Raw genomic sequence first — 119,158 nt, forward strand, 5'->3', positions numbered from 1 at the left:
GTGACCAGCGTGTTGATGCATCAATTAACACCATAAAATATCTAAACGATCCACATGGAGGTGTAATAGGTCCACATATATCTCCTTGAATTCTTTTTAACATGTTTCGCATGTCATATCTTTTGATAATAGGATCTTCAGGTCCTTTAGGGGATGTCCATTTGCACTTTGACATTGCTTGCATCTTTTCAATTGTGATCTTCTGGCCATTCTTAATAAATGTGATATGAAGATACTCGCAATTTTTCTTATTCATAGTTTCAATATGATAACTATTCTTTCGAATATCTTTAAAGCTTAGTAGATTTCTTCTGGATCTACTTGAATATAATGCATCATCTATTATTAATTTTGTTCCTTCAGGTAACAAAATACAAGCTCTTCTGGAGCCTTCTATTAAATTACTTGTGCTAGATATAGTGTAAATATTAGACTCACCAAGATGCAATTGGGAAAAATATTTCTTACTTTTCAATATAGTATTAGTTGTTTCACTGTCTACCGGACATGGATCTTAATTACTTATCATTGTGTCAGCTATTTTCCTTTAAAATGCAAAATAAATTACTTTTATTTATTAAACTTATTTGCATATAAAATTTTAAAAGTAAACTAAACTTTTATTAAACAAAAACATAAACTTCTATACTACATTTTCTCCCTAAGTAATAATATATATTTCTTCATTGACATTATGGAAGAAATCAAATACATCAAGATGTGTATCCATATGGCATTTATTTTGGGGTCATTTTCAATAAAATTAGTTTCTATAATTTTTTTCCCCTTTTTCTTGATTGAGGCTTGATAAAGCTCTACAAAATGTTTGGGCGTACGACAAGTACGCGACTAATGATTTATCATTCCACATCTGTAACAAACATCTTCAGGATGTTTTTCTTTCTCATTTTTCATTAATACGTATTTACAACGTCATGTTGTTACCACCGTAACTTCGAGTTATGATAAACAAAAAAAAGAGATAAATTCAAATTTTATGAGATTTGTCATATGTACTACAAAATAGATACAAATTAACTTCAGGTTATTAATGTCATAACTTCAGGTTATCAATGCCATAACTTCAAGTTATCAATGCCACAACTTCAGGTTATGAAAAGGGAGATAAATGAATATAAAATAAAAGAATATGTAAATTGCATGAATAAATAAATAGATAAATTTAAATGTATTAATAACTTCAGGTTAATATTATATAACTCCAGGTTATAATAAAATATTTTATTTAATAACTTCTGGTTATTAAATTGCTTGGCTGCTTAATATTATAATTTAATTTGAAATAACTTTGGGTTATATTTTCATCCAATGACCTTTAATAACTTCTGGTTATTATATTGATTTTATATGAAAATTTCTAATAAAACTTCAGGTTATTATTCATCTAGTGGCCTATAATAACTGCTGGTTATTATATTAATTTTATACTAAAATTTATAATAGAACTTCAAGTTCCAAACAGAAACAGTTCCCGGCCAAAACATATAGTTCCTGGCAGAAACAGAAAATGCAGAAAATAGTGTGTTCGGCCAAGGCCAAAACTGATGCCGAAACAGCTGCGCAGAAAAATATTTATAACAATAACTTTAAGTTATTTTTTTATTTAATACGAACTTCGGGTTCTTGAGAAACTTTTAGTTGTGATAATAACTTCAGGTTATTACTCTTATTATTATATTTAGGTAATACGAACTTCAGGTTCTTGATAAACATTTAGTTTTGACAATAAGTTCAGGTTATTATTCTATCATTCACTTCAATGAATGATTCTTATAAACTAAAAACAAATATAATCAAAAATTTAAATAAAATTTAAATTAATGAAAGATATAATAATTAATCACACAAATTACTTACATGATTACTTTGCAACTTCTTCCAAGCAAGTCGTGCTGATAACGTATTGTAAAATTAAAATAAAGTTGTAACAAAAGTAAAGTAAATAACAAAAGAGATAAAGAAAGCAATAACAGGATTTTATTCTCTTCTATTGTGTATAATATATATGAACATTCTTCATTTACAAAATCTCTATTTAATTATAGACTAGAAAGAAATATTACAATAATAAAGAAGAAAATAAATGTCCATAATAGTAGAGGTAGTGGACAATGAAATGAGAATTAATATTGAAAGTTATAGAATGAACATTCACATAACATAGATTAGATTTTTACTCTTTGGTAAATGGTAAATGGTAAATGATAATTGACACCTTGGCCTTGGTATCCACAGTCAACACCACTAAAATCAACAGGACCTTTACATTGTCCAAAGCACGAAGCTCAACCATGCAGATCGAGATGTAAATACACGCTAACTTCACTCAATCTCGTTGTATTTTTTTATTTGACTCACACAATAAGTATATGAATGACTTTTCTTTTGTAATTATTAGTTTTCCTAACGATTCCTCATAAGTATTTTCAAGTAATAATAATTTATAATTGTATATATGTTGGAGCTAGCCATTGGCTAATAATATATAATTGTGTTCAGAATAGGACTATAGCCAGAAATATTATAAATCAGAAAATACCTTTTTTTTAACACTTAGTTATCAATGACAATTAGAAAGTTACTAAAATTAATACTTTAATTTAGTACCTTATGAGATGAGATGTGCATTTTGATTCAGTACAGTACAGTACAGTACAGTACAGTACTTTGTTGAGAATACATTTCTAAATGCCTACAAGTCCGTCAATATGCCAATAGTAAACTTAACTATTTTACTGTTTATACCTTGGAAACAGGAACTATATATATATAACTTTCAAATGAATTGGCCTTGATATTGATGTGTGCGTGCAGAATGAGAAGTAATAGTTGACCAAGTACTTAATTAGATTAAATTACAGTAATCAAATAATAGTCAAAGATTTGACAGTGACAGACAGTTGTGGCTTTCCTTCAATCTTCCTCATAGTCATAGTGCTTCAATACAAATTAATTTTAGATTTTGTTCTACTTTCCTAGATTCTAAATTCACATCCCAAGATTCTTGGGTTATTTTAATTAATCCGTTTAAAAAGGATTTATAATGGTATAAAATTTCTACAAGCTAGGTTTTCAGAAACGAAGACGATATACAAGCTTCTATATAAATAAATATAAATAAATACAAAAACAGGTTCCCAAAAAGAAAAAAATAATAATAAACTATTTTTAGAGGCTTACTAAGTGATCCCAGTTCGGTTCGGCCCGTATCTCTTTTGGGCCCATAATTTCAGGAGATGGCCTAGCACTAGAACTAGCACTAGCACTAGCAGGAATTGCGCAAATTGGCGAAATTTAGAAATTTACGGTAAAGAATATTTTACCACAAGTCCGTACGTGAAGTTACAGTTTACATGTGATTGTGAATGTGATGGCTTTTAGAATTCCTCGCGACAGATTCCCTTCAGGCTCTGTCTCTGTGCTGTGCATGGTAATATATTCAGTATTCAGATGTAAATTAATTTATTTATATAATATAGGTAATAGCCTAATAGGTATAGCACATCGAAAGTAGCCTCTTTTTCTTTTTATTTATATTATGTGCCAAAAACTGACAGATAAAAATATCAAATGTTGCAAGAGATAATAGTGTTACTTCTTAATTGAATACAATTTGGTAAGATATTAAGATCTAACTGATATGATTTTTTATTTTTTTTGTTTCAAAAAAGAATTGTGAAAAGAGTAATTTGATTTCTCAATTGATTGCAAATTAACATTGCAAAACTTAAATTACGATCTACCATTCAAAGAGGAGAATCATAGTCAAAAACAGCTTCCAAGGTTCAATTTCACTTCTTTGGCACAAAAAGAGATTACAAAGGAAAAATGAGGCCACCTTGACAAAATAGAGAGACCCTTTAGAACAACAAATCACCAAATTCTGTCAGTAGCTCCAAATTGTAAATACATCCGGATCAAAATCAAAATAAAAATCTTCAAATCCCAACAGCATCTACTCACATTTATCTTACAATTAGCTGTACAGTTTAATGCGTTTAATTTGTTATTCCTCTATTCGATTCGACTCTCCTCCGGAATGCTCTGAAGTGCCGGTTGCCACTCCGACAACTGGCCTCCTTTAGCTGCTGCTGCTGCTGCCGCCACTGCAGCAACTCTCCTCGTGTGTCTTTTTCTTAAAACATGCAACATTTGCTCGAACGATTGCTGGTCTCCGGTATTCGGCTTGTTCATCGCTGTCTTTCTCAGGCAATCTGTACTGCCTGTACTACTCTGCCTCAGGCCAAGTGACGCAACCATGTGCTTCAACTCTTTCTTGCTCAAAACTATTTTCACACGAACTGCGCCATCGACCTCTTCTCGTGACACAACATGCGCGCCATGAAGCCGGTCGATCGCCTCAGCCTTGGTAGCCAATTGTCTTCTCTTTGGTAGTTTTGTCTCCATCATTTATTTATTTTCTTTCCTTCTTTTGAAAGTATGTCTAAATTGATTGTAGGAGAGGCAATTAATGTGGGGGCTTTCTTGGTGGAAAGATAATAAAAGTTGGTATATATATATAGGAGGTGCAAAATGCCTAGATCTTGATATAGGTAGAGGAGGACTAGAGGAGTTGTGGGAGAAAAGTTATTTAGTTGTTTTTGTGTTCTGGCCTCGATCACATGGCCTAAAAGAGAATCTTTTGCAAGTAACATGCTCTCAACTTAATAGAGTTCAAATTCTGTCTCAGCCGTTCATTTTTTCAGTACTGATCGATAATGTGTCCCCATAATTATCTGATAATTAATTATACAATCAGGTTCAGGTGTGATGAATCAATTACTTATATATATACTCCTACATCAATGGTAACAAATATATATTTAGATAGGTGGCAGGTGTTTGCATTTCCGGATAATGAGTTTGTTTCTCATTAAACTACTCAAAGTAGATGTACATTTGTTGATCCTTCAAGTTTTATTAATTCCGTTAATATATCTGCATCGACTGTGGAGGCAAATTTTAAGAAATATATATATATATATATATATATATAGAGTACGGCTAACGCGCTTCCTCTAGCATATGGGCCGAAATGCTTCCAGTGAAAAGTTAAAATTTCAAAATCCAAAAAGTCGATCTGAACCGTTCATCTTCTTCTCCATATTAATATCTGCTTGAAGACCAAATTTTACATTTTTCTGAATTTTTTTACTATTTATTAAGCCATTTTGAAAATCGCTGATCCAACGGTAGCTTCTGATTTTTACTGTTTGGTAAGCCACCGTTGGATCAGCAATTTTCAAAGTGGCTTAATAAATAGTAAAAAATTTCAGAAAAATGTAAAATTTGGTCTCCAAGTAGATATTAATATGGAGAAGAAGATGAACGGTTCAGATCAACTTTTTGGATTTTGAAATTTCAAATTTCCACTGGAAGCATTTCGGCCCATATGCTAGAGGAAGCGCGTTAGCCGTACTCTATATATATATATATATATATATATATATATTCTTTAAATATATTTATATATTTTTCTTTAAAATTCATAATATTATATTTAACCTTCTAATTAAATCATCTTTGTTCAATAATTTTTAAAATATATCAAATCAGTGTTCTAAATAGCTAGCTATAGCGGCGTTATAGCTTTTTTGAACCATAAACGCTAAGCTATGAGATAAAAGAGATAAAAGAGATAAAAGAGATAAAAGTGCGCTAACTCAGCTACGACCGCTATAGCTATAATAGCTGACCGCTATTACCGCTATGCACGATGCGCTATTGCTACCACTATGCTACACGGGCTTTTATTTTTTACAATTTATATAGGCTTCTGTACTTCTATTCTTATTTCTAATGCTACATGGTCTTTTACGATAAGTATGTTAAACCAAACTATGTGCTTCTGTTTTTATTTGTGATTTATTCTCTCATATTTTTTTTATAATAGTGGACTACACCAATTTCATAAATCGAAACCATACAATGTTAGACAAGTACTAGTACTAGTGGTACCAGTCTTGCCTTATATCAAGCCCCTACAAAAGTACCTATTTAAACCAACCTACAACATAACAAGAGTAAAACTATGGTGTGATGTGCTCACCAAGAGGGTTTGGTGAGCATAACTCCAAAAGTATATTGGATCAACTTTAAACTCCAAATCCAAACCGTTGAAATCCATGTATTTCATGAGTGATGTATGTACATATAAAATTTTGAAAGTTTTGAGTTTATTTGCTACACGGTCAAGCACGGTCAAGCAGTCAAAGAAATGATAAAAATTGAATATATAAAACAACTTATAAATTAAGTTATAAAAAGTTTCTTTCTTTGACCGCTTGACTTTGTAAAAATAAACTCGAAACTTTAAAAAAAATTCATGTACATGCATCACTCATGAAGTACAAGGATTTCAACGGTTTGGATTCGACGTTTGAAGTTGATATGATATACTTTTGGAGTTGTGCTCGCCAAACACTATTGGTGAGCACATCACACCCTAGCTTTGCTCACATAACAAAGCATATAACCAAAAGCCTAAAGACAAAAACAACATCCAACCATATCCAACACTAATAAAAGAAAGTGCCTCTAAACTAAAATAAAATTACTGCACTCAAGTATTTTATTCTCTCATTTTATATCGAGAAATATTCAAATATTAATTCTTCCTTTTGATTACTCTTCGTGTAGTATTCATTTGTAAAATTATTATCGTTCTTTTCAATTGAAAGCTAATTTTGATTATTATTATAATATATAAAATGTTTAAATATGTATACTGACTTCATTTACCTTATAAAATTAATTGCTCTTCGTCTATTATAATATGTAATACTATGAAGTATGAACTATTAAATAATGTTACTTTTTAGATCTTTTTTTTCCTTCTTATTTGCGTAATTGATAAAAAGTATAAATTTAGATTAGTTGTCATTTAATTGTTATCTCAATTCTCCAATATTGATTATATTGATAATTAGGAGAAATATAGAATATAAAATTTGAAAAGAAAAAAAATGTTATATATGATAGCTTTCGCTATAGCTACACTATTCGCAATAGTTTTTTTTTTTTTTTTTTTTGTCTCCCTGCTATGCCATTATAATCGCTATTTAGATCAGAAATTCAGATTAGTCAAGTTTAGACAAAAATGATAACTTTTATTAATAAATTAATTAGACAATAAATTATATATTATTTTTTTACTCTATGTTGTCATCAAGAAAAATGATGTTCAACTTCATATAATTAGACACTAATTATAATAACTTTTGTGTATGAAATAAATATAAAACGTGAATTTTAGCTTAAGATTTGAAGGAAAATATTTATTTCCCCGATATATATGCTGACAAGTTAAACAGTGATAATCTGTTAACTAATTACGGTCAATTGAAGTAATGGAGCAAATGTCTTAATTATGAGTTGTTTATTGAACCTCAAATAACGATGAAATCCCAAGTGTCATTTTACAATCAACAGAATTGGTTGGTACTTGTAACTGTGGAGATTGCAATTTGCACCAGCTGTATTGAAATTTTCTTTTCTTTTCTAAAATGAAATGAAATCCATGATTGGGCTATAGAATTAGTTAGTAACGTAGACGGTGAACCAACACCTCTATTATTACAAGTCAAGCTGGTACGCGGTACGCGGAACCATGCATGACTTCCAATTCCGCTATATATATCAACTAGTAACCAAAACAAACTTCATGTTTTTAATAAAAAAAAAAAAAGGGGATACTTACTGTGAATATATATAATTGCTTAACAGCGTGTATGTATATTCCATATTCATAATAATTTATTCATTCAGCCTAGTACTACTCTCAATCATTTGATTCGGCTCCTGATGAAATATATAAGAATTTTATAAATCACTTCTTATGAATTTCTCCAACTTCCGTTTTATGTGATTCGGCTCCTGATGAAATATATAAGAATTTTATAAATCACTTCTTATGAATTTCTCCAACTTCCGTTTTATGTATATGAGATGGGCTACGGTACATTGCAATGTATAGGCCATTTTGTACATTAAATTATAAATTGTTGGATGTAAAGTGCCAAAAGCTGATCCAAATTGTTGAGTATGATCTTCATATTAATATGTGTTTGAAGATTAAATTTTACATTTTTTTTTAAAATTTTTACTATTTTTTTAGATTTATTGAAAATCGTTGTTTTTCAAGCAAATTTGGACAATAAAAAATAGTTATTTTCAATATATCTAAAAAAAAGTAAAATATTTTCAAACAACCGATTCAAACTATTCAATTTTATATCCATATTAAAATGTGTTTGGAGACCAAATTTTACATTTTTTTTAAATTGTTTGTTATTTTTTAGCATTTTTGAAAATCATTTTTATTTTATGGTCCATAAACTTATGAAAAATAGTGATTTTCAAAAATTATAAACAAATAGTAAAAATTTTTCAAAAAATATAACATTTAGAACACTTTAGATAGACTGTTTGAACTTGAAAACTAACAATTTACAGTACAATGTACAAACAACTTATATATTGCAATGCACCATAATAAATGGTTTGAATATAGCAATATTGTTAAATACTTAATAAATAGTAAAAAAAAATTAAAAAAATGTAAATTTTAATCTGCAAGCATATTTTAATATATCCATTATGTTGAATGATTTGGATCGATTATTTAAACTTTAAAAACTTTGAAAATCAAAAATATAATTCGGTATCACCAAACAAACAAGATATAATTGAATTCCTCCCAAATATTAAATATTGGCGAAACGGGTATCTTGCAGCGGTCCGAAACAACAGTTGAAGTGTCCCTATTTTCTCTTTATATTATATATGGGACAGGATTCAGTTCCAAATTTCCAATATAGCCAGACTGCCAGACCACTCTTCAAAATGAATAACTCTCTTGAAGGAAAGTTTTAAGTGGGCCCCACATGGCTGATAGCGAGGGGATTTTCTGTAGCTTGTCAATTGCAAGGTTCCATGCATGATATTGACTGCCTTTTGTCTGTGCATGATCTCTGAATAATCCAATTTTCTTTTAAAAAAATATTAAAAAATTAATTTGTAGGAAAAAAGATTTATTAATTTCTATTGATAAGTACGTGTAATAGATTTAATGGAACTTATTTTCTCAATTTATCACGCCAACAATCATACAGTGTGAAAAATTAATGACCTGATCTCAGTTCTATTGGCCCCTCACAAATGGGGTCCGGGTGGTAAAGAGAAAAGGAAAGAGAGGAGAGAGTCCACGAATTTCACAGCCTTTATATTATGACCAAATCAATAGTTCAATTTCAGTTCTCTATGTGGGAAGTTGCAAATTTGAGACTTAGATAGAAAAATACTTTGTTAATATTAAATAGTACTATGGTGACTTGATCTCCAACTTTTACTCAGAAAAAATAATTCGGTATTGATTACTTTTGAATTTGTTGTGGCAAAAACATGCTGGAAAGCTGCGAAAATTTATTGGCCCCTTTTCAGTAGAACAAAATTACTGATACAATTTCATCTATTTATCAAAGAAAAAACAATCAATCTTATATCTCACAAACTGATTTTTAAATTTCTAACTATTTAAAAGAACTGTGAATAATCTGATCCAAACTATATATATAGGTACACTTTATCCAATACAAAGTTGAACAAGAAATTAGTGTAATTGTAACGGCTAAAACAGACTTTACTCTACTCATCTCAATATTCAGATTAAATACAAAAGATTTTCTTTGAAAATTCAAGTTGTAATACGGATAATGAATTTTGATTAAAAGACTTGTTTATATTAATTATATACTGGCATAAAAAATAATTATTAGAGATGCGGAGTGCTTTTGACATAGGATTGCAACATAATATGTTCCACAGAATCAGAAATATAATTTTTTTTGGTTTTAAAAGTAAATTGGTCAACCTTAAAACTGTATTAGTTGCTTTGTTGATGTGACACGCCAAAACAAATAATCTACTCATATTTATTTATTATTGTTTTGTTCCATCGATCTATCGAGTAATTGGAATATCTTTTCATTAATGTGACGTCCAAGCATAAATTTCATAAATTATAATATGTAGCTTATATTTTATATATCGAGTAATTCGAATATTTTATTACCAATGAGGACAGTTTTGCTATCACAGATATTTTATTTCGGATATCACAACTATTTCTTATTTCAGGAAGTATTTCAAAACTAAGCATTTACAAAAATTAAATCCATTTTCTTAACCTTAACTTTGCAAAATTGATGTTTGCACATACATTTTTGGGAGAATTTCATATATACCACTCAAAAACTGTGAAATTATGTATTTATCATCCAAGTTTCTATAATTACATATTTACCATCGAAAAATCTAATAACTCACATATTTACTCAATTAATAAAAAAATGAGATTAATTAAGTTTAATATTATATAAAATATAATTAATAAGTTATTCTCTTCTCTTTCTCTACTCGTTCCTCTTCTGTGCACATATTTTCCTCTCGTCTTTTTTGACGTAACTTTCTCCTCCATGCTAAAACTCTCTCCTCATCTCATCTCTCCCATTGAAACTCGAATTGGAAGATAGCAGACTAAGAGATATTAGTATTCCACCTCCAGCTTGATCATCTAAAAACAAGGTAACCACTCTATTTTTTCTAACAAAACAACTCGTAATGAAGTCAATGCCAATATTGCAACCCGTTATCAATGTAGTTTGAGAATATGCGTTTTCAAAATTAAAAATATGGACAAATCTTAATACGATCCTTTGGCCCAGAAAACATCTCAGACTGCACAAATCATATATTATTAAAAAGTTGGAGAGGATAGTTTTCAAAATTAAAAATTTAGGAGGTGATTGTGACAATTGTTGGGGACTTGTTACTTGTTTTTTCTTCCTGTGAGAATCCATTCACTGTAAAAAGCTACATTTTTTTTACTTAAACCGTGTGAATATCTCTCTCTCTCTCTCTCTTTCTTTGTAGAGAAAGAGGAAGAATGCTTGGAAATGGCGACTACCTCACATAGTCACATGGGAGAGGAGCGAATTTCTCGGTGAAGGAAGCAGCAACAAGCCAACAACAACAACAACCCCTGAATTATGGGGAGTTCAGTTCCCGTCATGATCGATCTCATTTTATTTACCTTCTTCTCAAAACAAACAACTGTTTTGTTTTGGTTATCCTTTTTTCTTCTTAGGTTTGTCACATGTCATGCTATGCTATATATGGTCTTTGCTGCTAAATCCAATTCACTTCTGATACTTTGTTGCACCTACCATTGCCAACTCGTGTGGCTAACATTTTGAGGAACCTAGCTAGCTACTTTATAGCAAGGATTTCCATTTCAGCATTTTTTTTTTTTAGATACTCTTGAGGGTATTTTAAGATTTTGAATAGAAATTGACACTAGGAATATATTACTTTATTTTGAGATTTTCAACTACATTTTTCTTACCAAAGATCATTAGGATATAAACAATATAAATCCTAATTTAATCAGTTTGATTTGTTTAGGAATTAAATATATATAGTTAAAATCTAAATAGAAATTATGGTTTCTTGTTTAAGTAGCAATGAGTTGTAAATTAAGTTGACATATATATATTAGTCAGACAATATATGAACATATGAAGATTGATTTTGGAAATGATGGATTGATGCAACAGTAGTACAGTACGTCACTGATCTGTTGAGAAAATGAGAGAGAAGCTAGCGAAACAAAGTCCCATGAGGCCATGAGGCCATGAGGCTGTATGTATAATATAAATGTATAATGCATGAAAGAAAAATATGATATGATAGGCGCGCTAATGACGGGAGCATGAGGCGATGATGACGTTGGACGGTTGGAGAGTACCAAAGGCTTTTCTAAAGGGGCCAGCCACAAGCCAGCCAGTTGTGCCAGCATCAGCATGTGTTGTGTTGTTAGATATTATGAATTTATGATATGATATGAGCCTATGAGGTGGTTTCGTTTTGGATGCATCTTATCCTTTCCACTTTCCAGTCCTCACTCAGTCCTGACTTGGCCAAGTCACATGCACCGCCTGGTGTCTTGTCTACACGGTATCGCGTCGCCTGCTGTCTTCTCTACAGTATGCTACTATTATCATATATTAATAGTAACTTATTCAAATATGCATCAAATCAAAGGAGTCGTATTAATTCATTCACCATTATTAATTATATAAAGTAGGGGTGAAAACTGTATCGTTAATATCTGATAGGGGTACAACAAGTAGTGATTTATTCTATCAATTAATCTAAAAAATAATTATTTATCAAATTAGTTTTATCTATTTTCTTAAGAATCAGATTTATTTTTGCTATTTCGCTTAATTTTAGAGAATTGCAGAATATTAGCATTATGTGGGATAAAAAGAGAAGAAAACACGTCAATTTGGACACACAAAGTCAGAGATCAGTCTAGGACGTGCGGATGCCCTCATCCGTATGCGACCCAAAAAGCGACCGCATACAATTCATTCCAGCCGTGCGACCAAGAGGTAATAAATCAAACAAACAACAAAACCAACCTAAAAAGACCATTTACCTAAACTTGATTTTACAATTATATCTCTTAATATATCATCCCTGTGGACCGACACCCCAATCTATACCATACGATAGATTTATGTGATTGTAAATCAATTGTAAAGTAGACAATTAGGGTTATAAATATTATTAGCTCTGATTTTGACCCATCAATATTTGATCCGTATTTGATAATTAGATATAGATATTCGAATATCCACTGATATGGTTTTATGTTTTAGATATATTATTGACTATTATAATTAGATATATTTTATGATTTTTAATAAATTTATTATTTTTGTATTATTTTAACAAACATATGTATCTGTATCGTATTTAAAAAATTAAAAAGAGATGAATATGATTTTACCACTATCTCCACTCCGTATCCTGCTCCTTTTTAACCTCTACAATAAAGACATCTTAATGAAAATATTGATAGTATTACACTGTTGGGTATGGGAAAAACAATTGTACCTAATATATATATATATATATATTTTTTTTGTGTTGTCATTATAGTGTCAAATTATGTAAATAATTCATTTTTTACAAATTATATTAGTAATAAATAGTTTAAAATTGCTTCTATTTTTGTAAAAAATAGTGGCCTCAATACATCCAACTACCTTCACTTCCAATCAAAGGCCAAATACAATACTTATTTAATAATATTATGTAAAAAAAATTATTTAATATATTAATCTTGTAAGAGGGTTCAACTATCTTCATTTTTTTTTGTCTTCATCATTTCTTCATTTTTTAAATTTTCTAATAACAAAATTTTCAAAATTTATATGTCAAAATAAAAATGTTAGACGTGATCTATATAATTTTCACTACATACACATAAGAAATTATCACTTTTCAATTTAGGTTTCATATGAATCAATAAGTTGAAAAATCAATGTTCATAATTTATCTACATCGATATATTTTTACAAGCTCTTGATATTATCAAAATAAAATCAAAATGTCGTAATATTTTATGTGTGTAGATAAATTATATAATGGGTTTAGTTTGATATTTAAGTTTTTAAATTTTAAATTATTATAGTTCTAAAAATAGAGGTATTGTAAAAGCACAAAAATGAAGGTATTTGCATCTCCTCGCATTATAAATATAAATATTTACAAACTGATGTTGGAACCAATTAATGCATGAGGAGAGTTCAAATGTCTTTATTTTTTTGTTCCTTCATCATGCCATCATTTTTTTTTCTAATAACAATATTTTATAACTTATATGTCAAAATAATATCATTAGATGTCATCTATATTATTTTTTCTCTATGTACATAAAAAAATTATCACTAAGCAAATTTGTTTATGTGTGAATCAATAAGTTTAAAAATCAATGTCCAAAATTTATCCATATCAATGTATTTTTGCAAGCTCTTGATATCGATGAAAACAAAGTCGAAATGTCATGAATTTTATATGTGCATAGAGAAAATAATATTGATCAAATCTAATAGTTTTATTTTAATATTTAAATATTAAATTTTAAATTATTAACATTTAAAAAATAAAAACATAATAGAGATAAAAAAAAGAAGAAGTAAAGACATTGGAACACTTCTCTCTAATATATATATATTAATATTGAACTATGGACCAAAATTAAACCCATCGATGTCGAACTCAATTTGATAATATTGAGACAAAATATTTTTGGAACAAGACAAAATGAAACCCCACTTTGTATTTCCATTTATCTTAATTTGTAGGGGCCTGGATGGAGCTGCTTAACAGTTCTGGGCCTAGCAGATGCCACTTGTCCCAACCGTCAACATCGCCAAGTAGATCTCAAACTTTTCTAAACTTACTATACCATTTTGTGACTTTTAACTTTTAATCTGTTGATGGAATGATGGGCCTCCAATAATAAAATAATCCAAACAACTATATATATATATATATATATATATATATATATATATATATATATATATATATATATATATATATATATACAGAGAGAGAGAGAGGGAGGAGGGTTCAAATGCCTCCATCATACCTTCATTTTTTAAAACTTAAATAACTTAAAATTCAAAACTTAAACGTCAAAATAAAACCGTTAGATGTGATCTATGTTATTTTCTCTCTGTGTCCATAAAAATTGAGCGGTCCCCCCATATTTAATGGTCCCCAGTTGTGCGGGGACGATTCAAAATAAAAGGAAATTTTGTGCGGGGACAATTAATGGATTGATCTATTCTTTCATAAATAGAGATCATTGCATAGGGTTTAATACCTGACAAATTCAAGGTAAATACTTTAATGCTTCAAGTTAAATACCCGCAGTTTTTTAAACGCTCATTAATGATTGAGCCACTAGTGGAGAACATACAATTAGTGTCGCCTTAAAAAACCAACACTAATATTTTAGTATCGGTTCATTACACTAAACCGACACTAAAAACATTAGTATCAGCTTTTTATAATTACCTGACACTAATAAGTATGAATTAGTTTCGGATATTTTGATTTAACCGACACAAATACTTAGTGTCGGCTAGTTATATTGAACCGACACTAATAATCAACAATTAGTATCGGCTCTTTATAAAGAGCCGATACTAATAGTTAGTGTTGGCTAATTATAAAGAGCCGATACTAATTGTTGATTATTAGTGTCGGCTCAATATAAATAGCCGACACTAAGTATTTGTGTCGGTTACATCTAAATATCCGAAACTAATTCTTCTCCTTTATAATTGATATCCGATTCTAGCTAGATTTTTTGGTTCACTCTAACCAGCCACGCTGAGAGAGCTCTACGCGAAAACACTGTATTTTCTGTATTTTCTGCATTTTCTGGACGTAAGTGCTATTCTGTTCTTTACTCTACTCTATTCAAATTGACCACATTTGCAATTGAAAGTGAATTTATATATTCTTGGTTTGATTTCATATTTATAGACATCTGCTGGGGCTTACTCTTCTTCTACTTGGCTCTCTTGCATTTGAGCTACTATATCTCTCAAGTTGCTCATTTTCTCGGCCATATCTCGGGGTAAGAATTTTCCCTCTAAATTTAGCTATTTTTACAAAGAAATTATAATAATTGCAATAGTAATGTTGTAAGTCATACTCCGGTACCAAAGGGAACTTGAGTGAAACATCAATTTGGTCTTTCGTTTAGATTTGAGTTCTTAACTCTTGGTTTGGTACATCTCTTTTTTATCAAATTGGAGCTCATTTCTTCATATGAAACCTTGATTATTTTATCAAATTGGAGCTGCTCTTTGAATATGAATGAAACCTTGATTGTGTTGGGGTTCACGCGGTGCTAACCGGAAACCGTTTAGGCTTAAGTTGCGGAATGACCGTAGAACAAAAATTTCTACGGCCAACTTAAGCTCAGGATTAAACGGGGTATGTCAGGAAACTTTCCAAGGCGGTCCACCTTCAGTATTCCTTTGGCATCAAAACCCAATTTAATCCTTTTACAGATCTACTCCATGATTGATTTCTAAAACTTTAATCTACTTACAAATTAAATAGATTAATATAACATATTTATACCTTGTTTCCAAATCACAGTTGGAATGCAGACCGAGCGAGTAGAGCCTCACCAGGGAAGGAATCGACTCGGAGCATCAGACGTCTGATGCCTCTATCAGTTATCCACCAGGACTAACCAGAGAGCGGTTTGTTTCTTCTGCCAGAAATACCGTAAACCGCGGAATTCTGCAAAAACACTATTCACGGGGAAAAAGACGAAAACCCGTAAACACGAATTTTCGGTTGCTCAGTTTCATCAATATGCAAAACTGACATACTGCTAAATTCGGTAAAACACTATTCATCGATCCCGTAAATATACTCCACAACAACCCGCAAGATTATACGTCAAGTACGTATAACTTTCTTTTCTCAACCGAAACACTATTTGGGAGAGAAACCGAGAAAGAGAGAAAATACCGATCCGTTTCGACACGAAACCGGTACGAATGAATTAGTTATTTAATCCTTTCATGCACCCCTCTATTTATAGCCTCTAAAATGGTGTGAAAAGACCAAAATACCCCTATGACAAGGCATGCCACCTAGGGGGTGAGGTGTCATGTGGATAAGATCGATGACGTGTCATCTGGATAGGATCGATGACATGTCATGCGGATAAGCACGAATCTGAAAAGACCCGAATGCCCTCGGCCCGAATACAAATAATATTCGTATAATTATTCTGAACAATTATATATTTTTTTCTTCGGTTGTTTGTTTCGGTATCGATGACGTGTCATCTGGATAGGATCGATGACATGTCATGCGGATAAGGACGAATCTGAAAAGACCCGAATGCCCTCGGCCCGAACACAAATAATATTCGTATAATTATTCTGAACAATTATATATATTTTTCTTGCGGTTGTTGTTTTGATAATTTATACAATGTGTCCTGCACATTCATAAATTAACCGGTTAACTTTTATACAACGTGTCACACACGTTTATAAATTAACCAATGTTTTTGCTTGTTATTTTTACACAACATTTATAATTTAATTATAACACGTATAATTAATTATAACCATCTTACTATTGATCATAACCAATTTATAATCAATAACAATAAGATTCTCCGATTAACTCCTATATGGTGTGACCCAATAGGATCTGTGTTATGTTGGTAAATAGAGTTAAAACTGTTTTAACTTCTATAATCATGGGTGGCATCTGGCAACACATCATGACCATCCAATTACACAGATGATGCTGTACTGTACAATATCACGATCCAGTAAACAATTTACTTGTGTCTGTTCTTCTGTCTCATAGCTATCAGATCAGTTTCAAGGTAGATGTGTGTCATCCTTGCTAACTGAATCTTTTCTTGATCTTGAGCAGATTATCAAATATAATTACTCTTGTAATTATACTGCTAGCAGATAATCTTACTCTATCAAGGGGCCCAGTGATGCTATAGCTCGTATAGAGATACGAGGGACAAATAGTATTCTTGGTAAACTATCACTTCCTCAGCTAAGCTATACATATGGAAAAGCTACCGTTATGACTGCTTTTTACGGACAGCGGTGGATAACAATCACACATACATATTTCTCAATGGGAACGATAAATACCTCATACTGTAGAACGTGACACTGAATGAAAACATAAATGACACGAACACAATTCTATTTAATGTTTCATTCGGGGTCTGTCAAATACCATGTTTCTAGAACATGTATCTATGTGATTAAAATGACATCTCGTGTCAGGTGGTTTGTAAAACTTAACCATCTTTTAATCCACATACTAACCTTATCGCGGTAATTAGTGTTCCTGCTAATTACCTTGGTCAGTGACCTTTTAAGAGTATATATTATCTATATTATGGAGTTTCACAATTTCAGTCATGAACTCGAAATGATCCATAAATTCAATAATACTCAAGGCAACAAAATGATATTAATCATCCAATTCATGAACAAAGCTTTGTGATAAATTATCGTATTATTGACTTCTAGATTATTACACTAACAGATTGATCATGTTGTAATTAATGATCGTACACCTTGGTTCTTAACTCTTTGAATATGTATCTCTTTTTTATCAATTTGTCAAATTATACACTCAACCAATTTTATTGCATAGTTCATATGCTGATAGCTCATGATTTGAATTTTTAATCTTGATTTTTGAATGTGATCTTGTATTTTTATTACATAATTAATCATTTACTTAACTATGTTGACTTTTGGGTCAAATTTCACATTTTTACAGATTTTATTTCTATTTTAGATTCATGAATTTGTTATGCAAGGGCATCAGCTGGTCATTTTCAGTCTTTTAATTGTGAATTTTATTCTCAGCAATTGGCTACATGTATTTTGGGTTTCTTTTCATGAAAATGTCCATATTAGTCCATATTACATGTGTGATTTATTTCGTATTTTTCTGATCATCCTACTTTGTGTTGGTAAGGGGGTTTTCAGTACCAAATGTTGTGTACCATGAACAAAAAAGAGGAAAAAGAGAGGAAAAAATCACAGATTTTCATAAAATAGAACTTAAAAAATTCATTAAAAATAGTAGAAAAATCTTTTTTAATCCTTTTTAATACATTTGATCGTTACAGGACCAAACAATTTCGAGGGATTTGGTGCGACGATCTCTTTATGTCACTCGATCTGGCATCCAAAAAAATTGTAAGTATAATATGAAACTAATGTTTAATTTTGTGCATGGATGTGTATTATGATAAATGTATGTAGTTAATTAAATGTATGTATAGTTGGTAGGTATCGAGCTAAAGTATTGTCTTATGAGCCATAACCGAATTATTAATGCCTCTAGGTCATGATACCCGTTCAAAATTAATCCAATAAAGATTAATTTTGAATAGTCCCCGTTTTGGGACTGCTCTTTGAATATTTTGTCTCAATTAGGATGTGAACACGTGTTAGTCGCGTTTTAATATTTAAGAAAATTTCGGCAGCATTTCCTCGAATTAGTTCCCCTTGATTTTTCATTTTCTAATTGCAGGAACCACACAAAGAGTTAGAAGTTCCTACAAGTGAGAAGTTAGTTCATAGTGATGGGTTTCAAGAAAGAAATCAATACAAGGGGGTTCAGGGTATAAATTTTGATCGGCTGGGTCCTACCTTCAAGAGTCTACGTGATCGGTTTGTTGAGCAAGTAGGCAACGCATTCTACATCGATCCGCCAATGGACCTTTTCCATAGCGAGGACCTCATTTCTGTTCATGCAAACGATTTGAAGGCTTTGATTACACCAGCGACAATGCTCACTGGACCAATTATTCAGATCTTCATGATGTGAGTTAATAGTTGTAATAGTGCAAAAATTTACTACTTGTAATTCAATTTTACTAATAATGACATTTCTGCCCTTGTAGGTATGCGCATAAATACTACAAGGATGAATATCCGAATGAGCTCGTTGGTTTCATTGACCCTGCAAAAACATGTGGCCATTTTGTGGGTGGTGATGATCGCGATAGACAATTTGTCGAGGAATACCTAACAACAGCATTGAAAGAAAACAGAGACAAAAAAATTATATTCTTACCATATCATGAGGGGTTAGTTCTCTCTCTCTTTATTTATATAATTTCCTCAATTTCTTTCATTTCATAGAAATTAAAAATTATAGCATGTTTTACATAAATATGCACTATACATTGGATATTGATTGTGTTGATGCCAAGAGCGAGCACGTTTTACGTGTTTGATTCCATGGGTAGCCCGAAAAAAGTTTACAAGATCTTCAAAGCGCTTGAGGGGTAGGTTTTTCATATACCGCTAAGTTGAATTGTAAATCATGCTCTTTTTTTTCTTTTTTCGGATTCCATAAGGTTTGGACTTGCAAATTGAATTTATGTGCTCTCACAATTGAATTCTTTTCTAACAGCCCATTCCTAACGGATTCATGTACCGGAGGACCTGGAAAAACTAGGTGGAAGCGTTCAAATGTTCAGGTAATAGTAATTAATTCAGATTTGTTCAATGGAAAAGAGATGATGTGAATAATTCATATCTTTTGACGTCATATATGTTTGTATCATTCGACATTTTGGATAGTGTCCTAATTTGAAATTTTTTAATGCAGTGCCCACAACAAGTTGGAGATTGGGAATGTGGATATTATGTCATGTTATTCGTGTATGACATAATAACTTGATTCCTTCATATTTTTCCGAACCTCACGGTATGTATATTTTTTTTTGGCAAAGGTATATGCATAATTAATTTATCTTACGCCAAAAATATGAAATTTTGATCTTTTATCATTTGTCGCTACAAAATGCAGGACTTTCCCAAAAAGTATAACGGAGTAAACATCGAATACATACAAACAATGTGGGGTAAATATTTTTCGAGGGAAGTATTAGACGTGAAAAGTAAAACAATTTAGGACGTGTTGTTTAAACATGCTTAACTTAGATGTTTAATTTAGGATGTGTTGTTTTGTATTATTTGGTGAACTTTGTAATTTAGGATGTCTTATTTGATCTCTTTATATAGGCCAGCAAAAATATATGGTAGCTGGCCAAATAACTGAATTTATATTTTTTATTATTTTTTAAAAATTAGTGTCGGTTTTTTATTATTTAGCCGACACTAATTAGTATTAGTATCGGGTAATAATTAAAAGGCCGACAGTAAAGACTATTAGTGTCGGCTAATAATTAAAAGGCCGACAGTAATAACTATTAGTGTCGGCTAATAATCACTAACAATTTTTAAGTGTCGGCCTATAGATTTAGTGTCGGCCCATTAATTAATAGCCGACACTAATACACATTACTGTCGGCCTTTTAATCATTTAGTGTCGGCTTTTTATTAAAAAGCCGATACTAATACACATTACTGTCGGCTTTTTAATAACCAGCCGACACTAATTCGTATACATTTAATGTCGGTCTTTTAGAAGTATTAGTATCAGCCCCATTACTGTCGGCTAAAGTCCGATAGTAATACCCATAAAGAACTGACACTAATTTCAAGTTCTCCACTAGTGAGCGGTCCCCCCATGTTATTTTTGGCAGTATCTGCGGGGATAAACCTGCGGGGATTGTTATCACTGTCATTTATAAATTAGCTACAAAATGAAGAAAATGGTAGGAAGTGAATTTTTCCATCATATCCAGAAAATTATAATCGATTCAAATTAATTACCGCATTGATGCGATCTCAACTCTCAACATCCAGCAGAAAATAAATAATACATAATAATTAGTTAGCAAGCTACTACAAATACTTAGTTTGCTAACAATTAATTAATTAATATATATATATATATATATATATAGCTCCTATACATCTTGGATTAACTAAAACAGAAAAAGAAAAATCAAATCAAAACCATTGATTAATCTCCTCTTTAAGCATTAATTTACTGAGTCACCTGCATGTCACTTCTCCTCCGGGATACTCTGCAAATCAGGTCTCCACCGAACCCGGCGCCTGGTTCGCTCGGTCTCGACCTTCTTTTTAATGGCATGTAACAGGTGTTCTATGGAACTAGTGTGAAGTGTATTGCTTCTCAATTTAGTAACATTTGAAGCTGCCATTAGTTGCTTCAGCTGCTGTTTACTGACCACAATCTTTACTCGAACGGCTCCACCAACGACGACGTCACGAATCCTGTGTTGTTTACAAGATTCATTTATGGAAGCGATGGTTTTTGCATTGACCTCCAGCCTTGGACACCTTGTGAGCTTTCTTCCATCTCTCCTTAGAGGTAGAGGTGAACTAGGAGCTGGGTTTTCTTCTTTCAAGCAGTACTCCATTTCCATTAATTGTTGTTTTAATTAGTTGATTGGAATGGGGGGGGTTTGGGGAGAAGCTAGCTAGGTTTCTATGACTATATAGTATATATGCAGAGTAAGCCAGCTCATGCAGATCTGTACCAAGGAGCGAGCGAACGATTAATTTATTTTCTCTTGCATGTCAAGTCGCTAGCTACAACAGAATCATTGTATTAAAAAAATAGAAGTAGAAGGAGTTAATTTTGGTGGATGCATGTTTATTGTTTATTAAGATCTAGGAAATGCAGTATACGTAGCTAGCTAGATGCAACTGTATTTAGTCTTACAGATCACCAGAAGAGACATGCACTGCACTGTTCAAATCATCTGTGGCAGAATAAGATTACCATATGGTGTGTTCAATCACTGACAATATATATATAGCACAGGGATTAATCATTAATTAATTAATGATGCATTTAGATTTGGCAGTTCAGAACGATAGATCTTCTTTAAACAGTAGTTATCCTCGATCTGTAGCTAGCGCATATTATGCAACAATTAATACATGCAGCGAGCCGAGTAAGCATTGATCAGAAATCAATAATTCTCATAGTTCACAACATTCTCATCTTTACAAGATATCGATGCTTTATAAATTATCATTTGCTTCAAAAACTAATTATCTACTTATAAACATAGTGACAAATGAATTATTCGGGTTTGATTCGACGAGATCAAAAATTCGTGATTCGGGAATAATTCGGGTATAATTCGGAAATAATTCGGAATTATCCGGATCAAAAATCTCAATCCGGCAAGGGAGCAAAAAAAAAACCAAAAAAAAAAATTGTTCTTGGAAAAATTCGGGAAAAGTTCATAAAATTTGCGAATTATTTGGGTTTAATTCTGTCAAAGTTCAGTCAACCGAATAATTTGGCGTTCGGTTCGGCATCACCCAAAAAAATAATTATTCGAGTATAATTCGGGTATCTTGTCACTATACTTATAAAAATTTTCTCTTTTCCATGAAATTTATTTAAGAGATGGACTTGCACAGCGGCGGACCCATGATTTTTCTCAGGGGAGGCAAAAAAATATCGAATTGGATTTAAATAGCTTATCGGATTTAAACCCATTAACTAATTGGGTACTCAATAAAAAAAATAATGTTTTGACTTATAATTTCTGATCCTATAAGTTATAATTAATATTACCAATCATAATTCAAAAAAATTATTTTGATTTTAATACTAAATTTAACCCGAATTACAAATCAAACATCCAAAGGGAGGCAAAAAACTTTCCAGGGAGGGGCAAAGTCAATTGGTACCAATAGATCACCACTAAAACTCAAAATCCAGGGAAGAGGGGCGGTTGTCCCTTGTGCTACAGTAGATCCATGCCTGGACTTGCAACTCCACATTTTAATAAATTGTGCTTTCAGAGGAAATTTTTTATTTATTTTTTGATGTGTATGACTATGAAAAATATATTTGTAATATTTTGTGTTGATTGCATAGGAAACCATATATATATATATATATAGAGAGAGAGAGAGAGAGAGAGAGAGAGATGAGGGATCTACTTACAACATTTAAAAGTTACAATATCTTACCACAACTTAGTTTTGCGATTTTTAAAGTCCAAACAGTCGATCCAAACCGCTCAACATGTAATATGTACTAACATGTGTTTGAATATCAAATTTTACATTTGTTTGAATTTTTTTACTATTTATTGAGTATTTTGTAAAACTGTTGTTTTTCAGTGGTCCATAATTATCTAAAAGTAGCAATTTTATAAAATACTTAATAAATAGTAAAAAAAAATCATAAAAATGTAAAATTTGATCTTCAAGCACATTTTAATAAAGATTACATGCATGTTGAACGGTTCGGATTGACTATATTTGAACTTTAAAAATCACAAAACTAAGTTGTGGTAAGATATTGTAAGTGGATCCTGCTCATATATATATATATATTGTTGCTGTGTCTTTAGCTGAAAGGATATAAAGTAATATGATAATTTAAATATTGCAGCCTTTTAGTACTGATGACACATTGCTAGGGTGTTAAAGAGAATAAATAGCGTGTTAAAGAGAATTAAAGACTGGTCAAACAAATGAACGGTCATACGATCGATGCCCCTATATTATTAATTATTACATTGTTTTTTTAGGAAATCAATAATTAATGGTCACCTAAATTAAATTGTTAAATTCTAACAAAGTTGTAAATTAATGTTATACCGTATATCCTGTGTATCAGTATGAGTATATATATATATATATATAATTAATTAATGGTCACCCAATTAATTAAGTTCCTGCATTGGATCGATAGTACTGACTGACATGCATGGCCCATGCATATTCTCTACAAAATTAAGCACACTGCAAGGCTGAAGGTGCAGGAAAAACAATTTGTGGAGGCAAATTAAGTGTTACTTTCTACTTAATTTCCATAAACAAGGTTATGACACCTCTGAAGGACTTGATAAAGTTTCTTTCCGCTCGTTAAATTAAATAATAAAATAAATGAAAGAATTAATTATTTGCTATATATATATATATATATATATATATAGGCTGTGGCTAATTTGCTGCCGGCAGCATTTCTGCCGGCGGTGCTGCCACTGTTTTTTCTATTTTTTTGATGTTCAAATGACAAATCTAAACCGTTAGATGTTTAATCTATATTATAATCTACTTGGAGACCAAATTTTACATTTTTTGGAATTTTTTTATTATATATTAAGCTGGTTTGAAAACCGCTGATTTCAATGCTGCAGAAATTTACTGAAATCAGCGGTTTTCAAACCAGCTTAATATATAGTAAAAAAATTCCAAAAAATGTAAAATTTGGTCTCCAAGTAGATTATAATATAGATTAAACATTTAACGGTTTGGATTTGTTGTTTGGACATCACACGGCTAAATATAGCCCCGGCAGCACCTCTGCCGAAACGCTGCCAGCAGCAATTTAGACAGACCCTATATATATATATATATATAGTCCTGTCGGTGTATGTTCGGGTTGATCGATCGAATGTAATATAATTAAAATGATTGAAACTAATTTATATATATCATGGACCAATGGAATTAATTAAGTTGAGAAGAAATCAAGTGTCATTTTCTTCCCAACTCCAACTCCAACTCCATGGTCATTGGTCGTCATTGATCGCCTCTTTCTCTGCCTCTGAAATTCTGAGTTTCTATCCAACACCTTTTGCTTTGCTGTCCTTTCCTTAGACTATTCAAGGGACTTTCAAATCTAAACTGAAATAATTAATATTTTTTACAGTTTATCTAATTTATGTATAAATCGATTTGATATCCTAAAAAATATATTATTCAAATTTTTTTTAAACAAAAAAGTAAAATTATATATGTGTTATTTATTTTTTAAGTAGCATGCATGTAATCAATTTTGAGCTGACATCAATCAAGTTCAAAATTGACTCAAATTTGATACACGTACATCATATCTCAATAATTTTAAATATTATAATTCAGTGAATAAATTAATTTTAATATACCAAATGCATATATATACTATATATGCTAGAATAGAATTACCGAAAAATAAAAATATAAACAAGGTTATTACTTATTACAGCCAATTAAATAACATAAAATGACTCCGAATAGCATAGGCTAGGCTAAAATATATAAGTGAGCATCTAATCTCAGCGTACAGCTAATTAATTGTACTGTAGCAAAATGGGAACTTTTGCTTTGATTTCCAACTGGAATGTCATATATATGCTTTAATAAAAGAGAAGATAAAAGCAAAATGATGCGTGGTGCTACGCGTACGCTTACGCCATATTATCCTGAAAGCTGCCATTAATTTTTTGGTTTATGATTAATTCATAAAAACCACCGACTGTCACATGCCAGACAAGACGTACTCAGGAGTCAGGAGTCAGGAGTCAGTACTGCTATTGCTATGGGACCTAGCTACTTAATTATATTATTGTCTTTGCTTAATTGACAAAAGTATTTAGTAAAAGATTATTTTTGAACAGCATATTTAGTATTTGGGCCTTGATTATGGCAAAAAGTACGTACACAGCCCATGTCTGAATTTATCTCCATTTTTATAAGCCCTATTTATAAGTCAAATGAGGTTCTCTGCAAGCAAGCGAGAAATTAAATAGCTATTATTCATCCAATTCCAAAGCATTCTTAATTAATGCGGCAGGAAATCAGCGGACTATTTTTGCATTGATAATATTTACTACCATAACTTGAATTGTCTTCAAACAGATATGTTTTGGAAAACTATTATTTTTTTTTTTTATTTTACAAAGTCCTAATGATAAAATAATAACATATCATTCTCTTGATCTGCTTAATTGAGATCAATGACTTGGCAAATTATTAAGTCCATGGATTTGGAATATATATAATATATGGACGACAGGACGAGGTTATGCAATATAATGAGTGTGGAGGGTCCTAATGCCCAACCTTGGTATGTTTGGATGGGAGTTAGTATAGCTAGAATAGTGAAATTTGAGAATAGAGAAAAAATAGTGATTTTCGTATTAGTGTGAAATTGGTGCTATTCGGATTAGTAAAAATGTTCTTTGGATTGTATATTTGAAATAGTGAATAGCTGTGATTGATAAAGAATAGTGTTAACAATATGCTAATTAAGAAGAAAGATATGCAAGTGGGGTCTTAAACGAATCACGACGTGGAGATAACAAAAGTGATGTCAATTCTATTATTTCGGAACTGTGTTGGTGGAAATACGAGAATAAATCATTTTCCCTCTCTCTTCACATTTTCCGAATAGTAGCTATCCTAACATTTACAAGGAATAGAGAATATCAGCTATTCTAGCTATTCCGAATCGCAAAAATGTTGTTTGGATGTACATTGTTATCACGAATAGCTATAGCACAATTCAGATCCAGTGTACAATGAGATCTCCGTCGTTGGTTTTAATCTAGCATGAATCTTAAAGTAGACTCCTTATATTTTTTAAAAACACCGAATTTATTTCGATGCAACTATGAAGAGTAGAACTACGGTGTTTCTAAGTTCATTAAATTTCTTTGTAAACTCACCTCTAAAATTAATATGAATGACTTCAATTACCAAATCCGAATAATTGAAATCCATCTATCTTACGAGTGATCGTCTACATGCAAAGAAAATTATGTTTTGAATTAATTTAGTATCAAAATTAGAAGGTTTATCAAAATAGTCTACATGTCAAAATTAGAAGATCTATAAATTAATTGTAATGCATTTATTTTTTTGAAAAAAAAAATTACGACTTGACTCTATACAAAACTAGTTTTAAAATTTAAAATTTTCACATGTAGACATATCACTCGTAAGATAAATGGATTTCAACAGTTTGAATTCGTCATTTAAAATCAATTCAATAAATTTTAAAGTTGAGTTGAAATTGGTGAAATTATTAGTAACACCCTAGTTCTACTCCGACCGTGTGAGTATTGTGCACAATGAAGTACCTTAATATTACAGTATACTTCTGCTTCGAAAACAACATCACAATAACCGGAATTTAAGCATTCTTACTTTCAAATTTTAATAAATTAATACTCATAATTTGATTATATTTTTCAAATAAAACTAAAATCAATATTACATTTAATAATATGAAGATTACATTTTTCAAATAAAAACTAAAATTGAGAGGCTTGGCAATCATTTAAAAAAATAAAATAAAAAAACTCTATTATTTCAAACTTCACTAATCACGCACACCAAATCAACTAAGAGCATGCTGCATGTGATAACAAAATTTGACTCGTAAATTGAGATTATCAGCTTAAATAAAACTATTAAGACTAAAGGGCATTTAGATAGATTTATTATTTGCTAAAAACATGTGTTGAGTGGATTACAAGATATACAATTTCCTTAGTACGTACTATACAAGCGATTGGCTTTTCTCATTTGATAATGACACGATACATTAATTGTTAATTATATAGTTGTATTTCATAGATAATTTTCCACACACAAAAAAATATAGTCCAATATTAGGTTAATAATTAATCCAAAGCAGTGGTAAAAATATATATAAATGCCGGACCTTCAAATTGTTGCTTTAATTAGATAAAAATATGGAGAATTAATGTATATATAGTAAATAAATATTATAAATTTCTTCATAAAAATTAAATAAGAAGTTGGATTTGCAGGCAAGACCATACGAATCAATACTTGGATTTGTCTCATATCATTAATGTGGCGAAAGAATCGGGTGATGAAAATCATAAAACAATTAATTAATGGTAAAAGTGATGCGCGCATACAGGTTAATTACAAATTAACTTGCTCCGGTCCACTGAATCAAGGAAAATATATATAATAATATATATATATATAGCATGCATATCTGCCAGTAAAATATGCGACGGTTACTAATATTCTTCTTCTTTTCTTTTCTTTTGTTTTTTTCGAGGATTGACTGTTACTATACTAAATTTGATGGGTGCATGGGGTTTTTATTCAAAATTAAAGGCTTTTAACAAAGTTTTATTCAAAGTCGGCTTTTAATCGTTTGATTCGTATCGAATTTTAAAGTGAGAAAAAAGAATTAGAGATGAAGGAGGTAATTAGAGGGTTAAGGCATCTGTTTGTTTGCTGTTTCCTCTTCGCTTCGTCGAACCGAATGGTCCTTCCGGCCATGACTGATATAACCCTAGAGGCCATCTGCCCCGGCAACGACCATTGCTCCCTCGCCATCTATCTCTCTGGATTCCAACAAGCTGTACGTGCATGCATGCATGCTTTCCTTTAATTTTCTTAATTTTTTCTTTATTTAAAAAAATATATCCTCGATCGCAGATAGTAGGATTGGGAGCACTTGTTGTTACTCCTCTTGTGGGCAACTTATCAGATAAATTTGGTCGGAAGGCGTTGCTCTCTATTCCCTTAACTCTTGTTATTCCACCCGCAGGTATATATATATCTCGATCTCGATCCTCTTAATTTCTTTTTTACCCCATTCATGCATGCCAATTAATTCACAGTGCATGCCATAATTAGTTGGAGCTCAGGGGATCACACATGCATGCAATATGCATATGTCAACCTCCACCTCAATTTTTTTTAATATATCTTTATTGTGGAATTTCTGCGCCATCTTAGTCTTATAATTTATGATGAAAAATCTAAGAGGATGAAAATCACAAATCAGGTTTAAAAAACTAATCGAGTTTAAAACTCGTTAAGTAATTGGATTTTTTATTAAAAAAAATAATACTTTAACTTATATTTTTCAAAGTTCTGACTTATAATTTATGATGTTCTAATTTATAATTGTAATTATCAATCATAATTCAAGAAACTTATTTTAATTTTAATCTTAAATTTAACTCATATTATAAATAAAAAATTCATAGGAGGACAAAAAAAAAATTTAAGGATAGCAAAGTTATTTAAGACCAATAAATCTTTATTAAAACTCAAAATCTAAGAGGATCAACTGCCCTCTAGTTCCAGGTGGGTTCGTCCCTGCACGGAACGTCAATTGATTGTATGCAACAAAAGATCTATAGCAGGCACTTTTGTTTGGTGCAAAGTTATTATTGTTCTTATAATCTTATTGTCATTTTTTTTTATAAGCCGAGAGCCTGAGAACCGACATTTTTATTTTTACCCAATTAACAAAATATTTTAATAATAATAATCATGGTTTAGGAATATTTTTAAAAATATTCAAACTATGAAAAAAATTCACAGTTCCAAGCTTTTTTTTAAAAAAGAACTTTTTATTTTATTTTTTTTTTTTTGAATTGAAATATTATAAATGTTGAATATATTTCTTTGAAAATAGATGAAAATACAATATAATTTGATTTATTAGAACGACTGTAACAAATAATCCGGATCAATATTTTTCCAGTCGAATTTTTCGCAGCTGTAAGAAAAATTAATATATTTCATTATGTGTTATTGTAAAAAAGTAAAAATGCTTGGATTCTGAGTTATTGATCCCGATTAAAAAGTCACTTCTAGGTAATACATAAAATATTGTCATCCTTCTAGTAAATGTACTTAAAGTCAAAAGTCACTTCTATTTCCATCCGATTCAAAAGTCACTTCTATTTTGAGAATTCTTTTTGAATAATAATCATTAAATAACTTAAAGTTTTTGTTTGTTTTTTCAAAAATAGATACAATTTTTTAGAAATTAAATGTACTAGAAGGATAACAATATTTTCTGTATTTGGATGAAAAAAGTTATAGGGTAGTGATTGAAATAAATGAAAAGTTGAATGGCTATAGAGAAACAAAACGTGACTAATTTGTGACAAAAGACAAAGTTTAGTGACTCCGAGTGAAATGTACCCTATTTTCTAGCTTATCTTTTCATATTATATTTAAAATATATGTATAAGTAGAATAGAGAAATGTTCTGGTACCCCGAACCATCATATCCGAGCGCGTCCCTCAAGTAGTTTAACAGAAAAATCTTCCAATATTGTCTAACTTTCGTTTCCAGCGCTAATATCCAAACATTTAAAGCTATGTTTATAACATTTTAAAATGTTACTCGCAAGCATATAAACATCCGTCTGAAAGCATTTCTAGATAGTTTTAACTCTCAACTATTTTTGTCTTCAAGCCAAAAAAGAAAAGATTATTTTCACCCACTCTTTTTTTTCTGTTCATTATAATTTATTTTCCCAACGATCCGTGATGAAACGAATATAAAAATATAAACGTTTTCTATTTGATTTTATCTTTCAAATAAGATTCATGAAGAAATATTTTTGAGTATTTTTAAAGTAAAACTCATTAGCACTTTAAATTTTCAAGTTTTTAAATCTCAGTCTACAACTATTAAAATTTTCAAGACTTTGTACATAAGTTTATATGCTTTGTAAATGCAGTGTTATTGTTGAGGTTTATATGCTTTGAAATATTATTGTTGAGGTTTAAATTCTTTGTACATGAGGTTTATATATTTTATTCTAGAGATTTAAAGTGTTATTAATGAGGTTTATATACTTGTAAACAGAGGTTTAAATTAGTTTGAAGCAAAAAAAAAAAACCGAAAGTCACAGAGATTTAAAGTGGTAAAAAAAATTACGACACAAATATAACTCGAAAGTTATTCTTCATGGATCTCATTTGAAAAAGAAAATCGGGTAAAAAACATTTATATTTTTAGATTCGCAAAATTCATTTGAAAGTTATTCTTCATGGATCTCATTTTTGTTTGGAGTACAATTATCAGGCTCCTAAAACTAATTTAAATATAAAAAAATTAATTTCAAACGACAAATTTAATCCCGAAATTTTTATTAATAGGAAAAATATTAATTAAATATCTAGATTAGAGGAAGCTTTTGAATTTTTTTCAGAAATAGAGAAAACGGGATGGGAAATCACGGCCACTGGTCGTTATGCTTTATCCCGGCCATAGTGAGCTGCTTAATTATCTAACTAAACCGTTAATTAATAACTGAACCGGACAGACAAAAAACCGAAAAAATCCTGTCCGTTATGGGGTAAAACGGCCTATGTCCGTGATGCGCCATAACGGCCAGAGAAAACAATTAAAAACAAGGCCGTGATGGGTATCTTCGTAGTTGTAGTCCCTTGTCCGTGATGGCCCATCACGGCCCCCCCCCCCCTTTTTTTTTCTCCGTCCGGTACTACGCATCACGGACAGGGTTTGGTTTTTATTTTTTTCGCTGTTTATTTCCTGGTCGTAGTGTCCCATCACGGACACTGTCCGTTTCAAGCCATAACGGACTGATTTTTTTTTTGTTTTTTTCCCGGTTCACCAGTTAGAGCTTAGTGGAGGATAATTAAGCACTAACTATGGTCGGGATAAAGCATAACGGCCAATGGCCGTGATTTCTCATCCCGTTTTTCTTATTTCTGAAAAAAATTCAAAAGCTTTCTCTAATCTCAATATTTAATTAATATTTTTCCTATTAATAAAAATTTCGGAAATTTAATCAGTTAGTATTGATTCATTTGGTGAGCTAAACATTTATGTCATAATTTATTTTGGGGAATTCGTTTAGCATCGGATTGGGAGGTTGAATAATAAATTGTTTTAGTATGGTAATTTTACTTTTATTAATTATCAGTTTATTGATCTTATAGAAAACAATTTTGAAAAGTAAAATAAATTACAACATGAATGTCTCCAAGCATATTTTAATATGGAAATCATATTGAGCGGTTTGGATCGACGTTTTGAACTTTAAAATTGCAAAATATGAGTGTGAAGTAAAATAGTCGCATTACGTCGCAACTCACCATAGCCCATCTCTCTCTCTCTCTCTCTCTCTCTCTATATATATAGAGAGAGAGAGAGAGATTGACTTGGATGAGCCATGGCTCACCAAGCGTTTGTACTCCACGCCGTATTTTCATTTTCAAAGTCCAAACGACCGATCCGAACCGTTAGATGTGATCTCTATATTGAAATGTGCTTGGAGACTAAATTTTACATTTTTTGGAATTTTTTTAATATTTATTAAGCAATTTTGAAAATTGCTGTTTTGCTTTGATAGTAAAAAAAAGTAAAATTTTCTAGACCATTGAATCAGCGATTTTCAAAGTTTCTTAATAAATAGTAAAAAAATTCCAAAAAATGTAAAATTTGGTCTTCAAGCACATTTCAATATGGAGAACAAGATGAACGGTTCGGATCAGTTGTTTGAATTTTCAAAATGGCTAAAATGAACCATAGCTCACCAACGCGCAATAAGCCATGGCTCACCCTAGCTAGCCCAACTCTCTCTCTCTCTCTCTATATATATATACACACACACACAGAGGAGGGTTCCAATGTCTCATTTTTTGTATACCTCATCATACCTCATATTTTATATCTTCATTTTCTTCATATTCAAAGTCTAAATTGTCGATCCGAACCGTTCAACATGATATCCATACTAAAATATGGTTAAGGATGAAATTTTATAATTTTTGAAATTTTTTTACTATTTTTTAAGATATGTAGAAAATTACTGTTTTTTTAACGGTTAAAAAATAGTGATTTTGTATGTATCTTAAAAAATTGCAAAAAAAATTGCAAAAAATATAAAATTTCATCTCCATGCATATTTTAGTATAAATATTTTGTTGAACGGTTCGGATCGACAATTTGAACTTTGAAAATAAAAATATAAAATATGAGGTATGATGTGGAATGAAAAAAATGAGGCATTGGAACCCTCCTCATATATATATTGGTGAGCTTTGGTCGTGTTAAATTTAATTTATGTAAATCATATCTAAGGAAGCATGCACGTACATTGTTGAGTATGAATTTAATTTTTTGAATTAATTTGTTATGAGTTATGTCGACAGTTATACTGGCATATAGTCGATCAACGGTGTACTTCTATGCAGCTTATGTGATCCAAATATTTGCTGGGATGTTTTGTGAGGGTAGCGTGGATTCTCTATCTCTTGCCTACATGGTAATTAAATTCTTCTTAAATTTCTCTCTTTTCCTTCCGGCCCGGCTGATGACTAGTGACCCGACTTGTTGTTGACAGGCTGACAAGGTCGACAAGCGGCGGCGTGCGGCGGTTTTTGGTGCATTCACTGGCGTTTGCACCGCCGGAGTTGTCTCTGGAATATTAGCCGCTCGCTTCCTCCCCACCTCTTCCATTTTTCAGGTCTCTTCTTCTCTCTTCTAATTGCATGTCTACATCACATAAATTTACGCCTGCTCTCTCTCTCTGTCACCACCTCATGTGTACTGTAATCTTACAGGTTTCAGCGGTGTTAAAGGTGATTACAGCCATCTATCTAAGAGCGTTTTTACCAGAATCAGGAAATAGAATTGCCATCTCCGATGAGGAGATCAACACTCCCCTCTATTCTCCTTCTACTGACACTGAGCCATCTCCCAATCTGTCAGCCTTTCGCAAGATCCCTTCCTTTTCTGACATGACCAACCTCCTCACTAGCAGGTAAAAGTTGCTAATTGAAATGACTGAGGCTACAGTACTATGCATAGCGTAGCGCATATTAGTTTGTACTATGAACTAATTATTTTCATTTTCAAAGTCTTAATAATCGATCTGAACCATTCAACATTAACTCCATATGAAAATGTATTTGTAAATTATATGACTTCTTGTTCTGATTTCTGAGTTGTCTGTTCTCTGTGTTTCTTGCTGACAGTTCTACCATGTCTAAAGCAGCAATAATTACCTTCTTTAGTAGCATCGGTGAATCTGGTCTTTCGACTGCTTTACTGGTATTATTACTGGAACTTATGTGTATGTTTAACTACTTGAGTTACTATCTAATTAAACAGTTGATGTTATCCATAAATTTTTTCTTTTTTTCTTTTCAGTATTATCTAAAGGTGCAGTTTCACTTCAGCAAGAACCAATTTGCCGATTTGTTGCTAACTAGTAATGCCGCAGCTACCCTATCCCAGGTATACATCTATTACTAAAATAAACACTGATTCTTTAATTTATAATTTTTTTCAGAAAAGAGGCAAAGGCCCATTGTATTACCAGATAATCAGTATTTACAAAAATTAAGTCTAAGTAGTTCCCTCTGGTCCCAGAATAAAATCCCAAAACAGTGCAGATGGTCTTAGCAACTCAACACTTGATTCACTAATAGAACTATCAGCTACTACCATACCAGAGACTGGTACAGGATTCACGAGTTAACAGTTCTAGACTCATCCCACACATTTTGCATCATGGACCCTACCTGCTTTGATTTATAAAATTGTATTGTCTGAAGTGAGTCTTATCATAATCAATGCAGCTTGCGCTGATGCCATTTTTGGCTCCAAGACTAGGTGAGGAGAAACTACTTATTATTGGGCTCTTAGGATGCTGTGGATATGTAAGCTACCTTTTGCTTTAATTTGCAGTTCTTTTATTACCTCTGGTAATGCATCGACTTCACAGTTATTGATTGAGCTTCTTCAACTATTGATACATGTCGCAGGTTTTCTTCTTCAGTATTGCTTGGTCCTATTGGGTGAGTTTTATGCATTATTTATCAGCTATCATTTGTTATTATATATATATTTTTTAATTTTTATTGTATGCAAGGGTTTCAGTTGTTCATTATCAAATCATCAATTTGGTTTATCTTACAAATCATATATTTATGTATTTAATTGTGTATTTAATTCTGTAACGGTATTTCGGGTTCAGTCCTTCAGTCCCACACAGGGTGGGTTCCCACAAGAATGAACCAATTTTGAACAATTTGAATTTATTATGCGGGTTGGGTGATTTGAAAAAAAAAAAATTATAACCAAGAAAAAGTATGCTGCTGAACCTTGATTTTATTAAATTCAAGACAAAATACTCTACTATACTCTAAAGACACTTCTATATCATTTTTTTACTCAATGTTGCATTTTTATTTATTTGACTTAATAGGTGCCTTATTTCGCAGCATCACTTGTTGTCCTCACCGTATTTATCTATCCATCTGTAAGTAAAATACCAACCCCCCCCCCCTATGCACAATATACCAAAATTTAACAAGTTCGTCTTGTTTCTTAATTTATAGATCAGGAGCATTGTTTCCAGAAAGGCTGGATCCACTGAACAGGTACTATAGTTTGAAATTAACAATTTTAATATCAGCAGTAGTTTAGATTTATCGAACAACATTTTTGAAAATTAGGGATTAGCTCAAGGTTGCATTACTGGAATAAGCTTGTTTGCCAGTATGATAGCCCCAATTGCATTCACTCCTCTGACAGGTATGTCTTAAAAAAATATAAATACACTAAATAACAGATATCTCATAATTGTTCCCATGATCTAAAATATGACTAGAAATTATAATATTTCCCTTTTTAGCTTGGTTTTTGTCTGATGAAGCTCCTTTTGAGTTCAAAGGGTTCAGTATTCTGTGTGCTGGATTTGCAATGGTAAGAACTTGTACACTAGTACTGTAAGTATATACAACATGACAATCGTTTATATTCTCTGAAATTATAATTTGATCATTTTGCACCTGTTTCTAAAATGCAGCTAGCAGCTTTTGCAGTGAGTATTTCAATGAGTACTTTGCATTCTTGAGCAAGTTAGATAAACATGTATGTATAAAGAAAGGGAAAAGATAGCTAAAGGTGTAAACAGTTGGCACAATTTGTGTGTAAAAAGTAAAACTGATAGAAATACCAACTATCCTTGATGGATCATAATATATCTCAACAATTGAAAAGGTTCATTTCATTTCTTTGAGTAGTGACTCTTGTAAAGGAAGAAAAAAAAAGGGGAACTATTATAATTAGAGAAAAAGAAGAAGAAGAAGGGTATATACTATATGTCTATATACCAGTTTTTTTTTTTTTCTAAATGCCATCAATATTTGGAGGTGCAATTAAGTTTGTAAATGCCAGTGTCCTAGCTGTGTTGTCGATTAATTTGAACAAAGCTGAAGAAACCTTCTTTTGCTCAGCATTTTAGGGAAAGGAGGATTGTGCGTGTTGGATTGGGGGGTTATGATTTCATTTTAGGTAATGAAAATAGCTTGAAGAATTATTGACTTTTGGGCCCCCAGAAACAAGTCAATGGTTTAATTTACATTAGCCTAAAAATAAAATGCTAATCTGAAATCAAAATACAGAGCCAATGAAGTAACGGTACAATGGTAGTAGCATTAGCATATATATATATATAGAATATAGTCGATCCATCATATTTCATCAGGAGCTGGGTTGGAACTTTCCAATCATTCAGCAGATGTTTAATGGCAATAAAGGTAATTAACAACTATATGGGCTCTTGTTCCAACAGTAAGCCCACAACCACAAGCCTTGGCTTGATGGCCACAACGCCCACAACGCCGTGGTCCCGCTCCCGCCAAGGACCTGAAATTTTGTGAGGCTGTTGGCGCCGCATTGTAGCAAGAAAGGAACCCAATTCTTCCTTCCTTGATACTCTCCCAAATCCCAAATCCCAAATCCCAAATCCCAATAATGGAAGAAAAGAAAACCTCCTACTTTACTCCTCCAACTCCAACTCCAACAACACCCTCCTCTCCCTTCTCCACCTTCTCCACCTTCTCCACCTTCTCCACCTTCTCCACCAATGTCCTTTCGCCATGGCCACACGGTCCTCCTACACGGCGATCTCGACCTCCACATCATCGCCGCCATTAACCTCCCCAACCGCGACCTCTTCTCCGAGCGCCTCCGTGGTTGCTTCTCCTTGTGCGTCACTCCTCCCACTACTCGTTCTCCTTCTCACTCTGACGATGAACAACAGCATCATCCACAAAATCACCACCACCACCACCACCATCACAGGGTAATTTGTTACTATCTTTTCTTTTTAATCAAAATTTCAGGTCAAACAGCTTTCTGGTACAGTAATTAGATGATAACGTAATATCAGTTCCATAGCATGAGCACCTAATTTGTATTTTGTGGTGGTTGTTCTTGTTAAAACCAGGGAATAACCAGTGACCCATATGTGAAAGTTCGCGTCGCCGAAACCACAGTTGCACGCACCAGTGTCATCCACAACTGCGATGAACCCAATTGGGACCAGCACTTCAGGATCCCCCTCGCGCACTGTGCCTCCATGCTGGAGTTTGTAATCAAGGACGACGACATGTTTGGTGCTCAGATCATCGGTACCGCCACCGTCCCTGTCTCATCTATCACCTCTGGTGAACCTTTTGATAACTGGCTTGATGTGGCGGACCCCTATGGCCAGCCGGGCGATCCCAAACCACGAATCCATATCGCTTTTAAATTCACTCCAGTTGATGATAACCCAGTGTATAAAGATGGGATCACTGGTGACCGCTTGAGTCGTGGGGTGGAGGATGCGTATTTCCCGATGAGGAAAGGTGGACAAGTGACACTGTACCAAGATGCCCATGTGAGAGATGGGGAGTTGCCGGAGATACGGTTGGATGGCAACAGAGTATTTGCACATGAGAAATGTTGGGAGGATATTTGTCATGCTATATTGGAGGCACGGCATTTGATATATATCGTAGGATGGTCAATTTACACAGAGGTTAGGCTTGTCAGGGAGTCGACTAGGCCCCTGCCTGAGGCTGTGAAAACACTAGGAGAATTGTTGAGGTACAAGTCAGAGGAAGGGGTGAGGGTCTGTTTGCTTGTTTGGGATGACAAGACTTCAAATGAAACGCTAATTATAAATATGGTGCGAAAAACATAAAAACATAAAAATGAATGTTTCAACTTGAATTTACAGCACTTGATGTAGAGAATGGAAGTGCAAGAGTAATACATAAAGTGTCTAGTTGTCAACTAATGAATGTTGTTTTAGTGTATCGATGATTGATTGATTGATTGATTTTTATTTTTTTATGTAGGGAGGATTGATGCAAACTCATGATGAGGAGACGAGACGGTATTTTAAGCATTCAACAGTTATTTGTGTGCTTTCACCGCGGTATCCAAGTAGTAAGCTTAGCATAATGAAACAACAGGTAGGCTTTTCAAAATTATCTTTTCTTTTCTTTTTTCCTTGGTGATAAATTTATTTGAATATCATGAATCTATCTATTTCAGCTTAGTTCGTCTTTATTACAATTCCCATTACTTGTACCCTGTTTGTACCCCCACAACACTATACATGCTGCATGGAAATTTCTTTCTTTTGAAATTTCATATCACATACTCCTTTGCAACACTAGCATTTATAAGAAGGAAACCAAGCTTAAAATTGTCTGTGTTGTTCTGTATATTTCAAAGTATATGATTGTGATAATGCCTTTTTTTTCATGTAACGTTTTGTTAATCAAGGTTGTGGGGTCAATTTACACGCATCATCAGAAATGTTTGATACTGGATACAGCGGCGCCTCAAGGTAATAGAAAGATCACAGCTTTTATTGGAGGACTTGATCTTTGCGATGGCCGATATGATACACCACAACACAGGCTATTTCATGACCTTGACACTGTCTTTGCAGGCGATATTCATAATCCCACTTTTAATGTATGAAATCTAATCAATTGCCAATTTTGTCCATGTTATGGATATTGACTATAGTAGTTCAGTAGCAAAGGACTTTAGCTGAATGTTAGTTTATGATCGTATTTTAAGACATACACCATCTATACTACTAACATTTAAAAATACCAAATTTCATTAATGTACATGTTATGGGTATGACATGTTTTGGTATTGGAGTGCCATGGTCCTGACTAAGTTTCCATTAGGTTACCTGGTTTTATAATTGAATCAAGGAAAATTTGCTTGTTTGAAATCTATTTTTAGGGCGAATTTCGCGTGTACTATTCAAAAACCTCAAAATTACGTATTTCTCCTCCTAAAGTTCATAATATCATATTTATCCTTCTAAATTTCAAAAACTCTCACATTTACCCAATTTATTGTCTTTTCTATTAAAACTTATATTACATTTGTGTAGTTTCCATTTTATCCTCTATGGCTCTATGCAATGAAAAATATGTAGCATGTGTCAAAGAAAGGTTCAATCTTCTAATTGGCTCATTTGTGAGGACAAATGGTTCATTTTCTTACTTGTAATGCATACACAAGCGTATGCTAAATGCCACTTTGTGCGTGTCACAAATATGGAAATAAATCATTTGCCCTCATAAACCAGCCAATTAAAAGATCAGACCTTTCTCTTATACATGCTACATATTTTTTATTTTTTAATATAGGGTAAATGGGAACTTCACCAATATATAGCAAGTTTTAAATAGAAAAGACAGTAAATTAGGTAAATGTGAGTTCTTGAAATTTTAGAAGGTTAATATGATATTATAAATTTTAGAAGGGGAAATACGTGATTTTGAGGAATTTGAAGGGTATACATGAAATTTGTCTTTTTTTAACACATGCCATTAAAAAAGGATCATTGCAAGTCTGTGCTTTTATCCGGTGTATACCTTTTCATGAAAGAATTGCTTTATATCGCTGTACTTGTGGTGTGGTGTAATTTGACGACTAAAACAAAAAAAAATACTAGTGCACTGAATAAGTTTTGAATTCTATCATTTCCTTTTGTTTTTTTTAGGCTCAAAACAAAGGTCCCAGACAGCCATGGCATGACCTACACTGCAAAATAGAAGGGCCTGCGGCATATGATGTACTTATAAATTTTGAGCAACGCTGGAGAAAAGCAACAAAGCTAAAGCTACGGAGATTACTGAATTGGTTTAGCAAAACGTCACTCTGGCGTGATGACGCGCTAATTAAAATTGACCGCATCTCATGGATACTTAGTCCCAATGCCTCTTCAACTGACCCATACGGCGATCCTGACTTGCGGGTCTCAAGAGAGGAAGATCCTGAGAACTGGCATGTTCAGGTTAGATTATAGTTCTTGAAAGGAAAAATTATGTACTGCCAAAAATAAGCATTAACAGATGTCTTAATGCGCCTTACTGATCTAGTATTTGCTTTTTTTATCCGTTGTAGCTAAACCTATTTTGATCTACTGTGCCATTTTTCATCTTCTTCTTTTATGATGAAGCATACTATTTTTGCAGAGAAAGAATTTGTAACATAAATAAATTATCATTTATGTTGAAGTTAATTTCTGTTATATGAACCTGTCAGATTTTCCGTTCTATTGACTCTGGATCATTGAAAGGAGTTCCTGAATTTTCTCATCGAGCTGAGACTAAGGTGATATATTGTTGTTTATAATAAATCTGAAATCAAGTAAATTACTATGTCATGTTTCTGGATTTTTATATTTGTCTTGTGTTTTGTTTAATGTTGTTAGTCTTACAAGCTTGTTCGTGGAAAAAACCTAATAATTGATCAAAGCATCCACACAGCATATGTGAAAGCTATCAGGTCTGCAAAGCACTTCATATACATTGAGAATCAGTATTTTATTGGCTCCTCCTATGGCTGGCCGTCTAAACGTACAGGTACACATGACACCCCGACATCTTAATGTAAAGTTGATGAGTGAGGCTATGGTACTATACATAGCGCCTGGATATCTTTGTTTTCAAAGTCGTAATAGTCAATTTGAACCGTTCAACATGATCTACATATGTAAATGTACTTGGAGACTAAATTTTATATTTTTTAGAATTTTGTTACTATTTATTAGATATGTAGAAAATCACTACTTTTGAATGGTCTAGAATCTTTAGATCAAGTGATTTTCTACCTATCTTAAAAAAATAGTAAAAAAATTCTAAAAAATGTAAAATTTCATGTTGAATGGTTCAGATCGATTGTTTGAACTTTGAAAATGGAGATATGGATTCATAGTACAAACCAATCGGCGCTATGCATAGTACTATAGCCTCACTCAAAGTTGATTACAAATTTTGACTGCAGCTGGAAATTGTTGATCTAACCAACAGGTCGACCTAGCCCATTTATAGCTGACCTGGTGAATTAAATTAGTCTGCTCCAGGTTGCTACTGTATCGGCTCTGACCTGACCTGTTTAGTCAATATCTTAACAATCAAAGGCCAATGTTTCCAATTATCCTTTTTTTTAACAACAAAAATATAAACAGAATGAATAACAGCATTTATACAAAACTAACCAGTCCAATAATTTGATCATGCCAGTCCAAATTAGTCAACTAGACCCAATAGATTGATCATCAGATTTACTGAAATACTGCTTGGCCTACTATGGTAGTTGGTTGGATCAAACATAATTCATTATTTTAATTAAAAAATGCAAACCCTTGTAATTTCAGGAGCTGACAATCTGATACCTATGGAGCTTGCCTTGAAGATTGTAGAGAAAATCAGAAAAAGAGAGCGTTTTTCTGTTTACATAGTCATACCAATGTGGCCCGAGGGGAACCCCACTTCCACTGCTATGCAAGAGATTCTCTTCTGGCAGGTAATCAAATTGTGGGCAGGGGCGGAACTAGAAAATGTAGATAGGGGGCGCTGAAACTTAAAATGTAAAAATCTTTAATTTCTGATAGGTAGGATCATTTAAACTCAAGTATCCACAACCAGTGTTGTAAAAAATGGCCGTTTAGTTCGACTAATCAGCTGATTAGTAGTTGGCCATGACCAAACCGTTATGAATCGTCCATTTCCGTTTATACGGCCAATTAGTTGGTCATTTTTATTATTTTTTTTTCTTGCATTTATCTGTTACATGTATTATACTTTGCTTGCCTTGTCTTATCTGAGTTTTTCTAAATGACAATTTCATAAAATTTATTATTAACAATGAAATTAAGTTAAAATAAGTTTATTTTGATTAGTTTGACGAGTTAAATTAATCATTTTTAATAATTACCAGTATATGCACATACTTCTAATGAAAATGCAAAATTATCCATTAAATTCCGATTAATTGGCCGCATACCAATTAATCACTTAACGGTACTCCATCTGTCCGACAAGCGCATACCTTATTTACAACAATGCCCACTACCACAATGTGGAATTTTAACCACTAGGCTACAAGCACACATTTGATATTTCGTGAGGCTGAATCATATAAAAACTTAAAGAAAAATGATTAAATTTTAATATAAATAATTAAGAAAATTAAAACTATGGGGGTGACTAAGCACCCTTTAGGTTGCATTAAGATCCACCCTGATCGTGGGGCTTATGTTATCCAACAACTTTTGCATGCACCTTAATATTTTGGATCAATTTGTATTGCAGGGGCAAACAATAATGATGATGTATGCTATCATAGGTCGAGAGCTTAGTTCGCCCGGGCATGAAAATGAACACCCGCAACATTATCTGAACTTTTACTGCCTCGGAAACCGTGAAGCAAATGATTCACAATATGGAGATCATATTTCAGAAAATAACCCTGCAGTAAGTAGTTGTATGACATATCTTTGTATGAGATAATATTTAAAAAATTTAGATTTATCTTAAAACTATTGGAGCTTTAAACAGGCTACTTCGGCAAGAAAGCATAAGCGGTTCATGATATACGTGCATGCCAAAGGCATGATTGTCGATGATGAATATGTGATCATTGGTTCAGCGAACATAAACCAGAGATCTCTAGATGGTTCAAGAGACACTGAAATAGCCATGGGTGCGTATCAACCGCACCACACTTGGGCTAGCAATAATGGCCACCCTCATGGCCAGGTAATAAATCCAAATACACACCTACACATATTTAATTTAAAAAAAGGGGGTTGTAAGAATTGTTGAGTAGCTTAATTCGGGAACCACCCTCCAAAAGCTCTAAATTTTTGTTAGTTATACTGGCTGAAACAATGCATAACAATTATGTTGGATGATAAAAGGGTATATGATTGGCATGGTTATATATAGAAAAGGGTGCACTGGACCGGAAAACTGTGCTGCAGTAGTATCTAACAATGATGGTTTGTGCATAGGTCTACGGGTACAGGAAATCACTATGGGCTGAGCACCTAGGTTCGTCGGACTCGCCAGTGCTGGAGGAGCCGCAAAGTCTTGATTGCGTGAAGTATGTGAATAAAATTGCAGATGACAACTGGGCTAGATACACAACTGATCAAAACATGTCCTTGATAGGCCACCTATTAAAGTACCCCATCAACGTGGAGGAAAATGGAGTTGTTGGTGCCCTGCCAGGTCACGAAAAATTTCCTGACGTGGGTGGCAAGGTCTTAGGAGATAATGGCGCTCTTCCCGACGAGTTAACCATGTAATAGATCGTATCAGCTCTATGGAGTAGAGCCTCTTCCTTGCTGGTGTCTCTGACTTGTTTCTATATCAATGGCAAAGGTAAAGGAGGGGAAGTAGTTATCTAATGTTTGTTAAAAATATTAATCTAAATTATTTTGATGTTGTTATGCCCCTTAATTTTCCTAGGATTAAGTTGTAAGGATAGCAACCAGGTGTGTAAAAAAAAGGTGATTATGATATGTAATTATGTACATGTGTTCAACATAATGTTCATTAGAGGATTGATATGATACATGAGGCTATAGAGCCGTTGCACTAGTATCTTTAAAAATGGAAATAAAATATCTGCAATGAATTCTGTCTTGGGGCTGTTAGGTGTACCTACCCAACATATGCATCTCCCACTTATTATTTTTATATTTTACCAAGGATTTCCAATATCAACTATCAGCGTCAAATGACTTGATGTTGTAAACAACTCTATCAATAAAGCTTTGCTAGTCACTACCAAATTTTCCAAAAAAAAAACTATCAGCGTCAAATAAAATGAACTATTTAGTTTTTTTTTTTTTTTTTCCTTGTTGTTGTTGTCTTTTTGTTACTAACTTGGTCAATCGTACTTCAAGAAAAAACATGCCCAAAGGTTAACCAAGTTCATCGAATTGCTAAAATGAGTACATATTGCATGTACACATTTCTGAAGCAAAGACTTGTTTAATACGGAACGGAACCAAGATTCGCTCAAGTCTGCTTGGCAACTTGGGGTAAAATAATTTAACAGAGTAGTTTTCGCTTCATACAGCGCAAGAAGCATATGCAGTGGTGTTTTAATTCAATAGTCCGTGTGCTGGATGAAGCCAAAGCTACTCTGTTAAATATAAACACATGCCATACGCTACGCCCATACCCATACGAGATGGGAGCCGCCGGCCTATTCCCAATTTCCAATAGGTGCTGAAATATTTGTTGCTCTTCTACGCGTAACAAGTTACTATCATCAATAAATAATATTCTCTCGGATAAAAATGATAAGTTGAAAATTTTCCATGGACACGCTTTCTGAGTTATGTCGAAACCATGAAATCTAAAAGGAAAAGGATCACTAGAACTTCTTCCGTGGGCGAAATCCAAATCCAACTCAAATCGAGAGGATTTCCAATTTTAAACTTTAAACTGCACAGCTGTTGTAGCTCATCCAAAGGGGAAAGGTAATCGCAAGCAATGGGGTTTTAAAGAGGATCTTGATCGTCCACGTGGCCATTATCCCAAGGGTTTAGATATATATATAACCTTTCATACAACTCACACTAATTACTCTTTTACCACTTTCCCAAATTCCCCTCATAAGTCATAACCATCTTGTTTCCTTTCTGTTTCTGAAGAGCTAGCAATGGAGATGAACAAGAAGCTGAAGAGAGTTGCTATTGTAGGAGCCGGCATAAGCGGCTTGGTTGCATGCAAGCATGTACTACAAAAGGGCTTTCAACCAATGGTCTTTGAAGCCGATTCCAGCATCGGGGGTGTGTGGGCCCACACACTCGATTCCACTAGGCTTCAGTCACCACAGCTGACATATCAGTTCTCTGACTTCCCTTGGCCGGCTGATGTAACCGACGCACATCCTGATCACAATCAAGTCATGGACTATATGTGGTCATATGTGCGCCATTTTGATCTGATTAGATATATCGAATTTAATAGTTGGGTATTAGGAATTGAATATGTGGGTGTGTCAGAGAAGGAAATAATGGCATGGGAGCGTTGGTCGGGTAACGGCGAGGCCTTCGGAGATGGTGCTGATGTAATGCGAGAATGGCATGTTACTGTTCAGCATTCCGGATCACATCCTTCTACTAAGGTATGCTCATCTTTTCTATAAGGTTACTTAATTATATATAAGCTTCTTCTCATTCATTTAGTCAACCAAATCGGAATGGAGAACCTAAGGTCCATTTTTTTTCCTTTCATTTTTGATAAATTTTTAGTTCAATAAGTCAAGTCCTCAAACTATTTTTAAAAATAATAAAAAATAATCATCCATTGTTTATGAGAAAGATGGCCAGGAGGCGGAATTGGCAACTAGATTCTATTTATTTAACAAAAAAAGGGTATACAAAACTTCATTTCTTTTACGCATTATAAATATTTATATTCATTATTCAATGAAATCATGTCGAAAATATTAGATTTGGAATCTATATTCTACTTACAATTTATTGTGCTCGTGGTGTTAACAAACCTGAAAAGAAATGTTTTTCTAATTTATCTTAATTAGCATAAATATAATACCTTTTCTTTTGGAAGCAGCATACTTGGAAATGTGGTTTAGAAAATCATAGTAGTACGATAAGAACAAATTAACTTGTTTGATGTTTATAACGAAATAATTCATCTGTTATTACACATATATACCGAAATATTAAAAGACAATATAGGAATAATATTTTGATTTGTCTAATTCAAAGAATCTTTAAATTAGAGTTACTGAGATAAAAAGTTTGATTTTTCTATGTTTAGTATTTCTTAATTACAAACAGTAAATAATAGGTTTATACCTTAATTTGCTTTTTAAAATATGGACCAGCAATAGAATTTTGCAATAAATAACTTGAATATCGGTTACCAACAGTGGTAGTTGTGAACCGAGCAAGAGAGGATGCGGTACTGTGGAGTAGGTATTGTGGTAATAGAGTTGGAAGCATGAGGAATCAGGCCTTGGGAAGGGGTTCAAAAGCAGGTCATGTTGATGTAATAGCATAAATAATCTTGTAATACATTAGGGACGGATGTTGTAAACACATTTATTAATACAATCTTGGTAGCATCTACCAAGTTCTAAAAAAAAAAAAAAGAATATCGACCAGCAAAATTCTCTAAAATACCAGAGACACGGACGCACTAGTAGAAGATACAATCATTCAAGTATCGGCTTTTGTAAAGAACAAACACTGATAATGCATGTATGGTCACAATTAAACATGTAATAATGTGGACAATATCCTCAGTGCCAGTCTCACATCCGACAAAATCGGCACTGATTAGGTATTATTATGTACTAGTGACCGCATGCATGCAGAATTTATATTAACCAGTACCAAGGAGTAAGGGTCAATTTATATTTCAAATTTACTTGCTCAGGCCAACAATCAACTGATGTCTCAGGCCAACAATTAACTAGCTACTTGTACAAGTACAGCTTGAGATTTAATGGTGCCAGTTTACTAGCAAGCTTGACTAGTATCAATATTCAATAGCAGTGGGACCATATATTTAGTGCTTCCTGCAATGACTGATTAATGCATTTCATTTCTAATCAGTATACACTATACAGTAGTGTATTGAACGAAGCTCACCAGTACGTGCACCAGAATTCATATCACCTAAAGGGACCCCGTGCATTCCATCCCAGTACTATGATCGATCTATGACTTAATTTTAATTCAGAAGCAATGATCGATCTTTATTATAACGGTTTTGTTTTGAAAACACCATATAACTTGATCCAAGAGAAGAGGTCGCAATAAATGGCACACTGCTACCTTTTCCCTTATGAAATTAGTAGCAGCCAACACATACTATGTGGATCCACATAAAGCATTAGGAATTTAAGATTTACATTTATGGAGAACCAAATATTCTGACCTACCTACTTAAATTGGTCAGGCTACATCTTTTTCATTTGTTTTTTCCCTGAAAAGGGTGCTAAATGAGTGTGTTAGTTAGCTAAATCAAGTGAATTTTCTCCTTTCTTTAAAAAAACTCGAATGATATCTGCAATGCAGCAATCAGACCTTTTATTTATTTATTTATTTATTTAAGAAGAATAACCACTGACAGTGCCTGTGTGGTCTTTAAGAACAAAGATAATAATTGATGGCAATATATGGAAGCAGAGATGTTATTAGCTAGAGAATAAATCAAAACAACTAACTCGACTGTAATTTGACAGACGTATCATGTCGATTTTGTAATCCTTTGTATCGGCCGATTTAGTGGCATCCCAAACATCCCTTTGTTTCCAAAAGACAATGGTCCAGATGTGTTCCAAGGAAAGGTGATCCATGCCATGGATTACACTCAGATGGGAACAGCCAAAGCGACTGAACTCATAATCAAAGGGAGACAAGTTATTGTCGTAGGCTTCCAAAAGTCAGCTTTAGATATAGCTGCAGAGTGTGCATTGATAAATGGTGAGAACTGTCAAGCTTCTATATATACTTTTAGCATTGATTAGATATTAAAACTGACATTTAATGTTTCAGGGCCTCAATATCCGTGCACAGTTATATGCCGAACAAAGCGTTGGATATTACCGCATTTTCAAATTTGGGGTCTTTCTCTTGGCTTTCTTTACCTCAACCGCTTTTCGGAGCTTTTATTTCACAAACCCGGTGAAGGATTTATATTGAGCTTGATTGCCATTATGTTAACGCCTTTGGTAATATGTTATAAAGTTCTTTTTGAATATTCACAATAGAAAATGTTGTTAAAAGTATATACATACTGCTATTAAATCCAATCTAGCATTTTACCTGTCAATTCTTATTTTCTTGTTTAACTTGTTGCTCAAAGAAAAGATATATAGCTTAATTAGCATTCAAATATACTTAAATGTTACTTAAAAATTGCAGAGATGGTTTATCTCTAGGTTCACAGAGAGTTACCTCAAGTGGGCAACTCCAATAGAGAAATTTGACATGGTACCAGATCACAGCTTCTTTCAAGGAATAACCTCTGGCCTGATTGCCATTATGCCCCTGAAATTTTACGAATATGTGGCCGAAGGCAGCATTATTTTGAAAAAAGCTAAAAAATTTATGTTTTGTAAGAATGGTGTGATTCTTGAAGGGTCAAATCAACTGATAGAGGCTGACAGTGTGATACTTGCCACTGGATTCAAGGGTGATAAGAAGCTCCGAGATATATTTCAATCACCATTGTTCACAAATATAGTTGCCGGCTCGACATCAACCACTGTACCCCTTTATAGGTACTGAAAATATATGTGTATGTTGCATAGCATTTAATTATACATATATATATTACTATAATTCATCTAACAACAATTAGGCATGTTGCATTAATTTTAAACAGGGAAATAGTCCATCCAAGAATTCCACAACTAGCTGTAATTGGGTACTCAGAGAGTCTATCTAACTTGTACGTCTCCGAGCTGAGGTCCAAGTGGGTAGCGGAATTTCTCGATGGCGGTTTCCGATTGCCGACAATTAAACAGATGGAAGAGAATGTGATTGAATGGGATAAGTTCATGAAGCGTTACGCGAAGGAGTACTACAGAAGATCATGCCTTTCGACTATAAACACGTGGTACAATGATCAGTTGTGCCGAGATATGGGGTGCAAGCCAAGGAGGAAGAATGGATTTCTTGCTGATTTGTTCCTTCCTTACGGTCCCCAAGATTATGCAAATCTTGAACCTAAGAAATCATGATATTATTCTTCACACGCAATAATCATAATTTTTCTTTTATTAGCAATTAAATGTTTTTCATCGTGATGAAGGAACTTTGATTTGTCAAACGTTTTAGCGATATGCATTAATTGGTCAATGCGCATGAGGAAAAGAAGAGAGAGCCACGATGAAGAAAGAGCTCCTGAGAAAACCGATTGCCTCTCATGAATTGTGTTGAATTTAATTCAGTGTTTTAAAATGTGATTTTGTTCATACATGCAGCTACATACCGCATATGCGGTATACGACTGTATATACGGATTTGTATGCGGAAGTACATATGTTGTTTTAGTATGCTTTGTTAAAGAAATATAGATAAAATAAAACTAATTTATATATATCTAAAGACTTATTTAATCTAGTGGTTTATTTTCTTTATTATATTATAAAGGTTATAGATTTTAATCTTCTCCACCACAAAATAATTTAAGTTTTTTCAAGTCTACATGAACCATATATGTGTCCGTATAGTCAAAATCGCATGAACTTAACTGCATGAGATTCTGTATGCGAAAGACTAATGCATAAGCATATGTTGTTCATGCGGTCACATTTTAAAACACCTATTATTATAACATGACACTAAGTTTATTTTTTTTTTAATGCATAAGCACTTTACATGTGCAAGTAATACATTTATTTAATGAAAAAATAAATTCAGGAATTAAGTTTTTTTAAATACTAATAGCATATTATTTGAAAAAAAAAATGAAGCATTCCAATATAAAATCACTAAATTTAGTTTTTGATAACAATTTAGTTTCATAAATAAATATGTCGTACTAATTGACAAAAATAGATTAGTAAGTAAGAAAAATATATGGTATATAAATAATAGAAGAATTAATCAATTTTAAAGTAAGTAAGAAGAAAAAACATATATAAAAAATATTAGATGTATGTTCAAACATAAATAAAATTATAATACATGATTTATAAAACTTATTATCACACACTATCACAAAAAAGAAAATCAATGTGAAAATAAATATTTATTAGAATAAATTGGAATAAACGGAAATAAACAGGAATAAACGGATGATTAAACGGTACGATTTATAAAAAAAAAAGGCTGATTAATCATTTTTATCTGCAAACATGCATCCATTAAGTGTATTTGTAATGGTTTGACCAATGTTAACGATTAAACAACTGTTTATTGGTCGTTAAGACTGTTTTTTACAACACTGGTTGATACCAGTGTTATAAAAAATGGTTTTAACGACGACCAAACTGTTACAAATACACTTAACGGATGCTTGTTTGCAGATGAAAACGATTAATTGGCCCTTTTTTCCGATTAATCGGCCGTTTTACCGTTTAATCGTTCGTTTATTCCCATTTATTCCTATTTATTTCAATTTATTCCAGTGAATATTTATTTTTACATTGATTTTTTTTTTCTGTGATAGTGTGTGATAATAAGTTCTATAAATCATGTATTGTAGCTTTATTTGTGCTTGGACGTACATGCAATATTTTTTATATATATTTTTTCTTCTTACTTTGAAATTGATTAATTCTCTTGTTATTTATATACCATATATTTTTTTCTTACTTATTGATGTAAAATTTTCAATTAGTACGACATGTTCATTTATGAAACTAAGTTGTTATCATAAACTAAATTTAGTGATTTTAGGTTGGGATGTTTCATTTCTTTTCAATAATATATTATTAGTATTTGAAAAAGGTTAATTTTTTAATTTATTTTTCATTAAATAAATGTGTTACTTACACATGTTAAGAAAAAATATATGTAGTGTCATGTTATAATAATAAAACTAACTTAAATTAAATTTATTTGATAAGTTTAATGAGTTAAATAAATGATTTTTATTAAATTATGATATATATACATAAATTTAATAAAAAAGTTAAATTGCCAGCATAATTCCGATTAATCAGTAATCATTTGGCGGTACCCTGTTCGTCCGACAAGTACATACCGTTATTTACAAAACTGGTTGATACCAGTGTTTTAAAAGTCGGTTTAGTCGGCCGAATATTCGTATTCGGTTGGAATCCGAATAGAAAATTAGTATTCAGTCCAATATTCGGCCGCATTTTTTTTTCGCATATTATCTATTCGGCCGAATTTTTTCGAATAGAGAATAAAAATCCGAATAAGAATCGTTAACTTGTTCTAACTTATGTTATGTTTTATTTATGTTTATTTGTAATGTTTATCTATGTTTATTAGAGTTAATGTCTATGACTTTCCATTTAAAAATCCGAATATATAAATCTGAATAAAAATCTGAATATGCGGGCATGCGGTCGCATACTGTATATGCAGTATGTGGTGACTTTCGGAATTCCGAATATGAACCGATTATTAAAACACTGGTTGATACTGCTGTCTATTGAATGCGTTGGCAAGGGCAAAGGCAAGGGCAAGGTGCCAAGGCCTGATCAAAGTATCGCTTATTGGGCCTCCATGTGCGCTCTATTCCATGAATTGTTTTTGAATTTTGAGTGTTCAACAAATATCGCTTAGATACATTTCAAAAAATAAATATCGCTTAGAAGAGAAATAAAAAGGATGCACCTCTTATTCTATATCAACATTCCTTACACCTCAAAATATTGTTGCTTCTAAATTCTTCTTTTATATCTGATTGATGTTTATATTTGTTTTACAAAATATCTATACCTAATTATCTGATACCAGATATTTGAAATCAGTGAGGAATATCTCACTTTTGTCAAAAAGAAAATATATTATACCTAATTATCTACTGAACAAAAATATATTAAATATATCTTGAATCTTGATAAAGGTACGCATGTAGTTTTGAATTTATTCATACTTAAATTTCGCTTACCATATGAACAGAAGGTTGAATAACCAAACAATCACTTACAAAAATATTTAAACTAAATATGAAATTTATTGAATACTATAAGAATCGAAGTACAAACAAAATCTGAAAAGTATTTATAATTCCTTTCTTATTTTAAAAATTAAACCTGATAGATGAAAAGATTGAAGTACGTAATAACTAGATCCTGGCATTTTTCTGGTAGACTAGACTGGTACGGGCGCCGCAAGAGCAAGAGCAAGAGCAAGAGCAAGAGCAAGAGCAAGAGCAAGAGCAAGAGCAAGAGGCCTTGAGACTTGAGAGTCTTTTTATTTGTTTTGAGTTTTGATTGAAAGGCATAGCCTATTAGCCTCCACTGCTGCTGCCTGCTGAGTGCTTTCCTATCCTCCATTTGCATTACCTTTTCCTTTTCCGTCAATGTCTTAATTTCTCTTCGTAGAACGAACAGAGATGGATCATGATCTGTCACTTCTTTAATTAATTACTTTTCCTTGTCACTTCTATCTTAATTTCATAAGAAAAGACTTGTATTTTTAAAAGCTGATTTCACATTTTGTTATTTTTTTGTGGATATTCAAAATGTTTCATGTTTTAATTAATTAATTAATATAATATATCACATCTTTTTCGTGATTCACATGCACTTACTATGCCAATTAGATATGATAAGAGACAGATTAATTAGGACAGCTTAGATCCCATGTACTTACCAAATTTCTCAATATTTTAATTTCACATTGTCTTTTAGGCATAATCACATAAAAATGGATCGACAAAGTGTTGCCAATTAAATGGACGTGTCCATTTAAAAATATAGCAAAACGTATATATATATATATAGAACTAAACGCGCGATTAATAAAATTTCAAAATTAAAGAACATAAATAAAAATAAGATACTATTTTAATTTAAAAATGAAAAATATGATATTTGAATATTTTGATGAAAAAATAGACAATTTAAAATATAAATTTCATATCATCTCAAGAAACTGGTAATGATGAGATGATTGTGCAATATGATGCAATCAATACTCTTAAATCTTGATACAGGAGTAGCTGAAGGACCCACAAAGTGTGATCAATGATATATATATAAGAGGCCTCCGTGGCTACGGTGCTACGGGTAGCTAAGAGGCCTCCGTGCTACGGCTCGGATTTCGAGTTTTCAAAATCCTAACGGTTGATCCGAACCGTTCATCTTGTTCTCCATATTAATATGTGCTTGGAGACCAAATTTTACATTTTTCTGATTTTTTTTACTATTTATTAAGCCACTTTGAAAACCCCTGATCCAACGGTGGCTTAACCCAACAGTAAAACCAGAAACTACCGTTGGATCAGCGGTTTTCAAAGTGGCTTAATAAATAGTAAAAAAATTCAGAAAAATGTAAAATTTGGTCTCCAACCACATATTAATATGGAGAACAAGATGAACGGTTCGGATCGACCGTTAGGATTTTGAAAACTCGAAATCCGAGCCGTAGCATGGAGGCCTCTTAGCTACCCGTAGCATATTAGCCAAAACCTATATATATATGATTCTTTAGATGGGAAATTTATTCCTTTCTTCTTCTTCACTCTTGCAAATTAGCACATTAGCTTCCAAGGTTTTATTAATTGCAGAAACAAACATTTCAGTTATTTTTCTCAAATTAGACCAACCCCCGAAATTTTCATTAATGCCCTCCAAGAAAAAAAAATAGCAAATATGTTCTCTGGACTGAATTTTTTTAAAAATACCCTAACCGTCCCACGTTGGAACGGTCAGCCTTTTTTTTATATAGATGTTTACCAAACTGCCTCACAGTGGGGCAGTTTGCTATATTTTTTTAGAAATCTTAATATTTTCATCTAATAGTATATTATATAACACTTATCATAGATGAGTAGATTGTAATCATAGAGAGATTCTGTGCGTTGCATAGAGAAATGTATGATACGTTATCAATTTAAATAATATATAAACGATCAACAAGAGCTAAGATGATTATTAAAGCGATCAAAGATGCATTTTAATTTGTGATAGGCCAAAAATATACCTATATTTGGCTAGGTTTTAGGGTACAAAACTATACCAATTTCCCTGTATTTATCGTACTTCATTGTTATTTTATTTTTGTTTCATCAAAAGTTCAAGTTGGTGCCTACATTTGTATTAATTGCAAAAAAAAAAAAACAAGGAAAACAAGCTAATTTGACCTCTGGCGGGCTGCCACCTCATCACGGAGGGCCGCTACCCCTTTGGAGGCATGAAAAGAGCTATAAAAATGCTCCTAGTTGAGAGATTCGCGCCCCGCGAGGTCCCAGCTCGCGGCCTACCACTGCAGATTCCAGCTTTGCACATTGTTCGTATTTTTACCGTTGTTTGGTCATACGAACTCTGATTTTAGTGAACTAAAGCTTGAAAAAAAAATCAGAAAACAAAGATCTACAACTTTCATGTTGTAAGTTTATTTAAATTATGAAGTGGTGAGTCGCTACAGACCTTGGAAGACAGACATCAATTTTGAAGACTGCCAACTTTGCACATTAATGAGGGAATTTGTTTCCCGATTTGCTTGGCTCCCTCATAAATGCTCAAAAACACCATAGAACGTCCATAAGAGTATTCAACGGATCTAATCTTCATTCTACCTTGGTTTTAGGCTGTTCTTGTTCCATCTCTCTCACCCCTTCATGTGATTTAAGGGACGGATTGCCGGTAGCTCGAGAAGTGACTCTTGGAATGACGAGAAAAAGAAAGGGAATTTCGGTTTAATCAACTCTTCTCCTTGTTTTTATGTCATTTTGAGATATTTTCTTTTGTGCTTATTTTAGTTGTTAACGCACCTATGAGAGGCTAATCCTCCTCTCTAAGGGCTTAGACTTGTAAACTTGATGATTTAGTTAAAATCTACCTTACTCGATTGGTACAAGTTTATTATGATTGCTTGTTATTTGTTTGTGCTTGGTATTTTGTTTATTCTTGTGAATTGATATTTGTGTGCATGAGATTATCACCCCTTACTTGAGTGATGGACATATTAATACTTGACATCAAATACAGTAGGAAGAACAACTCTAGGAATTGGAATTAGGACTGTCCAAGTTCAATACCAATCCGGACCTACAAGCACCAATGGTTTAATTAGTTAGGCGAAAAACTAAACATGAAGTCTAAGCATTGAATTGGGACACCTAATTTACAATTAGGCTAGTCTAATCGTCTATGGTAAATAAACAATAATGTTGATACCATCTTGATCTGAGTTAGATACAAATCCTTATGAATGCATAGAAACTCCAAATGAGCAAGCATGAATAAATGAAACCAACTAATTAGATTAATTAACTAAACCGGATAGTAAGCCGAGAGCCCTTAGACTTTCCTACCTTGATCACACAATGACACAAATTCTTTTATTATTTTATCTTTATTTAATAGAAGCATCTAATTGTCCACCATTTGTCCACAGCTTTGACTTGCGCGAATACTGTAAAATTACTTCTACATGCTGTATAATTATACAATATATCACATAAAATATATCAATTAATCACAAAACATCTAGCAACTATTTGAAGTGGTCCCATTATAGTTAGAAAAAGATTGCAACTTGCACAACAGGACAAAATAAATGTACTTTCAAATTGTACTTTCGGAAATTACAGTTATAGGAAGTTATTGGCAGTTAGAGTTAGTTATTAGCGGCTATTGGCAGTTAGAGTTAATTATTAGCTTCCGCACTGGGTTGAATCTTGTATACTGTAAAATTGAATCTTGTATACTCTAAAATTAAATCTTGTATACAGTAAAATTTTCAATTGAATCTTACATACTGTAAAATTGAATCCTGTATACTGTAAAATTGAATCTTCTACACAATAAAATTTACAATAGAATCTAGTATACTGTAAAATTGAATCTTGTATACATTAGAATTTTCAATTGAATCTTGTATATTGTAAAATTACAAGATTGATACTGTAAAATTACAAGATGAATATTGTAAAATTAACAGATCAATACTCCATATCACCTATCTATCATCTCTTTTCTCCATATTTTCACAAGATGAATATTGTAAAATTACAAGATGAATACTGTAAAATTAACAGGAGAAAAACTGTAAAATTAACAGATCAATACTCCATATCGCCTCTCTATCATTTCTTTCCTCCAGATTTCCACAAGATGAATACTGTAAAATGACAAGATGAATACTGTAAAATTAACGGGACAATACTATAACATTAACAGATCAATACTCCATATCGCCCCTCTATCATCTCTTTCTTTCAGATTTCCACAAGATGAATACTGTAAAATGACAAGATGAATACTGTAAAATTAACGGGACAATACTGTAAAATTAACAGATACGCCTCATCCAAGAAGAACGCTAGTTATTCTCCAATCCACTGGTATTTCAAACATTACTTACGAAGTAGATCCAAGAGAAGAGCGTGGATGGGAGAAGGACGACCTGCCATGGCTGCAGAAGCCATCTTTCTCACCTTTCTTCAGTTTCTCTGTTGAGGATCTGAAGATCGTAGAGCAGGGAGGAGAGAAGCGATCGCGACTACTCCAGGCAGTACAGATCCGACCAGTGCCAGTTGTGCGCGTTCATCCCGTCGGGGCGGGCGCTCCTCCATGATCCATCCCTTGCCACCTTCGTCTAATTGCGTTCATCCCGTCGGGGCGGGCGCCTCCCGCTCTCTTTTTCTTTTTCGGTCGATCGAAAAAGAAGAGAGAAAGAAGAGAGATCAGAAAGAGAGAAAGAAGAGAGAAAGAGAGATCAGAAAGAGAGAAAGAAGAGAGAAAGAGAGAAAGAGAGCTCGTTAGAAGAAAGTGGGGGACTGACAGTTAGAATGGAAGTTGGATAAGGTTGTGGACAGATGGTGGACAAAATTCAGTGGACAGAAACCTTTTCTCTTATTTAATTAGTTCACAATCAACTCTCTTCGGGCATTGAGCCCAAAAACTGAGTGTGACCTGCAAACCAACTCCTAATTTATTATTCTGCACTATTCTAGAATTAAATTAAATTAGTAATTATTATTGCTTCTCCTTGTCCTTGTGTTCGACCCCGATACTACCACGAGATGTTGTATGCTTGCAACTGATCAAAATTTGAGTATTAGGTATAAATTTAAAGCGAATAAGAGTCTTAAAATACTCATTAAAATACGCATATAAAATACTCATCAATTTATCAGAGTAGATTGGAAATACTTGAACAGCCGCCAGGCACTCATTGGAGACGTAAAATTGACAAATGCATATCCAAAGTTGCCAAAAAACAAAGGGAAGAGCCTCCAAACTTGAGTTGAAGTTTCCGATTAAGTTTTTTTTTTTTTTTTTTTCGAACATGTAGAATATCATTTTTTTATAGCAAACATTCATTCTATACACACTAAACATCTCTAAAAAAAATTATAGCAAACTGCCCCACTGTGAAACGGTTAGCTAATTAATATATGTAACAAATTGTTTTTTTTTAATGTCAATACTCAAAGAAATTCGCCCTCAGCAACACACGGATATAATATAAAGTTACTAAAACAATATTTATTTATTTTTTAAATGAAATATCCATAGCAACCCACAAGCAAATTGCTAGTATTGACATTACAGAAATTGTAGGATAATTTGACCGTCTTATCAAAATTTAATATTTGTAAAAAATAACAAATCTAGAGGTCTCATAAATTAGAGTTCGAATCCCCATAGTTACCTGAGATGCAATTTAAAAATAACAGACGGTTCAGAATACTCTTAACGAGATCAAACTCATCGGTGCCTACTAAAATTATAGAAAGTCTGTTTTGAGATTTGTGCCAAGTTAGAATAATGGTCCAATTTTATCTCTTACACCTCTGATACTTGGGCTATTTTGGTATCCCCTCATGTTACCTGACTGAGTAGAATTGAATCGGACGGTCTGAAAATGGATTGGCACGCATTTCAAAGCATAAATAATCCTGCCCCCTATGTCATTCCGAATTCCAATCCGCTGAGAGTAAACCTGAGCCGTCCGTTTCAATTGTGTCGAGTCAGGTACCTGGGAGGATACGGACTACATAAATCGATAACACTACACTACCCATTTAGGCCATGTTTGGTTGTGGAGTAAGAGGTGGAGTAAACCCCTTACTCCATGCTTAAGGAGCCAAACGAGAAGTAACATAGGCGGCTTAAGATGGAGTAAGATTTGAGCTAAACCGGAGTAACTTACACCACCTAGAGAGGTGGTTTAGCTTACTCCACCAAACATGATTAACTTACACCGGTTTAGCTTGGAGTAAGAAATTTAATCCGGTTTAACTTTACTCCACAACCAAACATGACCTTAAGTTTTGTATATGAATGAAGTATATAAAAACATGAAGAATATGTAGTGTAGGAAGAAACTTTATTATATATATATATTGAGGAGGGTTCAAATGCCTCCATTTTTGTGCCTCCGTCATGCCTCCATTTTTAATAACTTAAATAACTCAAAGTTTAAAATTTAAATGTCAAAATAAAACCGTTAGATGTAATCTATGTTATTTTCTCTATGTGCCCATAAAAAATTATCACATTTTGATTTTGTTTTTATATGAATCAATAAGTTGAAAAATCAACGTCTAGAAATTATCCACATTTGTATACATTTTTACAAGCTCAAGATGACAATCAAAACAAAGTTGAAATGTCATAATTTTTTACATGTGCATAGATAAAATGATATAGTTCATATCCAACGATTTTATTTTGAATTTTAAAATTTAATTTTTGAGTTATTAAAATTTTTAAAAATAAAAATATAATGGAGACACAAAAAATAAAAGCATTTGAACCCGCCTCGTATATGTTACCATATAGGAACAAGTTGAAAGTGGGAAATCCGGGGCCTACTAATAAAAAGCGATCTAGCTCATGCATTCATGGGTTGTAATGCTGTCTTTGACTGTGGAGTGTGGAGTAATATATATATATTACGCCTCACGAGACCACCTTTGGGCTTTGATCTTCTAATCGGACAATCAATCAATCAATCAATCAATCAATCAATCAATCCTCCACAAATCTAGATTCTTCTCTTCCTTTAAGCCACTCATTACGTTCCAATTCAATTTTAAAAACCTATCTCCTGCCCAAAAACATGAATTGGTATCTCTGCATTAACTCAAAATGAAATCTTTTGAGTTAATGAATCATAATCATTCGATATGTTTTAAGATTTGTGTAGACTAGATCCGCATTAATATTAAAGACTCCCTATATCATAAGCAAGAATCGGATTAGCTCCATTTAAAATTAAACGGTTGAGATTCATTAACTCAAAAGATTCCTTTTGGAGTTACTGCAGAGGATACGCATAGGGTGTTCATCGGTTCGGTTCGGCTCAAACCAAAATAAAATAGATAAACCAAAGTTTTATTTGGTTTTCAAAAATAGAACCGAACCGACCGATTTAAACTTATAAACCGATTAAAACCGAACCAAAGTAAATTTCGATTTGTTCGGTTAAACCGAACAAACCAATAAGTATATCTAATATTTAACAACCACTATATCTTTATAGTTCCCTAAACCAATATTACATTCTCAAGTGGAGGGATTGCACGAATAGTGAAGACTTGATTTGGATTTTGGAGAAGTTTGGATCTTTCAAGCGGAGAGAAGAGGATTAGAGGGGGACGGACGGGTCAAATCTAAACTAGGGTTATGATATTCGGCCGGTTCGGTTTCTACGGTTTTCTAATATCACAAACCGAACCAAACAGAAAAAACCGAACAGTAAAAAAATTTAAACCGAATCGTTTGAACCAAAAAATTTTGGTTCGGTTAAAAACCAAACAAACCGGCCCCAATGAACACCCCTAGATACGCACTCGAAAAACATAAGGTCCTGGAACTGGAAATAACTTTTGGTCGCGTCGGGATCTTCTGTACTACCAACGGTACTAGTCCACCATATAAGTATCTATACCCTACTTGAATTGAATCTGCCTTTGCAAAACTCATAATATTAATAAATGAGTAAAGCTAGCGTGTGACATGCTCACCAAGAAAGTTTGGTGGGCATAACTCCAAAAGTATATCGGATCGACGTCAAATGTCAAATCCAAACCGTTGAAATCCATGTACTTCATGAGTGATACATATATATGCAAAATTTTGAAAGTTTCGAGTTTATTTGCTACACGGTCAAGTGGTCAAAGAAATGAACATTTTATTATAAGTTATTTTATATATTCAATTTTTATTATTTCTTTGACCACTTGACCATGTAGCAAATAAACTCGAAACTTTCAAAATTTTGCATGTATATGCATCACTCATGAAGTACATGGATTTCAACGGTTTGGATTTGACATTTGACGTCGATCCGATATACTTTTGGAGTTATGCTCACCAAACTTTCTTGGTGAGCATGTCACACGCTAGCTTTACTCTTAATAAATAATTACAAAATGCAATTTGAAGGTTACAGTTGATGACCTGACCTGTTGTCAGTTGCATAGGATACTAGTGTCTGTTAATATGTGCCACAAGAAAAGAAATGTGACATCAACTTTTTTAAGGCAATAAAAAGTTGCTGAATAGAATAAGAATTAAGAAATTAATTTTAATTTTGAACAACACCAATCCCACCCGCAACAGTGAATCATCTCGGCACGCCACGTACCCCGATCCAGTACTGATAGACTGACAGTCACAGTCCTACCAAAAAAGACACCCGCGTTTCCTTTCCTTTCTTTATCGCCATTTTCGACGCTTGTATCTTTGTTGATATGGCCAACTGGATACAGTGAGTCACCGACCCAATTCATTTAACAAGGAGGGCCGCATTCATTTTCTCATAGCAATGTATATATATATATGAATCATTTATGTGCCAAAAGAGCTCGATCGCACTTCCAAAACCCTGCAGCGCAGGCAGAGTACTACATTGTAGGTACTCGCCATGGATACACTGCGCACATCGGGGAAACCAAAACCCTACGATCGCCAGCAGGAGAAGCTTCCGATCCTTCCCGAGCGCGATCGACACGAGGTGGTCGTCAAGATAGATGGCAACAGCCACAACCCCGTCAAAACCACCTCAGCAGCCACCGCCTCTTCTCCCAACTCCCGAGTGTGGCGAGAAAGCAGTTATGACATCTCGCAAGAAGGCGGAGTTGGCAATGGCGGCTTCACCTTTGGCAGTAGCCCCATTGAGGACCCGCCCTCTCGGCTAATTAGTTCCTTTTTACGCAAGAGAGACGCCACCGGTGGTACAATGTCGCCAGCGGTGGACCTCGACATGGACTTCTTGAACAATGGTTCTGAATCAAAGGAGCATCGCATTTCGTTCCAAGATGCCTTGGAACAGTCGTTTCCCCGCGAATCCAATGATAGCTCTTCCTCTTCCTCTTCATCTTCATCTGATGAGAAGAAAAAGAACCATCCAATTCATCGTGCCGGTGGCGGTGACGGTGAAGTTATCCGTTGTACATCCAATTCATCAATCAACCGATCATCATCTCTGCTTTGGGCCAAGACCCGGTCTCGTTTAATGGATCCATCACCACTGAACCCACCATCACCAGTTAAAAAACCCAACACGGACAGGAGATCAGGCCGGCCACCAATGCCCAGGTCTGGGCAGCTCAAATCAGAAGTGATGGGCGGGAAATCAGGCCCCACTGACGAGGATGATGATGACCCCCTCATGGATTCTGACATACCCGATGAATTGAAGAAAACAACATTTGACATGTGGACCATCATACAATCACTTAGTCTGATCCTGATAATTGCAGCATTGGTGTGCAGCCTAGTTATTCCATGGCTGACACAGCAAACTGTTTGGAGTCTTCATCTGTGGAAATGGGATGTGCTAGTCTTGACTCTTATATGTGGCCGGCTCGTCTCCGGCTGGTTTGTTCGTGTGGCCGTGTTCCTCATTGAACGAAATTTCCTACTGAGGAAGAAAGTGCTGTACTTTGTTTATGGTGTCAAGAGTGCTGTACAGAATTGTCTTTGGCTCGGCCTTGTTCTCATTTCATGGCACTATTTGTTCGATCGGAAAACCTCGAACAGCCCCGTCTTGCCTTATGTTAGCAAGATCCTTCTCTGCCTCCTTGTTGCCACTATCCTACGTCTTATCAAAACACTGCTTCTCAAAGTATAATTTCTCAGTAATTTAAATTCTTTACTTGTTATTTTTTTTCAGCTTCATTAGTGAGATTAAGTAATTTACTAAAAAAAAAATTTAGAAACTAAAGTAAGCCAGAAAATTTTATCTACTCACAAAGAATGTAGTTTGGTTGTACATATGAACCACCTATTAATCATTATTTTTTCTAGTCTGAGGTAAATACAACTCCAATTGATCAGTAGAAAGCAATTCATATCTTATATTTTACTACTAACAACTGATTTTGTGGTTATTAAATTAGGTATTGGCCGCCTCCTTTCATGTCAGCACATACTTTGATCGGATCCAAGAAGCCCTTTTCAACCAATACGTGATAGAGACGCTTTCTGGACCGCCTGTTTATGAAGATAACCAGACAATGATTGAAGTTCAGAGGCTCCAAAAGGCCGGTGCAACAATGCCGAGCGATCTCCAGGCAACAGCACTACCTGCTAAGAACAGTGGCCAAATAGGTAAAGGCATCCGCCTCTCAAGGGTTTTATCGGGAAACAAAAGAGAAGAAGGTATCACCATTGACCAGCTCCATAAGATGAACCAGAGGAACATATCTGCATGGAACATGAAACGATTAATTAGGATTGTGAGGTATGGGGCATTGACTACACTCGACGAGCGGATCCCGCTAATAGCTGCAGAAACGGAGGAGGATTCCTCTACGTATATACTCAGTGAGCGAGAGGCCAAAATTGCTGCCAGGAAGATTTTTACTAATGTGGCCAAACCTGGTGCCAAGTGAGTTTTAAAATTTTAAAGTCTTTTGATTACCTCATGTCTCATACTTGAAACAGTGGCGGTAGCAAATAGGTCTAGTTCGGTTTAGATTATTAAGTAAGGGTTTGGGTGTTTAGTCTTTAGATTGTGTCAATATTTGAGTTTTGTTATTATTGGGTCTCGGGGCATCCAAATTAGAGGTGAAGATTTTGACAGAGCAGTTTTTACTTTTTAATTCATGCAGCGGCACGGACAATAGAGTCAAAAAAGCACTGCATATGACATGTGCGATGCATGAATCAAAAACTGCTCTATCAAAATGTTTACCCAAATTCGGTCATCTTTGAATTTTGGGCAAGTTGTATTCTCAGCTTTTGGTCGGATTTGCAATTGGGTCAATTGGTCAATTTCTTCTTTTACTGGCATTGGTTAGTTTGTCGGGTCTGATGCTGTTTCGATTCCGCTCAGCAGACTTGTTGAGTCCCCTGTTGATTTCGGTTTCTGGTAGATTAATGTTAGTTGGTGCTTATTAAATTTCAGAAAAACTTTAGCCTGGGTGAGTTTTTTTCAGGTGGGTTTGTGAGATTATTCAGGTTGGCAGAGAGCTTGACCACTGTACCATACAAAAAATGTGATCGTACCTGGATTCAAGACCTAATTGCCTCTATTCTTGCCTTGCTATTGTAGAATTGATTTTTCTTCCCAAATCAATATAAAGTAGCATGTTTAGTATATGGGGAAGCAACTAACCAAATACTTGTAGGATTCTTGGTTTAGTTTCTCCATGTGTCACTTGACTAGGCCCACATTTCAGTTTTAGTACTCAGCTATTGTTTTGTCCCCTCACTTGAGTCACTGACTACTCAACTATCAGTTTGCTAAATTAAGGGCTCTGGTGCATTAAACCCGAAATAAATAGAAACAGGATTTTTTTTAAGGTGATGAATATGTCTTTGAATTTCTTATTTTACCATTTGCCTCCCTTTGCATTCCTCCATTCTTTATTAGAGTGGCCTAATTTTGGAAAATTTGATAGTTGTGCTAGATGACAGGGATTAATTGAATTTTTATATATAACCAAATTGGAAATTATGTTTAGTTAAAGCCCTGTAATTATACTTGCATTTTGAGTTTAAAACGGAGAAAGTGGCTTAATTTCAGTAAAATTCAAATTTGAACTCAATGTTGGGGGTCCTTCTACAAAATGGATAATGCTGGTGTTGACCAAATTACGTATTGTTTATTTACTAATAGATAGCATGTTGTGCTGCTAGGTACATTTACCTCCATGATCTCTTGCGCTTTATGAGGCAAGAAGAAGCAACAAAAACAATGAATCTTTTCGAAGGAGCGCATGAACACAAACGAATTAGCAAAATGGCACTGAAAAACTGGGCGGTAATGGCTTATGCTGAAAAAATTATCAAACTATATCTCTTAGCGGTTACTTTTATTTAAGACCAATTTGCTTGTATGTACTGCAGGTGAATGCATTTAGAGAGCGCAAGGCTCTTGCCTTGACACTTAATGACACAAAAACAGCTGTGAATAAACTTCACCAGATTGCAAATGTGGTCGTGGGCGTAATCGTCTTTGCAATCTGGCTTCTGATTTTGGAAATAGCTACAACACACTTCTTTGTTTTCCTTAGCTCCCAGCTTCTCCTCGCAGTGTTCGTTTTTGGGAACACTTTGAAGACATTATTTGAAGCACTTATTTTTTTGTTTGTGATGCATCCCTTTGATGTTGGTGACCGATGTGAGATTGAAGGAGTTCAGGTAAAAAGATTATTATTTTTGGCAACAGTTTCTCTGCTTCTTGTTTTAGCAGCTCAAGTATCCTAAAGGTCAGGGGCAAAACTAGAAAATTAAGATTGGGGGGACTACAAAATCAAGTGTAGTGTAATTTCATTTTATAAGAGGGGGTGGGGGCTAAAAATATTGATGCAATACAAAAATTACAAAATTTCATGGATAAAATTACAAATCTTCAATTTATAGGGAGGGCTTAGCACCCTTTTCAATGCATTACCATCCGCATCTTCTAAAGGTTATGCATAACACTAATTCCGGTAACCAGTTGTCCTTAATACAGGGCATTTTAGTTAGAAGCCTTAAAAGGGGGAAATATGTGTAGCAAATAGCAATTGCTTTTGTCTTGATATATGATTCTTTGAGACTGAAAGAAAAGCCTTTTGTTATTAAATATTTATTTAGTTATCTTTTTATGATTTTATGATTTTATTGTTGTTGTTATTATTGTTATTATTAATTATTTATTGCATGTCTTGGCTGTTTCTATCTAGAAGGAATTAGAAAATGGACATGTTCTGTTAAAACTAGCACATTTTTTTAGCGCATTTTGGGAGACTAACCTAACCTTCAAGTATATTAATAAATTTTCGTAATAATTCTGATTTCAGGTTGTTGTTGAGGAGATGAATATCATGTCAACAGTCTTTCTGAGATATGATAACTTAAAGATCTACTATCCTAACAGCATTCTTGCCACCAAACCAATAAGCAACTACTACCGAAGCCCTGACATGGGAGATTCTATCGACTTTGCCATTCACGTTGCCACACCATTAGAGAAGATTGCAAAGATGAAGGAGAGAATTATCCAGTTAAGTTTTTATTTTTTTTTATTTTTACCTTTCATTTTACAAATTCCATCACTTGTATTCATTTTAGTTTGGGATGCTTGAGTTGTTAAATAATTTTAACCTGAAATTATGTAGTTTCATGGAGAACAAAAAGGAGCATTGGTATCCAGGCCCAATGGTTGTATTGAGAGATGTTGAAGACAGTAATAAATTGACTGTATCAATTTGGATGCGGCAACGAATCAACTACCAAGACATGGGAATGAGGTTTCAGAGGAGAGAGCTAGTGGTACAAGAGATGATTCGGGTTCTTAGAGAATTTGATATCGAGTACCGCATGATACCTGTTGATGTGAATGTTCGCAATTTGCCCCCTGTGAACTCAGCACGGTTACCTTCCACTTGGTCATCCGTTAACTAATTTATCATTAACTAAAAAGGAGATTCAGGTATTAAAGAATAGTTTTGTTCATGCTCTAAATCTAGGCTTGCTGCTGATGATGATTGGTAATTTTCGTTGTAAATATTAACTGAGGTAAAATTGATTTGGGTTTGAGCTTAAATTACTTTTGCGTGACCCTTGATCTGTATAGAGCTCTTTGATTTTTTGCGTTCTTGTCTGGTATATACATAATTAGATTAGATTATCAGATGTGAGTCTGACATGATATTTCAGAAAATATATACAGAGGTCAGAGGGTGAGAAAAATGGACATGTTCGCGTCATCATAGGTGCACAGTTTCACCAGGCTTTTTTTATTTTGAGAGATGCCCGTCTCGATCGCCTACATTAATATTTTCTTTACCAAAACTTCAATTTATTTCTTCTATCCCCTTTGATTTATTTAACTTTTTATTTCATTATTTTAAAAATGAAATTGTCCTCCCTCCTCTATCTCCTTCATATTCGCTGTATACAAACTTTCTTTCTTTGTTTTTGTTTTTGTTGCTCAAAGGAAGTGGACCATATGCTGAAATAATATTACTAGCATCTCTATTTACTGTCTCCGCTGTGAAAATTGGGGCTTGATCCAAAGAATAAACAAACTGATCAGAGGGTAGCCTTTAATTCTCTTCATCAAATTGTTCAATAATATAAGCCTCAAGTGTAGGAGATATCTCTTGTGCAATAGGCATCTGAGGCATCATTTTTCCAATTGAATTTGTACAAACAAAATGGCGAGATTTAGCAAGGATTAAGCATTAGGAGAAATTTCAGAGATCTAATGAAATGCATTATACTTGTTGTACCAGTATGGTGTACAAAATAGTGAGCGCTTTTTTTTCTCTTCGTTTGTTTTAAGTTGGCTTGGAGTTTTCTAACTAAATAGTTTTAAAGTAAATAGAAACCTGATAAAAATAGCCAGAAAAAAGAATAAGCAACATTACTTGGACAGTTTTATCTAAAAGAAATATATTACTTAAATAATGGTATGCTAAATAAAGAAGCATATTTTGAAATGGGACTTCTAAGAAATGGTGATCAAATCATAAAAATGAAGAGAAATTCAGGCGGAGGAATAAAAAAGACAAAACCTTTGGTAAACGATAGATCAATCGTTGCATTCTTGTAATTAGGTGCGTCAGTTTACCCTAAACAATAGATACAAACAATTTATTTGGGCAACAAAAACAAAAAAAAATTGTAACAGTGGAGGAGGAAAGAGAAGGTAGGAGTGTATATTTATCAATTTCATTTCTAAAATAACTAAATTAAAGGTTAAATAAATCAAAAGGTATAGAAGAAAGAATTTTAAATTTTTATGGGAATATTGGATAATTAGTTTTTTCATAGAAAAATTGACTATTTTGAAATTTTGTATGGGTACACTATAAATTTTCCCAAAAATGAATTGCAGATGAGCTGTGATACGAACGAGCTCAAATATTCGGTTCATGTTAATTTAATTTTTGCCCACAGATCGAATCTAAACGATTACTGAACATTTGTTTGGTTCATGTCCATTGTAGTTGTGAGTTGTCCATTGAGCAGCCCGTTTGCCGGTGCCGCCTCTCCTCCGTCGCGCCACCACTCATTCTAGAGGACCGTTACCCTTCCTGAGCGTCTCTCTCCCAGTCTCCCCTGATACTACTTAGAAGATTAGTAGGTACAATCTGGTACTGATACGGCATTCTCTGTGTGAGATTTGTCTGGTACAATAAAGGGTATTTTGCTGATGTAATGAGTTTGGAAGAATCTCTTTGGTCAATAGTGTTTGTTGGAAATATTTGATTTGGGAATTTAATGCTATCCATTGAATTACTGCATTTCATATAATAGGGACCAACTATGCATATAGCTTTTATGAATGAGATGGAACTACATTAATTGATGATGCAAATCATTGGTATTTTATATACTAATTCATTTAATTTACACAAGCTAATATGAAATGGGCAATAGCTTTTTTTTAAAAAAAACAAAAACAAAAACTGCAAAATCTGCACAAGCTAATTGTTTTTCATTTATTCATACCATACAACAGCAAATTAAAATTCATTTGATTTTGTTATTTCTTTCCTTTCTGTTATCTTAGAGAAATATGACTATATCTAATTAGATACAAGCAATTAAGAATTCATATATTCTTTATCTGGTACAACTGAGTTGTTTATGTTGGATCATATATCCAACATTGAGCATTTATGTAATATAATTATGAATTATATATTATCATATATGACTGTCCTAATTAAGTGATTAATAAGGATTAAGGATATTTGACAATCTATATATTTGTCCATAAATGTGTAGACCTATACAGACAGAGCTCAAATCATTGGAATGATTCTAAGATTTGCAATTAAGAAAAACCACTAAATCTGATTAAATATGGAAAGTCGGTTCTCGTCTAGATCTCTTCTCCAGAGTGTAAGTGTTTGACTCTTAGATTAGATGTAATTGTTTGGTTTCTAGATGAGATGTAATTAAATTTATAGCACCTGACATTTTTTTTTTTTAGATTTTGTTCAAAACAAACCTCTAGGGTATTTTTGAGTTTGAATATGTTAGTTGTTGAACCCTTGAAGTTTAGTTATAATTGTGAAACTCTACAAGGTAGGAGATTAGAAACTTTTTCTCAGGAACTCCGAGCTCACACTTAATTTATTTGATGACAACTTGGTCAAACGTAAGTAAATAATAATCTGGTAATATAATTGGTAAGCAAAATTCATGAACATTTAGCACCCAAAAATACTGATAACACAAGTACAAGATTATGATACAATATAGTACTCAAAAGACAGTTTTGACCTGATCCAGTAATAAGCCGAGCTAACAATATCTGAACAAACACCAAATGAAAGCAAGCGAGCATTTTTGTGTAGCAAGCAGTTCAATCAAATCCACAAGCAAATCTGAAAAATCACTCCTAACTACTAGCAGCAGCACTTGCGGCCCCCCCTGGCACCCCTTCCTCCCCACCTTCGACCATAAAGCCTCTCTCAACAGCGTAATCTACAAAGCTATAAAGCGGTAGAACCCGATCCCCGTATTGATCCCCAAATCTCTGCAACTCAAGTTTTGCCTTATCCCGAAGCTGTTCCACAAGCTCAAGTGCTCTTCCCATGCCAAGTGTTCTAACCACACTCGCATTGCTCCGCATCTTGCCAGCCTGTCCGTTTGACTCCATGAGCACATCATCTACTAACTCATACAGCACACCAACAGTTCGGCCATACCGTCTGAGTGCCGCTTGATCATCCTCCCCGGCCCCACCCAACATCCCACCGCACACTGCTGAGCACTCAGCCAGTTCCCCAAATTTCTTCTCCAGAACAAGTAAGACCTCAACCTCTCCACTGGCAGCAGCCCCCGACAGATCTAGAAGCTGCCCGGCTGCCATACCGGTGTATCCAACTGTTCGAGCAATCTCTTTGAGCACTGATAGGAGAGCTTGAGGGGGAACGAGGTCTGCAGGCGTTTTGGTGACCACGTGAGTGAACCCTAGTGGGAAGAGCGAGTCTCCGACAAGTATGGCAACGTCCTCGCCGTACTGCACATGGGTTGAAGGTCTGCCGCGGCGGAGGGGAGCTGCATCCATGCAGGGGAGGTCGTCGTGGACATGTGAGGCAGCATGGATCATCTCGAGCGCAGCTGCAGTGGGAAGAGCAGCGGCGAGAGGGGTGCCGAAGAGTTCGCAGGAGGCAATGCACATAACAGGCGGGGCCCGCTTGGCACCGCCGCAGAATACGGAGTAGCGCATGGCCTCATACATTTTGTCGGGATAGCGCACGGTGAGAGCAGTATCGAGCTCGGAATCGATGACTGGGATGAGGGATGTCCAGTAGGAGCGGAGGTCGAAGGAGGTAGAGGCGGGGGTAGGTGTTGAAGAGGAGGAAGAACGGGGAGGCATGGAGAGGAGGCGAGGAGGTGTAGGGGTTTTGGGGATGAGGAGGAAAGAGGAGATAGAGAGAGACATGGCGAGATGGGGATTGGCCGATTGGGAAGCAGTAGCAGCAGTGGGAGGAATAATAGGAGGATTTCTTGCTGGATCGGGATTCGGGATTCGGGACTGGGAACAGGCGCTCAAGGAGGTGGGAAGGGCCGAGATAATTAATTAAGCAGGCCTTCTAGCGAGACCAGACCTACCTTAATTTGGATGAAATACCTCTTCAAAGTATGTCACCTACTTACTGGTCCAAGGGTACCAACCAGCCCTGACCTCTGACTACTGTTACTTATTGTTATTGTTATTGTTATTGTTATTGTGTTGGGCAGTAGAGCAATTGTACTGAGACCTTGAGACCATGGGTTTATTATATAGGAGTGATTTTTGCTTTCTTTTAAATTTTTGCGAACAGTTGTAAGAAACTTTTGTTACCCCTCTGCATAAATTGGGCTATATTGCCGGCGGAGGCACTAATAAGTGAAAATGGGATCAATTGATCTCTATTTATTTTTAGAAATTTTGTATTTATTGCTAAATTTTTATATACTTCAGTAAAAAATATTATAGAATTATCAAATTGGCCCTATTCATATTATAAAAATTGTATATTCTTGACCCTGTCAAATTTTACCAACCAATCCGAGATACAGATTGTCAGATCTGCTTAAGCACGAATATTAAAGGAACCTGGATGATTAGGATCGTAAAGGATTCTAGTAGGAGGACGGTCTAGATGTATAAACTCAAAATTTGTGTTACTTGGGAGAATCTGCAAATCTCATAAACAACTGCATTGTGGTTTCCAGAGGATCTGAATGTGCTACCCCTTGTGAGTTGGTGTCCAAATGATGAAGCTGATGCGACTCAAGGAGCTGAAGAAGGAGGGATGCAAATGGTGATTTATGAAGAATGAAGCAAGAAGAAGGTCCGAGCTTTTTCAGCCAAATTTTGTGTTTGCTTGTGATTACCTCAGCCCCATTGTGAGGCTTAGCTATAATCTTGTTTTGAGTTATTTTATGTTGTTATGATTGTGTACTTTGAACAATGCTTTGTTTTTGCTTTTCTAGTATGCATCTTTGTGGGGATTTGCAGCTTGCATGCTGCAATTTTTGGGTTCAAGTATTACCCCATGAGCATTTCAGGTTTATATGAGTTGTTTTTGAATAAGGTGCAGTTGCAGTGGTGTAAGTTAACGTTTTTTCTTTCTCTTCAATGAAGATGGGCCTTTTGGCCTTTTTAATCAAAAAATTTGGGAGAATCCAGCCTCAATAAAATTCAAGCAAGCTTCCATAGTAAATTAAAAATGTTGAAATTTTTTATTAATTGTAGGGTTTTACCCAAAGGAAGCCCTTCCAAAAATTCTCAACGGCATCAGGATAAACCCGGCCGAAGAGGGAGTTTGGAAATAGTTTTCAACCAGCAATTGACGCGCTTCGGTATGACCTCACTAGCTGCGTCATTGTCCCAAGCGCAAAGATGCTTCTACTCATCTTACCACTTCGCTTTTATAACCCATTCTCCCCGATCGAACTTTTACCTCTCAATAATGGGACTAAATACACCTTCTTCGCATCCCAGACCTGGAGAGCTGTTGCAACTTAATCCAAATATTTGTTCATTTTTTCACACAATGTCACATTGAACTTAATAGTTTGCCAACTCCTCCCTAATTTTCCTGATTACTAATTAATTTTGAGCAAAAAATGTTGAGTTTAAAAAGGGAATAAATTTAGGGAAGAAAACGAAGGAATCTAATTTCAACACTTAAATCCAGGGTCTTAGAATGCGGCCGCATATGCCAATGCAGTCGGCACTTGTGCTCAGAATGACCATGCAGTTTTGAGCATGCGGCCGCATATGTAGTCCGAATATACGGCCATGCAGTCCTCCCATGCAGTTTTGTACTGTTTGCTTGTTGGCTTGTTGCCTTATCGTACTTTTTAAGTTTAACTAATGTTGTCAACTTATTGTGGGCATTATATTTAACTTGATGTTTGTGTCAAACTAAATTTATGCATAATCTGGTTGTAGTTGGCGTATTTGTTTGTGCTTTTGTACTTGATTAATTTGATAATTTGATTGTATTTTAATTAAAATTTATGCGAAAAAATTATTGTTGGTTATGTTATTATGTGGAAATAAATTCAAATATATGAATATATATATATATATATATATATATATATATATATATATATATAGATAGGCTAATATCAAAATGTTTGCACCAATCCCTCCCGTGCAACCAAGTCATTTTCTGATTTGCAAAGTCCAAACGACCGATCCGAACCGTTAGATGTTTAATCCATATTGAAATGTGCTTGGAGACCAAATTTTACATTTTTTGGAATTTTTTTGCTATTTATTAAGATGGTTTGAAAATCGCTGTTTTTATTAAAATTCTGCACCACTGGAAAACAGCGATTTCAAACCATCTTAATAAATAGCAAAAAAATTCCAAAAAATGTAAAATTTGGTCTCCAAGCACATTTCAATATGGATTAAACATCTAACGGTTCGGATCGGTCGTTTGGACTTTGCAAATCGGAAAATGACTTGGTTGCACGGGAGGGGTTGGTGCAAACGTTTTGATATTAGCCTATATATATATATATATATATATATATATAGAGAGAGAGAGAGAGAGAGAGATGGGCTACGGTGAGCCATGGAGTAAAATGAGTTGGTGCTCCATGGCACTATATTTTTATTTTGAAAATCCAAACGACCGATCCTAACCGTTCAACATATTCTCCATATTGAAATGTGCTTGGAGACCAAATTTTACATTTTTTGTAATTTTTTTACAATTTATTAAGCCACTTTGAGAATCGTTGATCCAATGGTCCAGAAATTTTTACTGTTCACAGCAAAACAACAATTTTCAAAATTGCTTAATAAATAGTAAAAAAAATTCAAAAAATATAAAATTTAGTCTCCAAGCACATTTCAATATAGAGATCACATCTAACGGTTCGGATCGATCGTTTGGATTTTCAAAATGGAAATATGGCGTGGAGTACAAATGCGTTTTACTTCATGGCTCATCGTAGCTCATCTCTCTCTCTCTCTATATATATATATATATATATATGAGAGAGAGTGACTAATGTGCATTCGTATGCATACGGCCCGATATGCATACGGTCCAAATTTGAAATTTCAAAATTCAAAACGTCGATCCGAACTGTTCATGTTGTTCTCCATATTAATATGTGCTTGGAGACCAAATTTTATATTTTTTTGAATTTTTTTACTATTTATTAAGCCAATTTGAAAATTGTTGATCCAACGGTGGCTTAAAAAAACAGTAAAATCAGCAGCCACCGATGGATCAGCAATTTTTAAAGTGGCTTAATAAATAGTAAAAAATTCAGAAAAATGTAAAATTTGGTGTCCAAGCACATATTAATATGGACAACAAGATGAACGGTTCGAATCGACGTTTTAGATTTTGAAATTTTAAATTTGGACTGTATACATATATATATAGGCTGTGGCTAATTTGCTGCCGGCAGCATTTCTGTCGGCGGTGCTGCCGCCTTTTTTTATTTTGTGATGTCCAAACAACAAATCCAAACCGTTAGATGTTTAATCTATACTATAATCTACTTGGAGACCAAATTTTACATTTTTTGGAATTTTTTTACTATTTATTAAGCTGGTTTGAAAACCGCGGATTTTAATGCTGCAGAAATTTACTGAAATCAGCAGTTTTCAAGCCAGCTTAATAAATAGTAAAAAAATTCCAAAAAATGTAAAATTTTGTCTCCAAGTAGATTATAATATAGATTAAACATCTAACGGTTTGGATTTGTTGTTTGGACATCACAAAAATAAAAAAGGGCGACAGCACCTTCGGTTAAAATGCTGCCGGCAGCAAATTAGCCGGACCCTATATATGAGGAGGGATCAAGTTACAACACTTGAAAGTTACAACAAAGTTACAACATCATTTTTTTTCATTTTTAAAGTCCAAATCGTTGATCCAAACCGTTAGATATTCAATCTATATTAAAATGTGCTTGCAGACCAAATTTTACATTTTTTGAAATTTTTTTGCTATTTATTAAGATGGGTACAAAATCGCTGTTTTTCTTAAAATTCTGCACCATTAAAAAACAGCAATTTTGTACCCATCTTAATAAATAGCAAAAAAATTTCAAAAAATGTAAAATTTGGTCTGCAAGCACATTTTAATATAGATTGAATATCTAACGGTTTGGATCAACGATTTGGACTTTAAAAATGAAAAAAAATGATGTTGTAACTTTGTTGTAACTTTCAAGTGTTGTAACTTGATCCCTCCTCATATATATATATCAAAACGTTTGTACCACGCCTTCCGTGCAACCAAGTCATTTTCCAATTTTTAAAGTCCAAATGATAAATCTAAACCGTTAGATGTGTTCTCCATATTAAAATGTGCTTGGAGACCAAATTTTACATTTTTTGGAATTTTTTTACTATTTATTAAGCCAATTTGAAAATCGCTGATCCAACGGTGGCTGTTTGGAACAGTAAAATCAGAAGCCACCGTTGGATCAGTGATTTTCAAAGTGGCTTAATAAATAGTAAAAAAATTCCAAAAAATCTAAAATTTGGTCTCCAAGCACATTTTAATATGGAGAATACATCTAACGGTTTAGATTTATCATTTGGAGCCACCGTTGGATCAGCGATTTTCAAAGTGACTTAATAAATAGTAAAAAAATTCCAAAAAATGTAAAATTTGGTCTCCAAGCACATTTTAATATGGAGAATACATCTAACGGTTTAGATTTATCATTTGGACTTTAAAAATCAGAAAATGAATCGGTTGCACGGGAGGCGTGGTGCAAACGTTTTGATATTAGCCATTATATATATATATTGGAAATTTTGTACTATTTTTTTAGATTTATTGAATATCGTTGTTTTTTATGGTCCAGATTTGTCTGAAAAACAGCGATTTTCAATAAATCTAAAAAAATAGTACAAAATTTCCAAAAAATGTAAAATTTGATCTCCAAACACATATTAATATGGAGAACAAGATGAATGGTTTGGATCGACCGTTTGGATTTTGAAAAGTTGAATATTGAGCCGTAGCAAGGGAGGCCTCTATGCAACCCATAGCACCGTAGCCAAGTCATATATATGTTAGTGTAATAATCTAGAAGTCAATAATACGATAATTTATCATAAAGCTTTGTTCATGAATTGGATGATTAATATCATTTTGTTGTCTTGAGTATTATTGAATTTATGGATCATTTCGAGTTCATGACTGAAATTATGAAACTCCATAATATAGATAATATATACTCTTAAAAAGTCATTGACCAAGGAAATTAGCAGGAACACTAATTACCGCGATAAGGTTAGTATGTGGATTAAAAGATGGTTAAGTTTTACAAACCACCTGACACGAGATGTCATTTTAATCACATGGATACATGTTCTATGAACATGGTATTTGACAGACCCCGAATGAAACATTAAATAGAATTGTGTTCGTGTCATTTATGTTTTCATTTAGTGTCAAGTTCTACAGTATGAGGTATTCATCTTTCCTACTAAGAAATGTATATGTGTGATTGTTATCAAACGCTGTCGGTAAAATGCAGTTATAACGGTAGCTCTTCGGTATACATGGCTTAGCTGAGGTAGTGATGGTTTACCAAGAATACTATTTGTCCCTCGTATCTCTATACGAGCTATAGCATCACTGGGCCCCTTGGTAGAGTTAGATTATCTGCTAGCGGTATAATTACAAAAGTAATTATATTTGATAATCTGCTCAAGATCAAGAAAAGATTCAGTTAGCAAGGATGACACACATCTACCTTGAAACTAATCTAATAGCTATGAAACAGAAGAACAGACACAAGTAAATTGTTTACTGGATCGTGATATTGTACTGTACAGCATCAACTGTGTAATTGGATGGTCATGATGTGTTGCCAGATGCCGCTCATGATTATAGAAGTTAAAACAGTTTTAACTCTGTTTACCAACATAACACAGATCCTATTGGGTCACACCATATAGGAGTTAATCGGAGAATCTTATTGTGATTGATTATAAATTGGTTATGATCAATAGTAAGATGGTTATAATTAATTATACGTGTTATAATTAAATTATAAATGTTATGTAAAAATAACAAGCAAAAACATTGGTTAATTTATAAACGTGCGTGACACGTTGTATAAAAGTTAACCGGTTAATTTATAAATATGCAGGACACATTGTATAAATTACCGAAACAACAACCGCAAGAAAAATATATATAATTATTTAGAATAATTATACGAATATTATTTGTATTCGGGCCGAGGGCATTCGGGTCTTTTCAGATTCGTCCATATCCGCATGACATGTCATCGATGCTATCCAGATGACACGTCATCGATACCGAAACAAACAACCGCAAGAAAAATATATATAATTGTTCAGAATAATTATACGAGCATTATTTGTGTTCAGGCCAAGGGCATTCGGGTCTTTTCAGATTCGTCCTTATCCGCATGACAAGTCATCGATCCTATCCAGATGACACGTCATCGATCTTACCCACATGACATGTCATCCTTATCCATTCCATGGCATATCTTGTAAATAGGCCGAACTTGGAGGGCATTTTGGTCTTTTGGCAACCGACCCTAAACCCTATAAATAGGGGTGGAGGGGTAGAGAGAAAAATCGCTAATTCACTCATACCGTTTCGTGTCGAAACAGATCGGTATTTTCTCTCTTTCTCGGTTTCTCTCCCAAATAGTGTTTCGGTTGAGAAAAGAAAGTTATACGTAATTGACGTATAATCTTGCGAGTTGTTGTGAAGTATATTTACGGAATCGATGAATAGTGTTTTACCGAATTTCGCGGTATGTCAGTTTTGCATATTGATGAAACTGAGCAACCGAAAATTCGTGTTTACGGGTTTTCGTCTTTTCCCCGTGAATAGTGTTTTTGCAGAATTCTGTGGTTTACGGTATTTCTGGCAGAAGGAATAAACCGCTCTCCGGTTAGTCCTGCTGGATAACCGATAGAGGTATCACACGTGTGATACTCCGAGTCGATTCCTTCCTTGGTGAGGCTCTACTCGCTCAGTCTGCATTCCAACTGTGATTTGGAAACAAGATATAAATGTGCTATATTAATCTATTTAATTGTTAAGTAGATTAAAGTTTTAGAAATCAATCATGGAGTAGATCTGTAAAAGGATTAAATTGGGTTTTGATGCCAAAGGAATACTGAAGGTGGACCGCCTTGGAAAGTTTCCTGACATACCCCATTTAATCCTGAGCTTAAGTTGGCTGTAGAAATTTTTGTTCTACGGTCATTCCGCACCTTAAGCCTAAACGGTTTTTGGTTAGCACCGCGAAACCCCAACAATATATATATATAGGATTTGGCTAATATGCTATGGGTAGCTAAGAGGCCTCCCGTGCTATGGCTCAATATTCGACTTTTCAAAATTCTAACGGTCGATCCGAAACGTTCATCTTGTTCTCCATATTAATATGTGTTTGGAGACCAAATTTTACATTTTTTGGAAATTGTTTACTATTTTTTTAGATTTATTGAATATCGCTGTTTTTTATGGTCCAGATTTGTCTGAAAAACAACGATTTTCAATAAATCTAAAAAAATAGTAAAAAATTTCCAAAAAATGTATAATTTGGTCTCCAAGTACATATTAATATGGAGAACAAGATGAACGGTTCGGATCGACCGTTAGAATTTTGAAAAGTCGAATATTGAGCCGTAGCACAGGAGGCCTCTTAGCTACCCATATATATATATATATATATAGTAAGGCTTGGGTGCTATGGATAGCATAGAGGGCTACGGTGCTACGATTCAATATTCGAGTTTTCAAAATCCGGTCGATCCGAACCGTTCATCTTGTTCTCCATATTAATATGTGTTTGGAGACCAAATTTTATATTTTTTGGAAATTTTTTACTATTATTTTAGCTAGGTAGAAAATCACTTGATCTAAAAAGTTCTGCACTATTCAGATATTTGATTTTCTAACTATCTAAAAAAATAGTAAAAAATTTCCGCATATATAAATCCGCATGAAAATTCACATATGCGGTATGCAGTGGTCTTCCGCGTGCATGAACAAAACAGCATTTTAAAACACTGCTTAAATCCCATAATTTCACCAAGCTGAAGCATTAATTATTACATAGATAAGCAAACACAATCCAATACAAATTTAACGAACCATACATGAAAGCTTACATTTACCAGATTTTATATATATTTGATAATTTCACCTTTTACAAACCATCCCACGTGCTCCACTGTTACCTCGACATGTAACTATTGGCAGATCTTCGACTAACTCAAGTCCGTCAGGTTTCGATCCGAATCTGGACACGGCACAGTCTGTTGAAAACAAGTGAGAGGAAGAGAACTTGTCATTGCCACCCATGATGGGCATTGGTGCACCCATCTTGACCCGTGTACGGTATCCCGGTGCGTAAGTCTGGCCTAAAACCCCGTTGACCGACGAAGTAAGAGAGTTAAAGTTGAATCGTAGCTCGAGGTGCGCAAAGCAATCATCAGTTGTTATATCATAGCCATGAATCTTTGATTCTTCCTGTGTTATCGGTACAACTCTCGCTCTAACTTTGAACAACCCCGCTACCTCTAAAACAATGGCATTGGCATTGGCATTGGCATTGGCTTGTCCGACACGTGTTATGCTCACGCCTGTTTCAGAGGAGAGCCAAGTTTGAGCACTCCCCAACGGAACGGTTACATCATGACCATTGAATTGTATGTGCATATAGTCGGTTGAGTTGTGCCAGTGTGAGACCTTATTGGCACCAATGTATAACTGATTCGGCCCGAATAAGATAGCAATTGATTGGACCCAAGTGAAATCCCTTCCCTTGGTGCTCTTCTTTCCGATGAAATGGCCGTTTATGTGGAGATCCGGGTCTGTCAGAAGGCAGAATTCCTTGTCTTTCTTTCCATGGAAGTAGAACATGACACCATCGCCTCCTACGAATCGTGGGTCTTGGCACACTGCGCCGGGTCTGTCACAATCTATTGATTGAAATTAAAGTGATCCAATTCGATCTTGTTAAAAATTAAAGTAGTTATGATTGTGATTAATTTTATGCAATGTAAATGTGTGTGTGTGTGTGTGTGTGTGTGGAAGGGGGAGGGGGAGGGGGAATAATTAAGAAAGAAAATACGTACCGCAATAAGGTTTGCACGTTTTACAGTCGACCTCGCACAGTTTGGGACAGCCCGGGGGACATTTGAGTGGGATGCCGTAGCAGTATCCGTAGTATGGATCTTGGCATTTGACATTTCCTGCACTTACATGTCCACAAAATAATAAGCAACTAAAAATCATTGTTAGCAACAATTTCCAGAGTAGGCTCATTTTTTTCCTCTTCCAAAAGACAAAAACATAATGAGCAAATTAATCATGTAGCTAGAATGGTTTCTTTATATTTATTATAAGCATGCTATGTGTTTGGTAAAAGTTGACGATGAAGACAATGGGTTAGGTTTTTAGCTGCCTAATTTGTGCTGTCCACAATGTCAACTAGAGGAGGCAGGATTCCATTGCATGATTTATGATTTTCATTTTTCCGAGTTTAATAATATGTGTGCAGTTATTTGGAGAATATTTGTTAAGAACGCATATACTATATATACTAAAGGATAGAACTTAATTAGAAGTAGATAAATTTACAATGATCGAAGCAAGTAGCTAGTCCCCAATTGCCATCTCACCAGATTTCATTTAATTTAATTTCTGGTTTGGATTATGTCATTTTCGGATTAGGTTTTTGGAAAATCAACAACTAATTTTTTGACATATGGGCTGTGTTTTGCTTTTTGTTAAAAATATGGTTTTCTTAATTATATAGGCCCAAAGATTTTTGTGAGGAGAAACTCCAGGTTTTGCTAAATTATTGTGATGATTCAAATTATAAATTTTGGGCTCTGAATTTGTTAGAAATTACAAATATTAAAAAGAGATATAAATATCACAAAATTTATTTTGTAATTATTTTGATTTCCTTCTGATATATATAATTTTATATGCCATATAGCTAGCTAGTCCAGATTAATTATGGCTTTATAATAAGTTTATATATATATATATATATTAATTGGATAAAATTTATACATACCTCGTCTAGTATAGGACCTTATTAGCCTAGCTAGCTAGCTACTCCAAGATCTAATTAATTAGTTATCTAATTTGATTTATTCATGTCTCGATAAAAGTAGGGTTCTATATATTATAGGGTAATTATAATATCCCCCACCTATTCATTTCTCATTTCATCCCCCAACTAACTTTCTATTTTAACTATAACAATAACTACTATTTCTAGCAACCTTTATTTCTTTCCTCTTTCTTCCTTTCTCTTCCATCTCTATTTTCCTCTTTCACCTTCATCTTCTTCTCACACCTCCACCTCCGCCTCCCTCTCCCACCTCTGCCTCCCACCTCCCTCTCTCACCTTCACCTCACCTCACCTCCGCCTCTACCTCTCTCTTCCACCTCCACATCCCACCTCCTCCTCCACCTCCGTTTTTCCATTGATAAGTTCCCCTCCCTCTCCCACCTCGAAATGATAAATACAATAAGCTCCCTCCCTCTTACACTTTCGCATCGGTTTTTTCCCTCTATGCATGCTGCTCCTGCTCTAGCGAACGTTCTGCCGGAGATCATCCGTCACTCCATCCCAATCAAGCACGCCTCTGCCAGGAATGAATACTTCAACGTGTATGAATGAATACTTCAATGTGTTTGAATGAATACTAAAGCACGTCTCTACCGGGTCAGATCCGTCACTGTCGATCGTATCATAATAATTTTGTATATGTATATGCAATTAATCTTTTTCATGTTTATGTTCCCTTTCCTCATGAAGTAGCGAGTTTTGCAAAGAACAAAGTTTTATTAATGGTGAATTAGGCCACTGCGTATTAAATAAATTACATAAAAATAAATTTTGAAAAAATAGAGATATATGAATGAATACTTGATGTCTTAGATATGAATACTTCAATGTGTATAAATGAATACTTGCGTGACAAGATATTAATACTTGTGCAAAGACAACTCGAAAGTATGTCATCATGGATCTCATTTGAAAGATAAAATTGTGTAGAAAATGTTCGTAGTTTTAGATTTGCAAAATTCTTCCTAGGTCATCAGAAATATTTGTTAGATTGAACGGAGAAAAAAAAACCCACGTATAAAAACATGTAAAAAATGGATGAGTGATGTGTCTAGTTTTTATATTTACACTTACACGATGAGGATTAATACTTTCTCGATAAGAGATGAATACTTGTGCAATTGACAACTCGAAAGTATGTCATCATGGATCTCATTTGAAAGATAAAATTGTGTAGAAAACGTTCGTGATTTTAGATTTGCAAAATTCCTCATAGATCGTCAGAAATATTGGTTATATTGAACGGAGAAAAAAAAACCACCTCTAAAAACGTGTAAAAGATAGATGAGTGATGTGTCCAGTTTCTATATTTGCACTTGCACGACGAGGATGAATATTTTCTCGATAATGATGAATACTTGTATAACGGACAACTCGAAAGTATATCATCATGGATCTCATTTTAAAGATAAAATTATATCAAAAACATTCGTGGTTTTAGATTTGCAAAATTCCTCACCGATCGTCAGAAATATTGATTAGATTGAACGAAGAAAAAAAAATCTCACCTCTAAAAACGTGTCCAGTTTTTTTTTTTAAATACTTGATATGTTAGGTATTAATACTTGATGTGTTATAGATGAATACTTGCGCGCGCTAGTTATAAAATCTTTCAAATATTATGTGGTCCACAAATAGTAAGTGGTCCCCCTAGGTAGTTAGTAGTTATTGAAGTAGTTAATGACTGGGAGATGAAATGGGAAATTGTTACGAGGGATAGCTAGATGCTCCCTGTATTATATTATATATTCGAATCCAACTTATGTTGGCTTTTATATTCTGAAATAGAATATTAACAAAGAAGTATATATACTTGAGCTAGCTATATATAGCAATATATTAAACGCACGCTCACTTAATTTCGTGTTTAATTATCTCGTGTCAAATACACATGTACAGCCACCCACATGTTATACTTATTATATTGTTATCGATCCCCTGCACCTGCATCGATCACTCGTATGTTGTCAAATTAATAATACCAATTAAGTACACTTGTATGTTGTATATATAATGCACAAAATATTTCTCTCTAGACTCTAGCTCTATCAAGTATCAACAATATTCCTTTCCTGAAGACCAATTAATGATATGTCTCCTCTAATCTCTATTCTATCTTTACCTATGAAATTGAATTGATACATCATATATACATGCAAATTTCTGGTAATGGAGAGAAAGGATCATCTTTTTTCTTTCTTTCTTAATTTTTTTCTTAAATAATAGGAACGAAGAAAGCATCAACCATCACATTAATTATACCTTTCTTCGATCTCTCCGACAAGTAAGTCATAATTAATATGTTTAATTTAATTATGTTTTTTAGCATGAAATCATAAATTAATTTATATACACCAACATTCTATATGAACTAGCATGGTGATTATATTTTGCTCATACTACGATCGACATACATGAAAACTTTCCAACAATTTGATTAATCAGGGAGACTAATCAATTGGTTTCAAAGAAGCGATAATGTTTACAGGCTTGTTAGTAATTTAATAAAATTTAAAATTCGTCATACAAATTAATATGATACAAATATTATTAAAGAATAATTCGTTACATTATTTTTTATTAAAGAGCTACGCTACATCCAGTATATTTTCTGATGCTATTTCCGTGCCACTGTACTAATTAAGTCCATATATATCGTTCTTAATTTGTTATATTATATTACTTATAATTAATATATTTATACAAATAAATAAAATGTTCGTAAATTATATATAATATGGAAAATAATTGTTATTTTAAATAATTTAACAAATTGAATATATATTATGGAGACTGACTAAGATCATAGCTAGTGTGGTGTGACCAATGCCTATATACTACCTACTCAATTTTGTAATTTCAAAGTTCGTTCAACATGTTTTCTATATTAAAATGTAATTGGTGACCAAATTTTTAACATTTGCTTATGATTTTAGAAAGCCACTGTTTTAATAAAAAAAATGAAAAAAAAAAACCACAAAATCCTTAGAAAATGTAAAAAAAAATTGGTTTCCAAATACATTTTTTTTTTATTATTTGAAAACCGTAGGTGATCTCCAAAAATATTTAAATATGAAAAATACGTTGAAGCACTTCAGATCGACTATTTAGACTTTGAAATTACAAAAACAAACAGATAATTAATATATATATAGGTCTTGGTCATACGACGTACTATGACATTAAACAATTTCTTATATTATTATATACGTGCATAATACATAGATGATTGGAACTAATACATATATAATTGTTATTATAATTATTTTTAATAAGAGCGAAGAAAAATGAAAAATGTGAAGATGACGATGAAGGGCTATCGGTGGTCCACGTACGTTTCATAAAATAAAATCCAACGGCTGAAAGATGGAAGGCATGCATTTAATTAGGGGCCACATAAATGATAAATACGTGGCACGGGGATGGAGGATCTGACACGTGACAAGGCTGAGTTGCACTCCGCGCCAATCTCCGTCACCTCTAGTCGTCTAGAAATTAACGGAGAGATGCTTCAGAATATTCTCATTCGATCCTCTCATCCTCTCATCCTCTCATGGAATTAATGGAAACCAAATAAATTGTTTGGAATATTGGTCATTGAGTCACGAAAATGTCTTGTTTAATTAATTTTTAACAAAAGATAATCACAATTCACAACTTGAAGTATAAATTAAATAAATAGATCATTGGCATGACACCATGACTACGCTATCAGAAAGAAGCTAGGATGAAAAATATGAATGAAAGACCCAAGGACTAAGGACATGAGACAAAGGCATGTGTCTTTGTCTTGGCTAACTCTTGACTTTAAAGAATTGTTATATACTTGTATGGTTGATTGTCCTTGTTTGCGCTGCCATATATAGTGTGCTGAGCTCTCATAGCACCACATCATTGACAAATATAATTTTTCATCTAGTTAATTTCAACCTTTATTTTTTTATTTATTGCTCTCAACCGGAGACCTGCCAATTTGCCATTGTTTGGGTATTTGAGAATATATTTTTCCTTCTTTTTTTTTGTCAGAAAAACACTGATCATCTTCTGCTCTCTGGATAATTTTATGATCTTTATCTGCAAATATTAAGAGTCACAATTCTTCTTTTAAGGTTCTAAGATTCTTCTTAAACCCTTATCTCCTTGCAAGGATAAACTGTTCATGAATTGTCCTAAATACCCTTATATGATGTTCTCTATATAAAGCACCGTATCTCCTTTTCCTCTTCCCACCAAGCCATCACAGAAATCTTAAGTTAAAAATAAATGACTTGCCCTGAGGATGCTTTCCCTCTTTCTCCACTTACTGAAAATGAGCTCCTCCTGGAGAATTCAGAGGTGATCAAGATACAAGGACCTGACAAAAAGGGTCGTCCAATCCTCCGCATTGTCGGCAAGTATTTTCCTGGTATGTACGACCCTACCACATCATAATGATATATAATATAATATTTCTTGATCTGATTTCCATGCAAAACAAATTGCAGCAAACATATTGAAAGGAGAATCAGCTGAGGCAGTGCTCAAGGGGTACTTGCGGAAGCGAATTTTGCCGGAGCTAGAGAAAAAAGCCTTTGCAATAGTATACATCCATACACGGGTGAACCGTCATGACAACTTTCCTGGCTTGTCTGTGCTTCGATCTGTACTTGAATCCGTGCCTGACACCGTACGTGAATCTATTCGTAAGCTGTTCTTCATTCATCCCGGTTTACAGTCCCGCATCTTTTTTTTCACCTTCGGGAGCATCTTTTTCGGTCCATGGTACTCATTCAAACTCAATTCGATCATTTTGCAAAACTACTCAGTTGCAGAAACAAGTGAATTAATGTAGTTTGAACTTTGAATTATAGGTTGTATACAAAGCTGAAGTACATCAGTCGGGTGGAGTATCTGAAGCCATACATGACAGCGGAGCAGCTGGAGATACCAGATTTTGTAAGAGAGCATGACGGGACACTGGAGATCCACCCGCTTTGGGATTACAGAATTATCAAACCGGTGAGTGTTGAGATGGAGATGAACTCGAGAAGGTGGAACCTTTTAGATGATTTCTACGACGATCTCCTCCTTCACGGTGCCAAACAGCCGAGATTGCCCGTGGCCTTCTAGGAAGTGTGTTAGCTTAATTAATTTAGAAGCGTTTTGTTGCAATTAGAATTGTCTTTGTTAACCATTTGAAAGAAGCTTCGTTGTGTGGTAAGTGGTAACCATGTTTAGATAAAGAAAGTAATGATAGTTGAAATTAGTGGTTAGTTTCCACTGTTTTGGAAGATAATGAGCAAGAAAAGAAAAGATATGTTTAACAGCCCTTCATTTAGGACGTAATAGTTTGCTACTCCGGGTCTTAGTATTCTAATGTTTATAAACTGGGCCTGTTCTCCAGCCCATACACGAATTCAGGTGAACAAGATCACTAACTTTATACACATATATCCGCTCCCACCCGTTTCCCCTAGAAATTCTAATTCTCAATTTAATGGTGCAAGTAATCAGAGTCCCCCCCCCCCCTCAGAGACGAGTTGAGATCCAGTGAAGTAACCCAACTTAACTTTTGGGTTTTAGATTGGGACCATCCGATTCAAATCCGTGATAATCCATCTAAAGTGGAGCGCATAACGAATCTGAATTCCGAAGTAATCTCGAGCGACGGATTCGAATCAGACGGTCCTCATCCAAAACCCAAAAGTTAAGTTGGGTTACTTTAGGGGATCCGGACCCCTCAGAGACGAACCCACGTGGTTTCAGGGGATCTCATCAGATCCGCCCCTGCCTCCACTCTTCCTCTCCTCTCTCCTTTAATGCATTGCAGACGTTCTAGAACAGTCTGAGAAGTCTAATCAGACCAGTACAGACTAAATAACTCTTTAATGAGTAAGATGCTTAGCAAATTGAAACATGCTATGTTGTCAAACTTTCATCCTAAATTAAATATTCAGTGAATTTTGAAATGACAAAGTACAAATTTTAAGCATCATCTATGACTATGAGCTTTTTATGTAATACAAGATGAAAAACATTCAGTTCTAACAACAAATCCAGTAATGGGTCCCACAAAAAAATCATCGAAACTTAAAGACAGTACCGGATGCATAATCACTGACCCGAATTCACTTCCTTCGGTACTTCTTCACCCAATTTCTCTTCCTTTATTTCTTCTTTGTCGAGATTTAGTTTCTCAGATTCTTTCTGACCCAAATTTTCTTCTTTCAATTCTTCATTCCCCAAACTCTCCTGTTTTGTTTCTTTTTCCCCAACACTCTTGCCATTTGTTTCCAAGAAATTGAAATCAGGGTAATTTCTTCGGTTTAGAGAGTGAAGCCACAGTGCAACAGCTCCCTCCTTATGCTCCATTGATGCAATGTGAGAATAAATGAACTTCAACTTGAACTCCTCAGCCTCCTTCTCGTAATCCTTCATCGACACCTCTTCATGTGAACTATTCCACTTTTTGTTGTAAGAGCTGAAAAAGCATTCATCTAGAAACAAGCCAACCTCCGGTGCAGTCGGCACATTTATGTTCACATCTCTGCACCGAAAATATCACAATGTAAATGTTCCAGACACGTTTCTATTTATATTACTTAAAAAGAAAATCATTTTGGACATGTTTTTATTTATATTATTGAAAAGAAAATCAACTCTTCCTCAAGGATCTTCCAACCAAATAAGTAGATGTCATCAAAGTAAAAAGTAAAAATTGAACAATTTATTTGGTAATTAAGCATTGAAACCGAACATTTCATGGCTTGACAATAATTTTGACCTTTCATGGGTTGAATAGAATGAGAATAACTTACTTTCGAAATGCAACCTCCATTAACGACTCGGGAGCACAATTTCTCATAATCGCAACGACAAGGCCAATCATTTTTCGTATCTGATGCAACATAAAACTCTGACCGACAACCTCACACTTTACAAAGTCAATCCCTTCTAGACTAACCACGCTATCAGCATTGAAGGAGATGATGTACCTCTTGGCAGAGGGATCCTCTGCTTTGGTCCTTGTTGTAAAATTGTGAAAATTGTGGGTGCCCTCGTAATTTTTCAAAATTTTATTAAACCTTTGTTTCTCTGCATCACCATAGCAGAACTCGTTCTTTTTAGTATTCACTGCTGCTGCACCTTCTACCTTTTCTGTACTTCCTTCTGCTTCAACCTTTAATGCATCATCGTTGACTGATTTGAATTCCTCATTGTCACCTTGTTTCACAACTTGATGATTCAAATCAGAATTCATGGATTTCAAATGGGAAGCATTGCCTTCACATTGAGCCAATGCTTCATCCCCATTCATTCTGACTGGGTCCTGACCCATCAGTCCTGGCACCTTCCTTCCTCTCTCGGAGCACTCTACACACTTAGCAAGCTCATTCCCACTGCCAATACTCGCCGCGACAGCTTCTCTATCAGGATGCACAGTTGGATCAAGAGCAAATACAGGAAGAAGGTATATATACCTTCTCTTATCACAAAACTTCTTTGCATTAAAGGCGTTTGTTACCCTCTTGTACCCATATATGTGAATCTGATCAGGTAATTGCTCATTGAGGCGATCTACAAAGCCCGGTGGGTCAACATAAAACCGACCTGAGACGACCTGAGCAGCTGCGCTGACACCTTTGTCAGTCCGGGCCGCACGAGCCCAATCGAACCGGCGCGGGGCACCCCTGTCAGCTTCTGGCACACCACCAGCATAGAAGAGCGCCTCCTCTAGGTCTCCTTCAATGCTTTTCGCGCCAGGGTTCTTTTGCATCCCTTGGTAGCCGTGACCGCAATACCCAAGAAGGATCGCGACTTTTCGGCGCTTGTACCGGCGGCGAGGCTCGGCTGGTACGGCCGATGGAATGGCAGAGGGATCCGGGTTAGATTCGGTTTCGTTTTCAGGCTCCGGTTCGGTATCAGAGGTGGTCGTGGACATCTTGGGTTTTTTAGCGAGAGGGGGCGAGGAAGGAGGAGACGCCATCGCCATGGGATTGGGATGGGATTCTTTCCAAAAGCGACAAGGGGAGTGGAGTACTAATTACTAAACCCTACAAACTAAAACGGAGAGATGCTGCCACTTGCCAGTTATCGAAACATAGTATTGAAAACAAGGCCCATTTAGAAGGCCCAAATTAAATTATCATATGTCATATGTGGCTTTCAAAGCCTGTGCCTGCTTAATCATTTGTCAAAAGAGAGAACAATCGATCTCAAAGAGATGTTCTAACGAGCTTTATAAAGCACCAATCTTTCCAAGTTTTCTATTAAATTATGATTTTCAAAGTTCACACGATCGACAAAAAAATTTATTGACTTAACAATTTTTAATCATTCAGTAAAAAATATTTTAACGCATGGCCTTCTCTCCCCTATTTCCTTGAGTACCATCTCTTCTTTGTTGAAAGGGACAGCTTTGATGCTCCCCACAGTTTTTCTTGTTGGAGAAAATTGTGTAACATAATTCGATGAAATGACATTCCATGTTACAGACAATGCACACTGTTCTTTTTTTTTTCCCCATGCTTCGTCTATTGTACTTTTTTTCGAATTCAAACACCTCTTGAAAAATCTTGCTTAGGGACCTGGCTTTAGTTGAGGTTTTATGGTGTCTTTTGTTTTGATTATTGTCATTTGTGGAGTTTGAAGGTAGGGATTTATAAAGGAGTATGGCTGATATAACATCAGTCATTTAAGTCTATATAACACCAATTCCAAAACCTATCAAATCGAGTTTAAATGACGAATCTAAACCGTTCAAACCAATTTACTTTATGAGTGATGTGTTTACATGCAACCTTTTTATATTTTAAAATTATTTTAGTATCAAATCAAGCGCCAAAAAAATTGAAAAATGAATGTATTAAATTAACTTAAAAACTCACACATTTGACCTCTTGATTTGATACCAAATAAACTCAAAAACTTATAAATTTTATATGTAAACGCACAACTAATGAAGTATATCTGTTTGAACGGTTTGGATTCACCATTTGAACTCGATTTAATAGGTTTTGGAGTTGGTGTTATATAGACTGAAATGACACTGATGTTATATTAGTCATACTCTTTATAAAGTCTTTTGTTTGGTTGAGTTTAAGGTTGGGCAGGAAGAGCTAGTTCTGGATTTTGGTCTAGGTTCCTCGGTTTGGCGAAGTTTCTCCTCACAACTTCGTAGATAAGCGAATAGTTCGTCAGGGGTAAAGGTTTGTACTCTGGATAGCACTTCTAGAGTACTCACCATTGACTCCCACTCTGGTTTCCTACTCATAGCTCGTAAAAGCTTTCCTACAATCTTATTGTTAGATAATGGTTGTCCAAGTTCGATAAATTAATTTTGAATTTGTAAAAGCCCGTTATAGGTACCTTCCACAGATTCACCATTTTCTACATTAAAAGTTTCAAATTTTGTTTCTAGACCCGCTAATTTGGTTCGTTTGATTTGATCATTATCCTCATATTTGTGTACGAGAGCATCTCACATTTCTTTTGCATTTTAAGCATTTGAAAACACAATCCACATTGATTCATGTACAACTCCCATGATAGCATTCATGGCAGTGTCATCTATCTTTTTGGCAAGTTTGAATTATGTAGTAATTATGTTAGTGGTTAAATTATAGACCAGTGTGAAAACATTTTCTACAGCTTCCCATGCATCAATCAATTTCAAATAATTGGTCATTGTTATGAAATAAAGTAAAAGAATAATAAACAAGATATTGAGAATGTATAAAGATGGCTATGCTTTATTCATATGTCTTTTGTTGTGTGTAATACATCCATACAAAGCATCTATTTATAGGCTAGAAAATGTAAATCACAAACCATCTAATATTAACTCTATTGATAAATGTGGGAGAGAAACATACTCCTTTAAAGAGAAGTTTTGAAGTAATTGCTCAAAAGAGTTGCAACATGCATGGACATCCATAAATACTTTATTCATAACAGTCATAACCATTTTTCAATAACTAAAGGTTTTGGTAGATGGAGTCAACATTCGAGATTCTCTAAGATGTTTTGGTGTACGATGTGCCATTTTTAGGATTTAATATAATAATCAAATTAAGTGTATATTAATTTGATTTTCCCTGCTTTCATACCACTTGTATGTCCCAAAGACACTTAAAGGGGGTGCATAGGGTTTTTTTAAAACTTTTACTCTAAGTTATAAGTCCCTAATATGTCTTAGAGATATTCTCGACGGAAACTCGAATAACTTGATCCTAAACTAAAATATAAGATAATAAAATAAAGAGTAGAGTTTAAAGACACTTGACACAAGAATTGTTTACGGAGTTCGACACTAACTCCTACGTCTTCGAGATAGCGCGTCTTTCTTTACTTAATGAGAAAAAAGTACAATGTGAAACCGGTGAGCCCTTACAATCTTATGGGAAGTCACACTGTCCGAGTACGAAAATTGGCTCACGGGCACTAAAGGCTCAAGGATAACAAAGTGAGCAACTAAGGCTCAAAGGTAAATGGTTGATCTCGTAGGATCACTCTAAGAGTTGTTGTATTGATTGAATAAGCTTGAGATTGATTGTGAGTATTGAAGTTTAAGTGCACAAGCAACAACGGCTTTCTCTAGATTTGAAAATTTGAAATATTGAAGTTGGAGGCGGCTAAAGTGATCGTCCAAACCTTGGTATTGCTTTTATTTATAGAGAGCTAATAAAAATGAGGTAATTCGTCCCTACCATTATAACGATTTATGGGCCGTTACAACGGTAGGTCAACTTACGCTGGTTTGGACTGACGGGAACCATAACGGTAGATTTTGTGCATAATGGTCCTTGATCGTTATAACAGTTCTTGTAACGGCAATCCTCTAAAATGCTGACCGTCGGGAGACGGTTCTGATTGATTTAAACTGTCACACGCCGGTAGAGGATTTATTTATTATGTTACAACGGTTCCTGGACCTTTGCAACGGTAGGCCTCGTTTAGTTCATTATCAAGCTTATTTAACGAATTTTATAGATTGATTATCCTAATCTTGAGATGATGCTTCTATTGTCCAATGTCTTGTGCTTAATGACTACATCATTGATATTGCATAGCATTTTATTAATTAATCGTTGATGTGTAATTATTGAATTTTCTGTTGTCATGAACCTGTACAATATCTCAAGAAGGAAAACTGTAAAATGCAATATATATATATGTTTTGCAAATCTAGTCAAATAGACAAGTAGATTACGGCACAAGCCAACAATTAATACTTTCAGATATTAGCCAGTGTCATATGTAAAAAATACTTGCAAGTATAGGAATAAATACTTGTACGATGACGAGCCCCAAAATATATTATCATGGATCTCATTTGAAAGAGAAAATTGCGTAGAAGACGTTTGTGGTTTTAGATTCGAAAAATTTCTCATAGATTGTCAAAAATGTGGATGAGATTCAATAGAGAAAAAAAAACCCATCTCTAAAAATGTGTATGATCCCCGTATAGTTTGAGATTTGATTGGAGAAAATTATTTATGTAAAAATTATTCACTTTATAAATATAAATACTTTTGTACATGCTTTAAAAAAAAAATCAGTGTTTAAATTTTTGTAATTTATAAGACAGTTATAAAAATTAAGTGTGAAAATAAATGAGAGGATAGAAATGCGGAGATAATTACGAGGATCCAAAGTTAAATAAACAAATGGACGGTCCTTAATGCAGCATAGGGCTCCATTTGCTTATTTAACTTTTGCAATCCTGTTCATTTGTTTATTTAACTTTTCTGAATGGGATTTGATTTTTGACTTTTTCGCGAAGGACCGTCAATTTGTTTCCTGCTCGACGCTTCTTCGAGAAGAAACAGAAGAAAAATTATTTAAATTTCGGAATCTGCGCGAATCGCAAAAAAAAAAAGAGAGAGAAAGAAACCAATTAAGAGAGATCCTGCATTCAGAGGAACTATTTCCCTGACCTGCTTGTCAGCTCTTCTTCCTTCCATTTCACCATTTGCATAGCTGAGAGTTGCTGATTGGTAAAAAAAAATGTTATTTTTCTCACTTTGATTGGATATATCATATATATGATCTGATCCATTAACTAGTTTGTTCATGACGTGCTTCTCCTAATGCAGGGTTCCTTTGCTAACTATACCTAATTATTGTGTCTTTCTAGAAGTTAGTCAAATATGGAACAGCCCAATAGTGTAAGCAGTGCTTCTTCCATCAACGATTCAACCATTCATTGCACATCTTTACTGCTTGATTGTCATAATTCGATTGTTATTTTAATAAAGTTAACTAAATCCAGGTTTCTGCTACAAGTTTCAAAGAATCAAGTCCTCAAACTGGTAAATTAATGCACCAACCAATAAATTATAATTTGCCATTACAAATTGTACCAAGCTGAGTGTTGTTTTTTTTATTCATTGCGTTATTGTGACAGGAGAGATAATTAAACATGGAAGAGAGATTATTTTCCAGGTGAATAATCTCCGATTCGTGCTATATAATTTTTTTTTCTTTTCTAATGCCATAAATTTTGATTAATTTTTACCCATATTTCCTAGGGTTTCAATTGGGAGTCCAAGAAAAGCAATTGGTGGGAATTTCTTCTTAATAAATTCCCAGATATTGCCGAATTAGGATTCACCTCCGTATGGTTGCCTCCACCAACTCAATCAGTAGCGCCAGAGGGTAAACTTATTTAAATGAAAAATATTTATTCAAACAAAAGTTTCACAAGTACAAGTGCTTGTTTGCATTGGTTAATTAGTGCTTTATTAATTTTCAGGGTATTTACCCCAGAACATGTACTCCCTTGACTCTTGTTATGGGTCCCATGACCAGCTCAGCGCCTTGTTGGTTATGCTGAGTCAGCATAAGATTAGAGCAATGGCAGATGTGGTAATTAACCACAGAGTAGGAACCACTCAAGGCCATGGTGGAGTGTACAATAGGTACGACGGCATCCCATTGCCGTGGGATGAATATGCCGTTACTTCTTGCTCAGGGGGATTGGTAATTGCCATCACCTTTTTATAAGCAAGCCTATTTCAAATAAGTTGAAATTAACTGTTTTTTTGGTGATATATTATCCATTTGAAGGTGAAAAGTACCTTTTATAACCAAAGTATTCTACAAAGTTTCCAATTCAGCCCCCCAACATCTATTGCTTTTATTTAAGAGGCTGGTATTTGAGAAAAGTTTACTAGTGTGTATAAGAGTCCCCTTGAAGAGTTAGTGGTTCTTATGTGCACACACCAAATAATATTACCTTCTGTAAAATAGCAGACTAGACTACCTCTATAGTCTATTACATGTAGGTAGGGTTTTATGGGGTCATTTTCCTAGAGGTGCATGATTAAATCTCTGATGGGAGATGCGATCTTCCGTCTTAGTCATGGAAACATACATTACAAGCTAAGTTGTTGGCCAAAATTATTACTCTTAGTTTTCAGGGCGTTTTATTTTATGTGTTTTAAGGTCAGAACCTGCATACATTTAAAAACTAATAAAATTATAAAGCTCGAGTACTCATGTCTGTGTTATGTTTAATTGGTTCTGCTTATGCTCAGGGAAATAAAAGCACCGGGGAGAATTTTGATGGGGTGCCCAACATAGACCACACCCAATCATTTGTTAGAAAAGATATAATCCAATGGTTGATATGGCTACGCAAAGATGTGGGGTTTCAAGACTTCCGTTTTGATTTTGCTAAAGGGTAATAAATACAAAGTATACTGAGATGTACACTTATGTGGTGCTTGGTCTACTTTTTGTTGCACATTTTAAGAACATGTTTATTTGAAATAAATTGCAGGTATTCACCCAAGTATGTAAAGGAGTATATAGAGGGGTCTAAACCTATGTTCTCTGTTGGTGAATACTGGGATAACTGTGAGTATAGTCCCACCGATTGCAGCTTGAACTACAACCAAGGTAGTAATAATTGTAATAAGCAAAAAAGCATAGCACAACAATATTATTCTTTTCTCATGTAATGTGAAGAACTTCTAGAATCTAGAATGATATGCTATAAATTTAAAACAGTTTCTCGGTCCTCCTTAATAATATATCAAACATATATTAAACAGACAATCACAGACAAAGGATAATAAACTGGATGGACAGCACCGGAGGTCTTTGTGCCGCCTTTGATTTCACCACAAAGGGTATTCTTCAGGTTTGCAAACTGGATTTTTCCTTATTTAATTAATTTTTTTTTACTAAAGGGCCCTGGTACACCCCAGCATCTTTTAGATGATATTCTTGAGATTGAACACTTGTGTCTCTCCGAAGAGAGACAGTGGCTCGTGCCACTGCACTAAGATAGTAGTTATATGGATTTTTCCTTATAACTAGTACCTTTGCTCCCACCTCTATTTGGTATTAACCTAGAGGCCATTTGATTGAGAAATAGGAAGCAGTGAAAGGGCAGATGTGGCGACTGCGAGATGAGCGAGGGAAGCCACCTGGCGTCATGGGATGGTGGCCATCGAGGGCCGTTACATTTATTGAGAACCATGACACCGGTTCAACTCAGGTACTAAATCTTGGTTGGTGTAATTGTTACATGCATCTATAGTATTTTTTGGCCTCTTTATATGATAATATTAATATTTTTCCAGAGTCACTGGCCTTTCCCATCTGAGCACATTATGGAGGCAAGTTTTCATAATTTTATCTAGTGTCTGACAGCATGTTATCATTTTAATTTATCATTTGTGGCAATGTACAAGTCATTAAGATTATGTCTTTGCCAGGGATATGCGTATATACTCACCCACCCTGGTATTCCGACAGTATTCTACGACCACCTTTGCGACTGGGGTGACTCTATTCATGACCAAATTGCTAAACTGGTAAACGCCGCTTTTCTGTTATTCCTTTCTGACGTGGGGCAGCATTTATAATTTCTAAATATTAATGTTTTTTGAAGATGGAAATCAGGAGAAGCCAAGATATCCACAGCCGTTCAACCATAAAAATTATTGAGGCGCAACCAAATTTATATTCTGCAATAATTGGAGATAAATTGTGCATGAAAATCGGGGATAGCTCGTGGGCGCCAAGTGGTGAAGAGTGGAAGCTGGCTACCAGTGGGATTCGATATGCAGTTTGGCACAGGTAAAGATTCAGATAGTAATTATAAAATACATCATATGCAATATTGGTGGCTGCTTCCGGAAAATGCATGTATATTTTGATGGTGAGTGACAGGTACAAACTACAAGCCAGTTAGTATCAGAAAGTACAGGAAATATTTCTGGGCAATTATACTAAGATATAACATATGCTTGATGTTCTATGAATATTAAATAAGCAAAGTTGGTATATATATATATTGTCTGCAGCTGCCATTGTGCTATAAATAAAATGATCAAAGTATGTAGTATTTGTTTTTGTGAGAGAAGAGGATTAAAACATGTAACCCTTCATCTGGATTGCGTGAAAAATTATGGCTGCGCTTGTGGTAACAGTAACCATGTGCAACATTATTTAACTGGTTGTGGTTGTGAACAGTTCATTGATTATAAACTCAGTTTATCATAAAAATGACAGAAAAAAAGGTCGAAAAGATTGTATAAATGTCAGTCCAATAAGAGATAATAATAAGATTCACATACCAAACAGTAAGAAAAAAATGAGATTCACATAGAACTGGTGCTATACTGGCCGGGAAGGGGTCTAATGAGCTGAATTAAAGAACCGTTTGGATTTAGTGATTGAACATGCGGTGGTGCATGTGCATCCAACAGAAACAACATTTCTTGCAACTTAAATGTATTTCAAGATATTTGCTAGTTTCGGGAAGATTCATTTTGCAAATCCAATTTCTGAGATATTTTCGTAACCCAAAGTTTGTAAATTACATTTGATCCAAAAGAAGCCCATCTACGTCAGAATTGCAAATCAATTAATTCATGTGGCAATGACAATATTTATTGCACCGGAATTTATTCTACTAGAAAAATAAAATCATCAAATACATATTATTCATCTTTTAAAACAAAAGGGGGCTAGATTGTTTCGAAATATCACTTTTCATATGAATTTTTCTTTTCTAGGTCGATTGTGTACTGTCATCTCTCTTAAAATTTTAATCAGTTGTTAGATTATATACACGCACGGAACAACGGGTAAGGGAAAGGAAGTAATTTAATTTACGAATTAATATTGGATTGATAATAATAAACCAGGTTGTGATATTTGATTTTTTAATTTACAAATTAATTTTGGATTGATAATAATAAACCAGGTTGCGATATTTGATTTTTTAATTTACAAATTAATTTTGGATTGATAATAATAAACCAGGCTGTGATATTTGATTTTTTTGTTTTTAAAAGGGTGATATTAGCTTTTTTTTCAATGCTGTCATTAGAGAGAGGAGACATTATGAATCATAATTGGCTTATTAATAAACCAGTCGTTGATACCGAAAAAAACATAATTTTTTTCTAACAAATAAAAAAAAAATCTTTATGAGTTAATTTTTTTAATAAATTGTAAAGATAAAAAGGTGTTGCTATTTTTCAAATTATTCGCAAATTGGTGATGGGGGCGGTAATTTTGAGATTTGGATTTTTAACGTTGCATATCTATTCTACGCTTTCAAGGCTTCAATGCGAAATAAAACTAAAAAATATCCAACCAGAGAAATATATGTGTATTAATTTTATATATTTTATTGTTTGTGAAAGAAAGAAAGTATTGTTTGGACCGAGGGCACTCGAATTGATTCCCACGTGGAGCTGTGGGTCCCATTTAAAAGCAGAGAGAGAGAGAGAGAGAGAGCGGGGGGCTCCTTGGCAGGAATTCATATCCTCTGAGATATCTCAAACTTTGCGTGACTTTATGGAAAATCACAACCGTTTAACTACGTTCTGCACGAATCTCAAAGCAGAGATAATACTGACCCTACATCACTCCCGAATAGGCACCGGACACGTCGGTCACGCAAAAGTTGAGATATCTCAGAGGAGACGCACTCCGTTGGCAGCCGCTGCCAAGTTTTTCAAGAGAGAGAGAGAGGGGGGGAGACGCATGATTCCTGCTGCATGCTCATCATGACATAAGACTTGTAATCAAATCTCACCGTGCCACACTTTTTTTTTTTTTGTTGTTTACAATTACGTCTCATCCGCCTCTATTTATTATGTCTGGACTCTGTTGCACTGTTTATGGAGTCCAAAATGATGCATAGCGCCTTAATTATTGTTTTTACTTTTTAAAAAGGAGCCATGCCCATGCCCATGCCCATCTTTCATCGGTTTTGTTTTTATATTAAATTGTTAATTGAAATTTATGACAAAAGAATCAACTTGGTATTTTATATAATTAGAACAGGATTGAAAAATATAAGAGCTGAGAGCAACGCTCCTTCCTTTGAACTAATTTTTTTTTTTTTTTTTTTTTTTTTTTTTTATATGGAGAGTAGAGTCTGGAGTCCCCATTTGCTGCCTGCTATTATATAATATAATATATTGATGACAACAATAAATTGTTAGACCAAATCATATCATTCAAATAAACAATCTTCGTTTTTCTTATGCAGGTGCTATTTAATTTATTAGATTTAATATTCAATTGAGAAATTAACAAGTATGGTTGAGTTTAAATACAGAATGTACGATATCTTTTTAAAATAACGTAAGGACTGGATCTGGATTAATCAAAACTTGAAAATTGAAGTATCTCAGTCTCTTAGGTGATATGAATTCATGCATGGGATTGGGACACCTTACCTATTCAGCTATTCTATTATGACCTATATATGTCTATGCAGCAAAAGAAACTCTGCCTTTTCCCAGAAACTTCGCCATTAATTAAGACCGAGAAATGTACGCCTTCTAATCTTGCCATTTATAAATATAAACAAAAAAATAAAAGAGGCAACTGCTATGATTCGTAGGTCTTTCATGATCATATATCATTCTTTTTATACACTGTGCTGTACATCTCCATATTTATTGCAGTTTGAAGTTTAAAAGAAGTGATCATAATTCATAATTTCATATCATATATTTTAGCTATTTAAGTCGTCTGGTTTATTGACAGTCTACTCTTAGTCCTTAGACATATATATATATATATCAAGAGATCATATTGAAAATTTAATTACTCCGAGTCCGAGGAAAGCAGAGCACGTGACAATGTAATTAAAGGGGTTTTATATATATATTCTGATAGGAATTAATGAATGGATTGGAGGGAATGGCATATTGGCATAAATGAATTAACTTGCACAGACATCAGCGGACAAAAGGGGAGAAAATTCAATGCCCTTGGCCTTGGGCGATCTTTTTCAAAGTCTATTATCACTTATCAGTACTGTTCTTAAAAACAACAACAAGTGTCTGTGTCCCCACGCGAGTCGTGACTCGTGAGGTGAGCAAATCATAATTACCGACTGCCAAACCAATTTAAGATCATTTGCCGTTTACTCAGCCAGTACCACTGTACCAAGTACCAGTAGACAGTAGTAGACTAGTAGTAGTGGCCAACTGGCCATCTGTTATTTGAAAATATATACTTGAGTTGAGTTGAAAAGGGCTGGCTTTATTCTGTGCTACGCCTACGCCTACGCCTACGCCTATGTGATAAAATCTATACGTACTTTGCGCGCGGTATTAATTGTCAATTTCAGAAAAGCATCACTTCAGTTCGTCCTTTTTCAGAAGAAAATATATAAAAACCCTCGCAATTCGCAATCATGGAAATAAAAAATATATATATATATATGGTTTTTGAGCGACGGGAACGGGGAACCCAAGCTTAATTTATAAAAGAATTAATTGTATATATTACATCCCCAAATGGAGAAGAGAAGAGAATTGAAGATTTGAAGTGCCAGCTAGCATTCTTAATTTCTAATCATTATGATCATCAAATAAATAAATTCACGCTTGATGTAATTAAGTTTGCTTTGGCCCCTCGTTCTTAAAACAGTTAAATGGCTTCAAGTTTGAAAACATATATATATATATAGAGTTAGGCTGGGGTGCTATGGATAGCATAGAGGCCTCTATGCTACGGCTCAATATTCGAGTTTTCAAAATCCAAACGGTCGATCCGAACCATTCATCTTATTCTCCATATTAATATCTGCTTGGAGACCAAATTTTACATTTTTCTGAATTTTTTTACTATTTATTAAGTATTTTATAAAATTGTTGATCCAACGGTGGCTGCACAAAACAGTAAAACCGTTGGATTAGCGATTTTCAAAGTGGCTTAATAAATAGTAAAAAAAATCAGAAAATTATAAAATTTGGTCTCCAAGCAGATATTAATATGGAGAATAAGATGAACGGTTCGGATCGACCGTTTGGATTTTGAAAACTTGAATATTGAGCCGTAGCACGGGAGGCCGCTATGCTATCCATAGCACCCCAGCCTAACTCTATATATATATATATATAGAGGTAGGCTAATATACAATCGATTGTTCCTGAGGTCCCGTACAACTAAGTTATTTTCCGATTTTTAAAGTCCAAATTATCGATCCAAACCGTTCATCTTGTTCTCCATATTAATATGTGCTTGGAGACCAAATTTTACATTTTTTTTGAATTTTTTTACTATTTATTAAGCCACTTTGAAAATCGCTGATCCAACGGTAGCTTCTGGTTTTACTGTTTTGTTAAGCTACCGTTGGATCAGCGGTTTTCAAAGTGGCTTAATAAATAGTAAAAAAATTCAGAAAAATGTAAAATTTGGTCTCCAAACACATATTAATATGGAGAACAAGATGAACGGTTTGAATCGATCATTTGGACTTTAAAAATCAGAAAATGACTTGGTTGTACGGGATCTCAGGAACAATCGATTGTATATTAGCCCACCTCTATATATATATATCGTCTTATATATAATTATAAGCTAGCTAGCCTGTTTCATCAGTATTATTTGAAATTCACTACACACTTGCACAGGGTCAGGGGTCAGGGAAAGCTCATCATCATTGTTCCAATTTGTAGGCCACACGGAGACGGTACAACCCCATTCAATTCAATTCAATTTGAAGGTGGACCCACACCCACACCCACAAATGACAAAACCCCTACCTTTCTTTCTGTTCATTTAATTAATTATATATTATATATATGGTTCAATTTTCTAACCATACCATACCATACCATACCATACGACCAATTTACCAAACACCATTTGCACTCTTGGATCGGATCAACACAACACAACACAACACAATATATATTAGCATTCTTCAAAATCAACCTTTATTAATTACTACATCCTGTTATTTCTTATGCTTACTATATATAATGTATAATTTCTTGTCCTAAGACCACATTATCCAAAATATATATCTCATGCATATAAGATAGCTAAATTAACTCTCATCAATTAACTTTGTCATAACTTTTGTTAATAGATGTGTTAAAAATATTTTTCAAATAAGTTTGAAACTACAATTAGGTAGACTAATAGGTCTATTACTTACTAACATGGAATTCACATGCATCCTCTCAAGTTACCGGACTGAGTACAATTGAATCAGATGGTCCAAAATTGTTCCTTTTAATTTGGCACGAATCTCAAAGCACAAATAATACTGGCCCCCCTGAGTCATCCCAAATAAATAAGAAGCGGATGAAATTAAATCTGGGACGTCCTTTTCAATTGTGTTGAGTCAGGTACCTAGGACTAGGAGGATACGGATCCACTAACATGACTGCATGACCAACATGACAACATCTTGTTTTTTTGGTATAATTAAGACAAATAATAGATTTATTCAATTTCTCTAATTAAAGACTATTTTGTTAGAATTGTTGACTTGGCATGAATAAATCATCCTTAACTAATTTCCAAAAATGAAATGTGGGTAAACTAAAAATTAAAGTACTCTATTAAAATCTCTATCTTTATTCTTTACCGAAGAAATGTCCTGTTCGGCGGGGATAATAAGAGATATAAATATCTACACCGGGAGGGCTGCATTAAATCCTTGTACTTTATTTCATCAATCCAGAACAAACCCTAGCAAGTAGCAAGTAGCATTAGGCATTAGCAACTTTTTTTTTTTTTTTTTTTTTTTTCTGAAGTCCCAGACAATCCAATCTGCTCCTCCACCCCCAGGAATAGCCTCTGTGAAATGAAATAGCTTAGCCGGGGGTTTGGGTTACTAAAAGCGCATTTAAGCCCCTCAAAGGCTCAAACCCAGACCCAGTCACCCAGAGCAGATTGATTATAGCAGAGAGAGAGAGAGAGAGAGAGAGAGAGAGAGAGAGAGAGATATGAGAAGAGGTGCCAATTCCTTAATTAATGATTAAAGGATTTGATGCAGTCGCATCGCATCGCATCGCATCCTTTCTTTGTCAGGACTCAGGAGTTGAGATTTGGGAAAGAAAGAAAGAAAAGCGCACACGCACACACATGACATGGTTGCGTTTGCGTCAAGATCGAGGTAGGAAAAACAAAGAAAAAATTGCGACACCTCTCTTTTTCTTCTATAAGTACACAGATCAAGAGAGGCAAGCAACTCTCAACCCATATTCTTAAATCTTAATTATACAAATGAAAGAACCGTGCAGTGCACTGTGCACAGAGAGAAACTTTTCTCAACGAAGATCATATATATCGTGTCATGTGGATTTATCAAAGGGTTTCTAACAGAGTTCTTTGGCATTCTGTCCACCTCCCCTACTAACTTAATTTAATTTCTAGCAATGGAGGTGGGCATACTGCCAATAGTGTTCTGTTGGTTTCTCTTTGTTAGATCTCCATGACAATTTCTCTTCAACAAATTCACCTACTCGATCTGCAAACCATATAAATTAAGGTACGTACTAATTAAAGGTTTAATCTTTAATTTCTAAAGGAAGGTAGAAATTTTATTTTAGTTATATTCTTTTCTGAGTTCCATATATATAGGTGTAATTAATCTTTTGTAAAGGAAGGTTCAAATTTTCTTCTAGTTATGCTTTTCTGGGTTCTATTTATATACCTCCAAGTTTTCATCTGAGGTTTTTTAATAAATCATCATCATGACTCATGAGAAGGTAAAAATAGTTGAGTGCTTAAATAAATGCATCATAAATCAACCAACTTGTCTTTTCATGAAGGTGAAATTTCCTTTTAGTTAGGTTTTTCTGAATTTTATTTGTATAGCTGATCTCATGTTTTCTTCTGAGGTTTATAATCTATTTCAGCACTCCTTAGCTGCTGTAAATATATATAATGATTAATGAATAATCACCATGAGAAATAAATATGTTCATCATAAATGAACCACTTGATCTCTTCATGATGGTTTGATTCATCTTTTTTAAAACCCTTCTCTGACAAATAAATAGTCACTATATAATTAAAGGCATGCATTTTTTTTTTCTAGCTAGGGGGTACGAATCTAACCTCAGAAAAGAGACATTATGGTAACAGATTGTTCTATGCGTTTCTGGTCTTTGTTGGCTTAATTTAGGTTTTCTTTTGTTCATTTTATTGAAATTGTTAGAGCGGTTTCGATCCTGTCAGAAGATTATATATAGCTTTTGTCCACATTATTATTCCTAGGTTCCGCTATCAAGAAAATTTATATGCTCTTCTTATATTTTATTTTGCTACTTATCTCAAAATATATCATTATAAAGAAGATGCAAAATATATATTCATATTGCACAATGAAGCAGTCAAAGAAGTAATATATGTAATATGCATTTTTTTTCTCTGTTTTTGAAACAATAATAGTACGCTGTTAGTTCTACAATTTCTTGATTGTTTGATTCAATATAGTATTGATTGAAGATAAGCAAATTTTCTTTTTTGATGGAATAAGATAACACTTTTTTCATATAACCAGACGATGAGAATTAATTGAGATCATAATATACCTTCTTAGGTTTTAGTTGAGGTGGATGTATATTATTGTGGTCTTGTGGATGATTTGATGGTGATTTATTAGTGATGATACGGTCAGAATTAAAAAAAAAAGTACTCCATGAAATTAAGATTTTAATCTTTGCTTTTGTCCATGGCCTGCTGTTAAGTAATGAAGTAATGTTTTGTAGGGAAAAGAGGGAATTTTTTTTTTTTTAAAAACATAATTTTTCTTTCAAGTGAGAAATTAAGGAGTAGTTAATTCTTTTGGTAGAAGGATAAGGTGAAAGGATAATATATAAGAGGATAAAGTGCTAATTCTTATTCCGTGGGTTGTGATAAGATAAGATAAGAGTTATCTACGTTTAATCATGAGATTGATAATATACAAGGACAAAGAGAGAATTCTTAATCCGTGAGGAATCATATAAGAGTTATCTACGTTTAATCATGATAAAGTATACAATATACATAGATAAATTATCCTCTTATATTTTCAATTTATCTCATTTAAACATGACCTGTTTATTTCCCTCTTTTATACATTAGCTTAGTTATTTTTTGTAAAAATATCAATGAGAACTTTTATGTTATCATAGATCTCATATGCATATAGTGTCACCTGAGATCGATATATATATAGAGAGAGAGAGATAGGCTAATGTGCTTTCGGTAGCATATAGGCCGAAATACATACAGTTCAAATTTAAAATTTTAAAATTCAAAAAGTCGATCTGAACCGTTCATCTTGTTCTCCATATTAATATGTGCTTGGAGACCAAATTTTATATTTTTCTGAATTTTTTTATTATTTATTAAGTCACTTTGAAAATTGTTGATCCAACGGTGGCTTAACAAAACAGTAAAACTATTGGATCAACGATTTTCAAAGTGGCTTAATAAATAGTAAAAAAATTCAGAAAAATGTAAAATTTGGTCTCCAATCACATATTAATATGGAGAACAAGATGAACGGTTCAGATTGACTTTTTGGATTTCAAAATTTCCAATTTTGACCGTTTGTATTTCGGCCCATATGCTATCGAAAGCACATTAGCCTATCTCATATATATATATATAGAGTAAGGCCTGGGTGTTATGGATAGCATAGAGGACTACGGTGCTACGGCTCAATATTCGAGTTTTCAAAATCTTAATAGTCGATCTGAACCGTTCATCTTGTTCTTCATATTAATGTGTGTTTGGAGACCAAATTTTTACTATTTTTTTAGATAGGTAGAAAATCAAATATCTGAATGGTGCAGAATTTTTTAGATCAAGTAATTTTCTACCTAGCTAAAAAAATAGTAAAAAAATTTCAAAAAATGTAAAATTTGGTCTCCAAACACATATTAATATGGAGAATAAAATGAACGGTTCGGATCGACCGTTGAGATTTTGAAAACTCAAATATTGAGCTGTAGCACCGTAGCTCTCTATGCTATCCATAGCACCCAAGCCTTACTATATATATATATATAGAGAGAGAGAGAGAGAGAGAGAGATGGGCTATGGTGCATTGCAATGCATAGGCCATGGTGTGCATTGGACCATAAATCACCAATTCAAAGTCCAAATGACCGATCCAAACCGTTCATCTTGTTCTCCATATTAATATGTGCTTGGAGACCAAATTTTATATTTTTTGGAATTTTTTTACTATTTATTAAGCCACTTTGAAAATCGCTGATCCAACGGTGACTGTTAGAAACAATAAAATCAGAAGCCACCGTTGGATCAGCGATTTTCAAAGTGGCTTAATAAATAGTAAATAAATTCCAAAAAAAATATAAAATTTGGTCTCCAAGCACATATTAATATAAAGAACAAGATGAACGGTTTGGATCGGTCATTTGGACTTTGAATTGGTGATTTATGGTCCAATGCACACCATGGCCTATGCATTGCAATGCACCATAGCCCATCTCTCTCTATATATATATAGGACTTGGCTACGTTGCATAGAGGCCTCCCGTGCTACGGCTCAATATTCGATTTTTCGAAATCCAAACGGTCGATCTGAACCGTTCATCTTGTTCTCCATATTAATATGTGTTTGGAGATCAAATTTTATATTTTTTGGAAATTTTTTACTATTTTTTTAGATTTATTGAAAATCGTTGTTTTTCAGACAAATCTGGACCATAAAAAACATCGATATTCAATAAATCTAAAAAAATAGTAAAATTTTTTCCAAAAAATATAAAATTTGGTCTCCAAATACATATTAATATGGAGAACAAGATGAATGGTTCGGATCGATCTTTAGGATTTTGAAAAGTCAAATATTGAGCCGTAGCACAGGAGGCCTCTATTCAACCCATAACATATTAGCCAAATCCAATATATATATGAGTAGAACTAGGGTGCTCTTAAGCTCACCAAAACTTTGGTGAGCTTAACTCTAAAACTCATAAAATCGATTTCAAATAACGAATTCGAACAGTTGAAATCCGCCTACCTTACGTGTGATGCATCTACATATGAAATTTTTAAACACTCGAATTAATTTAGTATAAAGTCAAGCGGTCAAAATTAGAAGGTTAATAAATTAATTTTAGTGCATACATTTTTGAACGTTTTTTGACCGCTTGACTTTATACTAAATTAATTCGAATGTTTAAAAATTTCACATGTAGATGCATCACACGTAAGGTAGGCGAGTTTCAACGGTTCGGATTCGTCATTTGAAATCGATTTGATAAGTTTTAGAGTTAAGCTCACCAAAACTTTGGTGAGCTTAAGAGCACCCTAGTTCTATTCTATATATATATATATATTGTTCTTAATAGAATAATCTGATTCCAAGTATATATAATAGCAAAATATGGAGTAAAGTTAATATACAGTTAAGTGTACCAAGTGTACCGTACACTTAACCTTATGGCCATCAGATTTCTTTAAAAGTCGTGCTACCACAACTTTTAAAGAATCTAGATGACTTTTAAAGAAATTGGACGGTCATAAAGTTAAGTGTATATTAGTTTTACTCCAAAATATGTAAAAGACCATTTTTGGATATAATAAAAGTAATAATTTTTGAACGAAAAATTTAAACAGTTGATTATATTTTGCATTTGATACTTCAATTTTAGCTCGTTGTCATCAAGATTAATTAGGGTTTGTAAGCACTACTTAATTATAACTCTCAATATTCGAATCCAAGTCGAAATCTATTAGGGCTTGAACTCGTTATTTCCGTTAAATCACTTGAGCTCGACTGGAAATCGCTCGATCTATATATATATTTCTAATTTGGAGTATTTAGTCATTAATATCACAAAATGTGCTTACTTTTTAAATATAAAAGCAAAATTTTCCTTCAAATATTGATATAAAATTAATACAATATTAGTAATAGATAATTAATATAAAAAATGACCTCGTTTACACTTTAATTCTTTGAAATATTAGGAAATTTAAATGCTAGAAGGTCCTAAAAATTAAGCTTTATTTATAGGTCGAGTTCAACTTTAAGTTTAAATTCTTTCACATAATAGGATTGGATTGCTAGATCTATCTGGGATTGGATTGCTATGCATAGTAGGTTTGTTTTTGTATATGCTTTTGTTGTTGATTTATGGGATCTAGATTATTGTATCCCTCTCAAAGATGTTAATCTTGTTGAGATAATTCGGGGGGCTGTTCTATGGAACATATGGCTGGACCGAAACAGAATTCTATTTAATGCAGGTCATATATTCAGTGTACAGGTTTTAGGAGCCAAGATAATTGTTGTAGCTAACTTTTGGGTTACGAATCAAAAGTCTAATCTTACATTTCAACTTAATCTAATCTTACCTTCTGATTTGAAGGACCTGATAGGTTCCACTACGGTTTCCATGGAGGTTACACATGATTCAACCCTTATGCATGGACCAGGGATAGCTTTGATGGATGACATGTCAGATTCCAGCTCCTCCATATCCTCTGCCAATTAGGCATACATGGTCTTTTTTGACTATTGGCATGTCTATGGTGTTTGTGGTGTTGTTATATCTTGTTACTTTGTTGATTACTTGTTTTGGTTATGCTAAGTTGTAGGAGATTTCTATGTGCTGTTTTGTTTTGTTGATATTTTGTTTTTGCCTGATTGGTATAAACTGGTTATTGTATGATTTTCGGTTCTATAAAAATCGGTGGCTAAGCCACTTCTTTCAAAAAAAAAAAAAAAAAGTTTATATTCTTTCACTTCCATAGCTTCATTAATTATTTTGAAGTTCAAGTACAATTTGACTCGACCTTGAATTGATTCGTACTACAATTAGAGTCAATTTGTTTGAACTCATTTGCAACCCGAAAAATTAATTTAGAATTTAATCACTTTATCACATAAAGTGGAAAAAATCAGACTGAAGTTTTCATACATACTTTAGAACAAATTCATATCATCTATAATTAGGAAATAAATATGTTGTTATTTCAAAGGAATAACAGGAACCTGCTATTCCGATTTCAACTGTTGATCTTTGTTTAGATTCATGCATGAAAAAATTTGAACAGTTGGATCAGAATAACATAGATGTTACTCTTATTCCAAGCAGATTTATTTCCCTATAATTACTGGTTTCATCCTAGCTCTCTCTTTCTGCACTAATCTCTCTCTCTCTCTCTCTCTCTCTCCCCCCCCTATATATACAGTACTGATATGTTGTGCAGTGGTTGAAGATGTTTGAAAATTGAAATAGAGTAGTTGACTATAATGATATGGTGTAAAAGGATAAAAGCAATGATGAGGTAGGATTTGTTTTTGTTAGTCTTTACATGCACCTCTCAATAAATGCGGAGGATACATGAAAAGAGAATAAATGCATGAGTGAGACTGTGAGAGTCCACCTCGAAGCGAAGCAGACCTGGTCCTGGTCCTGGTCCAGCTGGTCATGCGTTTAATGATTTCGGTCAGAGACCTCCTCCTGCTGTGCCATCTACAGTCTCTACTCTGCTACTGTATCTTGGATACGCTGCGATCGATCCATCGACGGGTCCATGTGTTATTCAATTCTTACCTGCAACTTTCATTACGCTTTTTGTTATTAATTATTTAATTTCTCCACGGTGAATTTTTTTTATAAATAATAATTAGGAAATTGATTTTTGCTAAACCAACATACTGGCTATTCGATCTCCAATTTTTTTACAGATTTTCGTGGACGCGGCCACAGAAAATCTGAAAAAAGTCGGGACCGAATAGCCAATTCAGTCCCTTGTGGTTTCAGATTTTCTGTGGCTGTGTTTTGGAAAAATTGTGATTTAGGTTTTTGTTTAGTATAATTTAGGTTTTTGTAGTGTAATTATTAATTGTAGAATTTTTTAGTTTACATGTAGAGTAATTTATCGATATTTTCATTACTATCCAACTTAAACTACATATATTGAACAATTGTAGATAATTTCAATGATCTTTGAATAATAAATGAAACCGTAATACATTAAAAAAATAAGCAAACACATAATAAATAGTAATTACATTTTAAAGTTATGGTCGTTTAAAGAGCATGGGTGCGTCATCGATGTTTTGGCAATGAAACATCGATGCACTCTTGTCGTCATTAAGTCGGGCATAAAGTATTGATGCGTTATCAGTGTTTTTGCACGGAATCATTGTTTTTTTTTTTTTACTTTAAACAGCCATAACTTTGGCTAGGAAAGTCTGATTTGCGCGTATGACCCTAATTCAGAAAGGGTGGACGAGATGAATTTGGATTTTGCCCCGGGAATGACCTCTGAGCATCCGACAGAATCAGAATTAGAAAAAAAAACATCGTTTAGTGCCTCAAAAATTCAGTTTAAGTTTTCTATCAACGATAGACATACAATGACTGGTATTTTGTTTAGTGTAATTTAGGTTTTTGTAGTGTAACTATTAATTGTAAAGTAATTTAACTCTTCGCATATAGTATTAATCAATTGTTGAATGATTTAATTTAGTGTAATTTAGATTTTTGTAATATAATTGTAGAATAATGTAGAGTAATAGAATGAATGTTAATATTTAATTGAGTTTGCATGTTATGTATGTCAATATTTAATTGGATTTGTATATTAATATTTTTTTGGAGGGAGAAGAAGGGTATTTAAAAAAAAATACATGGAACCGAAATGCCAATTTGGTCCCAGCTGAAAAAACACTGGGGACCGAATTGGCATTTTGGTCCCAAAAAAAATTCGCATTTGCATCAATAGCCACATCGTGTAGTGGGAAAATATGTGAAATAAGTGGGAATCGAATAGCCAATTCGGTCTGCAAAAAAAATGCGGGATTGAATTGACTGTTCGGTCATTTTTCTTTTGTAAAAAAAATAATAATAATGTTAGTTTGATAAAAATCAATTTCTTAATTATGGTTTATAAAAAAAATTCCTCCACGGTACCATGGAGGCATGCATGGTGGGCGTTTTTGCTATTAATTTCTCCACGGGAGTACGGGACCATGGGAGTCCGGATTCTCTAAAGTAACTCAATTTTTGGGTTTTGGATCGAAATTGTATGATTCAAATCCTTCGCTTAAGATTGCTTCGCGATTTGAATTCATCTCTCGAAATGTGTGCACTTCACTTTGAATAGATTATCACGGATTCAAATTGGACGGTCCGGATTTAAAACCCAAAGATTGAGTTGGATCTGAACTCGTACGTACATGGTGGTATGCATGGTGGGTGTTTTTGCAATGAGTAAAGCTAGCGTGTGACATGCTCACCAAGAAAGTTTGGTGAGCATAACTCCAAAAGTATATCGGATCGACGTTAAATGCCAAATCCAAACCGTTGAAATCCATGTACTTCATGAGTGATGCATATATATGCAAAATTTTGAAAGTTTCGAGTTTATTTGCTACACGGTCAAGTGGTCAAAGAAATGAACATTTTATTATAAGTTATTTTATATATTCGATTTTTATTATTTCTTTGACCATTTGACCGTGTAGCAAATAAACTCAAAACTTTCAAAATTTTGCATGTATATGCATCACTCATGAAGTACATGGATTTCAACAGTTTGGATTTGACATTTAACGTCGATCCGATATACTTTTGGAGTTATGCTCACCAAACTTTCTTGGTGAGCATGTCACACGCTAGCTTTACTCTTTTGCAATTGTTAGATAATTTAATTTAATTTAATTGGTGGCTTAAATAATTAATTTTCTCAAAGAAAGAAAAAGGGTCTAAAGCTTCCTCTCTTGGCGTTCGAGCCTAATGATAAAACCAGGTAAGATTGCTTTGGAACCGTAAAGATTCACTGATAATACAGCTCAGTCAATTTTTAAATTTTTAGATGTTACAAATGCTACCTGCCTACGGGCTTCATTCAAAATAAAAATAAAAATAAAAATTACAAATGCTACAATGTAGGCTACTGTTCTTTACCCTAGATATTATCCATTCATAGTCCGATTTGTATTTTCATATTCAGCCAATACGAATTCGATCGTATAAATACGAATTTTTTAGTAAATACGGATGTGATGATTCGGAAGTGGATAAAAATATAAGCACAAATAATTTTATATAACTTTAATTTTAAGTCTGAAGTTCCATGGTATAAATCTTTAATGCAAATTCAACAAGTTTTAAGTTTAATTACTCAATTATATAAACATTCTCACATCATACGAGTAGATCCTATGGTATTTTGCAATGCGCAGATCAAGTCGTATTATAAATTTATTTTTTTATTTTTAAAGTTTAAACAATTGATCTGAACGGTTGAACATGGTCTTCATCTGAAAATGAACTTTGACATCAAATTTTACATTTTTTTTAGAATTTGTTTACTATTTTTATAGGTAGAAAATCATTTGACCTAAAGAATCATAAAACATCCAAAAATAGTGATTTTTTTTCTCTATATAGAGATAGTAAAAAAATTATGAAAAACTTAAAATTTGATCTTCAAGTACACTCTCATGTGAAGATCATGTTAAGTGGTTCAGATCGATTATTTGGACTTGAAAAATAAAAATATTTATCCACAGCTTCACTTGATCTATGCATTGCAAAGTACTACAGCCTCACTCTAGTCATATTTTATATCTTATTAAAATTTATAATATCTTGGTTTCTTTTGATTGACATATATAATAATAATTAGTGATTAATTTGCAATTTTTGTAACTAACAATTTTGTTATAAAAATATCATGCTTTGATTTTAGCGGACGGAGATATATTGTGTGTATTTTTTTCAAGAGGAGGGTTCAAATGACTCCATTTTTTGTTCTTCCATCATGTATCCATTTTCAAAAACTACAATAACTCAAAATTAAATCATAAACGTCAAAATAAAACCGTCAGATATGATCTATGTTATTTTCTTTATGTGCTCATTAAAAATTATGACATTTCAATTTTGTTTTTATGTGAATCAATAAATTGAAAAATCAATGTCCATGATGGAGGCATAAAAAATGGAGGCATTTGAAGTGCCCTCTTTTTTCAAGTATGTGATGATTTTATTTTAATATTTTAATTATATTGGTATCGTTATCCGTATTATATCAATATTTGTCTGTATTTTATATTCATATTCAACACCATATGTATTAGAATCTATATTCGAAAATTAAAGATGATTATAATACAAACTATTAGCCGTAAATATCTGATTATGACATTATTTACTGAGATAACTGTAAATAAATGTTTGAGAAAATTTACAAGGAAAATTATAACGGAGACCGTGCAGGAAACTTTACATGTAGAGATTATATATACAGGCATATTGGATTGGTTATCATATCAATTATCATACAGTCTATCGTTCCTTGGCGTTTGTTTTACACGGATATTCTCCAAACTAATAAATGGTCTACCATGCATGCACTCTAGTCTTGAGTCTTGACAAGGCATGCCTGTTGATTATAGATTGTAATTAATTAATTTGCGTGTCGCATGTTATGTTGTGAGTTATGACTAAAAATAATACAACACGATACAATACGACACGTCGATGCACGCCACCTTATAGACACAAGTACATGACTAAAATAACATAAAATTTATGTTATTATTTAATTCAAGAAACAATCAAGTTTTGTGCATTATAAACGTGAACCAGATTGGCTCAGATATTTTGATCGGACGGTCCGGATATAAACTCAAACAGTGCGTTAACACAGAGGATCGATGCAGACTCTATCTCTAATTCTCTATAGTGGTACTAGTTAGTAGAGGCCTACAGCCTACAGGGTATATTGAAATTGAAGTCAACCATTGTTGTCCCTCAAAAGAGTGGCAAAAAGAAAAAAAAAGGAGGATAAAAGCCAATTCCTGCCCTGTTTCTTCAACCAGCTCTTTTTATGAACAAACTGTTTCTTCTTTTGTGTGGAATTAAAGGCGATCCTTTCCCTTCACACTTTCTTAAAGGCCATCCTTTTTCTTAATTTCTTCTTTCAATCTTTGTATTTCCTCTTCAATCCTAATACATTTTTATGTTGTCATATCTATCCTTATCTTAGCTCTCAGTCTGAGTCAGACCTACATCATCAGCAACCAATTTACAGATGCAACTCGCATCGTCTGTCTTTTGAGTTAATACATATTGGCCGTCCAATCATAAACGGAGCTCATCTGGTCCCCGTCTAAAACATAAGGAGTTTTTAATATTAGTGCGGATCTAATTCGCACAAAACTCAAAGCTGATTGAACGGTCAAGATGCATTAACTTCAAAGATTCATTTTTGAGTTAAATGCAGAGGATACGAATTCCCCCATTTGGGGGACCACAATTTCGCCATGATATGAATTTATTGTACCCACTTTAAAGATGCATAAGATGTTCATAGCGTGAGCATCTGAGTTTTCTTCTGGTTTTTCACAAGGGGATGTGATGCTTTTGATTAACTGAAAAAATGTTCCCTTAATATCTCATTTGATGATTTTTATTAAAAAAAAACATATCTCATTTGGAGAAGTAGACTTGGAATAACGTGCTTAAAAAATTGTGTTGGTGAAAGGTTGGTAAGTGAAAAATAATTTTGTTCCTAATAATCTATCATTAACCTTAATTCACTACAAAAAAAAAAAAATACATTTACTATCGCCCCTTTACCATCAGGTGTCCTTCAACACCAATAGTGTATGTAATCAGAGGCAACGCTATAATTACTTTGAACTTTCTGCTGACTGTTCGGTCTAACCAACTGATGACACTGATGGCCTCCCTCATTTGCTATCGGTTAAATTTTAAGTACAGTTAATATTGAGTGACTCTTCAATATTGGTTTGGCTCAACGGACGATAACATTGAGAGGGTGACTTTACCATCTGTTGTGTTACATGAGCCGTTAGTGTCAGTACAAAACAATAACAACTCGTTACTATATTGAACCGATGACATATACTCTCAAGGGAAATACTGTAAATAATTGGAACCTCGGTTTTAGTATACAACTCCTCCATATATTGAACCTTGGTTTTGTAGGCTAGATCTCTCTTCTCTCCTTTATTTTCTATTTATTTTAATCATTATTTTGTATGGTTTGCTTACATTAGGGTATAATTTAAACTAGGATTTAGTTATTTAATGTTATTTTTTATTTTGTATAGGCGAAATGAGTTGCCAAAACAGTCGTTACTCATTAGATCATTATTGCAATAAATGTCTTAAGCCGATTGTTGTGATACTTTCGATGACCAAAAAAAATTCGGAAAGGAAATTTTATACATGTTTAGAATGCAATCAATGGATGGGTTGGTGCAACAACATTGCCAATTTAAATAACGTAAGTTTAAATTCTCGTATGCAACCTTGCAGACAAGTTGCAAGATATCGAAATAAAGCAAAAGTATCTTTAATTCTCAAGAAACAACTAGTAGTGTTTTTTTTTTGAGAAAAAATAAGAGTCATGCTCTCATTTCATTGATAATAAGATATTACAAGGGTTTTGTAACAAGTAAAGGAAATACAATGTAACTCATGATAATGAGTTAAGAAAGTAGCAAAAGTCTAAAGAAGAAAAGAAACCAAAAGAGAAACAGAGAAAAAAAAAAAAAACTAAAATAGTACAGAAGGGTAAAATGATAAAAAAAGGAAGATGTAAAATAGGGAAAAATCTGTTGCATCCCCTTCATGCATTGTAACAGCACAGCTATGAGTTGTTTCTGATCTGTGAGTATTGATACTGCACCATTACTTATTCCATTAGTTCCTCTACTGTTGCAGCTGATTCTCTGAAAATTCTGGCACACCGCTCCCTCCAAATAAAGAATTGCGCTATAAGGAATATACACCTCTCCTTGTTTGAGTATCGCAGGCTAGTCAGTGCCTTAACTGATGGTTGTCCCCTGTTAAATACGGCCTTTATTCTTTGATATAATGCCCGAGTGAATGAGCATTCATTGAGCATGTGCACTACCGTTTCAGAATCTTCTTTGCACAGGACACACCTATTAGCTAACTGCCAACCCTTCCGAATCAAGTTATCTAGCGTCAGTATTCTGTTACGTAACACCAACCATCCAAAAACCTTGAATCTTGGAGGGCCATTGATGGACCAGATTCTATTATATGTATTTGCAATTCTGGGCTCATCCATCATTGCAAAATATGTCGTTTTTACTGTGAAAATTGCTACTGATCCCCATTTCCATCTAATGCCATCTTGTTCATTTTCATTCAATTGAACAGCCTGCTGCTCCCCTTGCAGCCACTGTAGCTGTTCTTGAGCCGTGTCAGATAATTGAGCCCTTACTAATCGGTTTGATCTCATATCCTGCAAAGCTTCCTTTAGACTGACTGCCTGATTTTCTGCATAAGTATATAGTATCTCCAACCGCCATTTCAAGATACCTAGTCCCCAATCGTGTCCCCAGAAGCTAATTGTTGTACCATTGCCTGGATTTCTGATTATTGAGATACTCCAAAACGGGTGTACCGACTTTGCCATCTTATGAAATAGTTCTACTGCTGGTACAAAGTCATCTGTAATACCCATTTGTTCTAATAGCGGTTTCCACAGGTTCTTTTGTGGTCTCATCCATTGCCAGTAAAATTTCATCAACAAAGCGTCATTCAATTTCTTCAGATTCTTTACCCCTAATCCCCCCAGTTTCTTGGGATAACAGACCGTTGCCCAATTTACCAAATTCATCTTTCTAGCTTCCGGCGTCACTCCATGCCATAGAAATATTTTTCGAATTTTGTCAATCTCATGAATTACCCAAATAGGCAGTGAGAAGCAGGACATAAAATAAACAGGTAAAGCTGACAACACTGCATTCAACAACACCAACCTTCCAGCTATAGACAAATGCTTAGCTACACATCCCGCCAGCCTTTTGTTAAATCTTTGAATTAACGGGATATATGCTGTTTTTTTCAATTTTCTGTTTGACAACGGCAATCCTAGATATGTGATTGGGAAGGTCCCTAATTCACATCCTAGAATCCCTTTAAGCCGAGTTGCCAAGTTTTCATCTTCCTGCGTCAGAATTAGTTCAGACTTATGCATGCTCACCGCTAATCCTGAGATTGCCTCGAATACAATGAGCCCAATTTTTAGCACCTGCATCTGCTGTTCTTCCGGTTTTACGATAAATAATGCATCATCTGCATATAACAGTACCGGTTTCATGTAAGGGAAAGGGAGCCGAATTGCTCCTGTTATTACAAGCTTGTTGAACCACCTTGCTATAAAATCCATGGCCACTATGAACATAAATGGCGACAACGGATCTCCTTGTCGCACCCCACGCCTCAATTTGATCTTTTTTCCTAGCAAGCCATTTATAATAACCTGAGATGACCCGGTTAAAACCGAGTGTTGCACCCATGCCACATAGCTGTCCGGAAACCCTAGTTCTTTCAAGACTTTCAAGAGAAATTCCCAACCCAGCGTATCAAACGCCTTATGGATATCAGCTTTAAAAATTACAAGTGGAATTTTTTGCACTGTGACATGCTTCAAAAGCTGTTGGGCATATATAAATCCTTCTGTGATATTTCTATCTTTGATAAAACCAGTTTGAGCACAATCCACCAAATCAGCAATATTACCTTGAACTCTATTTGCTAGAATCTTTGAAAAAATTCTTTGAATGCTATGTAATAAGCTTATCGGCCTGTAATCCGCCGGGGTACTCGCATTGTCTTTTTTTGGAATTAAAACAATGTATGAGGTATTGAGCGGATGTAGAGATGTATGCTGTCTCATAACCGTGTCCAACACAGATAGTATATCCGGTAATTTCTTATAAAACTCTCCAGTAAACCCGTCTGGACCGGGACTCTTGTTATTTAGCCATCTATTTATAACCTCTCTTATCTCTCCAATCTCTATCTGTCTTCCAAGGTGAGCAAGGTCTGGGCTTGGTTCATATAAATTTCCCCAAAATATTTGAGGCATCTGATTGGGTTGCGCACCCATCAAGGCTAGAAAGTGTTGGAAGAAAGCTTCATTTTTTGGCCCTCTGATTTGAATGCATGACCCCTTGAAATTCAATACGTGGTATGCTATTATAATTTTTGTTACTGGATGCCCTTGCATGGAAAAACCTTGTGCTTTTATCTCCATGCAATTCCCAATTCAACTTTGATCTTTGTTTCCACATATCTTCTTCAATGACTGATACCTCCGTGTACCTCTTTTTCATTAGAGCTGTAATGATTTTTTCCAACTCGGACATAAGCCTATGCTCTTTCACCTTGTCAATCCATCCTAAGAATTCTCTACAGACCTCTACTTGATTCTTAATCACCCCCACTTTCTGCGTTGTCCATTGTTTAATCTCTGCTTGTAATTTTTGTAACTTCAAGTGTAGTTGCATTGGTGTTTGGGCTACTGTCTGCGAATTCCAGGATTGTAAAACCACTTCCTCAAGTTGTGGGAATCTAAGCCATAAATTTTCAAATCGGAAAAACTTTGTCTTTCTAAACCCGGCCTTGGCTATAAGCATTATGGGACAATGATCTGACGACGTATTAGGCAAAGCCTTCTGTGTGGAGTTAGGAAATTTGAGATTCCATTCAGTGGAAATTAAAAACCGATCCAACCTTGCCATCGTCGGATTTTCTCGTGCATTCGACCATGTAAAGTGTCTCCCATGCAAGGTAAGATTCAATAAGCCAAGAGTTGAGATCAATCGTGAGAATTGAAGTGGTGTTCTCCAATCTGAAGCTGCGATATTTCTATCTTCCGGATTTATAGTGATGTTAAAATCTCCACACACTAGCCAAGGTGTGTGGTCTACTGGTTTTAGATTTTGCAATTCCGTGAGAAATGCTTGGCGCGGGTTTGAGGTAGAAGGACCGTATACTCCGGTTACCCAAAATTTCTGGTTATCAGCTCTGTTTTTAAGTAATACCGATACCGAGAAGGTGCTGATATTATGTTGTATCTCTTCGAATAGCTGTGATGACCAAGCAAGGACTATACCCCCCCTAGTCCCTTGCGCATCCAATATTCTTCTCTGATCCAGTCTATTCCCACAAGTTTCTCTAATGCACAAATCATTCATGTGAGCCATCTTTGTTTCTTGTAAACAAATAACATTTGGTTTCTCTATCAATATTGTTTGTCTCACGGCTAATCTTTTTGGCCTTTCATTTAATCCACGTACATTCCAAGTAATGAATTTAATGTGTGCTTGATAATTCATTTAAACATTTGAGACAACACAACCTATAGCAGAAACAAATATATATTTAGATGGAAGAGATGGTACAACACTGGTATGAAACCAAACATCTCTTTTACAATTTCACTCCCTACATGAGACCTTCCTTTCAATAACCTTCTGACCAATTAGAACCAAAAGAACAGATAAAACACACAAAAGCCGGGGCAAGCCCATGCATCTAAACAAAAGCAAATAGCCGCTAATCATAAAAACTTAATAAACTACTAACTTCGGGTGGACCCGATCCACTCAGAGATCTGAGTCCTGGGAAACCCGACCCCCACTGTTATTGCCCAGCACTGCTTCAATCTTTGCTTGTAGTTTTTCATCACAATCTATTCCTGCAGTCATCACAACTGCTTCAGCCTGAGACTTGGTGAGCTGAGCCATGGAATTGAGATATTCTGGCCTTGGTTTTTGCGGTTTCACTTTGATTTTAGGTGTGCGTGGCTGGCGCACTTCCTCTTCATATCCTTGTACAGCCTTTGCTTTTGCTAGCACTGATTTGTAAGGCCCTTCACTTTTTTCTTTCAATCTAGGACTTCTTCTGACCCTTGAAGGAGTTCCCAGACCCAGTTCTATGTCCCCTTCAATTAGGCCTTCTTCCTCAACTCGTGAAGAGATTTCAAAACCCGGTGGCGGGCTATTAAAATCAACTTCCTTTGGGCCTGCAGTGGTTTCCTTGGCCTGCCTTAGTAATAGCTCAATATCTTTATCATGGTGGCCTGACCCGTTTATTGGATTAATTCCAACTGGGCCTATGTAGCAGATGGACCCGAGAATTGGGCCTGGTATTATGCCATCATTGTTTTGACCTGCAAGATTAATAAAAACACGTCTCCCATCCCTTTTGACTAAAGTTTGTACCTTTGCAATAGTTGGGCAGGTAACTATCATTTCATTGTGCTTCCCCAAGTTAGTCTCATTAATAACTAGCGGCTTCCCATCCCATCTAGACATTTTTTTGAACCTTGTCTGTACACTAACAGGTACCTTAGCTATGGGAGTTAGAATAGGCCAATTAATGCTGAAGTGACTTAACCCAATTCTCGAGCTCTGTAAAGTGAATGTTACCTTACACAGAATACCGTTGGGGAGAGAAATGTACGCATTGTCCCCTTCCAGTCTTAAAACCACCTGGGCTTTACTAACCCGATCTGCTGCGGCCTTGTATGGTGTAGCACTTTGTGTTACATTCCGAAATTTTAAAACATGATTAAAATGTTAAATCGATCAATTTGCTTGAATAAATATTTTAATTAACTTAATGATCATTCAAAAATTTTCTGACCGACTAAAACGAAACTAAAATTTCGAAATATAAAGGAAGTATGAAATTATGTATATTAAAATTTAGAGTTTAAACATAAAATAAAATATAACAATACGAATTATTTGTACACATAAATTATGAAATTTATAAATCTTGTTTATTAAGGAATTATAGAAGTTTAATTAAATAAATATATATAAATAGAGATGTACAATTAATACCGAATGATTTGAATATTAGAATAGAGAAATAAAAGTACAAAATATTCACACGAAATTAATCGCAAAATTTTACGAAACTTCGATTCGAAATTATAGTAGAAACAGATTTTAAACCAATTAAATGAGATCATATTGAAATCCGAATTGTTTGGACCATCCGATTAAATCTAACACAGATCTTAAAGGTTGTAATTTAAATGTTGGAATTATACCAACCTCTCATCTAATCTAGCACGAATCTTGATGCATCCTTTTTAATACACCCTTCTCTCTTTCTCTCCTCTCCCTCCCTGTCCGTGACACACCCCCCCCCAGCCCCCTTTCCTCTCTGTTACGCCAAGGAAAGGAAAAAAAAGAGGGGCTCCGCCCCTCCGCCCCCTCCCGTCGCCGGCGAGCCGCACCAGCCCCATCTCCCTCTCCTCCTCTTCTTGGTCCGACCCGCCAGACCCGCCAGAAACCCGCCTAGGATCCGAAACCCTAGAAATTAGGGTTCGGCTTGGTGCTGTCCCGGTGCTCCCTTGGTGCTGCTATGGTGCTTTCTTGTGC

General features: G+C 34.1%; 10 protein-coding genes and 1 non-coding gene across 12 annotated transcripts; 7 read left to right on the forward strand and 4 right to left on the reverse strand.

Annotated features, from left to right (window-relative positions):
* Nucleotides 1-28,335: 28,335 nt before the first annotated feature.
* LOC144557795 (uncharacterized) lies at nucleotides 28,336-36,361 on the forward strand. The gene is made up of 14 exons (XM_078306386.1): nucleotides 28,336-28,503; nucleotides 28,581-28,692; nucleotides 33,075-33,187; nucleotides 33,266-33,388; nucleotides 33,486-33,685; nucleotides 33,900-33,975; nucleotides 34,075-34,161; nucleotides 34,506-34,586; nucleotides 34,692-34,724; nucleotides 35,135-35,188; nucleotides 35,268-35,309; nucleotides 35,385-35,463; nucleotides 35,564-35,634; nucleotides 35,738-36,361. The coding sequence occupies exons 1-14, from the start codon at nucleotides 28,336-28,338 to the stop codon at nucleotides 35,783-35,785; spliced, it is 1,287 nt and encodes a 428-aa protein (XP_078162512.1). The 3' UTR covers nucleotides 35,786-36,361.
* A 272-nt stretch (nucleotides 36,362-36,633) lies between these two features.
* Nucleotides 36,634-43,631, forward strand: LOC144557793 (phospholipase D delta-like). Its single transcript, XM_078306384.1, has 11 exons — nucleotides 36,634-37,018; nucleotides 37,163-37,888; nucleotides 38,061-38,177; nucleotides 38,494-38,688; nucleotides 39,740-40,033; nucleotides 40,285-40,353; nucleotides 40,454-40,604; nucleotides 41,399-41,547; nucleotides 42,336-42,497; nucleotides 42,582-42,782; nucleotides 43,037-43,631. Exons 1-11 carry the CDS (start codon nucleotides 36,800-36,802, stop codon nucleotides 43,331-43,333), a joined length of 2,580 nt encoding a protein of 859 aa, XP_078162510.1. The 5' UTR covers nucleotides 36,634-36,799; the 3' UTR covers nucleotides 43,334-43,631.
* A 958-nt stretch (nucleotides 43,632-44,589) lies between these two features.
* Nucleotides 44,590-49,074, forward strand: LOC144557794 (putative flavin-containing monooxygenase 1). Its single transcript, XM_078306385.1, has 5 exons — nucleotides 44,590-45,168; nucleotides 47,260-47,500; nucleotides 47,573-47,748; nucleotides 47,942-48,300; nucleotides 48,405-49,074. Exons 1-5 carry the CDS (start codon nucleotides 44,701-44,703, stop codon nucleotides 48,760-48,762), a joined length of 1,602 nt encoding a protein of 533 aa, XP_078162511.1. The 5' UTR covers nucleotides 44,590-44,700; the 3' UTR covers nucleotides 48,763-49,074.
* Nucleotides 49,075-60,472: 11,398 nt separating this feature from the next.
* LOC144558522 (mechanosensitive ion channel protein 6-like) lies at nucleotides 60,473-65,668 on the forward strand. The gene is made up of 6 exons (XM_078307364.1): nucleotides 60,473-61,753; nucleotides 62,028-62,518; nucleotides 63,772-63,895; nucleotides 63,982-64,275; nucleotides 64,920-65,122; nucleotides 65,238-65,668. Exons 1-6 carry the CDS (start codon nucleotides 60,551-60,553, stop codon nucleotides 65,521-65,523), a joined length of 2,601 nt encoding a protein of 866 aa, XP_078163490.1. The 5' UTR covers nucleotides 60,473-60,550; the 3' UTR covers nucleotides 65,524-65,668.
* Nucleotides 65,669-68,236: 2,568 nt separating this feature from the next.
* On the reverse strand, nucleotides 68,237-69,648 carry GGR (geranylgeranyl reductase). Its single transcript, XM_078307638.1, has one exon. It carries the CDS (start codon nucleotides 69,524-69,526, stop codon nucleotides 68,477-68,479), a length of 1,050 nt encoding a protein of 349 aa, XP_078163764.1. The 5' UTR covers nucleotides 69,527-69,648; the 3' UTR covers nucleotides 68,237-68,476.
* A 1,123-nt stretch (nucleotides 69,649-70,771) lies between these two features.
* On the forward strand, nucleotides 70,772-71,138 carry LOC144557950 (syntaxin KNOLLE-like protein). The gene has a single exon (XM_078306621.1). It carries the CDS (start codon nucleotides 70,800-70,802, stop codon nucleotides 71,136-71,138), a length of 339 nt encoding a protein of 112 aa, XP_078162747.1. The 5' UTR covers nucleotides 70,772-70,799.
* On the reverse strand, nucleotides 70,826-70,974 carry LOC144558890 (U4 spliceosomal RNA). The gene has a single exon (XR_013513046.1). It is a non-coding gene; the product is annotated as a U4 spliceosomal RNA (small nuclear RNA).
* A 6,543-nt stretch (nucleotides 71,139-77,681) lies between the features above and the next one.
* Nucleotides 77,682-78,907, reverse strand: LOC144558439 (uncharacterized). The gene is made up of 2 exons (XM_078307287.1): nucleotides 78,704-78,907; nucleotides 77,682-78,547 (listed from the first exon to the last, which is right to left on the reverse strand). Exons 1-2 carry the CDS (start codon nucleotides 78,891-78,893, stop codon nucleotides 77,766-77,768), a joined length of 972 nt encoding a protein of 323 aa, XP_078163413.1. The 5' UTR covers nucleotides 78,894-78,907; the 3' UTR covers nucleotides 77,682-77,765.
* Nucleotides 78,908-83,861: 4,954 nt separating this feature from the next.
* Nucleotides 83,862-84,965, forward strand: LOC144558791 (uncharacterized). The gene is made up of 3 exons (XM_078307674.1): nucleotides 83,862-84,118; nucleotides 84,198-84,474; nucleotides 84,564-84,965. The coding sequence occupies exons 1-3, from the start codon at nucleotides 83,977-83,979 to the stop codon at nucleotides 84,820-84,822; spliced, it is 678 nt and encodes a 225-aa protein (XP_078163800.1). The 5' UTR covers nucleotides 83,862-83,976; the 3' UTR covers nucleotides 84,823-84,965.
* Nucleotides 84,966-85,614: 649 nt separating this feature from the next.
* LOC144558316 (Pseudouridine synthase family protein) lies at nucleotides 85,615-87,775 on the reverse strand. The gene is made up of 2 exons (XM_078307131.1): nucleotides 86,511-87,775; nucleotides 85,615-86,239 (listed from the first exon to the last, which is right to left on the reverse strand). The coding sequence occupies exons 1-2, from the start codon at nucleotides 87,683-87,685 to the stop codon at nucleotides 85,807-85,809; spliced, it is 1,608 nt and encodes a 535-aa protein (XP_078163257.1). The 5' UTR covers nucleotides 87,686-87,775; the 3' UTR covers nucleotides 85,615-85,806.
* A 3,729-nt stretch (nucleotides 87,776-91,504) lies between these two features.
* AMY2 (alpha-amylase-like 2) lies at nucleotides 91,505-95,007 on the forward strand. 2 transcript variants are annotated; one of them, XM_078307519.1, is made up of 13 exons: nucleotides 91,505-91,691; nucleotides 91,791-91,862; nucleotides 91,967-92,006; nucleotides 92,102-92,139; nucleotides 92,226-92,352; nucleotides 92,450-92,676; nucleotides 93,234-93,379; nucleotides 93,479-93,597; nucleotides 93,753-93,841; nucleotides 94,079-94,201; nucleotides 94,287-94,322; nucleotides 94,422-94,520; nucleotides 94,598-95,007. In XM_078307519.1, the coding sequence occupies exons 2-13, from the start codon at nucleotides 91,845-91,847 to the stop codon at nucleotides 94,787-94,789; spliced, it is 1,254 nt and encodes a 417-aa protein (XP_078163645.1). In that variant the 5' UTR covers nucleotides 91,505-91,691; nucleotides 91,791-91,844; the 3' UTR covers nucleotides 94,790-95,007. The 2 variants fall into 2 exon arrangements, with proteins under 2 accessions (XP_078163645.1, XP_078163646.1); XM_078307520.1 differs by having other exon boundaries at nucleotides 91,538-91,691; nucleotides 91,953-92,006.
* Nucleotides 95,008-119,158: the final 24,151 nt, after the last annotated feature.

This window comes from Carex rostrata, chromosome 8 (genome assembly GCF_964058835.1).
Source record: "Carex rostrata chromosome 8, lpCarRost1.2, whole genome shotgun sequence".
In the NCBI taxonomy this organism is placed as follows: domain Eukaryota; kingdom Viridiplantae; phylum Streptophyta; class Magnoliopsida; order Poales; family Cyperaceae; genus Carex; species Carex rostrata.

Excerpts from the sequence above, each read along its gene's own strand:
- GGR (XM_078307638.1), bottom strand. The coding sequence starts at position 69,526 with ATGTCTCTCTCTATCTCCTCTTTCCTCCTCATCCCCAAAACCCCTACA.
- LOC144558791 (XM_078307674.1), top strand. The coding sequence starts at position 83,977 with ATGACTTGCCCTGAGGATGCTTTCCCTCTTTCTCCACTTACTGAAAAT. Across the intron at positions 84,119-84,197 it reads TGTCGGCAAGTATTTTCCTG|CAAACATATTGAAAGGAGAA; the intron begins GTATGTACGACC and ends AACAAATTGCAG. Across the intron at positions 84,475-84,563 it reads AGCATCTTTTTCGGTCCATG|GTTGTATACAAAGCTGAAGT; the intron begins GTACTCATTCAA and ends TTTGAATTATAG.
- LOC144557795 (XM_078306386.1), top strand. The coding sequence starts at position 28,336 with ATGAAGGAGGTAATTAGAGGGTTAAGGCATCTGTTTGTTTGCTGTTTC. Across the intron at positions 33,976-34,074 it reads GTCTTTCGACTGCTTTACTG|TATTATCTAAAGGTGCAGTT; the intron begins GTATTATTACTG and ends TTTTCTTTTCAG. Across the intron at positions 34,587-34,691 it reads TCTTAGGATGCTGTGGATAT|GTTTTCTTCTTCAGTATTGC; the intron begins GTAAGCTACCTT and ends TACATGTCGCAG.
- LOC144557794 (XM_078306385.1), top strand. The coding sequence starts at position 44,701 with ATGGAGATGAACAAGAAGCTGAAGAGAGTTGCTATTGTAGGAGCCGGC. Across the intron at positions 45,169-47,259 it reads GATCACATCCTTCTACTAAG|ACGTATCATGTCGATTTTGT; the intron begins GTATGCTCATCT and ends GTAATTTGACAG. Across the intron at positions 48,301-48,404 it reads ACCACTGTACCCCTTTATAG|GGAAATAGTCCATCCAAGAA; the intron begins GTACTGAAAATA and ends AATTTTAAACAG.
- LOC144557950 (XM_078306621.1), top strand. The coding sequence starts at position 70,800 with ATGTTGAAATTTTTTATTAATTGTAGGGTTTTACCCAAAGGAAGCCCT.
- LOC144557793 (XM_078306384.1), top strand. The coding sequence starts at position 36,800 with ATGTCCTTTCGCCATGGCCACACGGTCCTCCTACACGGCGATCTCGAC. Across the intron at positions 40,354-40,453 it reads CTCATCGAGCTGAGACTAAG|TCTTACAAGCTTGTTCGTGG; the intron begins GTGATATATTGT and ends TAATGTTGTTAG. Across the intron at positions 41,548-42,335 it reads AAGAGATTCTCTTCTGGCAG|GGGCAAACAATAATGATGAT; the intron begins GTAATCAAATTG and ends TTTGTATTGCAG.
- LOC144558316 (XM_078307131.1), bottom strand. The coding sequence starts at position 87,685 with ATGGCGATGGCGTCTCCTCCTTCCTCGCCCCCTCTCGCTAAAAAACCC. Across the intron at positions 86,240-86,510 it reads ATGGAGGTTGCATTTCGAAA|AGATGTGAACATAAATGTGC; the intron begins GTAAGTTATTCT and ends TTTTCGGTGCAG.
- AMY2 (XM_078307519.1), top strand. Across the intron at positions 94,323-94,421 it reads CATCTGAGCACATTATGGAG|GGATATGCGTATATACTCAC; the intron begins GCAAGTTTTCAT and ends TGTCTTTGCCAG. Across the intron at positions 94,521-94,597 it reads ATGACCAAATTGCTAAACTG|ATGGAAATCAGGAGAAGCCA; the intron begins GTAAACGCCGCT and ends TGTTTTTTGAAG.
- LOC144558439 (XM_078307287.1), bottom strand. The coding sequence starts at position 78,893 with ATGAGCCTACTCTGGAAATTGTTGCTAACAATGATTTTTAGTTGCTTA. Across the intron at positions 78,548-78,703 it reads AACGTGCAAACCTTATTGCG|ATTGTGACAGACCCGGCGCA; the intron begins GTACGTATTTTC and ends TTCAATCAATAG.
- LOC144558522 (XM_078307364.1), top strand. The coding sequence starts at position 60,551 with ATGGATACACTGCGCACATCGGGGAAACCAAAACCCTACGATCGCCAG. Across the intron at positions 63,896-63,981 it reads TGGCACTGAAAAACTGGGCG|GTGAATGCATTTAGAGAGCG; the intron begins GTAATGGCTTAT and ends TATGTACTGCAG. Across the intron at positions 65,123-65,237 it reads ATGAAGGAGAGAATTATCCA|TTTCATGGAGAACAAAAAGG; the intron begins GTTAAGTTTTTA and ends GAAATTATGTAG.